We start from the raw sequence: 144,179 nt of genomic DNA on the forward strand, positions 1-144,179 counted from the left end.
GGGTTCACTACATACAGAGTGCAGGGCTCAGGGATGCACTATGTACAGTTCGGGAGAGTGCTACATACAGAGTGCAGTTGTCCAGAGCTCTGCTACACACAGAGTACAGGGTCCAGGGCTGCACAATATACAGAGAGTGCAGAGTCCATGGCTGTGCTTTTTAAAGAATTCAGAGTTCAGCAGGTGTCTTGCTTTTGCTGTTGTATCAGCCCAGCCTCCCAAACACTGTAGACTCTGCCTCTCTCACTTGAATGGGGAACATTCAGAGGGAGCATCGGAATCCGTCCATCAGGAAAAAGATGAGGATCATTTAGAGGGTGCAGCCTACCTTTTTTACCTCTGACAAAGCTCTATTTGAAAAGCATGTTAGGTTTGGGTGATGTGATTGTGAGAGCACCTTCTGACTTTATTTTCATTTAGGTTCACATGATTTAATTTTTGCCCTGACATGTCCCCCCCCCTTTTTAATTTTTGTGGGGTGAGATATGCCTCCTTGTGTCAATGCAGTCTTGATTAACCACTTGCTTACTGGGCACTTAACCCCCCCCCCCCCCCCTTCCAGACCAATTTTCAACTTTCAGCGCTGATGCACTTTGAATGACAATTGCGTGGTCATACAACACTGTACCCAAATTATAATTTTTTTCCACAGATAGAGCTTTCTTTTGGTGGTAGTATTTGATTACCTCTGCAGTTTTTTTTTTTTTGTTTAAAAAAAATGTAATAGACCGAATGAAAAAAAAAATTGTATTTCTTTATATTTTGTTATAACAGGTAATTTTTCTCCTTCTTTGATGTACGCTGATGAGGCTGCACTGATGGGCACTGATAGGCTTAGGCTGCGCTGACGGGCACCGATAGGCGGTACTGATAGGCGGCACTGGTGTGCACTGAGAGGTGACACAGAGAGGTGGCACTTATGGGTGGCACTGAAGGGCATTGATAGGTGGCACTGGTGGGCACTGATAGGTGGCACTGGTGTGCACTGAGAGGTGACACTGATAGGTGGCACTGGTGGGCACTGATAGGTGGCACTGATGTGTGGTAGTGATGGGCAGTGATGAGTGGCAATAATGAGCACTGATCGGCACTGGTAGGTTACGCTGAAAGGCAGCGCTGCTAGGTGGCATCAATGAGGCACTGATTGGCACCACTGGTGGGCATTGATAGGTGGCACTCACTCTGGCAGGCGGTAATTGTGGGCACAGATGAGGCAGATGTGCCTCCTTTTTCTTCGGGACTGATGTCCCTTGCACATAACCTGGTGATTGGCTTTTTTTCTCCTCACGCTGTCAGTTTGAGGAGAAAAAAATGACTACCGAGTTTTTGTTTACATCACTTGATCAGCTGTCATTGGCTGACAGCTGATCACATGGTCAGGGGCCAGGATCGGCCTCTTACTCGGATCTGTGATCACACAAGTCTCAGTGACTCTGTGATCACAGCGTGTGTGCCCTGCAGGGGGCATGCGGGGAACGTGCAAAGGGGAGGACATCATATGACCTCCCAGAAATTCAGGTCTACAATGTGGCCGTCATTTTGGCTATAGCGCGGACCCCAAGTGGTTAATAGAGAAGCTTTTTTGTGGCTACGTTGATATATGGGGTTCATCTATCAGTGGTTATTTGTGTCCACATGGATGTACACGTATTACATAGCTGAGAGATAGATCATTTCATAGGGCTGAAGACAGATACCCCACATCTTCAGTAAGTAACTAGTATACATCCTAAAAACATTTAATCAGCAACATCGGCATCAGGGGCTTCATAGCTGCTGGTAATCCATGACTGATTCATTTTGATAAATGTCAGACAGTCCACGGAGTCTGTGGACAGAAGCTTTCTATTATCAGTAACAAAACCTCCAGCAGCACTGAATGCCCATGACCCAGTAAGCCAGTGAATAATCGACTGGAAAGCTCTTCATCTACGTTTTCGCCCCTAGATAATCATCCACCATGTTAAACTTACAGTAACACACTGAAATATACTGCATTAAACTTGCAGTAACGCACTGAAATATATGGCATTAAACTTGTAGTAATGCACGGAAATATACTGCGTTAAGCGTGCACTAACGCACAGAATTGTACTGCGTTAAACAGCATGTAATGCACTGAAATATACAGCGTTAAACTTGCAGTAATGCACTGAACTATACTGCGTTAAACGGAAGTTACTGCACTGAAATATATGGTGTTAAACTTCCAGTTACGCACAGAAATATACTGTGTTAAATGTGCACTAACGCACTGAAATATACAGCATTAAACTTGCAGTAACACACTGAAACACACTGGGGGCTATTTACAAAAGGAAAATCCACTTTGCACTGCAAGTGCACTTGGAAGTGCAGTCACTGTAGATCCGAGGGGGACATGCAAGGAAAATAAAAAACAGCATTTTAGCTTGCACATGATTGGATGATAAAATTAGCAGAGCTTCCACTCATTTCAGATCTACCCCTTAGATTTAGAGCGACTGCACTTCCAAGTGCACTTGCAGAGTAAAGTGGATTTGCATTTCGTAAATAGCCCCCACTGTGTTAAGCATACACTAACACACAGATTTGTACTGTGTTAAACGGCACGTAACGCACTAAAATATACGGCATTTAACTTGCAATAACGTGCAGAAATCTACTGCGTTAAACGTGCACTAATGCACTGAAATATAAGGCCTGAAACTTGCAACAATGCACAGAAATATACTGCGTTAAGCGTGCACTAACACACAGAAATGCACTGCATTAAAAGGCATGTAGTGCACTGAAATATACGGCGTTAAACTTGCAGTAATGCACTGAACTATACTGTGTTAACCGCAAAGTAACGCACTGAAATATACAGCGTTAAAAACTTGAAGTAACGCACAGAAATATACTGTGTTAAACGGTCACTACACTCACACTGACTGAACTATCCCTAGATTCACACTAATGTAAAGATAAATCTACACTGACAATAGAATCACAATAGCACACTAATTGTCTAGTAGCACTGAACAGAGCCCTGTTCTATCTCTCTCCACATGGATATCACACTAAAAATGGCCGCTATTGAAAGAATACTTTTATAGTGTTGGCGGGACTAAGAGCAATGAGCCATGATTGGATGAAGTCATCATGACAGCGTCCAATTATGGCTCTGACAGTGCTCTGTTCCCTGCCTGGGCAAAGCTTTCATTGCTTCAACCAATCAGGGTTTTCAATGCACTGTGCGGCGGCGCAGTGCATTGTGGTCGTTCAGTGGGCCGAAAAAATGGTTGCATGCCCTGATAATTTGGGTGTTCTTCAAACGTGCGAACAGCCAATGTTCACCCCAAACTCATGCTCGGGCCGAACCGTTTGTCCATTGCTAGATAGAACATTGGTTCATATATAATGCCATTGATCTCTATAGCTATCCCTGTTACGGTCATTTACATACCTTTTATGATTTATAATAAAGGTTACGTTTTAGTTAAGTGGCCTTTTGGTGTTTAGAGAAGTGCACCCTCATTTCATAACCCCAGTATTAAACGTCAAAGTAATGAAGTATATATACTATGGCTGGTCGCCATGTGAAAAATAATAGACTTACTTGCAGGATCACCAGGAGAAAATAAAGGAAAAAAAGCTTAAAAGTGGAAGCATCCTAGAATTTGGCCACATAAACTGACTTTAGCATAATTTTCTGTAGCAATTTCCTGGTTAACACCACTTGGTGTCTGGAGTTACTCTTTAAATAGAACACACCATGATTCTTTGAAGGAGTCAAGCATGCTTGTTGAGGAGATTTCACAAGAACAGGAGTAATCTCTAGACAATTTATTTCCGTCTTTCATTCCATTCTGTAAATAGGCATAATGAGATTTCCTGATAATAGCACTTTGTTCTTTTGATTAATAACACAGCCAGTGGCTGCAGGAGGAAGGTGCATACAGTACAATGTCAGCGCAGTTAATGAGAATTAGGCCTGGCAATGGTTTCAGGAGACAGCGGGATAATTAGCTCTACCACTAAAGGCACAAACACTATTAAAAAACACATTTTCTACATTAAAAACGGAAGCTTGTCCAGCACACTGGGTTACAGCAGTGGCGGCTGGGCCTGAGGCGGATAGCAGTTTGGAGCATGTCCTTCCACCACCGAGGATTGCAGGGCACTTCAGTTTGCCTCCTGTTTCTAACTCCTCCTACTCTGCTTCCTCATCCTCTACCGCCTCCTCATCCGGTCAGCATAACACCTTCACCACCAACTTCAGCACAGCCAGGGGTAAACGACAGCAGGCAGTTTTAATACTTTCCTGTTTGGGGGACGCACATCCCTTGCCTGGCGCATGTGCTGAATTTGGTGGTGCAGAAGTTCCTTAAAAATTACCCTGGTATATCAGAGCTGCTGCAGAAAGTGCGGCCCGTCTGTGCGCACTTTCGGCTTCTCACCCTGCTGCTGCTCGCCTGTCAGCGCTGCAGCGTAACTTCAGCCTTCCCGCTCACCGCCTCATATGTGACGGGCCCACAAGGTGGAACTCCACCTTGCACATGCTGGCCAGACTGTGTGAGCAGCAGCAGGCGATAGTGGAGTTTCAGCTGCAGCACGCATGCGTGAGTCGCTCTGCGGAGCAGCACCACTTCACCACCAATAACTGGGCCTCCATGCGAGACCTGTGTGCCTTGTTGCGCTGTTTCGAGTACTCCACCAACATGGCCAGTGCAGATGACGCCATTACTATCCCAGTTCTATGCCTCCTTGAAAAAACACTTTGGGCAATGATGGAAGAGGATGTGGCACAGGAGGAGGAAGAGGCATCATTTCCAAGGCTTTCAGGGCAGTCATTCACAAGTGGCTCGGAGGATGGGTTCCTGCACCAACAAACGTCAGGTATACAATTGTCCAGCAAGTGCATAGATCTGGAGGATGATGAGGAGGAGGAGGAGATGGAGGAGGAGGAACCATGTTCACAGCAGGGTGGCACCCAAACCAGTTAATGGCCATCACTGGTGAGTGGCTGGGGGGATACAGACAAGGGAGGGCTGACAGCCTTAGGCCTGGGGGGCAAGTCCAGTCAAGTGGCCCACTTTAACCCCGAATAAGTTCACTATCTATGCCCACCTTGTATTACAAGGTTACCCATGGCTAGTGGCGAGCAGAGCCCTACAGGCCATGATAAGCTCCCAGCAGGACCTACAGGTGCATGGCCAGCTCCCAGCCTGTGGGTCCTGCTGGGCACTGGCCATAGCCAGCTCCCAGTAGGACCAACAGGCAGCGGTGGTGCGTCCATAAAGGCGCAGGAGCGCCGCCCCCCTGTCACTCGCTCTCTCATATAGATAGATTGCATGAATCTATATATGGTTGCCGCTGCCGCCCCCTATTCATGTGCCTGGTCCTTTGTTGGGCGCCATGCATATGAATTACAGCGGCGGAGTTTCTTTGGAAATGCCTGATTAGAGCCATAGGCTCAAATAGGCTTCCTGATTAGAGCCATGGGCTCTAATAGGCTTCCAAAAGGGAAAACAGCGGGCACACTGCTGTGCGTTCGCCGATTACTTATTGGTGTGTTAGAGAACCGAAGACATCGCTTTCCTAACACTGACCTGGCTCACAGCCAATCAGGTTGCTCAGGTCATGTTACCTGTCACCTGATTGGCTGAAACAACAGGCGCCGCTATTGGACGCCTGATGGGAGGAGAGGACGGGAGGAAAAGAAGTGCAGGAGACGCATGAAGGACCCACTCGTTGTTGTCACCTGCTGCCCCACAAGACAGGGCAAGTGCAGGGCAGAAGGCAAGCGGGCGGCACACTGTCACACTGGCAGCATTTGATTGGCACAGTGGCTGCGAATAAATTTTTTTTTTCACATTTTTTTCAGTTTGCCCCCCCCCCCCCAAAATATTTTAGCACCAGCCGCCACTGCCAACAGGCCATGATTAGTTTCAGCAGGACCCACAGGGAATGGCCAGCTCCCAGCAGGACATCATGTACTGTACCATTCCTGAGTCTTTTCTGCAGGTGATCCCTCTGTGTAGTGCGGGGACAAGGTCATCCAGTGCCCAGGCAAAGATAGCAAACTGCGCCCTCCCCCCCAGGTGGAAGAGGGAATGGGGGTAATAGTGCCATAATGTTTGTGACGTGCTGTGGGGTCACTGGAAGGAAAAAAAATGCTGCTGCATTTCTGTCAGTTTGAGAAGGACTGGTTGATAACTATGTCAGTGCCATCCGGTGCACTGTGATAAAATGTAGAATTACTGTATTTTATTGCAGCTTACTGCACCGCACCTCTGGACGGTGCTGCAGTGTAAATGGGGCACATAGAGAACAGCTGTATTCTATGTGCTCTAGCAGTGACTGGTATTTTTTTCAGTGTGGAAAAATGCCAGTCACTGCACTAGTGTGAAAAAGCCCAAATCCTATAGTATAAGTTAATGGAGAGTGAGGGGCTGCATGTGTTAGAGGCATGATTCTGACAGAACTATTGTATTAGATAAAAGTAAGCTGGGATGGAAAGGGTGTCAGCCCAAGTACATGTGTGGAATGCCCAGAGCTGAGAGGCTACAGTGATTTATATGAAAAGAGCAGAATTACAAAACAGGAGAGAAGATAAAATGAATGGGAAAAAGATAAGTGAATTGGTGCAAGGAGAGTGTGACTTACCTACAGCAAGATTGTACCAACCAGGAGAGATGAGTGCACAGAGGGAGGGGGAGGGGGATGAAGCATGAGTGAAATCAGCCTGGAATAAATGAAAGAATCTGAACAGAAACAAACGTGATGTGTCCTGGAAGGAGAGAGAGGTTATAGGAGAGCAGCCAGTAGGAGAGTTAACACAGCAGCAGAAGAATGATAGCTTGAAGTTGCTGGCTGACCGGCCCCCGGGTTGGGTCTCCCTGCCGGCAGTTGGAGTTACCTGCTTCGCTGCTCAGTTCCCTCTAATCTCTACCCACCAGACTACAACTCCCAGAATGCAGCGCAGCAGCAACACAGCCAATCAGCGGCCGACTTTCTCAAAAAAAAAAAGTCAGCAAACAGCGGCTGTTTTGATTAAAAGTTAGACGGCCTGGGGGGAGATTTCCACCCTGCCCCCCGGCCCAGCCCGCCCCTGGATACAGAGGACACAGACGATACACCTCCCACAGAGGACAGATTTTCGTTGCCTCTGGGCAGCCTGGCACACATGAGCGATTACATGCTGCAGTGCAACGACCGCCGAGTTGCCCACATTCTAACTGGTGCTGATCACTGGGTGGCCATGCTGCTAGATCCCCGTTAATAGGACAACGTACCGTCCTTAATTCCCTCACTGCAGCGTGATCGTAAGATGCGCGAGTACAAGCGCACGCTGGTAGACGAGCTGCTGGTGGCATTCCCACCTGACAGTGGGGGTACAGTGGAAGCACAAGGCGAAGGCAGATGAGGAGGAAGAGGTCACCAACACAGCCGGGGCACCGCCAGCACCTCAGAAGGCAGGGTTAGCATGGCTGAAATGTGGAAATGCTTTGTCAGCACGCCACAAGCCAGCACCACCAGCTGAGATGGAACATCTTAGCAGGAGGCAGCATTTCACCAACATGGTGGAGCAGTATGTGTGCACACGCTTACACGTACTGAAGGATGGGTCTGCCCCCTTCAACTTCTGAGTCTTCAAATTGGGCACATGGCCTGAGCTTGCCCTTTACGCCTTGGAGATGCTGGCCTGCCCTGCAGCCAGTGTATTATCTGAAGGTGTATTTAGCACAGCAGGGGGTGTTATCACAGACAAGTGCAGCCGCCTGTCTAGAGCCAATGTGGACAAGCTCACGTTCATTAAAATGAACCAGGCATGGATCCCACAGGACTTGTCCGTACCTTGTGCAGAATAGACATGTATACCGGCCTTACCCAGCCATTGTTGTATTTTTGATCTTTCTCACTCTTTTGGGGTGTACCCTCATTTAAAAAATAAAAATAAATTAAAAACAAAAACTAGTGTTGGCTACCTTGTCCTCCTCCACCTGCCGCTTCCACCTACACCGCCACATCCACCTCCACCTCAACCTCCTACACCATATAGACCTCGTCCTCCTAGGTCAAGATTATTATTTTTTTTATTTTTATGTATTTTATGTTATTTTAAGTTCCCTATCCACATTTATTTGCAGAGCACTTGCCATGATCTTAACAACATTTTGCTGCCATTTGCAGCCCTCTAGCCATTTCCATTACTTTTAGTAGAGCCATTTTAGTCCTCAAAAGGTCGGGTCCCCATTGAATTCAATGGGGTTCAAGTTCGGGGTCAAGTTCGGGTCCCCAAACTCAAACTTTATGACGTTCGGCAGAACCCGTCGAACCCAAACATCCAAGTGTCCGCTCAACTCTAGCTACGTTCACTAACAGCCAAATTTGAAAGGAAATTCCAGTACCTATAATTTAATAGTTAATATTAGTTATTATTTCTGATTTTCACATTTTCGCTCTTATTTTCGGATTTTGGAATTTTTGGATTTACCTTCTTTTAGAATCAGTTAAACGGGTTTTTGTTAATTCGAATATTTCTGATTTAAGGAATTGGTTGAATTTTGTCTAAAAATGAATTCGTAAGGAAAAAAATTGCACATGTCTAACATTTAATACAGCTCTCACAGCAATGACAACACATTCATAAGGGACATTGTTCCTCTAGGCCAGCTTGGCCCAAACAAACTAAATAAAGTGATAGTTGGAGTTCAGCTTTAATGAGACGTTAACCCTTTATTTCAGAATAAACATCTAAATTGTAAATAATTCCCTTTTAAGCATCCAATTATTATCATGAGAGTAAAACAAAAGAGATTAAAAGTGATACATGATAATAATATAGTGATAATATTTGAGATGAATAAAACATTTTAAGGCAGCAATTAAAGCACCATGAGACTCAATATAAATTAATTGTAAACGATCACCTTGTAAAACAACCCATTCAGTTTAAAACTGAAATGAAAGGCAAAACTTTTGTGTATAGATATAAAAAAAACGTTATAAATACTTTTTTTTCCCTTTTTTACAAGTGATCACATTCTCTCTGTTCTCAGCTACAAAAGAGCTGGGGGGAGGAGAAGCAGCAGTACACTGAGCTTCCCAGTGAAAGTATGTGCAGAGGGAAAGGGAGTTGTCAAGACAAGTCTGATCATTGGAGGAGAGTACACCGAGTTCCCAGCAGAGCTCTTCTGCTTAGTGTGGTCAGTTTGTAATAGGAAAGCAGAGAGACTGGCAGGAACACCAGGGATTTCCCAGAAAAGAAGCAATATAAAAATAACAGGATACCTTCTCATACAAGTACATGGTACAGCAGACACAGATCAGGAATATTAAATGCTGGGCTAACAAACTCTTAAGCAAAATGTACCAAAATTAGGTTTTACAAATAATTCCCAATGCTAGCTACAGACAAAATGAACATTTATTTATCCAGTACGCGAAAACTGGTTGCATTACCACGCCACACTTTAAAAACAGTGCGATATTAGAGTGGGCATGGTGGCTGGTTAGTATTTCTACCTTACAGCACTGGGGTCCTTGATTCTAGTCCAGATTAGGACTAGGGTTGTCCCGATACCACTTTTTAAAGACAGAGTACAAATACCCATACTTTTACTGTAAGTACTCGCGGATACGAATTACTTATTTTTACTGCCGTGTGACAGTTTGACTGATGGGCACTGATAGGTAGCACTAACTGATGAGCACTGATAGGTGGCACTGATAGATAGCACTTAGAGGTGGCACTTATGGGCACTGATAGGTGGCACTGACAGGTGGCTGGCACTTATGGTCACTGATAGATGGTACTTATGGGCACTGATAGGCGGCACTTATGGGCACTGATAGGTGGCTGGCACTGATGGATGGCACTGATAAGCGGCACTTATGGGCACTGATAGGTGGCACTGACAGGTGTCTGGCACTGATGGCTGGCACTGATAGGCAGCGCTGATAGATGGTACTGACAGGTGGCTGGCACTGATAGATGGCACTTGTGGGCACTAACATGTGGCTGGCACTGATAGATGGCACTTGTGGGCACTAACATGTGGCTGGCACTGATGGATGGCACTGATAAGCGGCACTTATGGGCACTGATAGGTGGCAATGACAGGTGTCTGGCACTGATGGCTGGCACTGATAGGCAGCGCTGATAGATGGTACTGACAGGTGGCTGGCACTGATAGATGGCACTTGTGGGCACTAACATGTGGCTGGCACTGATGGCTGGCAGTTACGGTCAGGCACTAAAATGCAGCAATAAATGACATAAGGAAAGGATATATTTTGATATGCTATGCTGCGACACCTATCTTGGCACACCCTGCACTTGGCCGCCGTAAGCAGCAGCAGGCATCTTGTTATACCCAGCCCAAACTATATGGACTGGGTGTAACAAGATGTCTGGTTCTGTCTTACTGCGGCCCAGTGTAGGGTGTACCAAGATGGGCATCAGGATATCCAAGCTGACGGCTACTGAATGTGATGGCTCTGGTCACCGATCCCGATGTGGCTGCGCCCTGTGCCATGCACCCTGCCAGCTTACCTAGCTAGATCCACTGCAGGTGAGGACTCGCTCTCCGCTCTGCTGACTCTGACCACCCTTTCCACCCATTGACTCCAACCTCTCCGCCCACTGACTCCACCCACCCTCTCCACCCACAGACTCCACCCGCCCTCTCCACCCACAGACTCCACCCACCCCTCTCCACCCACTGACTCCACCCGACGACCAGGTATCAGATTTGTGCGAGTACAAATACCCACGCAAATACTCGATATCGGTCCCGATACTGATACTAGTATCTGTATCGGGACAACCCTAATTAGGACACTACCTGCATGGAGTTTGCGTGTTCTTCCTGTGCTTGGGAGGAGTTTCTTCAACACTCCAAAGACATACTTGGCTCTTTTCTAAAACTGGCCCAACAGCAGTACAGGTGTTGCTCATAGATACCATTCTGATGTAGCAAGGAGCCAGAAGCTATCAATGGCACTTTGTCTGGGGTAAAGGGAATAGGTTGGTAGGGGAGAATGGGGTGCTGTGGACTGGCTGAAGACCCAGGAGGAACAGCAAAAGTTAAGAAAGAAGCAAGTTGGGAAGAGTCTCCTATGAGTGTGGAACTCATCCCTACAGGAATTCAAACTGAAGCACAGCACCACTGCTAATAGGTCCAGACACAACTTTATTCCATTAAAGGTCACCGGTGCAATCCAATGCGATTTGGGGATCCAGTGACCGCTGCTGGTACCAGAACCAAATTGTTCTCTTCGCTTCTCCTAGGACCTCTTGCTCTCCATCTCCCTTGTCTCCTCTTCCCATGGTCGCCTCCAGGACTTCTCCAGAGCCTCTCCCACTCCCTACCCCAACCTGTCTATCTCTCACTCTGTCCATGTCTACACCATCTCTGAGAACCCTCCTCATCTGTAACAACTCTACTTTTATTTTCTCCATCAGCTCATCCCCCCCAGTTATTAATATTTGTATCACTTGACCCTCCTTCCTAGATTGTTAGATCTAACGATCGGGACCCTCTTATTCCTTCTGTTTTAAATTGTATTGTAATTGTACTGTCTGCCCTCATGTTGTAAAGTGCTGCATAAACTGTAGGCACTATGTAAATCCTGTATAACAGGGGTCCCCAACCCCCCGGGTGCGGACCGGTCCTTGGCATTTTTGAGGCCTGGCTGCAGGACAGGTGGTGGGCGGCGTCAGAGCGAGGTAGAACAGCATGCACCGCCCCCCTCCCACCACCAGAGGCCACCCGCTCCCCTTTTTCACACACTGCTACTCCCTTTCCTCTCTCTCATTTAACCACTTCAGCCCCTTCCTGACCAGAGCACTTTTTACAATTCGGCACTGTGTCGCTTTAACTGACAATTGCGCGGTCGTGCGACTTTGTACCCAAACTAAATTTGCCTCCTTTTTTCCCATTAATAGAGCTTTCTTTTGATGGCATTTGATCACCTCTGCGGTTTTGTTTTTTTACGCTATAAACAAAAAGAGTGACAATTTTGAAAAAAAAGCTATATTTTTTACTTTTTGCTACAATAAATATCCCCAAAAATATATATTTTTTAAATTTCTTCATCAGTTTAGGCCAATATATATTCTTCTACATATTTTTGGTTTAAAAAAAAAGCGCAATAAGCGTATTGTTTGGTTTGCGCAAAAGTTATAGTGTCTACAAATTATGGGAAAGATTTATGGCATTTTTATTATTTTTTTTTTTTACTAGTAATGGTGGTGATCTGAGATTTTTAGCGGTACTGCAACATTGCGGGGGACAGATCGGACACTTCTGACACATTTTTGGGACCATTGACATTTATACAGCGATCAGTGCTATAAAAACGCACTGATTACTATGTCATTGGTAGGGAAGGGGTTAGCACTAGGGGCGATCAAGGGGTTAAATATGTTCCCTAGTGAGCGTTTTTTACCTGTATGAGTATAGGACTGACTGGGGGAGGAGACATATCATTGTTCCTACTTAGTAGGAACAAACAATGTGTCTCTTCTCCTCTGACAGAACAGGGATTTGTGTGTTTACACACAGAAATCCTCATGCTGGCTCTCGTGCCTGCGATCGCGCCTGCTGGCCACACCCATTGGGTCCCCCGCCATGCGGCTCTTAAAGGGAACAACGTACCCATATGTTGTTCTTCCCAGCCATGCCATTCTGCCGACGTATATCGGCGTGAGTCATTCGGTTAAACTATGGCCCCCATGACCACCAAACCCCCACCCGGTCCGTGGAGGGATTGTCGTCGGCAAAGCCGGTCCCTGGTGCCGGGAACTTTGGGGACCGCTGCTGTATATTAAAAATAATAATAATAATAAGGCCCGTGCTAGAAAAAAATACAATTGTAGGTCTAGTTTACTTCTGGTTTGTTCACATTGTTGCCATTAAAGCCCTGATGAAGGGGGCACCGGGACCCCCGAAACGCGTTGGATACTTTTTTAGGTTGTACCCCAGACTTTTAATAGAATTAAGTTGTATCTGGACCAGCAGTGGTGTGGCTCCCCCCAAAAAAATGGGGGGAGCTAACTTCCGCTTAGGGTGCCTTTTTTTTGTTTTTACAGGTACCTCCTCCCCCCTAAAAAAATATATATATATCAAAAAGGTTGTAAGAGGGAGGAGGCAGAAAAGTTAAACTTCTACTTTTGTATGAAGTTCTGCTTTAAATGTGGTGTCTGCATTAGTTTTCTTTTTGTAGGCTCTCTTGTCTTTATTATGATCCGGCCAGTAACACTGCCTGTCTTAGGGTGTCTCCACTCCAGATGGAGGAGCAATGAAGTCCCCTTTGGACCGCGGCATTGTCAGTCTGGGGGGGGGGTAAGAATAGATGGACTAACTGATTTAGACGAACTTCACTAACAGATTAAAGCGGAACTCCAAATAACACTCTTTAGGGAAATAAATGATGGTGCAGTCAATGCTGAAGCTGATTGAACTCCCGCGCCTGTGCAGGAGTGACATTATCTGGGCATGGCCAATGAAAGCGGCCTGCAATGGAGACCCAGAAGCCATTTTGGGGCAGCCGGCTTCTAGGTCTCAAACGCCACTTTCATTGTCCAGGGAGCCCAAAGACGCCACATCGCTGGACTGAAGGGGAGTGTAGTTTTGCTTTAGACAGGTGCAGTCATTTTTTTTTTTTCTTTTTTTTTCTTTGAGGATAAAGGTTTTACATGAATTAATAAAAGCTGATTATTGTAAGCACCCCTGTTAGTGGTAAATGGTTGTCCCAACCCTCTAACTTCCGCTTTTACCGGACAGTTTGGTCTGGTAAAGGAAGTTGAAAAATAACAGACTTACTGGCCGGATCACCATGTAAAAAAAAAAAAAAAAGAAAAAAAGAAAAATGTCTGAAAAAAGAAAGCTAATGCAGCCACCACATCTAATGATTGGTAAGCTGCAATATATTACATTTTTGGTTTTGGGTTTAATACGGCTTAAGCTTGGTGAACATTCACTTCACTAAGAGCTTGCTCACACTGTGCTGCAACGCATGCAAATACCGCCTTGGGGCAGATTGTATTAGGCAGCCCATTTACAATAAACGCACAATTTTTTCATTGTTTGCTTTTAGGAAACATACAAACCGCAACACCATCACAATTAGAAAGCTGTCAGCTTGGTGAATTCCTCATTCCAAAATCTATCTTGGCTACATTCCATCATCTACAGTCGGGGCCATAATTACCGCAGGGCAAAAGGGGCAGCTGCCCCGGGCCAAGTCATTGTTGTGGGGCCCAAAGCAGCTGCCCCTTGAGCCTGCGCTGCCTATAAATAGGTGATAAGTGGATTCGGGGGGGGGGGGGGGTTGTTTGCCTAGGGTCCAATCAATATTAAAGATGGCCCTGTATACAGTGTACATGTGCTAACACGTTTCGTCCAATGCTGCCTTCCTCCTAGCATACACCACACATGCTCTGTGTGTTTCATATGTATGTGCATTTGTTGGGGTGCGCTTTAACTCAAGTGCATGGCAGCACCTCGTATATATGCATTGGGCTGCAGTTAAAATTAGACATGTGCACTGACAAAAAATTAGTTTGTTGTCATTTCATTCGTTTTTTTTTGCTCTTTTCGGAAATTGAAAATTCTGAATTCAGAAAACCGAAAATTAGGATTTTCACATTTCCGAATTTAGAATTTTCAGATTTCCGAATTTTCAAATTACCGAATTTCCGAATCTCGAATTTTCGTGTTTCCAAACTTCCGAAATTTCAGATTTCCAAATTTCCAAATTACAGAATTTCGGAAATTCTAAATTCGGAAATTCGGAATTTTCAGATTTCAGAATTTTCAGATTTCAGAATTTTCAGATTTCAGAATTTTCAGATTTCAGAATTCCAAATTTCTAAATTTTCAGAATTCGGAAATTCAAATATTCGAAATACGAAAAAAAGAGGGAAAATCAGTAAAATTTGAAATAATAACTATTAAATTATAGGTATTGGAATTTCCTTTCAAATTTGGCTGTTTGTGAACGTAACTAATACAAATTTATCTGAAGTTACAAATTATCTGAAATAACGAATGCCGCATCTAAACAAATGAAACGGAACAAATTAATAATAAATAATAATAATAAAAGGTGGTATTATTATTGTTATTTATTATTATTAGATCGTTACGTTCCATTTGTTATTTCAAATAATTCGTAACTTTGGATAAATTCGTACTCATTACGTTCACTAACAGCCAAATTTGAAAGGAAATTCCAATACCTATAATTTAATATTTATTATTAGTTATTATTTCAGATTTTCGGGTTTTTGAATTTTCAGATTTTCATTCTTTTGAATTTTCGGATTTTCATTCTTTTGAATTTTCGGATTTTCATTCTTTTGAATTTTCGGATTTTCATTCTTATTCTTGGATTTTAAAATTTACAAATTTTAGAATTTTTTAATTTATAAGATTTCGAATATATTCAAAATTTCGGAAATTTGTCAAAATTCGTTAAAAAAAACAAATTCGGAGCTAAACAAATTGCACATGTCTAGTTAAAATTGCACTGAAACGCATCACAATGCACATCTACAGTGTATTGCTGGGTGTAGAAGCTCCCGGCTACTTTAGTAAATCAACTCCGTTGCATCTGTGAATGAGAGAATTAAATTCAAGGGTGAAATTTAGGAAAAGCGCAACATTTTAATGATATCATTTTAACCGGCCACAGAGATTCAACGTCTGGTAGTACCTGTAAACAATCTATATAAATGTAATTATTATTTTTTGAATAATCAACATAAAACAAGTGGAACTTGTCAAAGTCACAGTGTTTGGTGGCCTTTATACTTCTGCATGCAATGGGAGTTGGTTTGCTAAAGGCAAATAGAGTGTTCTCTTTCCAAGGGAATTTGCACTTTGCAAGGGAATTTTTTCCCCAGAGCTTTAGTGAATGAAATGAAAAGTGAAAAAAAAAAAAAAAAAGAAAGAAATGAAGAGTGTTCTCTTTCCAAGGGAATTTGCACTTTGGTTGTAAGGTGATTTTTTCCCCGGAGCTCAGTGAAATGAAGAGTGTTGGCTTTCCAAGGGAATTTGCACTTTGTAAGGGCATGCTTTTCCCAAGAGCTCAGGGAATGAAATGAAGTGTTCTCATACCAAGGGAATTTGCACTCTGTAAGGATTTTTTCCCCAGAGCTCAGTGAATGAAAAGAAGAGTATTCTCTTTCTAAGAGAATTTGCACTTTATAAGGGATTTTTTTCCCCCTGAGCTCAGTGAATGAAATGAAGAGTATTCTCTTTCTAATGGAATTTGAACTTTGTAAGGGAATTTTTTCCCCCAGAGCTTAGTGAATGAAAAGAAGAGTGTTCTCTATCCAATGAAATCTGCACTTTGTAAGGGAATTTCCCCCAGTGCTTAGTGAATGACGTTAAGCTCTGAATGAAGTGAAGTGTTGGCTTTGTAAGGGGATTTGCACTTTGTAAGGGAATGTTTTTCCCAAGATCTCAGTGAATGAAATGAAGTGTTCTCTTGCCAAGGGAATTTGCACTTTGTAAGGGATTTTTTTCCCCCAAGAGCTCAGTGAATGAAATGACGAGTGTTCTTTTACAAAGGGAATTTGCACTTTGTAAGGGGATTGTTTTCCCCCGAGCTTAGTGAATGAAAGGAAGAATGTTCTCTTACCAAGAGAATTTGCACTTTGTAAGGTAATTTTCCCCAGAGCTCAGTGAATGAAATGAAGAGTATTCTCTTTCTAATGGAATTTGAACTTTGTAAGGGAATTTTTCCCCCAGAGCTTAGTGAATGAAAAGAAGAGTGTTCTCTATCTAATGAAATTTGCACTTTGTAAGGGAATTTTTCCCAGTGCTTAGTGAATGACGTTAAGCTCTGCTAACCTCCGTCATCCAATCATGTGCAAGCACAAATGCTGTTTTTTTGTTTCATTAATATTCTTTTTTATTTTCCATGCATGTGTTTGGATATTCTTTACAATTTGAAATGTCACCACATTCACGAAGCTCTTGGGAAAAAAATCCCCCTGCAAAGTGAACAGCCTATTTGCCTTTAGTAAATCACCCTCCCCATTTAGTCAATGCTAAATAAGACAATATAGAGGGAAGGGAACTGTTCACAGATAAAAAAAAAAGGCCCTAAAATCCCTTTAGAAAACAAATCGATTTCCATTAACCACTTGCCGACCGCCTCACGCCGATGTACGTCGGCAGAATGGCACGGGCAGGCATAAGCACGTACATGTACGTGCTTTGCCTCCCGCGGGTCGGGGGCCCGATCGGGCCCCCGCCCGGTGCCTGCGGCGGTCGGTTTTCGTTCGGGAGCGATCCCGGACGAGGGGACGGCCATTCATTCATGGCCACCCCCTCGCGATCGCTCCCGACGAATGGAAATCCCCGGTGACATCACTTCCTCTCCTGTAATGTAAACACAGGAGAGGAAGTGATGTATTCTCTCCTCCGTGTCGGTATTTTTCGTTCCGACACGGAGGAGAGCGGATCAGTGAGTTGCACCAACACATCCCACACACAGTAGAACATGCCAGGCACACTCACACCCCCCCTTTACCCCCCGATCACCCCCCCAATTACCCCTGCCCCCCAGTCACAGTGACACCAATGTCATTTTTTTTTTTTTTTGCATTGGTGTCATTTGTGACTGTAATAACTGTTAGGGCAGTTAGGGTTAGCCCCCTTTAGTTCTAATGTACCCCCCTAACCCCCCCAATAAAGGTTTAACCCCGTGATCACCCCCCGTCGCCAGTGTCACTAAGGCTGGGTTCACATTGCAGCGGTTTATGAGAACGAATGTGATTCGCACCGCACTGCAGTGCAAATCACATCCGATCTCTGTGCGATTCGAGTTCAGCCATTCGCCGCACCCGCCGCACCCGCCACACCCGCCGCACCCGCCGCAAATTCGCACGGGACCCTTTTTTTGGCCCGCAGCAGAATCGGATCGCATGGGTGTTCACACCATGCGATCCGAGTTTGCAGATCGCACTGCGATATGCGAACTGATCTGGGGGTGTCAGTAACATTTCACTGACACTCCCAGCAGTTCGCATAGGGCAGTGTGAACTGCCGCCGGGAGGCATGCGATGCGGGAACCCGCCGCGGATTCGCGGCGTTTCCGCATCGCTCCAGTGTGAACCCAGCCTAATAAGCGATCATTTTTCTGATCGCCGTATTAGTGTCACAGGTGACGCTAGTTAGGCAGGTAGGTATTTAGGTTCGCCGCAGCTTTTTATAGCGCTAGGGACCCCCATATACTACCGCATAAAGCCCCCTGATTGCCCCCTAGTTAACCCTTTCACCAGTGATCACCATATAACTGTTACAGGTGACGCTGGTTGGTTAGTTATTTTTTTATAGTTTCAGGGCACCCGCCATTTATTACCTAATAAAGGTTTAACCCCCTGATCACCCGGCAGGTGTCATTTGTGACTAATAACTGTTAGGGCAGTTAGGGTTAGCCCCCTTTAGTTCTAAGGTACCCCCCTAACCCCCCCAATAAAGGTTTAACCCCGTGATCACCCCCCGTCGCCAGTGTCACTAAGGCTGGGTTCACATTGCAGCGGTTTATGAGAACGGATGTGATTCGCACCGCACTGCAGTGCAAATCACATCCGATCTCTGTGCGATTCGAGTTCAGCTATACAGATAGTATGGCTGAATTCGTGTCGCACCCGCCGCACCCGCCGCAAACTCGCACGGGACCCTTTTTTTGGTCCGCAGCAGAATCGGATCGCATGGGTGTTCACACCATGCGATCCAAGTTTGCAGATCGCACTGCGATATGCGAACTGATCTGGGGGTGTCATTAACATTTCACTGACACTCCCAGCAGTTCGCATAGGGCAGTGTGAACTGCCGCCGGGAGGCATGCGATGCGGGAACCCGCCGCGCATTCGTGGCGTTCCCGCATCGCTCCAGTGTGAACCCAGCCTAATAAGCGATCGTTTTTCTGATCGCTGTATTAGTGTCACAGGTGACGCTAGTTAGGCAGGTAGGTATTTAGGTTCGCCGCAGCTTTTTATAGCGCCAGGGACCCCCATATACTACCGCATAAAGCCCCCTGATTGCCCCCTAGTTAACCCTTTCACCAGTGATCACCATATAACTGTTACAGGTGACGCTGGTTGGTTAGTTATTTTTTTATAGTTTCAGGGCACCCGCCATTTATTACCTAGTCTCACTAGTGTACCCCTAAATTTAGGGGTGTCTACTTTCTAAAATGGGGTCATTTGGGGGGGGGGGTTTGTGCCATCTTGGCATTTTATGGCCTTCAAAACTGTAACGCCCTTAGAAAGCCTGAAGGCGGTGCTTGGTTTTTGGGGCCCCGTACGCGGCTAGGCTCCCAAAAAGTCCCACATATGTGGTATCCCCGTACTCAGGAGAAGCAGCAGAATTTATTTTGGGGTGTCATTTCACATATGCCCATGGCATGCGTGAGCAATATATCATTTAGTGACAACTTTGTGAAAAAAAAAAAAAGTTTGTAATTTTCCCGCAACTTGTGGCAAAATATAAAATATTCCATGGACTCAACATGCCTCTCAGCAAATAGCTTGGGGTGTCTACTTTCTAAAATGGGGTCATTTGTGGGGGTTTTGTGCCATCTTGGCATTTTATGGCCTTCAAAACTGTAATAGGTAGTGAGAAGTGAACTCAAAAAATTACGCCCTTAGAAAGCCTGAAGGCGGTGCTTGGTTTTCGGGGCCCCGTACGCGGATAGGCTCCCAAAAAGTCCCACATATGTGGTATCCCCGTACTCAGGAGAAGCAGCAGAATTTATTTTGGGGTGTCATTTCACATATGCCCATGGCATGCATGAGCAATATATCATTTAGTGACAACTTTGTGAAAAAAAAAAAAAAAAAAAAAAAGTTTGTAATTTTCCCGCAACTTGTGGCAAAATATAAAATATTCCATGGACTCAACATGCCTCTCAGCAAATAGCTTGGGGTGTCTACTTTCTAAAATGGGGTCATTTGTGGGGGTTTTGTGCCATCTTGGCATTTTATGGCCTTCAAAACTGTAATAGGTAGTGAGGCGTGAAATCAAAAATTTACGCCCTTAGAAAGCCTGAAGGCGGTGCTTGGTTTTCGGGGCCCTGTACGCGGCTAGGCTCCCAAAAAGTCCCACATATGTGGTATCCCCGTACTCAGGAGAAGCAGCAGAATTTATTTTGGGGTGTCATTTCACATACGCCCATAGCATGTGTGAGCAATATATCATTTAGTGACAACTTTGTGTAAAAAAAAAAAAAAATTTTTTTTTTGTCATTATTCAATCGCTTGAGGCAAAAAAATAAAATATTCAATGGGCTCAACATGCCTCTTATCAATTTCCTTAGGGGGTCTACTTTCCAAAATGGGGTCATTTGGGGGGGTTTTGTACTGCCCTGTCATTTTAGCACCTCAAGAAATGAGATAGACAGTCGTAAACTAAAAGCTGCGTAAATTCCAGAAAACGTACCTTAGTTTGTAGATGTGACAACTTTTGCGCAAACCAATAAATATACAATTATTGACTTTTTTTTTACCAAAGACATGTGGCTGAATACATTTTGGCCTAAATGTATGACTAAAATTGAGTTTATTGGATTTTTCTAATAACAAAAAGTAGAAAATATCATTTTTTTTCAAAATTTGCGGTCTTTTTACGTTTATATCGCAAAAAATAAAAATCGCAGAGGCAATCAAATACCATCAAAAGAAAGCTCTATTTGTGGGAAGAAAAGGACGCAAATTTTGTTTGGGTACAACATTGCATGACCGCGCAATTACCAGTTAAAGCAGCGCAGTGCCAAAGTGTAAAAAGACCTCTGGTCATTTACCAGCAAAATGGTCCGGTCTGAAAGTGGTTAAAATTACAAGAAGGTTTCTCTTTACATCTTTGGACATTCTAGCAGTTTGTCAGAATTAGGAAAACTCACAGCATTGGCACAAAATAAAATTATTTAGCTGTAGATTCCCCAACCTTACAGTAGAACTAAAGGCAAAACTTTTGTTTCCCATTTTGGATAGAGTAAGAGACGGTTAGAACCTGTCAGTTTTTGTTTTTTGTTTTTGCAATCTGTGTCCTACTGTGGAGATTTCCCTTCACTTCCTGTCCCATAGCCAAACAGGAAGTGAGGGAAAATCCTTCCAAAGTGAGGAAATCCCTGGTTGTCACCAGAACTAGTGTTCCCATTGGAAGATTTCCCCTCTATAACTGTTATGGGGGACAAACTCAATTTGGGATTCTCCTTCACTTTTATCTTCAGTGTGTAAGAGCAAGCCATCTGTCATCCGTGTCCCCAATTGGGTAGATTTATTCTTACTTCCTGTCCCATTGCCGTAATTGGAAATGCGAGTAAACCCCTGACTGTTTCCAGATTCACCAGAAGTAGTGTGCCCGTTGGATTCTCTTTCTTTTTCACCTCCAGTGAGTAAGCCATCTGTCATCTGTGTCCCCATAAGGTAGATTTCCTTTTACTTCCTTGCCCTATAGCCGAAACAGGAAGTGAGAGGAAACCCCTGACTGTCACTAGCTTCCCCTGTTGCGAAATGGACCCTCTATTCATGTTCTGTGATCACTCAAACTTCTGGACTTTTTTTATTTCCCTTTCACTATTGGTAATAATGGTAAAGATGACAAATAAAGAGGCTGAATGGCCTTACGGAGACACAGACAACAATAAAACCCGACAGGGGTTCTAATCTCTCTCTACTTTATCCAAAACTAAAAAAAATAAAAATGTTTGCCTTTAATTGAACTTTAAAATGGGAAAACCTATAAGCAGGCACTAGACACCAAAACATACAAAACACAAACTGTTTATCTATTTTTACTACTTTGCTATTAATACTTTTTCTAAAAAATACATACATACATATATATATATATATAAACACACACACACACATTATATATATATATATATATATATATATATATATATATATATATATATATATATATAAATATATATATATATATATATATATATATATATATATATATATATATATATATATATAATATTTTTTTTTTATATATAAAAACAAAACAAAAACACACATATATAATATATATATATATATATATATATATATATATATATATATATAGGATATAAAAAGTCTGCACACTCCTGTTAAAACTTCAGGCTTCTGCGATGTAAAAAAAAATGACAAAGAAATCATTTCAGAACTTTTTCCACTTTTAGGCCTCATGCACACTGGATGTTTTTGGATGTTTTTACAGCTGCTGTTTTTGGCTTCAGACATTTTTTTTCTACAGTCATTAAACTTTCCATCATGTTATCCTATGTGTCCATGCACACATAGGCTGTTATCAGCAGTTTTGGGCAGTGGCATTTTTGAGCAGTATAAAAAAAACTAGTGGGTTCTGAGAGACTTTTTTTAGCTATAAAAACGCTCTAACGCTGATAAACGTCGATAAACGCTCAAAAACATCACTAGTGATTTTAATGTTTAACGTTTTTTTTATGTTTTTGATCCATTGAAAAAAAAAAAAGCTAAAAACTGCTAAAAAACACTAAAAAACGCTATTGCAAAAAATGTTGAAAAAACCTGAAAAACTCACTGCAAAGCTACTGATGTTTTTATAACGTTATTTTAACATCCAGTGTGCATGAGGCCTTAATGTGACCTATAAACTGTACAACTCAGTTGAACAACAAACTGAAATCTTTTAGGCCCCTTTCACACATGCGGACATTATGTCCGTATTTCATCCATCCGTTTGCGGATGAAATATACGGACATACATGCATCCCTATGGGATAGCGGGTGTCTGCGGATGAACATCCGCAGACACCCGCTATTGTCCTCCTACGCTATGATCCGATTCTGCAGACGGAGGAAAATCCTATTTTTCTATCCGTCTGCAGAGCGGATCGGATGAACATGGACAGACGGTCCGTGCTCATCCGATCCCCATAGAGGAGAGCGGAGAGCTGACAGGGCGGTCCCTGCACAGTGTGCGGAGACCGCCCTGTCCACCGCCGGCTCAGCGGGGACAACGGAGAGATCCCCGCTGAGCGAGCGGATCATCACTGGGCGGATCATTACTGATCCGTCCCGTGTAAAAGGGGGTGGAATAAAAATAAAAACAAATAAAAAGTGGCTGCATAAGTGTGCACACCCTCTTATATCTGGGGATGTAATTGTGTTCAGAATGAAGCAATCACTTTTAAACTCATGTTAAATAGGAGTCAGTACACACCCGCCATCATTTAAAGTGCCTCTGATTAACCCCAAATAAAGTTTCCGCTGTTCTAGTAGGTCTTTCCAGACATTTTCTTAGTCGCATCCTACAGCAAATGCCACAGTCCGCAGAGAGCTTTCAAAGCATCAGAGGGATCTCATTGGTAAAAGGTATCAGTCGGGAGAAGGGTACAAAAGAATTTCCAAGGCATTAGATCAGACTGCAATCTGACAGATTTGGGGTGTTCTTGCAAAGAAGAGTGAGAAAATATTGCCAAGTCAAGATGTGCCATGCTGATAGACTCATCCCCCAAAAAGAAGGAGTGCTGTAATAAAAGTAAAAGGCGTTTCAACTAAGTATTACTGTAAGGGTGTGCCCAGTTAGTCAACCATATTATTTTTTTATTTTTATTTTTACTTTCCTCCCACCTAAAAGATTTCAGTTGATTTTTCAACTGAGTTGTACAGGTCAGCTGAGTTTCAAATGAGTTATATAGGTCACATTAAAGGTGGAAAAAGTTCTGAAATGATTTATCTTTTTTTCTTTTTTTTACATCACAGAAACCTGACATTTTAACAGGGGTGTGTAGACTTTTTATATCCACTGTGTGTGTGTGTATATATATATATATATATATATATATATATATATATATATATATATATATATATATATATAGTCTTTAAATATTTTCTGCACTTTTTTATATTTATAACTTAGTTCAAAAAAGTGCGGAAACTTTTTGCAGAACCCATATGCACACCTCCCAACTTTTTGAGATGGGAATGAGGGACACCTACTAGCAAACGCATGTAGGCACAGGACACGCCCCCTGCCACACCCCCTTAAAGGATAAATAACAAAAAAAAAAGATTAGTTAAACCCGCAAGTGCTTTTTTTTTTTTTTACCACTACTATTACTTCATATTGGATTTTGAAATTTACAAATGACGCAATTTAGAATTTGGATGAAAGGTTTAGAACTTGGAAACACTTTTTGAAAGATAAAAAGTGCGTTTTATATACAACTATATAGATCAGACCAAAATGAGGGATACATGAGGGGGAAAGAGGGACATTGCTCCAAATCAGGGACAGTCCCTCGAAATCCGAGACAGTTGGGAGCTATGCATATGTCTATATCTATATATATATATATATATATATTATATATAGATTGATTGTTTGGTTGACCTATCTACACATACATTTCTAAAGACTAGAAGGGTTTATTCCAAACTATCTTTTCCCTTAACTTACTTTAATAACAGTTTTTTCACAGTTAATAGAATTCTTAATAACTCTGGTAATTGTCCATCCATGTGATTGTTTTCCCTGTTGTTTCCTGTTTATGAAACAATATAGGATGTAATGGAGTGTACATGACACCGGGGGGGGGGGGGGGGGGTGGGGGGTAAGTAGGGGGTCACAGCTATAAGAAGCCCCTAATTCCAGTTCAATAATGTTTGTCTCCTTTCATCTTCATATACCACTGGAAGCATCATCATGGAGTGCTCGTCCCTGGAAGAGGTCTTCATACTCCTTACAAGAACTGGTAGACCCCGTTCAGTGATCTGTGGGCGCTGTAGTAGTCATTTTGCAGATTTCACATTTTGCACAGGTTCCCAGAAGATTTCAGCTTCAACGTTGGCTCACCTTCTTTAATATGAGATGTTATACCACGGTACTAGGTTAGATGATTAGGCCGTCCTTCCTCTAAGGTAGGTGGTGAGGCGCCTTCTGCTGTATGATTTAAATGTGGGTCAACCTGTGTATAAAAAGAACATGTAAAAAGACATTTAAAGTGGGATCAGAAAACAAAAAGTGAATATATTGCAGTTTACTAATTTACTAATACTAATTTACACATCGGTGCCTGTCTTTCGGCAACCGTGTAGGTTTAGGAGATATTTCTTGGACCTACAGGTAAGCCTTAATCTAGGCTTACCTGTAGGTCAAAGTGTGTTGTAAGGGTTTACAACCACTTTAAAGACAGCTAAAAATATATTTTGTGTCATTCTGGCTTTGCTAAGTGATGCTGAACCTTGAACCCTGTAGGCCACCATCAAAAAGGTGGTTCATCAGCCACAGCTCAAGGAACCCCTAGCAACCTCTGGAGGAACCCTGGTTGAGAATGGCTGCTCTAGAGGCTAAGGACAGGAGGTGGGGAAGCAATGAGACGCCTCCTCACAGCTTGTTATAACTATTTTTACCGACAACCGTGCCACAACCGCACGCAGTTGTGGGGTATTTGGTAGCTGCCAACTGTCCCTGATTTCGAGGGACTGTCCCAGATTTGGAATAAAGTCCCTCTTTCCTCCTCATTTGTCCCTCATTTGGTCTGATCTATATAGTTGTATATAAAATGCACTTTTTATCTATCAAAAAGTGGTTCCCAGTGCTAAACCTTTCATCCAATTTCTAAATTGCTGCATTTGTAAAATCCAAAAGTCAATATATAGGAATTGTAGTGGTAAAAAAAAGCACTTGTGGGTTTAACCAATAATTTTTCTTTTGTTTATTTCTCCTTTAAGGGGGCGTGGCGGGGGAGTGTCTGATGCCTACATACTTTTTGCTAATAGGTGTCCCTCATTCCCATCTTAAAAAGTTGGGAGGTTATGCGTTTACGGTGTTTTCCCCCCATTCATTTGAATGTGTAGTGTTTAGCAAACTTAGCTCCTGCCCATCACTACATGTCAGGTGAACTTTGGGGCGGGCAAAGTTTGGCAGTATCTCAAACGATTATTGCAGAGGATGCCTAAAATCTGACTTGCACTTTGTATCCTAGTGCAGACTTTGCTGTTCACATCTGTAATATGGAGAGGAACCAAGAGTGGACACTGTGGGGTTGATAAAACTAAAGACTGTATGGAAACCAATCAGCTTCCAGTTTTTGTTTTTTTTGTCAAAGCTTAATTGAACAAGCTGAAGCTAGAAGCTGATTGATTACTATGCGCAGCTGCACCAAATTCTGCACTCTCCATTTTTAGTAAATCAATCCCTGTGTGGTTATTGACATGTGGAATTAATGTATGACAATTAGGCTTGTGCAATTCGTTTCGTAACGAATCTAAATTCGGCCGAATTTTGCATCTTTTGGACATTCGGATGCATCCGAATGTCCGAATAAAAAAATAACGAACAACAACGAATACGAAAGAAATATAACGAATGAATTCGAATGAATTCAAATGAATTCAAATGAATTTGGTAATTCTTTAAAGATCTAATGAAACAAAAGGTCAGCTCAAAGTAAATCTTATAGTCCAATCAGCTAATTAATTTTGTGCCGGAGGTTGGATTACTGGCAAAGTGCATTCCTGAGAACTGAGTTAGAAGGGTGTTGTATTGTATTTGAGCCGAGGAGAAGAGACGTTGTCATTGTGTGTGTTAAAAGATTCAATAAACAAAAACGACTTTCCAAACTACGAATCGATGCATCCGAATGTCCGAATAAAAAAATAAAGAATAACAACGAATACGAAAGAAATATAACGAATGAATTCGAATGAATTTAGTAATTCTTTAAAGATCTAATGAAACAAAAGGTCAGTTCAAAGTAAATCTTATAGTCCAATCAGCTAATTAATTTTGTGCCGGGGGTTGGATTACTGGCAAAGTGCATTCCTGAGAACTGAATTAGAAGGGTGTTGTATTGTATTTGAGCCGAGGAGAAGAGACGTTGTCATTGTGTGTGTTAAAAGATTCAATAAACAAACGACTTTCCAAACTACGAATCATTATCACGAATGTCTATACATACATAAATAGCGAATTTCAACGAATACGAACGAATGAATTTGACACTCTACGAATAATAACGAATTATCCGAAAACGTATTAACGTAACATAACGAATATAACAGAACGAAATTATGTATTTTACGAATGACAACGAACCAAAACTAAACGAAATTTTCCATTGTGCACAAGTCTAAAGACAATATCACGTGTTGATATCAATGGACACTGTATGGACACTTTTTGTCTTATGGACACGTTGTCACCTGTATACAATGTAGCAGGTGTACAAATATATGCACATATCTTTATCTAGGGCTAATTCATTTTTGATATACAACCAGTGGTGGCCTGTCTGTCTATTAGTCACAATACTAATCCATGCGCCTGCCACCTAATCTACATGCAGGGCGCCGGACGCATGGATTTACATTTTTTTGTTTTTTTTAAGCACATGATTACAGCCTGAGGCTCTAATTGGCTTCAAAAAAGGGTGGGCTCGGAGCGCAATGCACTGCACCCTGAGCCCACCCAGTTGTGTGACAACATCAAATAAAAAATTCACTATTGTCGTCCTGATTCTCCTCCCCGCCAATCAATAAGTAGGTCCTGAGACCCGATTGGCCAGGGAGTCTTACAACTGATTCAGCAGAAAATGGCTGAATTTAACCGCTAGCCGACCGCCACATGCCGATATAGGTTGGCACAATGGCAGCGGTGGGCAAATGGAAGTACCTATACGTCCCCTTTAAGTGCCGTGGCTAGCGGGCACACGCGCAACCGCCGCGTACAGGGTGACCATGCCCGAGGGGCCAGCGGACTCGATGTATGCCGGTCTCCCGATGATTGTGTCATAGAGCCGCAGAACAGGGAAGTACCTATGTAAAAAAGGCATTTCCCTGTTCTGCCTTGTGACATGACAGAGATCACCACTCCCTGTCATCGAGAGCAGTGACCGCTGTCATGTGAGCTGAAGCCCATCCCCCCACAGTTAGAATCCCTCCCTAGGACACACTTAACCCTTTAATCGCCCCTAGTGGTTAACCCCATTCACTGTCAGTGCCATTTACACAGTAATCAGTGCATTTTTATAGCACTGGTCGCTGTATAAATGCTAATGGTCCCAAAATAGTGTAAAAAATGTCCGATGTGCCCGCCATAATGTCCCAGTCGTGATAAAAATTGCAGATAAAAAAATTAATAATAAAAATGCCATAAATCTATCCCCTATTTTGTAGACCCTATAACTTTTGCGCAAATCAATCAATATACGCTTATTGATCCAACAATTTTAGATATTTTTGGGGCATATTTTTTGTAGCAAAAAGTTAAAAATATAGCTTTTTTCAAAATTGTCGCTCTTTTTTTCTTGTTTATAATGCAAAAAATAAAAACTGCAGAGGTGATCAAATACCACCAAAAGAAAGTTCTATCTTGTGGGTAAAAAAGGACGTCAATTTTGTTTGGGTGCAACGTCGCACGACCGCGCAATAGTCAGTTAAAGCGACGCAGTGCCGAATCATAAAAAGTGCTCTGGTCAGGAAGGGGATAAAATCTTCCGGGGCTGAAGTGGTTAAAGTTGAACTTTAGTCATAAAATTAAGTCTTGCTGGATCACTTCAGGTTGCACCTTCTGCAGGTATAGCTATGTAAAACATAAAAAAAAGTCCCTATACTTTTTAAATTCCAGTAATACTGTAAACCCACTGTACTGTCTCAGCCTGCTCTGCACATGCTCAGTTGTTCTCCATTTTACGCACTTTTAGGCACTTCTGAGTTTGTAGGGGCCGATCTGCTGACCGCCTTAACCACTTGCTTACTGGGCACTTAAACCCCCCTCCTGCGCAGACCAATTTTCAGCTTTCAGTGCTCTCACACTTTGAATGACAATTGCGCGGTCATGCAACACTGTACCCCTATGAATTTTTTTTAATTATGTTCACACAAATGGAGCTTTCTTTTGGTGGTATTTAATCACTGCTGGGACAAAAAAAGATGAAAAAAAAAAAAAATCATGTTTCATAGTTTGTTATAACATTTTGCACTGATGCGGCGGCACTGGTGGGCACTGATAGGCTGCACTGGTGGGCACAGATAAGGCACTATGGATGGGTGGCACGGATGGGCATTGATAGGTACCACTGATAGGTGGCACTGGGCACTGGTAGGTGACACTGATCAGTGCTACACATCATTGCCACCTTTGTTGAGGCACTGATAGGTGGCACTATGGGCACTGATGGGTGGCACTGTGGGCACTGATGGGTGGCACTGGGGGGCACTGGTAGGCAGCACTGTTGCCTATTGCTAGGTGGTACTGGCAGGGGGCACAGGTGGGCACTAAGGATCTGCAGCAGCTAGCAGCCGCCGGTGATCGCCTTTTTTTTTCTCCTCACGCTGTCAGCGTGTGGAGAAAAAATAGTCGATTATTGGCTCTGTTTACATCACATGATCAGCTGTCATTGGCTGACAACTGATCACGTGGTAAGGGGTCGGGATTGACCCCTTACTCCGATCTGTGATCTGCCGAATCTCATAGACTCGCTGATCACAGAGCACGCCGCGCACGCCCTGCAGGGGGCGTGCAGGCCGATCGGGCACCGGACGACGTCAATAGATGTCGTCCTGGCAAAGCAGGTCCGCGCTGTAGCCGTCATTCGGCTATAGCGCGGATCTGTAGAGGTTAAAGAAGGATTAAACCCTCCTATCCTAAAGCCAAGGAAGCTGCTTCTGTTCGAACTGCAACTGGCATGGTGCTGCAACAGTTATGACTCCAGCCAATTGATGGTTTGACACTTTGGTTGAGGACACAAGCAAATCAAACTTTTATTTTGAAACTGACAAATCAATGAGTTTAGTTCCACTTAATGATTTACCGCTGGGGCTCTGGGCTTCAGCAAAATGGCGTCATCCAGCAAGAAGAACCAGGAGCAATGATGGAGGCAATTTGCAGCACACATTCGTTTTTGTAGCATGATCATTAATGTGGAATGTTATGTTCCTTGCTAAAGAATATTATTTTTTATGAAGTTGGTACGGGTAAAGTTCCACTTTAAGCTGTCTATATGGGCCTTTACTTTCAAAGCAAGATTGCGTTAACTTTTTTTGGTAACTGCCACAAATAGATACAAGGGGAATTTGCTGTTTGCACCAGAACTGGAGTCCACTTATCTCGCATATTCACCATCTTACCTCTGAATATAGTGGTGGAGGTTGAAACCGGAACTCCTGGATGACAGCAAATGAAGGAAAGCAAAGTTCTTCTAATAAGACGTCTTGTTCTGTGATTGATGGTGGGGCACACCAGGAAAGATCTTCTTCTGAAACAACATCTGCGTAATTTGGTGGTGCTGGTGGTAAAAAAAACGAAAAAATGTCATAGCATTTTAAAAATTAATAGGACACAATTTTTCTTTGTATAAACGTATATATATTTTTTACGGCACTGAAATTAAATGAATTCATTAATTATTCCTACAGATATTTTTATACAATGCTTTATTATTTAATCTAAGTAGACGTGCACTGCTGAAAAATTTGTTTGTTTTCGTTTCGTTCGTTTTTTTGGGGGGGGGGGGGGTTTATCGTTTTTTTGGGTCATTCTCTATGATCACAATTTGTAAATTTGAAAATTCGTAAATTCCTAAATCTGAAAATAAGAAAGAAAATCCAAAAATTCAAAAGGATAACTAACTAAAAATAACAGGTATTGGAATTTCCTTTCAAATTTGGCTGTTAGTAAACGTGACGAATACGAATTTATCCGAAGTTACGAATTATCCGAAATAATGAATGCCGCATCTAAAGAAATGGAACGGAACAATAAATAATAATAATAAAATAAAATAATAAAAAATGTATTGTTGTTATTGTTATTTTGTATTATTAATTTGTTACATTCCATTCGTTTAGATATGGCATTCCTTATTTTGGATAATTCGTAATTGTTACGATCACTAACAGCCAAATTTGAAAGGAAATTCCAATACGTATAGATTAATAGTTAGCAATAGTTAAATTATTATTAGGTAGTTATTATTTCAGATTTTCGGGTTTTCTGATTTTCGAGTTTCCGAATATTCAAATTTATGAATATTCGGCAAAATTTGTTAAATGGGTTTTGTCGAAAATTCGTTAACAAATATAATACATATTTTGAAAAGGAATATAATATAGTGCAGCGCAATAAACTTCAAATGTTCAAACTTTAAACATTCTAAGTCTAGAACGTTAAAGAGTTAATCCATCAAATTCAAAATTAAATTAGACAACATTTTACCCAATATGATATGATAGTGACACTCTGGGGTCTATTTACTAAAGCTGGAGAGTGCAAAATCTGGTACAGCTCTGCATGGAAGCCAATCAGCATCCAGGTTTTTTTTTGTCAAAGCTTAAAGGGGTTGTAAACCCTTGTGTTTTTTCACCTTAATGCATTCTATGCATTAAGGTGAAAAAACACCTGGCAGTCACCGGACCCCCAGCCCCCCCGTTTTACTTACCTGAGTCCCTTCACCCCCTCGGCGGGGACGGGCTGTCCTCTCTCCACTGGGTCCTGGCTCTTGATTGGATAGATTGATAGCAGCACAGCCATTGGCTCCCGTTGCTGTCAATCAAATCCAATGATGCAGGCGCCGGGGGGCAGAGCCGAGTCTGGGATTCGTGTCTGTGGATGCAAATGCTAGACTCGGGAGCACACCTGCAAGGTAACCCCCTCAGGAGGGTTACCTAGGGGGTTATCTGATGTGGGAAGGAGCCGCGAGTGCCACCGCGGGACCCAAGAAGAGGATGGGAACAGGGCCACTCTGTGCAGTGGAGGTAAGTATGACATGTTTGTTATTTAAAAAACAAACAAACAAAAAAAACGATCCTTTACAATCACTTTGATTGAACAAGCTGAAGTTAGAAGCTGATTGGCTGCCATGCACAGCTGCACCAGATTTTGCACTCTCCAGTTTTAGTAAATCAACCCCTCTGTAATTCCACTGGGTGCTATATTGTGATGTATACAGATAAAGATCTACTTAATCCAAATGTTCCAAGTGTATTTATTCATTTGTGCAGCCCTTTAATTAAAGTTGATAATAAGAAAAAATGATATCCTCCTTTGCTCTTGAGGAAGTCATGAGATCTGTTGACGATACGCGTTGGGGCGGAGCTCATGATATCATCGCACAAACCCAGAAGTGACTGTTGGCAGCATTTCAATTTTATTGTCTGCGCAGAACTTTTTCAATATATTAATTTTGTTTGATGGGGGAACGGAAAACAGTGTCCAGCAGCAACTAGAGGTGAATATTTACGTATGTTTATGGGGTTTTAGTTTGTATATTGTGTCACCGAGGTGGTAGTGCAGAAAATAAATCGGCTCGCATATATTGTAAAAGAACAATGGTTATTCAGCTAATTATTATTATGCAACTCACCTGTAGGCATTTTGGTTTTACATAATGTTCTGATTAGGCAGCATTGCTTACATGCCAGAGTGATACATTATTATTATTAATATGTATACATTACGATTTAAGGATGACTAACATGAAAAAAATCTGTATATTGATTACATGTGATACATATAGCTAAGTTTAGTCAAAAATATATATTTTTTAAATCAGCACCAGGGACATACAGTCAGTGCAATGTGTCCCTTGCGCTGAATGGCTGCTGCTTTAGTGAAAACATTCTGGTGCTGGGGGGGTTAATATAGCCAAGGAACCTGTCATATGTACTATACATTAAGAATACCGACTATGTCCGCAATGTCTGCCCACCTCCTCTATTCATAGAAGCTTTACTGTAGCTTCCATGTATGAAAAGTAGTCTATGAATGGAGGACAGGTGGATAAATAAAAGGTTTACCGACTCCATTCATAGATTGCTTTTTTATTGATGAAAACTATCATACAGCTTATACAAATGAAGGAGGGAGGCCAAAAGGGCAATGCCCAGGTAGACAAGTGGTTAATGATGAATTTTCAAATGCAGTGCCTTGGGATGAGCGCTGGTGGGTCGTAATATTCCTTCTTAGTCCAGTACTTATTAGTATATTGTTTATCACATTCAATACCTTCTACACTTCGTACAAAACATACAAAATTAACTATTTTCTACCTTCTGGGTGTTCCGACAGTTCCAGGGCAAGCCAACTCATGTCCACTGTAAACTGACTGGCCACACTGAAGTTCCTGTACGTGAACCCATTGAATGGCACCGTGCCTATAACTAGAGGAAGCTCCACCATCAGTCGATGTGCCCCGGGAATGTGAATATAGACCTAATAAAGTAGAAGAAAAATCTGTCATTTTCCTCATTTCAAACTCTCATAAATGAACAGAGAAGTACATCGAAGAACTAGTTTCAGCAGATATTAAATAAGGTATTATTATGATCAATTAACATATTGCTTTGCACAAACCAACTTTAAAATTAACGTTTGCAAATCAAAAGTATCACTCAATCCTCCCAGCTATGACAGCTATTTTCATGACCTTTAAAGCGACATTAACATTAAAATAATTTTAAAACATATCCACTGTCACCTGTAGCTGTATGTACTGTGGATCAAATCCAATCTCCACTAACCTCTGTAACCGTATGTACTGTGGATCAAATCAAATCTCCACCAACCTTTGTAGCCCTATGTACTATGGATCAAATCCAATCTCCACTAACCTCTGTAACCGTATCTACTGTGGATCAAGTCAAATCTCCACCAACCTCTGTAGCCCTATGTACTGTGGATCAAATCCAATCTTCACTAACCTTTGTAACCGTATGTACTGTGGATCAAATCAAATCTCCAAACTCTGTAGCCCTATGTACTGTGGATCAAATCCAATCTCCACTAACCTCTGTAGCCGTATGTACTGTGGATCAAATCCAATCTCCACTGACCTGGGTTACAACTTCATAGAGACGGACACATTGCTCTTTATTTGCCTCTCTCCTTTTACTGTAATATTAATGTTATGTTGCATCATCCTCTTCCGGCCAGCAGGGGGAGGGCTAAAGCCAAGCAAGTCTATAGACTTTTATGCAGAGCACTGAGAATCCTGTGAGTTGTAGTTTAAGATGACAGCCATACAATGGCTACACTCTAATGGTTACACTACAGATGCCAATATGCATTGTGAAGTAGGAGGAGTGGAGAGATGATTTGTTTTAAACTGTCCTGGGAAAGTCTGTCTGGATATTTGCCTGCTGGCAGGAGACCATACCAGCAGAGTTCTCGGCCTTAAACTGGGAGTAAGGACACCTGGGGGCAGCTGCACCGCTGCTGCAGGCAGACTAGATTGTCCACTCACCCTCTGCTTCCCACTGCTGATCACAGGAGGCTTTCGGGGAGAGACTTCTACAGCGAGAGGTCACTGCAGCATGCTGGGGACTGGTGTGAGGGCTTTTCGTCCATTGCTAATATTGCTAGCAGGGACTGAGCCACTGATAGCAGGACACCAAGTGTAGCAAACCCATACTGCACTCTATACTGCACGTATTCCAAAGCCAGACTGCATTCCTATATTGAACCTTTACCGCATCTGAAGCAGCTCTACTTTGCACCTGTGTCAAGACTATGCCATATTTAGACTCCACCTATATACTGCATGCAGGGTAACTGGAACTGGTATTAAGATGCTCTTAAAGGGCCCCAACGATAGCTGGCAGAAGAACATCTCAAAAGATGGCCTCTCCTATAATAATTATTATTCCCCTGCTCCCCTCTCTACCATCCTCCTTTTCTTTTAGACAGTGCATACCCAGTCGGTCTAGCATCACCGCCATGATTGCGCTCTGGCAGTATAGTTCCAGCACACGGTAGATTCAACTTTACTACTGCTCACTGCTGCCTTGCTACTGTTAATGCTGATCTGGATGCCAAATGTCATCTTATGCCTAGTCCTTACTGTTAATCACTGTGTATGCTAATTAGTGTTATTACCATTTTTACCAGCCATATTGGGTGACAATATATTAAGTTTGCCTTTACTACCTGGTTTGATGTCGTTTCCTTTGGTATAGCACTACGGTTGGGTACTAAGTATTACGTTCAGCGATTTCCTGTGATATTGTATGTTTGTACACAGAGGACCATTTTATGCAGCGGCTCCTACGGGGGGTAACCCTGCAGTTAATTTATTAACCACTTTAGTACCGCGCTATAGGCAAATAAAGCTGAAAAGCAGAATATAGCGCTAAAGCATCTGTGGACGTCCTCCCAGAACCCTGCCCCCTAGGCGCCCCCCTGGTGCACACATTGGGTGCGCTCTTTCACCTCCTCCCTGTCCAGGTCAATTTTCAGCTTTGAGCGCTGTCGCAATTTGAATGACAATTGCACAGTCATGCAACACTGTACCCATGTGAAATGTTTATCATTTTTTTCTACTTTTCAAATATTTTATTGAATATAATGCAAAAAAAAGAGTCATACAATAGATTTATAGTTAAGTAGAATGTATAAAAGTGTGAAATGAGGCTTTTCAGTATATTAACAGGAGGTGAATACTATAATAGTTTATCATTTTTTTCACACACAAAAGCTTTGTTTTGGTGGTATTTAATCGCCACAGGGCTTCTTTATTTTTTGTTAAATAAACAACAACAACATAAAAAAACAGACTGAAAATTTTGAAAGAAAAATGTGTTTTTCTTCAATTCTGTTAAAAAAATAAAAATTTGCTAATAATCTTTCTTCATAATTTTAGACCAAAAATGTAGTCTGCTATATTTCTTTGGTGAAAATACCCCAAAACTTTGCATGTTATTTAGTCTGTAGGAAAGTTATACAGTCCACAAACTATGGTATATATCTGAAAACCGATCAATCCTGATCTACTGGCGGCCTCATCTCATTTCTTGGGGCCCAAAATTGTAAGGACAGTACAAATATCCCCCAAATGACCCATTTTTGGAAAGTAGACAGTCCAAGGTATTTAGTAAGAGGCAGATGGGTTTTTTGAAGTTATAATTTTTTGTCACAATTTTTTGGAAAATAAAGGAATACATTTTTTTCACATTTTCTATTTTACATACTGCCACCAGTGCATTACAGTTGCGCCATATACCTGGTATGATGGTGATCAGGAACACTGACTGGCGACAGTATGTAAAAAAAATATATATATATATATATATATATATATATATATATATATATATATATATATATATATATATTTTTTTTTTTTTTTTTTTATTATTATTACATTTTATTTACTTTTTTACTTTTTTTTTAGACACATTGTGACAAGAGTAATACCATGTTACTATAGTGACACTGTAAGACTCTGAGGAGGTGATCAGGATTTTTTTTTTTTTTTTACACATTATGATTACTTATAACAGGTAATTAAGTATAAACAATCATTTTTACTGAATGAAACTGATTCATTCAGTGTGTATTGTTGTGATTGATTAGCTATCATTGGCCACAGCTAATCACATGGTACAGATGGGTTTTGATTGGCCCTGTCTGCACCATGTGATCACTGCGACCAATCACAGCTAGCAACACAATTGACGGCATGAAACAAAGCCTTTCATTGTTTATAAATCTCTTGTGATCTGCTGTGATTGGTTACAGCGATCACATGGTACTGGCAGCACGGCCCGTTCTGAGAGGACGTTATCATCTGACGCCCACCCGGAATGACAAATGTCCCACCCAGCTGTCATTTGACAATAGGCTGGGCGGAAAGTGGTTAAAATATCTGATTCTCCACTTTCTCTGGCAGCTGACACTCCCCTGTGCTCCGGTAGTGGGTCGTTCCTTGGTGTCCTCAAACTCATTGTAGGGCTGAGGACCTCATCATTGGACCTGATGACATCAGAGGACATTAGGGTTGCCACATGGGCTCTGAGGCTAAATGCAGATAATGTACCAAGTGAGTTTAATTACCACCTTCATCAGCCACAGAACCTGTGTAATTAATGTGTTTGGGTTTAAAGGGATGAGGTGGCAACCCTAGAGGACATGCAGCTGAAAAACATAGGATAGAAAATCCTGCATAGAGTAGTCTTACAGCGCGGAGGGAGCCTGCAGGAGCAAAGGTTCGGATGAGTAAATCTGCTTTCTGTGGCCCCCCCAGACCTATGCCAGAATTTAACTCTTACAATGTGAGGGCAACCCCACTGCAAAAGGACTTTTATACTTTCCCTGGAGTTCAGCTTTAGGGGATTCTGAGCTCAGTGAACGTTCACTTTACTAAATGAACCGCCGCTATTTCTTTACTTTGCCAAGTTTGGCAGATCCACCATTCCCAGTTTCTCTCATATTTAATGATTGGGCTCACCGCTAGAATGTACTCCACGCGGATGATCCGACAGTCCAAGATGGAGGGAGTTACTGGAGGTATTTTAAGTGTCTTCCCGTTCCAAGTTTCTGTGCTTCCTGAGGCAATATGGTTTCCACGCACGCTCGCTAGCATCTGTTTATGTGTTCTAGTCTTCCCATGGACTATAAAGCTCTGAGTTTGGTATATAGCAGCTTTGGGAACTATTAGACGTGAAGAGCCATTCTCAATTTCTGCATAAATTGCAACAGCTTCTCCTAAAGAAGAGGCAGAACATATAAAGAAGCTATATTATTATTTGTATACAGTAGAGATATATATATATATATATATATATATACACATAAACACACAATATCTCACAAAAGTCAGTACACCCCTCACATTTTTGTAGATATTTTATTCTATCTTTTCATGTGACAACACTGAAGAAATGACACTTTGCTACAATGTAAAGTAGTGAGTGTACAGCTTGTATAACAGTGTAAATTTGCTGTCCCCTCCACTCGCTCATCCATGTCTTTATGGACCTTGCTTTGTGCACTGGTTCGCAGTCATTTTGGAACAGGAAGGGGTCATCCCCAAACTGTTCCCACAAAGTTGGGAGCATGAAATTGTCCAAAATGTCTTGGTATGCTGACGCCTTAAGAGTTCCCTTCACTGGAACTAAGGAGCCAAGCCCAACCCCTGAAAAACAACCCCACACCATAATCCTCCCTCCACCAAATGATTTGGATCAGTGCACAAATCAAGGTCCACAAAGACATGGATGAGCAAGTTTGGGGTGGAGAAACTTGACCAGCCTGAGACTGCGAGCCAGGCCTTCTTGTCCAATATCAGTGCCTGGCCTCACAAATGCGCTTCTGGTCAAACATCACCATAGACACACTCCTAAACCTTGTGGACAGCCTTCTTAGAAGAGTTAAAGATGTTATAGCTGCAACGGGTGGGCCAACTCAATATTGAACCCTATGGACTACGACTGGGATGTTCATGTGTGTGTAAAGACAGGCATCCCAATACTTTTGTAATATAGTGTAACTGCAAACCCTTTATTTCATCTAAATATAAACATTGTGTAGCCATGGTGTTGCAGCTAATAACAAACAATCCGCCAAATCACCCCACTGCCAGACTTCATACATCCTTTCCGACAATGAACAGTCTTTTGCAAGCTTTGTTTTTGTTGTTTTATTGGGGGGTACAACTTGGATAGATATAGGAATATGGGATGCCCATAGTTTGTCTTTGCCATCATATTTAAGGATTTAGTACTCTTTGATAAAGTTAGCCCTTGTACACACGGTCAGAGATTCCGACAACCAAATCCGTTGGATTTTGTCCGTTGGATTTTGTCCGACGGATCTTGTCCGAAACTGTTGCATACACACGGTCGGACAAAGTTGTCGGAAAATCCGATCTTTCAGAACGTGATGACGTAATTTAATTACGATGGGACTACGTTCAGGCTAGTAGCCAATAGCTTTGATGTAGGAATTTGATCTGAGCATGCGTGGCCCTTTGTCTGATCGGAATTCTCTACACATGATCGGAGTATGTCCGATCGGAGCAGTTTGTCGGAAAATATTTCTGGCAAATTGGAAAATTTGGTCCGACGGATATTCCGACGGAATATCCGACAAAGCGCTCCGATTGGACACATTCTGATGGAATCTCCGACAGTGTGTACAAGGGCTTAGAGCCTGAAGCTAGAATGTGCATAGTACATTGGAAATTAATCTCCTCCTGCATTTGCATGCAGACTGTTAATCTCCTCCTGCGCCTTGACCTCCCCAGACTACTACCTCTAATGCCGTGTAGACACGACCGGACTTTCCGGCTGAAAAGGTCAGATGGAATCATTCCATCAGATATTGCAAACGTGTGTGGGCTTCATCTGACTTTTTTCCTAAAAAATTCAGACAGACCTAGAAATAGAACATGTTTCAAATCTTTCCGACGGAATCAATTTCTATCGGGAAAACCGTTCGCCTGTATGCTATTCCGACGGACCAAATACGACACAAGGGCAGCTATTGGCTACTGGCTATTGAACTCCTTTTTCTAGTCCCGTCGTACGTCATCACGTTCAAAACTAACGGACTTTGGTCCATTCGTGTGTGGGCAAGTCCATTCGGTCGGAAATACGTTGGGAAGACTGTCAGACCTTTTCTGCCGGAAAGTCCGGTCGTGTGTACGTGGCATAAGAGTTCTCCATACATCACTGCGTAGATAGAGACACCGCTTTTGACCATGTAAAAGCAGAGTTCTTAAACTTCTTTCACCTCCTGCACATAACTTGTTTCCTCCTGCACAAACTTGAAGTTACAACTTGAAATATGACACATCCTCTTCTATTGAATAGCAGGGGCCCTCTCTGAATAAACCTTCCTTCTGTAGCTCTGGTTGCTGGCTGCCACTAGGCCAGAGGCCTGCAGAACCTCTCCCCAGAGGCCTAGTGGGTTAAAAGCATATCTTCTAAGAAATATGGACCAGCCAGCTCAACTTGCAAATCATGGTTCCTCGGGCCACATCGACTTGACACAGATCCCCACAGTCTCTTTTCTGATTCAAGATTCCCCATCATCACTGTGTGTTTGATGAAGACTCCGCTAGTGACCGTGTACTAGCAGAGTTCCCTCACAGACTCCCTGGCACCTCCAGCCCTCCACTTTGGTAACACTAGAGGTCGACCGATATATATCAGCCAATATTTGACATTTTTTAATTAATCGGCATCTGCCAATTGGGCTGATAAAAAAGGCCAATTATATCTTCAGCTTGACTTGCAAAAGACTTCTATAATAGAAGTCAATGCAAGTTGCCTGAACTTAATCTGTGGAGTGACTTGTCTCCTCTCTGGGCAGTCTGCCAAGAAAGGATCAAAGAGATACAATGTTTCTTCTTCAATGAACTGAACTTGTGTGTAGAAGTTCTCAATTTAACCATTTAAAGACTAAATCTTTTCTGACACTTGTTGCTTACAAGTAAAAATCCTGTATTTTCTGCTAGAAAATCACTTAGAACCCTCAGAAATTATATATATATATATATATATATATATATATATATTTTTTTTTTTTTTTTTATCAGAGACCCTAGGGAATAAAATAGCGGTTGTTGCAATATTTTATGTGATGCAGTATTTGCGCAGAGGTCTTTCAAACACAAATTTTTGGGAAAAAATACACTAATGATTTAAAAAAAAAAAAAAAAACTAAAACAGTAAAGTTAGCCCATTTTTTTTTTCATCCAAAAGTTTTGAGTACCTGTTTTTTGTGTATTTAATATTTGATATTAGTTTTTTTTTTTTTTTTTATCTAAATTATACATACAAGTGAACTGATTGGAGGTTTGTTTTGTTTAATAAATGTTTAAATGTAAAAAAAATTCTGTATCACTTATTACTGAAGGCTGCTTTCACACTGGAGCGGACAGGCATTGACGGTAAAACGCTGATAGTTTTAGCGGCGCTTTACCGTCATTTTAGCGGCGCTATTCGGCTGCTAACGGGGCACTTATAACCCAGCTAGCGGCCGAGGAAGGGGTTAAATGCGCCCATGAAGCACCGCTGCCAAATTGCATGTGCTTCGGCAGCAGTGCCCATTCATTTCAATGGGCAGGAGTGGTGAGGAGCGGTTTACACCGCTCCAAAGATGCTGCTTGCAGGGATTTTTTTTTATGTCCTGCCAGCACATCGCCTTAGTGTGAAAGCACTCGGGCTTTTACACTGAGACTGCAGGGGAGCCGTTTTGCAGGCACTATTTTTAGCCCAAAAGCGCCCGAAAAACGTCCCAGTGTGAAAGGTGTCTAACTTTGATTTTACGAGATGAAGGAGAAAAAAAAAAATCAATCTAACATATCGGCCCAAAAAAAACACCATCATATATCGGCGATTTGTAAATATCGGCATCGGCCAAAGAAAAACCCATATCAGTCAACCTCTAGGTAACACTGACCGACCTTCCAACAGCCCTGAGTCCTTGATGAGGAACTTTAACAGGAAAATGCGACCGACAGTTTCCAACAGTTTCTCCTGCCCCTCTGCTCCAGGAGTTACCTGTCATTCGACCGTATGGTGGCAGAGACATTGTAGATGACCGTGTACAGGCAATGCTCCCTCCCACCTCTCCCCAGGCCTTCTCCTGCAAACGGCGCACCCCCCCCCCCAGATGGGGAATGGGGATGGCCTACTGCGACTGTCTAACATGCCATTCCTCACTTCACCCAGCTGACTCTGCCTCCAGTAACATATCACCTCAGCTTATATATGAGGCCCGCCCCCTGCCAATACCGATTGGGGATTGGTCAGGGCTCACACACAAGCTGCCTGCCACTCCAGTTCCAGGCCCAGTCCCTCTTCTAGAACATTCTCCTCAGAAACAGGGGAGGCATCTCAGAACTGAAGTGCAGGTGGTCACACCCACTGCTACTCTCAAAGCTCCCAACTGTCCCTGATTTCGAGGGACTGTCCCTGATTTGGAGCAATGTCCCTCTGTCCCTCATTCCTTCTCATTTGTCCCTCATTTTGGTCTGATCTATATAGAATGCACGTTTTATCTATCAAAAAAGTGTTTTCCAGCGCTGATCTGATTTCTAAATTGCTGCATTTGTAATTTCCAAGAACCAATATAAAGGAATAGTAGTGGTAAAAAAAAAAAAAAAAAAAAAGCACTTGTGGGTTTAACCAACCTTGTTTTTTTTTGTACAATTCTCCTTTAAGGGGGGTGTGGCAAGGAGTGTGTCCTATGCCTTCATACTTTTGCTGATAGGTGTCCCTCATTCCCATCTCAAAAGGTTGGGAGGTATGGCTACTCTGACCACACCCAGCCCCCAGATCAAAACAGACAGGCCTAGCGCGCAGCATAAGCCTGCCTAAATTTGCCTGTGCTGAAATAACCTAGTAAAAATACCTTACTAGCACCTACCTACTGATAGAGGGTGCTACATTTGCAAAATTCAAGATTAATTATACAGAATATTTCATGCTTAGTAGTGCTTTATGTGTGGATTATGTTCCTACATATGACAATAAACACTGCAAAAAATACGAATCTTACCATTGCAGTAACCTTTCCTCCCAATTTTGGCATTTAGTGATATTGGTCCGGAGGTGAGGAACCAGCAGCCAACCATTCGCTCTTTGGTTCTTTCTACGGGAGTCTGAAGAAAGTAAACACGGTAGTATTGATGATGTTTTGGGGAAGTGACAACATCTAGACAACGCAGGTACAATGCTGCGACAGGAAGACATGCATTAAGTGGAATATGATGTGATTAAAAGGTGCAATTACCGGATAATCACCGGGGCAGCCAGATACGAGCGGACATAAAAAGCATGTAAGTGATTACCGTCCTCACATGATGACAATTTACACTATTTATTCAACACGGATCACCTGCACTGCTAAAGGCCATTAAGTGCTGTGATAAAAATACGCTCATAAACAGGATTATGTCTGACGCCAACTCCCTGCAACGCTGGCCATAGATGGATAGAATCTCAAATGAAAATTCTTAAGAAAAGTTTTAGGAAAATTTGTTTGAAAATTCTTAGAACATTCTCTGAACATTTGTTTGTCGTTCAAAAGATTTCATTCGCTTTTAGCATCATTTAACCACTTCAATAGTGGGCACTTTTTACCCCCCTCCCTGCCCAGGCCAATTTTCAGCTTTCAGCGCTCTCACATTTTGAATGATAATTGTGCAGTCATGCTACACGGTACCCAAACTACATTTTTGTAATTTTGTTCACACAAATAAAGCTTTTTTTGGTGGCATTTAATCACCACTGGCTTTTTTATATTTTTCTAAATAAACAAAATAAAAAACTGTACATTTTGAAAAAAAAAAAAAAACGCATTTTCTTTGTTTCTGTTATTAAATTTAGCAAATAAATAATTGTTCATAAATTGAGCCCAAATTGTATTCTGCTACATTTCTTTGGTGAAAATAACCCAAATCAGTGTACATTTAGTCTGCAGGAAAGTTATAGGGGGTTATTTACTTAAGGAAAATCCACTTGGAAGTGCAGTCGCTGTAGATCCGAGGGGGACATGCAAGGAAAATAAAAAACAGCATTTTAGCTTGCACATGATTGGATGATAAAATCAGCAGAGCTTCCCCTCATTTCAGATCTACCCCTTAGATTTAGAGCAACTGCACTTCCAAGTGCTCTTGCAGTGCAAAGTGGATTTGCCTTTCGTAAATAACCCCCATGGAGTCCACAAACTATGGTATACAGCAGGGATATGCAATTAGCGGACCTCCAGCTGTTGCAAAACTACAAGTCCCATCATGCCTCTGCCTCTGGGTGTCATGCTTGTGGCTGTCAGAGTCTTGCTATGCCTCATGGAACTTGTAGTTCTGCAACAGCTGGAGGTCCGCTAATTGCATATCCCTGGTATACAGTATATCTGAAAATTGATCAGTCCTGATGTACTGACTGACTCAAGTCTTGAGGCCCTAAAATGCCAAGACAAACCCCCCTCCCCCAATGACCCCTTTTTGGAAAGTAGACAGTCCAAGGTGTTTAGTAAGAGGCATGGTGGGTTTTTTGAAGTTGTATTTTTTTTGTCAAAAAAGAACAACAAAAAAAACAGAAATTAAGAAATAAAATTAAATAAATCAGTTTTCTTTTTTTACTACATACTATCATCAGTGCTGTACAGTGTCATCATATAACTGGTGTGGTGGTGATTAGGCACACTGATTGGTGACAGTACAAAAAAAAAAAATATTATTTCCTTTTTTTTTAATGATTTTTTTTCTTTTAAAACACTGTGGCCTGTGGAAGAAGGTGCTCTGGTCAGATGAGACCAACATTGAACTTTTTGGACTAAAAGCAAAACGCTATGTGTGGTGGAAAACTAACACTGCACAGCGCCCTGAACACACCATCCACACCGTGAAACACGGTGGTGGCAGCATCATGCTGTGGAGATACTTTTCTTCAGCAGGGATAGGCAAGCTGGTCAGAGTTAATGGGAAGATGGATGGAGCCAAATACAGGGCAATCTTAGAAGAAAACCTGTTAGAGTCTGCAAAAGACTTGAGACTGGGACGGAGGTTCACCTTCCAGCAGGACAACAACCCTAAACATACAGCCAGAGCTACAATGGAATGGTTTTGAGCAAAGCATATTCATGTGTTAGAATGGTCCAGTCAAAGTCCAGACCTAAATCCAATTGAGAATCTGTGGCAAGACTTGAAAATTGCTGTTCACAGACACTCTCCATCCAATCTGACAGAGCTTGGGATATTTTGCAAAGAAGAATGGGCAAAAATGTCCCTCTCTAGATGTGCAAAGCTGGTAGAGACATCTCCAAAAAGACTTAAAGCTGTAATTGCAGCGAAAGGCAGTTCTACAAAGTATTGACTCAGGGGGGCGCCATACAAATGTACCCCACACTTTTCACATATTTATTTGTAAAAAAGTTTGAATTTTTTTTTATAATTTTCCTTCCACTTCACAATTATGTGCTACTTTGTGTTAGACTATCACATAAAATCCCATTAAAATGCATTTATGTTTAAAATGTCAAGGGGTATGAATACTTTTTCAAGGCACTGTATACTGGAGCGTCAAGGTCCTTGTAGGCAAGTAACTTAGTACCTACACTTACATTGGAGACAGTTGCCAGTAACCTCAGGTGCTACCATAAAGGTACAAAATTGAGGGGAGCCATACCCAAGGTGGGTCTCTACCAATTCACTTTTAACCTACTGCCTACTTTCTAGGACCTCAAACATGCCAGCTGCCATGACTGAAGCCTCAACGCCAACAACTGCTCAACCAACAAAAAGAATGAAAACAAAAGCAAGTGAATAAAGGGGGGAGGAGGGCAGGAGGATTCCATGATGTCACCCATCCAGGGGCAGACTGACAACTCATGGGGCCCCCGGGCAATAGGAGATTTTGGGGCCCCCAGGCAATCAGAGATTAGGGGGCCACACAGTGTACAAACACACACTGTATACAATCACATGTACACACAGTATACACAGACATGTTTCTATTGGCTGAGAAGGTACTGGAGGGGTGGCACAGCTATAATCTCAGGATTTTTAGACTAAAAGGGTGTCGGTAAGGGACATTTCAGAGACAGATGTAAAAAAAACACAGATTTTTACATACTGTCCCTGGTTTTACTGAAGTTGGCAACCCTGATGGGGCCCCCTAGTGGCCTCGGGCCCTCGGGCAGTGCCCGAGTGGCCGAATGGTCAGTCCGCCCCTGCACCCATCCTCCAACTGAAAATCTGCTGGGACCCTCTTGCCTACAACCCCCTAAAGACCCCACCTGTTCCTCTCTAGCGTCACCAATCAGGTCAGTGATCTCTAAGCATCCTTTAAAATGACTAAAAACGAATTCACTCTCCTACCCAGTCATGCCGTCCGCCGGCCATGTCTTGTGGTCTTTTCCTCCAGGCCTGACTTGATCAAACGGAAACCCCATTCACTGTTAGAAATTTGTTCAATGGAGAAAACATTTCCTTCCTGCTCCTTCCAATTTTCCATTCACCTAACAAAAATCGATTTGACCCTAACTAATGATTAGGAAAGCAATTAAACTTTCTTTAAACATTCTTTTCATAAGAAGTTTTGTTGAAGATACTACCCATCTATGGCCAGCTTGGTTGTAAAGTCAGAAGGTTTTTTTTTTTTTTTTTTATCTTAATGCATTCTATGCATTAAAGCGGAGTTCTGTTAAAAAAATAAAAATAAAAGTCAGTACAAATACTGCAGCTGCTGACTTTTAATAGCCTGACACTTACCTGTCCCAGGGTCCGGCGATGCGAGGGAATGAAGCCCTGCTCGTCTCCCCCTCCTCTCTGCGGCGCCGGCATTGTAAGTGTGGGCGCCCGGCTGTGGCTTCACAGCCAGGCACCCACTGCGCATGTGCGAGCTGCTGTGCACTCTGTGACTGGCTGGGCAATCATCTGGGACCTGTGACGTGTCCCAGATGATTGCCAAGAGGGAGGGAGGGAGAAGTGATCTCCCTTACGGTACCGCGGTGCGCCAGGAGGAAGTGGGAGCTGGGACCCTCTGAAAAAAGGGTACCGGCTCCCCCCCAAAAAAATGACATGCCAAATGTATGCATGGCATGTCAGGGGGTCACCTCTCTTAAAGCGTAAGGTCCATTTTTGGGTGGAACTCCGCTTTAAGATAAAAACCTTTGGTGTGTAGCAGCCCCCCTATTACCTACCTGAGCTCCATCTCTATCCAAAGATGTACTCGAGTGTCCCGGCCAATCCGGGACTCTCCCTCCAGATTGGCTGAGACGCAGCAGTGTACACGAATGTCTCGGTCAATCTGGGACTCTCCCTCCAGATTGTCTGAGATGCAGCAGTGGCACCATTGGCTCCCGCTGCTGTCAATCAAAGTCAGTTAGCCAATGAGGAGAGAGGGGACGTGGTCTGATCGAATCATGGCTCCGAGTCTGAATGGACGGCTGTGGCTTGGCTCGGGTGCCCCCACAGAAATCTGCTTGCACATCCACCTGCCTGCATGCCTCCTGAACTAAGGGCAGATGGATACCAGGAAGTAAACGCTACATGAATCATCTGCCCTTCCTCACAATGGCTGCAGTTCCAAATACTAGAGGGGTGTTTTTAAAGCGATTTCTCAATAAAATAAAGCATGGAGACATGGATGGATGGATGGATGGGGGAATTTGCTGTGAATATTAAAAATGAATTAAATAGGGGTTTCGGTTTGTGCTACTCAGATGCAGTTAAGTTCCACAAGAAAATCGTCCTTTTAGGATTTAATAAAAATGAAAGGAAACATAATCATAAATGATGGTGATTACATATTTGTCTTTTTAATTTGACACTTGGCAGCATAATCGTCACATCTGCACAATTGTTCGTGTCCCCAGAAGCCAAAATGACAAAGAATGTGCCTGTAATTGTTATGACTGTATACTATAGTCACTGATAATGAGCCATAGGATGTTCATTACTTCTGATACAGAACAGGTGTGTGTGTATATAGAAAGAGTGCTTCAGAGAAATTCCAGTATTGTTTTTTTTTTTTTTTTTTTGGCACATAGGACACCTTAGTGAGGACTGCATTAGGAATCAATGTTTTTTTTTCCACGGAGAAGCCAGGCAATCATGATTTATGAGTTGTATGACAAATCTGCATTCGTACAGGTCTACGACACTCTTTAGGTCTGGTTCACACAGGCGTACTATACCCGGGTGAGGGCTGCGTTTACCCGCACAGGTACATCCTTGTGCAGGCAGTCCCATTCATGTCAATTTGTAGCAGCAGCTACACCGAGTTAGGGACGCAGCCGCTGCTCCCAATTTGACTGCCAGGCGGGCGCCTGTGCACGACCCACAAATACGCAGTGTGCCTGCTGCCCATTGGACCAGGGGCGGCCCGTCCATTAAGGGAGCACGGGTGCCGCCTCCTCTATCCATCGCCACCACCCCCCTATCCATGCGCCCGGCCCCTTTATGGACACCACTGTTTTTTGAAGCACTGATTAGAGCCAGAAGCTCTAATAGGCTTTAACCACTTGCTTACTGGGCACTTAAACCCCCCTCAGTCCCAGACCAATTTTCAGTTTTCAGCACTGATGCACTTTGAATGACAATTGCGCGGTCATACAACACTGTACCCAAATGAAATTTTTATCATTTTTTTCCCACAAATAGAGCTTTCTTTTGGTGGTATTTAGTTACAGCTCGGAGTTTTATTTTTTGCTAAACAAACAAAAAAAGATGCAAAAAAAAAAATCATGTTTTAATAGTTTGTTATAAAATTTTGCAAACGGGTCATTTTTCTCCTTCATTGAAGTGCGCTGATTAGGCGGCACTGATAGGCTGCATTGGTGGGCACTGATGGGCTGCATTGGTGGGCACTGATAGGCTGCATTGGTGGGCACTGATAGGCTGCACTGGTGGGCACTGATAGGCATAGTTAAGGCGGCACTAATAGGCACAGATAAGGCGGCACTGATGGGCACAGATAAGGCGGCACTGATGGGCAAAGATGGGCACAGATAAGATGGCACGGATGGGTGGCACAGATAAGTGGCACGGATGGGTGGCACGGATGGGCACTGATAGGTACCACTGATAGATGGGACTGATGGGCACTGATAGGTGGCTCTGATAGGTGGCACTGCTGGGCACTGATGGGCGGCACTGCTGGGCACTGATGGGCGGCACTGGGGTGCAGCACCTTTGAGGCAGATTGTGGGCACTGTGGGTGGCATTGTGGGCACTGCTGGGTGGCACTATGGGCACTGCTGGGTGGCACCGACGGGGGGCACTTACTTTTATTCAGGATGGCACTGCAGGGGGCAGGTGGGCACTGGCAGGGGGCAGGTGGTCGCTTGCATTGCTGGCCGTGATCGGCTTTTTTTTTTCTCCTCGCGCTGTCAGCGCGAGGAGGAATACTAGCCGATTACCGGCTCCGTTATATCACATGATCAGCTGTCATTGGCTGACAGCTGATCACGTGATAAGGGGTCGGGATCGACCCCTTGCACGGATCGGTGATCAGGCGAGTCTCATGGACTCGCCGATCACAGAGCGCGCCGCGTGCGCCCCTCAGGGGGCGCGCAGGCCGCTCGTACACGGGACTACGTCTATTGACGTCGTCCCGGAAAAGGAGATCTGCGCTGTAGCCGTCATTTGGCTATAGCGCGGATCTCAAGTGGTTAAAATAAGGTGGGCTCGAGGCGCTGAGAATGCACTTGGAGCCCACTCACGTATGTGAGAATAGCGAATGAATATTCCCTATTCTTACACTGAATCGTTTCTCCACCAATCAGGAAGCGCAGGTGTGAAATCCGTTTCCTGATTGGCCAAAAGGAGAAGCGTCATGATTTGGCCACCGAGGAGGAGGGAGGAGACGGAAGCCGCAGAACAGGGGAAGAAGAACCTGCATGTTTGCCAGCCATGGATAGGGCAAGTGCCCTGGCCGACTGACCGACCTGACCCAGGGGTTGTGGCGGGTGCAGTGCCGGGACAAGGTCACCCAGAGCCCAGGGCAAAGTCGCCAAACTGCGCCCCCCTTTCCCTTAGGGTTAGGGTCAGGGTGCCCCCTACCCCTGGAATAAACCATTGCGCCAGGGGCAGCCATCCCTCCTGCCCACCCCTTGTCCCAGCCCTGGGCGGGTGCACTATTTGCTGCCCCCCCCAAGAATTACCACCAGCCGCCACTGAAAAAGGGGACATTCATCAAGCCTGTTGCAAGGCAAAACAATGCTAAACAGGAGCAGTGTGACTCTCCATAAGACAGATTTATTACAAGGTTACAGCCTGAGGCATAAATCCCTCCTCTGGCTGCTTTAAAGTCTCCACCTGTGACTGAGGTAAACCTGACCCTGGCCACTTCTTAATTATGTGGAAATCTGCCCTATCTCCAGTAATAAATATGTCTTTGACCACTACCATTCCGGCAAAAAAGGGAGAAAGACTGGTGCCATGGAAGTCAGGGGCAATGAAGGGGATAGGGATGACATTGGGGGCAGTAGTGGGGATAAAGATTATATCAATGGCAGTGGTGGGGATAGGGGTGATATCAGTGGCAGTGGTGGGGATAAGGATGACATTAGTGGCAGTGGTTGGGATAGGGACAACAGTGGGTGAGTGGTGGGGATAGGGATGACATTGGGGGCAGGGATGGGATGTGAGGGAACCAACAGCAGGAAAAGGGCTCTAGGACCCAGCATCTCTACCAGCACTTATGGCAGGAGAAGGAATTTAGGACCCAGCATCTCTAGCAGCAGGTCACATGGGCCTATATAAAGAAGTCTGCTAGTGTCTGCATTTGCTGGTTGATCTTCGGCTCCTCCAGTGTGTTATCTCTGTGATATTCCTGTTCCCGTGTCTCCTGTTATGGATCCAGCTTGTCCTTGACCTGTCTCCTGTTTGCTTTCTGTGTTCGACCTTGGCTATCCACCTGACCACGCTTACTCTGATACCAACTCGGCTCAAGACCTACTTTTCCTTCTGACCATGCTCTAGTCGCAGCATTATCCGAATCCTGCAACACCTCATGGGCGCCACCTGTCTGCTGTTTCTATGCCAGCACACCAGCTGTACTCTGGAACCTCCTGCGTACAGTCCAGCAGGCAACCCGTGCTATTTTGGGCCTGACCTCTCCTGCCCCCCTTCCTTAGGGGGGTCTGGAACTTAGCCGCAAGGGAAGCCCTCTCTCTCTTGACCTCCAGCACCGGGTACATGATATGGGCATAGGGATGACAGCAGGGACAGTGGTGGGGATAAGGATGGCAGCGGGGACAGTGGTGGGTATATGGATGACAGCGGGTACAGTGGAGGGTATATGGATGACATCAGAGGTCAGTGGCGGGTATAGGGATGACAGCGGGGGGCAGTGGTGGGGATAGGGATAACAGCGGGGGCAGTGGTGGGGATAGGGATGACAGTGGGGAGCAGTGGTGGGTATAGGGATGACAGCGGGGGCAGTGGTGAGTATAGGGATGACAGCGGGGGGCAGTGGTGAGTATAGGGATGACAGCGGGGGTAGTGGTGGGTATAGGGATGGCATTGGGGGCAGTGATGGGGTTAGGGATGGCATTGGGGCAGTGGTGGGTATAGGGATGACATTGGGGGCAATGGTGGGGATAAGGATGACAGCGGGGGCACTGGTGGGGATAGGGATTTCATCAGTCTACTGCCACTGCCTGATGGGGGGATGGGATCAGTCAGAGGCAAGTGTTGGGGGGGTGGGATCAACGATGCTGAACCTCACCTGCTCTCAGTGTCAGTCTATTTCCCCTCTTTCTCCTTGTTCAGTGTGTCTCTGCCTGCGTGCCTCCAGGGATGCGTCTCCTGACATGGGGTCTCCTCCAGAGTGGAGAGCTCCTCCCCCTTCACTCTACTTGCCACCAGCTGACTTCTGCTCCTTCAGTTTTCCCCTCCCGAAATGGTATCTGACTGCACTCTGTAGCAATGGGAGGAGGGCATAGGCGGGCAGTGACAGTATATCTCTCGTCCCAATGCCTATAACTAGAAATGGCGGGCAGACTAGCCCCCCCCCCCCCACAGGGTGGAACTCCAGAGCCCAGTCGCAAGTGCGACTGCTGCGACCCTGGTAGTTTCGCCACTGATGCCTTGAGCTGCAGTCATCATTCAGATATCTCCACTTCAACCAAAGGATGTCATATGATGTCCTACGGGCTGCCAGTAGTTAAACTTTTTAAACTGTTGCACTTGGCTGCCCAGGAATACATAAGCACAGGACTATAAACCTGTTACCGAGACATTGAAGGAAACACAACCTGATTTCCTGCTAACTGTTTCCCTAATTGGCTTGTTAAATGACCCTCCCCCTCCCCCCATGTCATTTTAGAGGAAAACAAGCTAGAAATCTCTCCTTCTAAATTAAACAACTGCATGATTATTAGAAATGATAGTTACACTCAGTGGCGGCCCATTCATTAGGGGCACAGCGGCTCTGCCCCCCATCCATGCGTTTGATTCCCCCTAATCTACATAAAGGGTGCCAGATGCATGGATTCCAATAGGGTTTTTTTTTAAGCACGTGATTAGAGCCAGAGGCTCTTATAAGCTTAAAAAAGGGTGGGCACGGGGAGCACAGCATTGTGCCTCGAGCCCACCCAGTTGTGTGACAATAGCGAATGAATATTCGCTATTGTCTTCCTGATGCTCCTCCCGGCCAATCGGGATGCGGGTTCTGAGACCCATCACCCAATTGGCCGAAAGAAGAAGCGATTATATTGGCTGCCTATGATGAGGAGGAGGGAAGAGACACGTGGCGGAAGCTGCTGTGATGCCAAGGAGGAGATGCAGGGGAAGCCGCCGCCCGGCAGAAGTGCTGCCCTTCAGGTCAGGCAAGTTCGGGGCTGGTGACTAACCGACAGGGGGGAGGGGGTGGGGTCTGTGGGTGCATTGTTTGCCACCCCCCCCCCCTCTAGCCACCACTGGTTACACTCCATTTTACCATGGAAATTAACTAGTCAAATTGTTTTAAAGGATACGTTCACCTTTGGAACATGTTCCTAGACATCTGCAATTCGTTTAGTTCCGAAATTCGTTTTTTAATGAATTTTGACAAATTCAATAATTCGGAAACATCCAAATTAACGCAAACCCGTTTCAACAAATTTTTCCAAATATTCGGAAATTGGAAAATTAAAAAATTTGAGAATTTGAAAATATGAAAACCTGAAAATTTGAAATAACTTAACTATTACTAACTATTAAATTGTAAGTATTGTAATTTCCTTTCAAATTTGACTGTTAGTGAACGTAACGAATACGAAATTTATCCAAAGTTACAAATTATCCGAAATAACGAATGCCGCATCTAAACGAATGCAACAGAAGGAATTACTAATAAATAATAACAAAAAATGTTATTATCTAAACAAATGGAACAGATTAACAAATTAATAATAATAAAAAAATGTTGTTATTATTTATTAGTAATTCGTTCTGTTGAATTCGTTTAGATGCGACATTCGTTATTTCGGTTAATTCGTAACTTTGGAAAAATGTCATATTTGTTACATTCACTAACAGTCAAATTTGAAAGGAAATTCCAACATCTATAATTTAATAGTTAGTTATTATTAGTTAGTTATCCTTTCGAATTTTCAAATGTTCTTTCTTATTTTCGAATTTATGAATTTTCGAATTGCAATCATAATGAATGACCCGAAAAACGGAAAAAAAAAAAAAAAACCTGAATGAAACTAAAACGAACGAATTGTCTACATGTTCCACCCGTATTTAGAGTGTACCAAGTTCCAGCTGCTGCCTCCTCTCCACCCCAATTCCCCCTTCCCTGCAACCCCCATGAGGGATCCTCTCCCTACACCCGCTGTCACTGCATCATTCATTCACAGCCGCAGTGGCACAGCCCTTACTATTTTGAATAGGTTGTGTTTGGTGGGTGGTAGCGGCCACTAAGCAATGGCAGGGAAATAAATATTGCTGCGCCGTGATATAAAGCCCTCCCTATGGCTGCAGCTGCGGCCCGGGGGTGGTGGTAAAAATGCAGCCCCAACCACTTGGTTTTTACTGCCCCTCCCCCAACCACAAGTGTAAAATCAGCCCAAAAGCCACCAGAAACAAAGTACTAACCAGGAGAAGAATGTAAAGTAAAGCAATAAAATGACATAATACGTATATAAGAATTTAATCTTAGACTTTTGAGACTTTGGGAAGTTCCGCAGGAATCCTCCATACACTTCCGAATCCAAAAAAATAAATAAAAAACCCCCACAACACATCTTATGTCAGATCGGCCTTGTTTAAAATCAGCTACAATTGCCGGGGAATTTTCTTGTGATGATATCATTCATATTTAAATGGCGCACCATTAGGCTCCTGTATGGCTGTCATGAAAGTGCAAGGTATAATTGTATATTATTTCGATAAAATGGGCGCAGATAAAAGAATAAAGCTCATTAGCTCCCCATCTCGGCACCGTGTTGTTACTCACGCTCTGATCCTCCCCGCCATACTATGTATTTGCAGTCATTACGGAGTTCAATGCTTTAATGTGATCCAATGTGCCATTAGGGCATGATGGCTGAAAGGATTCCGCCGACAGCTGCATACACTTACTTAGTGGTAGAAAATGGCATGAGAAATGGAAGGATACGTGACATATAATGGTCTGCATTAGACAGCAGACCTTCAATGATTAATAATAAGTCTCCCCTAATTGTCTTGTGCAGCTGTCATTATTCACGTTCAGAACAGCGAGCCTCACAAATGCAGCCCGGGACCTAAATGGGGACTGCGTGATGTAGAGCTAATAAAACGAATTGGCGCACCTGCATACATTAGGGGGAGCGGATACCAAACGCAGAGCGCGAGAACAACTTGTTATTGGACGGTAAACAGAAAGTAAATGAGAGGTGTCACTTTTTTCTTCTTCTTTTTTTTTTTTTGTAAGAAAAACCTTCTGGTTGTTAATAAAGTCCTTACCAGTAAAGATGGGGAATTGACATCAATCCGGCTGGTGACGCGGAGCTCCCGGTGGACGGTTAGAACGGGCGCTGAGGGTCTTTCTAAAACTGCTGAGAGTTGGTATTGAACTTTTCCGTATCTTCCAGTGAAGGTTGTAACCAGATTGCTAAATATAACAAAAATAAATGAAAATATTAAACACTTCCCAACCAGGCCAATTCTGACACTTCTCTCCTATATGTAAAAATCAACATTTATTTTATTTTTTATTCATGTAATGTTTATTTATGATTCATTTATTTAATATGCATTATGCATGTATTTAATATTTATTGAATATTTACTTATTTTATTAATTATTTATATTTATTTTTTGCTAGAAAATTACTTAGAACCCCCAAGCATTATATATATATATATATATATATATATAGATATAGATATAGATATAGATATAGATAGATAGATATAATATATCCCCATCAAATCATTCTCTGCAGCTATTACCTTTTGTACCACCACCCCCTCCCTTTAGAATGTAAGCTCTACGAGCCGGGCCCTCCTGTACCTTTTGTATTGTACTGTAATTCCGCTGTCCCCCCTATACATTGTAAAGCACTGCGTAATCTGTTGGCGCTATATAAATCGTGTATAATAATAATAATAATAATAATAATATTTATATATTTTTTTTTTATATATTTTTTTTTAGCAGAGGCCCTATAGAATAAAATAATGGGTGTTGAAAATTTAAATTTCACACAGTATTTGCTTGGAGGGCCATCTCTGACACTTCTCTCCTACATGTAAAAATCGACTTTCATTTATTTTATTATTTATTTATGTAATATTTATTTTATTTCTTTTTATTTATTTATATTCATTTTTTGCTAGAAAACTACTTAAAACTCCCAAATATTATATATATATATATATATATATATATATATATATATATATATATATATATATATATATATATATATATATATATTTATTTATATTTATATTTTAGCAGAGACCCTATAGAATAAAATGATGGGTGTTGCAAAATTTTAATTTCACAGTGTTTGCTTTGAGGGCCATCTCTGACACTTCTCTCCTACATGTGAAAATCGACTTTCATTTATTTTATTATTTATGTAATATTTATTTAATATATATTTAATATTTATTTTATTTCTTATTATTTATTTATTTATATAACTTTTTTTTTTTTTTTTTTTTTTTTTTTTTTTTAGCAGAGGCCCTATAGAATAAAATGATGGGTGTTGCAAATTTAAATTTCACACAGTATTTACTCGGAGGGCCATCTCAGACACTTATTTTCTACATGTAAAAATCGTCTTTCATTTATTTTATTATTTATGTAATATTTATTTAATATGTATTTTATTTCTTATTATTTATTAATTATTATTTATTTCTTTTATTATTATTTATGTATATTTATTTTTTGAGAAACGAAAAAGGTCCTGGACTGCCACACTCTGTATAAAAGGCTTCTTTATTGTAGAAAAAATAAGTTAAAAACGTTCCAACGTGACAGTCAGTTCAAAAAGGACAACAGGGATGAATGGCTAACATGTTTCACATCATGAGATGCTTACTCATAGCTCATTATTATTTATGTATATTTTTTGCTAGAAAACTACTTAAAACCCCCAAATATTATATATCTTTTTTTTTCTTTAGCAGAGGCCCTATAGAATAAAATGATGGTTGTTGCAAATTTTAATTTCACACAGTATTTGCTTGGACGGCTATCTCTGACACTTCTCTCCTACATGTAAAAATCGACTTTCATTTATTTTATATATATTTATTTAATATTTTATTTCTTATTATTTATTTTATTATTGTTTATTTATTTATATTAATTTTTTGCTAGAAAACTACTTAAAACTCCCAAATATTATATATCTTTTTTATTTTTTTATTTTTTATTTTTTTAGCAGAGGCCCTATATAATAAAATGATGGGTGTTTTAATTTCACACAGTATTTGCTCGGAGGGCCATCTCTGACACTTATTTTCGACATGTAAAAATCAACTTTCATTTATTTTATTATTTATGCAATATTTATTTAATATGCATTTTATTTCTTATTATTTATTTCTTATTATTTATTTTATTATTATTATTATTATTATTTATGTATATTTATATTTGAGAAACAAAAAAGTTCCAACGTGACAGTCAGTTCAAAAAGGACAACAGGGATGAATGGCTAACATGTTTCACTTAATGAGATGCTTACTCATAGCTCATTATTATTTATGTATATTTTTTGCTAGAAAACTACTTAAAACCCCCAAATATTTAATATCCTTTTTTTCTTTTTTTTTTTGTTTAGAATAAAATAGAATAAAATGTTGGTTGTTGCCAATTATTACTGTGTGAAATGTTATCTGACACTTCTCTCCTACATGTAAAAATCGACTTTCATTTATTTTATTATTTATTTATGTAATATTTATTTCATATTTATTTTATTTCTTATATTTACATTTATTTATATATTTATATTTTTTTGCTAGAAAACTACTTAAAACCCCCAATTATTATATACCTTTTAGCAGAGGCCCTATAGAATAAAATGATGGGTGTTGCAAATTATTACTGTGTGAAATGTTATTTCACACAGTATTTGCTCTTAGGGCCATTTCTGACCCTTCTCTCCTACATGTAAAAATCAACTTTTATTTATTATTTATTTAATATATATTATTAGTTATTTATTTAATATGTATTTATCATTAGTTATTTATTTTATTATTATTTATATTTATTTTTTGTTTGAAAATTACTTCGAACACCCAAACATTATTATATATATTTTTTTAATAAATTTTTTTTTGTTTTGTTTTTTAGCAGAGGCCCTAAAGAATAAAATGATGGGTATTGCAAATATTTATTTCACACAGTATTTGCTTAGAGGGCGATTTCTGACACTTCTCTCCTAATGCCGCGTACACACGAGCGGATTGTATGGCGTACTTAGTTCGTCATACAATCCGACGGACAGTCCGTCGTACTTTCCACTGAACGGACTTGACCACACACGGATACACAAACAGTCCGTCGAAAGCTTGCGCGATGACGTGTACAGCACGTACGACGGGACTAGAAATAGGAAGTCCAATACACTGCAATGCAACCTTCCGCCGTGTAAATCCTTTCTGAGCATGCGCCATTCTTAGTCCGTCGAACTAGCCTACTCACGAGCGGACTGTCCGCTGGAACCAAAGTCTGACGGACAGAATTTCGAAAAATCCGAAAAACTTAGTACGCCGGACTGCACGCTGAAAAAGTCCGCTGAAGCCCACACACGAGCGGACTGTCCGCTGAAATGTGTTTCGACGGACTAAGTACGCCATACAGTCCGCCCGTGTGTACGCGGCTTAAGAATCAACATTTATTTATGATTATTTAGTTATTTATTTTATCATTACTTATTTATATTTTATTTATTATTTTATTTTTATTTTTTTTATTTACCCAAACATTATATATCTTTTTTTTATTAATTTTTTTAAGCAGAGACCCTGTAGAATAAAATGATGGGTGTTGCGAATTTTAATTTGTGTGTTATTATTAGTATTTATTATTTTATACAAAACTTTTTTTACACTATCTTTAATTATTTTTATTTTTTTTGGATGAACTTTATTGCTATCACAAGGGATGAACAAAATCCCTTGTGACGGCACGGGCTATGACAGGTCCTCTTTATTGAGAGATCTGGGGTCTATTAGACTCCCGATCTCTCCTCTGGCCTCCAATGCAGCCGCAGGCATCATCCCGAGATAACCACTGCAAACCGGAGATGTCCATGAACGCCCTACGGTCGGCAAGTAGTTAACAGGTTTCCCCAATAAAGTAATAAATAAGTGTATCTATGATTAAGATGTAAAATCCTATTTTTATTTCCACATTATGTCATTTATTTCTATCCTACTCCTATTAATTACTTGACCTCCGGAAGGTCTTACCCCCTCCATGACCAGGGCATTTTTTGCTATTCAGCACTGCGCTACTTTAACCGGTAATTGCGCGGTTATGCAACACTGTACCCAAATGAAATTGATATAATTTTTTGTTCATGCAGCTTTCTTTTGGTGGTGTTTAAAGTGGAACTCTGCCCAGAAGGGGAAGCTCTGCTTGTTTGCACCCCTCTCCCCCCTCCACTGACACATTTTGGTTTTGATGGGTACCGCCCCCCCCCCCCACTTCCTTATTTTTTTGGAGGGTACCAGGTGCTCCACTTTAACAGCTTAAGGACCGCCCCACGTACATAGACTGAGGCAGCGTAAAAATCACGTACCTGTACGCGATTTCTTCCTCGGGGTCTGGGGAGCGCGTGTGCGATCGTTAGGCTGAACGGCGGTCTGTCTCTCTCTGATGTAAACAAGGCAGATCGCCGTTCTGCTAGTAAGGAAGATAAGCAGGAACATTGATGGCTGTATTCCTGCAGTGCAACCATCCCCCACACAGTAAGAAAGCACTCCCCAGGGAACACATTTAAGCCTTTGATCGCCCCTGATGTTAACCCCTTCCAGTGTATTAGTACAGTGACAGTGCATTTTTTTTTTTTTTTTTTTAGCACTGATCACTGTATTGGTGTCACTGGTCCCCAAAAAGTGTCACTTAGTGTCAGATTTGTCCGCCGCAATGTCGCAGTCTCGCTAAAAAAAAAAAAAAAAAAATCACTGATTGCCGCCATTGCTAGTAAAAAAATATAAAAAATAAATAAATAAAAAGGTCCATAAATCTGTCCCATAGTTTGTAGACGCTATAACTTTTTAAAGTAGGCAGCGATGTACAGGTATGTCGCTTCGCCTGCTGCCGCCTCTCGCCCGCAGTACATTGTGGCCAGGCGGTCAGCAAGCGGTTAAATGAAAAGTTGTGGTTTGATCCGCGCAGCGGAACTGGTACAATACAGGAAAGAATTTGGTCTATATTTATTGTTAATTTTAATTTTTATAGGTTCAACCGGAACTGCTGCCCCTACTTTTCACTAACAAGGTGAAGTAAAGATAGCGAGAAGGAGGATTACGGTAGGTGTGGCGCTGTTCCTATGGCCAATGGTACTGTGTTATACCCTCTGCAGGTTATAACCTTTATATGTGAAAAAAGCCCCGAGGTTGATTAAACTAGTCCACTTGAACAACCCTAGTGGGGCTCGGGATATATATCCCTACTGCCTGCCCCACCCTGTGCTGGGATACATTCTGACCTAAATACTTCTATGTGTTTGATACTCGGCCTGTGCTTAACTACTATCTGTGAACTTTTTATTACCCTCTGGAGTGTTTTCCTTAGTTAATTGGGCCAGACAAGATTTACACTCTGGTATCATAAAATAAATTAAGAAATTATTTTATAAAATTAACCTGTGTTAGACCCTCTGGGGTTTTTTTTGAGGCAAAATAGTGAAATGAAAAATAAAAATAATAAAAAAAAATAAAAAACAAAGTTAGAAATGATTTCACGTGCTCTAGTGAAAGTGAAACACTGTGCCAAAAGAGTGATTTGTGCTCCTGAAATTTCAAATACCTCCAGGAAAATACACATAAACCAAAATTACTATAGTAATAGTTCCGTTTATAAACTGAAAATGTATTATAATGAATAATCGACTCACATTTCAGTGAACATAAACAAGCGAAATCGAGCATGCACGCTGTATCGTCCGACCGGGAGTGACGCAGTGCCGTTCTACGCGTTTCGTCATCAGACGTCGATTGGAACGCGGTGGTTAAATGAGCTGGCCATAGACGGCACAAGTGCGCTGCAGCCACCGATTGACGAGAGTTTTTCCAGCTTGCCCGTTTGGTAGAAGTCGGCCAAAACGATTGACGTCAATCTATGTGCATTGCAGGGAATTTGTTGCAGATCCCTACCGGTTTCTGCTCTAGTGGCAATGATATCACCAGCATTTCCACCCAGGGTTGCATTAGAGGGCTTTGGAAAATATGGAGCCCCAAAATTTCTGCCTGAGAGGGACCCGTAATATGGGTACTAACAACTAACATACACATACACTATAAAGTATTGGGACGCCTGCCTTTAACTTTAATGCCACCCCAGTCTTATGCCCTGTACACACGGTCGGACTTTCCGACGGAAAATGTGCGATCAGATCGTGCTGTCGGAAAATCCGATTGTGTGTGGGGCTCCATCTGACTTTTCCGTCGGAATTTCTGACACACAAAGTTTGAGAGCAGGATCTAAATTTTTCCGACAACAAAATCCGATCGTTTCCATTCCGATCGTGTGTAGACAATTCCGACGGCACAAAGTGCCACGCATGCTCAGAATAAATTACGAGACAAAAGCTATTGGCTACTGCCCTCTTTATAGTCCCGTTGTACGTGTTTTACGTCACTGCGTTCAGAGTGATCGGACTTTCCGACAATTTGGTGCGACTGTGTGTATGCTAGACAGGTTTGGGCCAAAATCTGTCAGAAAAAAAATCTGATGGATTTCCAACAGAGTCCGGAGACAGAGTACAACTGTGTGTATGGGGCATTAGTCCGTAGGGTTCAATATTGAGTTGGCCTGCCCTTTGTAGCTATAACAGCTTCAACTCTTCTGGGAAGGCTGTCCACAAGGTTTAGGAGTGTGTCTATGGGAATGTTTGACCATTCTTCCAAAAGCGCATTTGTGAGGTCAGGCACTGATGTTGGATGAGAAGACCTGGCTCACAGTCTCTGCTGCAATTTATCCCAAAGGTGTTCAATCAGGTTGAGGTCAGGAGTCTGTGCAGGCCAGTCAAGTTCCTCCACCCCAAACTCACCCATCCATGTCTTTATGGACGTTGCTTTGTGCACTGGTGCACAGTCATGTTGGAACAGGAAGGGGCCATCCACAAACTGTTCCCACAAAGTTGGGAGCATGAAACTGTCCAAAACTGCCATAAGACTTCCCTTCACTGGAACTAAGGGGGCAAGCCCAACCCCTGGAAAACATCCCCACACCATAATCCCCCCCTCCACCAAATGATTTGGACCAGTGCACAAAGCAAGGTCCATAAAGACATGGATGAGCGAGTTTGGGGTGGAGGAACTTGACTGGCCTGCACAGAGTCCTAACCTCAACCCGAGCACCTTTAGGATGAATTAGAGAGGAGACTGTGAGCCAGGCCTTCTCGTCCAACATCAGTGCCTGACCTCACAAATGTGCTTCTGGAAGAATGGTCAAACATTCCCATAGCCTTCCCAGAAGAGCTGAAGCTGTTATAGCTGCAAAGGGCGGGCCAACTCAATATTGAACCCTACGGACTTAGCCCTTGTACACACGGTCGGAAATTCTGACAACCAAATCCGTCGGATCTTGTCCGTAACTGTTGCATACACACGGTCGGACAAAGTTGTCGGAAAATCCGATCTTTCAGAACGTAATGACGTAATTTCGTTACGACGGGACTACATTCATGCTAGTAGCCAATAGCTTTGATGTAGGAATTTGATCTGAGCATGCGTGCCACTTTGTCCGATCGGAATTCTCTACACATGATCGGAGTATGTCCGATCGGACCAGTTTGTCGGAAAATATTTCAAGCAAGTTGGAAAAATTTGGTCCGACGGATATTCCGATGGAAACAGTCCGATGCATACCACACACAGTCGGATTATCCGACAAACCGCTCCGATAGGACACATTCCGACAGATTCTCCGACCGTGTGTACAAGGGCTAAGACTGGGATGCCATTAAAGTCCATGTGCGTGTTAAGGCAGGCGTCCCAATACTTTTGGTAATATAGTGTAGGTGGTATCGCTGCAATTGTTGGGAGCAGGAGGATTTATTTTGGGTTGTTCTTTGCTGGTAGGTTATGGTAGTAACAAGAAATATACAGCTACATTAAAAAAAAATGTTTTTTTTTTTACTATTTTGGGCCAGTTTTCCTTTGATAATATAAACCTTTTTTTTTTAGGAGATATTCTTTACCATTTATCGACAAATAAAAGCCCAATTTGATCTGAAGAATACTCGGTATAATCCACCTGGATGCACAAAGTAGTTGTAGTGTTTTACTGACGCATGCCAAAGTTGCAAAATTGTGCTCAGGCATTAACATTTGTTTTAACCTTCGGCAGGAAGGGGTTGAATATTAAAAACTTCTTTGCAGAAATAAAAGACTTACCCAGCAGGAAGCTGGAAACTAAATGGAAGCTTGTGTTTCCCCGATGAAAATATGCGTCTTCCACCTTCAGAAGAAAAAAAAAAAAAGGAAGGAAACATATTTAGTCATTTTTTTTCTGACCTATTGATCATTTATAAACTTCAAATCTACAAAAAAAAATGTAGTCTAAGGGGGTCTATTAATAAAACATTCATTGCACGAATGTCACCTGAACAGAACGTTACCGTGGTTTTGGTAAAAGATTGATGCCCGTATCATGTAGCAATGGAAGAAGGTGGCCCGATCGAAGGAATTTAAAGCGGAGTTCCACCCAACTTTAGAACTTGTTCTTAACCACTTTCAGCCCCGGACCATTTTGCTGGTCAAAGACCAGACCACTTTTTGCGATTCGGCACTGCGTCGATTTAACTGACAATTACGCGGTCGTGCGACGTGGCTCCCAAACAAAATTCACGTCCTTTTTTTCCCACAAATAGAGCTTTCTTTTGGTGGTATTTGATCACCTCTGCGGTTTTTATTTTTTGAGCTATAAACAAAGATAGAGCGACAATTTTGAAAACAAAACGCATTATTTTTTACTTTTTGTTATAATAAATATCCCTCAAAAATATATAAAAAAACATTTTTTTCCCTCAGTTTAGGCCGATACATATTCTTCTACATATTTTTGGTTAAAAAAAAAATCGCAATAAGTGATTATTGATTGGTTTGCGCAAAAGTTATAACGTTTACAAAATAGGGGATAGTTTTATGGCATTTTTATTAATAATTTTTTTTTTTTACTAGTAATGGCGGCGATCAGCGATTTTTATTGTGACTGCGACATTATGGCGGACACATCGGACATTTGTGACACATTTTTGGGACCATTGTCATTTATACAGCAATCAGTGCTATACAAATGCAGTGATTCCTGTGTAAATGACACTGGCAGTGAAGGGGTTAACCAGTGGGTGGCAGTGTAGGGGTTAAGTGTTCCTAGGGGCGTGTTACTAACTGTGGGGGGCTGGGCTTTGTGTTAGTGAACACTGATCTCTGCTCCAATCACACAGAGCAGAGATCAGCATCACTTGTTGCTAAGCAGAACGGGGAGATGCTGCTTATAACGGCATCGCCTCGTTCAGCCGCCCCATGAGACGATTGCGGGTATGCCCGCGGCGATCGAGGACCCGCGACTGGATTCACGGGGGTCCCTACCGGCACGTGAGTGCGCCGGCGGCGGCGTGCACGCGATGGCAGGGTGGCATTTAAAACTGGACGTACCTGTATGCCAATATGCCTGCCCGTGCCATTCTGCCGACGTACATCAGCGTGCGCCGGTCGGGAAGTGGTTAAAGGAAAGACCACCCCTCCACCCCTCATTTTTGGATAGTATTTTTTTTCACTTACCTTAGTAGTTTAATGGGGAACTTCCGTCCAAGCCTCAGCGTGGCGAGGTACGTCACTTCCTCTTCTGGCTCTGCCCCTCCTCCTTCCACCCACTGCATTCTGGGACCTGTGTGTATCCCAAAAGACGATGGGGCCATTCGGAAAAACTCACGCACGCACAGTAGGGAACCGGCTGTGAAGCCTGAAGGCTCCATTGTCAGTTTCCCTTAGATACTATGGCGGCGCCCGCACCCAATCCGATGGACGGGTCGGCCTCGTGGGCTCCCTGGTCAGGTAAGTGTCCTTGTTAAAAGTCAGCAGCTACAGTGTCTTGTAGCTGCTGACTTTAAGAAAAAAAAAACTTTTTTCAGGGTGGAACTCCGCTATAAGCATGGATTGAGGAACACAACAATGAGTTTGAGGTGTTGACTTGGCCTCCAAATTCTCTAGATCTCAATCAAGCATCTGTGGGATATGATGGAAAAACAATTGAGGCCCCACACCCCAACTTACGGGACTTAAAGGATCTGCTACTGACAGCTTGGTGCCATATACCACAGCATGCCTTCAGAGGTCTAGTGGAGTTCATGCCCCAACAGGTTATGGTGGGTGGTCATAATGTTATAGCCGATTGGTGTGTATATATATATATATATATATATATATATACACACGCACACATACTGTACATACATACCAGGGTTCTTCAAAAAGTTTCTGCATTTTTTTTAACTCTATGAAATATAAAAAAAACTGCAGAAACTTTTTGAAGACCCCTCATACATATACACAAAGTATCTCACAAAAGTGAGTACACAACATGTGACAACACTGAAGAAATGACACTTTGCTACAATGTAAAGTAGTGAGTGTACAGCTTGTATAACAGTGTACATTTGCTGTCCCCTCAAAATAACTCAACACACAGCCATTAATGTATAAACTGCTGGCAACAAAAGTGAGTACACCCCTAAGTGAAAATGTCCAAATTGGGCCCAAAGTGTCAATATTTTGTGTGGCCACCATTATTTTCCAGCACTGCCTTAACCCTCTTGGTCATGGAGGTCACCAGAGCTTCACAGGTTGCCACTGCAGTCCTCTTCCACTCCTCCATGATGACATCACAGAGCTGGCGGATGTTAGAGACCTTGCGCTCCTCCACCTTCCATTTGAGGATGCCCCATATATGATCAATAGGGTTTAGGTCTGGAGACATGCTTGGCCAGTCCATCACCTTTACCCTCAGCTTCTTTAGCAAAGCAGTGGCCATCTTGGAGGTGTGTTTGGGGTTATTATCATGTTGGAATACTGCTCTGCGGCCCAGTCCAAATCATTTGGTGGAGAGGAGATTACGGTGTGGGGTTGTTTTTCAGGGGTTGGGCTCGGCCCCTTAGTTCCAGTGAAGGAAACTCTTAAGGCGTCAGCATACCAAGACATTTTGTACGCAAATGATCATCTACATATGTGTGCAGGTGATCACGTATATATGTGTGCAGATAATCATTGGGACATGTGATTTTAGTGGGACATATGTGGGGGACATGTTTTTATTATTAGGAACATGTATGTTTTGGGGACATGTGTGGGGACATTGTGTTTATACTGTGTGGTGTGTTGTGTATTACACTAGACTGGTGATCAGTGAGTAAAAAGCTGTAAAAACAGCTCATACTCACTGATCACCAGCCGGCTGCAGCGATCTGCTCTCCTCTCCTCAGCGATGACTTCCGTGTGAGGAGAGGGGGAACCGATTGCCTAGCAACCGGCTGTTTGTTTACATCACATGACGGCCGTGATTGGACACAGCCGTCATGTGATCAGGAGGGCCAATCAGAGAGCCCCCCTGCCGATCTGAGATGCACCGTGTCCGGGTGACACGGGCGCATCGGGATCGCGCCGCTGCGCGGGCACGCGCGCGCGCGATCCCGCTCCTTCTGATGGACGTTCCTGAACGTCCTATCAGAAGTAGACGGCTCCCACCCGGCCGTATATGTGCATTGGCCGGTTGGGAAGTGGTTAAAGAGAAAGCGTTATATATAAAACAAGGGACTTTAAAGAAATATGACAAGATGTGGAAATCTTGGTGGGAAGCCAGAGGGATTGATGTGAATAATAATAGTGTGAAAAATAAATATTTTAACGATGAAAAGTGACCCAATAAGAATTAAAGTAAGAGGTCAAATGAAGAGGGTGGAAGTGTGCGAGAATGGGGCAGGGAGGGAAGTGTGATAAAGTGGGAATCTAGATTACATGGAACATCAGCTAGGATGGCCCTCATGATACCAATCCCCTCTTAGGCCACCCAAGCTATGAACCATCCTTTTTTATATTTTTATCTGATAAGGTGATGGGAGGGAGGGGACTGAGGGGATGTTCAATTTTGATGTATTTTGTAAACAAAATAAATATCTTAATAAAGAAATAAAGTTTAAAAAAAATAAAAAAGTTTGTTCACTGAAGGAAGCCATAATTACATAACAGCTGACTTATATCTCCTGTGAAATGCACAATTTCCTCTTCAGTGTATTGATTTTACCAGCCAATCTAGATGGGAACCTGTGAGGTGTATTTAAAAAATGTGCAAAGTTGTCCAGTCATTGAAACTGTATCATGTCCGCAGTCTCTGACCATCTCTTGTATCATGTCCGCAGTCTTTGACCATCTCTAGTATCATGTCCGCAGTCTCTGACCATCTCTTGTATCATGTCCGTAGTCTCTGACCATCTCTTGTATCATGTCCGCAGTCTCTGACCATCTCTTGTATCATGTCCGCAGTCTCTGACCATCTCTTGTATCATGTCCGCAGTCTCTGACCATCTCTAGTATCATGTCCGCAGTCTCTGACCATCTCTTGTATCATGTCCGCAGTCTCTGACCATCTCTTGTATCATGTCCGCAGTCTCTGACCATCTCTAGTATCATGTCCGCAGTCTCTGACCATCTCTAGTATCATGTCCGCAGTCTCTGACCATCTCTAGTATCATGTCCGCAGTCTCTGACCATCTCTAGTATCATGTCCGCAGTCTCTGACGATCTCTAGTATCATATCCGCAGTCTCTGACCGTGTCTAGTATCATGTCGGCAGTCTCTGACCATCTCTAGTATCATGTCCGCAGTTTCTGACCATCTCTTGTATCATGTCCGCAGTCTCTGACCATCTCTAGTATCATGTCCGCAGTCTCTGACCAGCTCTAGTATCATGTCCGCAGTCTCTGACCATCTCTAGTATCATGTCCGCAGTCTCTGACCATCTCTAGTATCATGTCCGCAGTCTCTGACCATCTCTTGTATCATGTCCGCATTCTCTGACCATCTCTTGTATCATGTCCGCATTCTCTGACCATCTCTAGTATCATGTCTGCAGTCTCTGCCCATCTCTAGTATCATGTCCGCAGTCTCTGACCATCTCTTGTATCATGTCCGTAGTCTCTGACCATCTCTTGTATCATGTCCGCAGTCTCTGACCATCTCTAGTATCATGTCCGCAGTCTCTGACCATCTCTAGTATCATGTCCGCATTCTCTGACCATCTCTTGTATCATGTCCGCATTCTCTGACCATCTCTTGTATCATGTCCGCATTCTCTGACCATCTCTAGTATCATGTCTGCAGTCTCTGCCCATCTCTAGTATCATGTCCGCAGTCTCTGACCATCTCTTGTATCATGTCCGTAGTCTCTGACCATCTCTTGTATCATGTCCGCAGTCTCTGACCATCTCTTGTATCATGTCCGCAGTCTCTGACCATCTCTTGTATCATGTCCGCAGTCTCTGACCATCTCTAGTATCATGTCCGCAGTCTCTGACCATCTCTAGTATCATGTCCGCAGTCTCTGACCATCTCTAGTATCATGTCCGCAGTCTCTGACCATCTCTAGTATCATATCCGCAGTCTCTGACCGTGTCTAGTATCATGTCCGCAGTCTCTGACCATCTCTAGTATCATGTCCGCAGTTTCTGACCATCTCTATTATCATGTCCGCAGTCTCTGACCATCTCTTGTATCATGTCCGCAGTCTCTGACCATCTCTAGTATCATGTCCGCAGTCTCTGACCAGCTCTAATATCATGTCCGCAGTCTCTGACCATCTCTAGTATCATGTCCGCAGTCTCTGACCATCTCTAGTATCATGTCCGCAGTCTCTGACCATCTCTTGTATCATGTCCGCATTCTCTGACCATCTCTTGTATCATGTCCGCATTCTCTGACCATCTCTAGTATCATGTCTGCAGTCTCTGCCCATCTCTAGTATCATGTCCGTAGTCTCTGACCATCTCTTGTATCATGTCCGTAGTCTCTGACCATCTCTTGTATCATGTCCGCAGTCTCTGACCATCTCTTGTATCATGTCCGCAGTCTCTGACCATCTCTTGTATCATGTCCGCAGTCTCTGACCATCTCTTGTATCATGTCTGCAGTCTCTGACCATCTCTTGTATCATGTCCGCAGTCTCTGACCATCTCTAGTATCATGTCCGCAGTCTCTGACCAGCTCTAGTATCATGTCCGCAGTCTCTGACCATCTCTAGTATGTCCGCAGTCTCTGACCATCTCTAGTATCATGTCCGCAGTCTCTGACCATCTCTTGTATCATGTCCGCATTCTCTGACCATCTCTTGTATCATGTCCGCATTCTCTGACCATCTCTAGTATCATGTCTGCAGTCTCTGCCCATCTCTTGTATCATGTCTGCAGTCTCTGACCATCTCTAGTATCATGTCTGCAGTCTCTGACCATCTCTTGTATCATGTCTGCAGTCTCTGACCATCTCTTGTATCATGTCCGCAGTCTCTGACCATCACTTGTATCATACCCATAGCCTTTGCCTATATCCTGTTGTGTGTCTGCTGTCTCTGAAGCGGAATATTTACTCAATTTTATGTGCGCCCTTTGGTGATGTTATGGTTGGCACTTAAGGCCCCCTATATCAAGAAAGTTGACTGCCATATTCAGATGTGCGAAGCCTGAAAATACCGCACTACTGCTACTAGATGGAGTTGAGGAGCATACCTATTGTCTTATAGCAGTCATCGCCATCTATTGGGCATAAAGCAACATTTTCTGCATTGACACATTCAAATTGCAGAGAATACAGCCTCAGAACAATCGATATTTGAGCCACTCTCACAGAAATTAAACACCATTTCTCACCATCTTTGGTGCACCATTACATACAGCACCTAAAAATAACTGAGTAAAGGTAAAAATCTGGAAAGCCAGTATCTGATGATATATTATAATCTGTATATTAGAAGTTTCTAGTACTGGCCTAGGAACACATGGGTGTGATATTAGTACTCACACATTGGGAAGGTAATAGAATGTTGGAACCCTGCTAGTATATATAGGCTATATTTAGCGGTAGCACATGCTGTTCCAGCAGGCAGCTCGCTGTCCTATGGCCTTGGCCTCGGTAACAGAAAGGGGGATCCTGTTGCTCGCTTGTCGCTGGGTCACAGGCAGTTGCGGCGTATAGATGAGCTTCCTACAGATCTACATTACTTGTGTTTACTGAGAGTGAAATTCACGAGCAAACTCCATGCTGCTTTTCCATCCAGGAACACCTGCCGCGATAAGCTTGTTTAATTCACATCATTTGAAGAGGAAGCCTGGCATTTATTGTCACGCCAGATTTCATTCCCGAGTTAAATGACACATGCTTAGATTTGTCCTACAGCATCCCCATCCTTTATAATGTTGTCACGTTCCACGCTTGGATTATAATAAAGACAATCTGGATGGTAGCCCAGGGCCCAGAGATCTAAGCGGGCTAATGCTTTCCAATACGAGGAAAAAACAAATTAAATAACCCCGACACGATGCTTCAACACTTCACTACAAACAGCCGGCTAAATATATCATTCAACTAAACGCATGTGAATTGTTTTACCTGCAATTGAGACATCTCTATAGGACAGGACACCCGGCTCCTACACTCTCGAAGACCTTTCTGCAGACCTGGTCATAGCTAATTAACCACTTAAGGACCGAGCCTCTTTCTGAGATTTGTTGTTTACAAGTTAAAATCATTTTTTTTTTTGCTAGAAAATTACTTAGAACCCCCAAACATTATACATTTTTTTCCTAACATCCTAGAGAATAAAATGGCAGTCGTTGCCATACTTTCTGTCAACACCGTATTTGCACAACTGTCTTACAAGCGCACTTTTAAAAAAAAAAAAATACAGTTTTTTTAATTAAAAAATAAGGCAGCAGCAAAGTGAGCCCAATTTTTTTTCATTTTGTGAAAGATAATGTTACGCCGAGTAAATTGATACCCAACATGTCACGCTTCAAAATTGCGCCCGCTCGTGGAATGGTGACAAACTTTTTAGCCCCATACACACTATCAGATTTTCTGCTGATTTTTGTCTTCAGATTTACCAAAACCATGTAGTGCAAGGGCCTGGCTGATTGCACACAAATTGAAACTCCTAATGCCCCATACACACGGTCAGACATTCCGACCACAAAATCCGTCAGATTTTTTCAGACGGATTTTGGCCAAAACTTGTCTTGCGTACACACGGTCGCACAAAGTTGTCGGAAAATCCGATCGTTCGGAACGAGGTGATGTACAAAATGTACGACGGGACTACGTAGAGGCCAGTAGCCAATAGCTTTCATCTCCAATTTTTTTCTGAGCATGCGTGCCACTTTGTGCATCAGAAATTCTCTACACACAATCGGAAAAAGTCCGATCGAATTTTGTTGTCGGAAAATTTTAGATTCAGCTCGCAAACTTTTTCTGTCGGAAATTCTGACAGAAAAAGTCCGCTAGAGCCAACACACGATCGGATTTTCCGACAACATAATCCGATCTGACTTTTTCCATTGGAATTTCCGACCCGTGTGTATGGGGCATTAGGCTTGACCTCATATTATATGGTTTTGGTAAATCTGAAGGAAAAAAATCAGCATAAAATCTGAAGGCCCGTACACACGGTCTGACTTTTTGACAACAAACATGCAAATTAGCTGTTTTGGAGCAACATCCGACTGTGTGTACGCTCCATCGGACAAACTTTTTCTGTTTTCATCGGACTTTTGTTGGCTGTGCGAACGGACAAACTTTCTATCAACAAAAGTCCGATGGAGCAAAGTCCGACGGTGTGTACGCAAAAGCATCGGACTTTTGTACAAGGTACAAACACGCATGCTCAGAACCAATGCAAAAGATCAGACTACAATACAGAAGTTGACCAAAGGTGGCGCTGGAGTCATTGAACGTCCTCTTTTGAAGTGGCGTCAGTACGTTGTGACGTCACTACATTCGTGTTTGTTGTCAAAAAGTCAGACCGTGTGTATGCAATACAAACTTGTGGACCACGCCCTTTGTACAAAAGTCCACGGAAAAGTTTGTACAAAGTCCGACCGTGTGTATGAGGCTTGATAGTGTGTATGGGACTTTACCCTTAAAAATCTCCATAGGCGAAGTTTAAGTTTTTCCCATTTATATTTCTTTATTATAGAATTTCATCATTTACAGACCAATATACATTCTTGTTGGAAAATATAATACTTATCTCCTTATTAAACTAATACATCATTTCTTTATTTCTAAAACCATATATAAGTTCAGTCCAAAAAAGTCTACTGGTTACATGTTTTGAGTTACAGAGGAGGTCTAGGGCTAGAATTATTGCTCTCGCTCTACCAATCATGGCGACACCTCACATGTGTGGTTTGAACACTGTTTTCATATATATTTGTTTCTTATTTAACGTTTTATTTTTACACTGTTCTTTTAAAGTGGTTGTAAACCCTTACAACACACTTTGACCTACAGGTAAGCCTAGATTAAGGCTTACCTGTAGGTCCAAGAAATATCTCCTAAACCTATACGGTTTAGGAGATATTTGCCCGAAGACAGGCACCGCTGTCTATAGCGCCTGCGCCGTAGACAGCGATGCGCAGGCGCACTGAGCGCGGCATCTTCAACGACAGAGATGCCGCGCGTGTCGGCTCCCGTGCGCATGCGCGGGAGTGACGTCATTGCGGTTTCGCCGAATGACAGCAGCGGAGCTGCGAGACCCCACCGAGAAGATGGATGCACCGGACTACAGGGGACAGCGGTGACTTCGCTGGCTCCTGTGTCAGGTAAGTGACACATAATGGACTACTATGTAATGCATAGTAGACCATTATGTTTTACCTTTGCAGGGAATGAAAGAGGAAGTAAACCCATCAGGGTTTCTTCCTCTTTAAAAAAAAAAAAATTGTGTCACTTTTATTCCTATTACAAGGAATGTAAACATCCCTTATATCCCTTATCCGTAATAGAAAAAAATCAGGACCGCTTAACCACTTGACCACTGGGCACTTAAACACCCTTAAAGAGGAAGTAAACCCTGATGAGTTTACTTCCTCTTTCATTCCCTGCAAAGGCAAAGCATAATGGACTACTATACATCGCATAGTAGCCCATTATGTGTCACTTACCTGACACAGGAGCCAGCGATGTCACCGCTGTCCCCTGTAGTCCGGCGCATCCATCTTCTCGGTGGGATCTCGCAGCTCCGCCGCTGTCATTCGGCGAAGCCGCGATGACGCCACCCCCGCGCATGCGCACGGGAGTCGACATGCGCGGCAGCTCCATTCTTGGAAATGCCGCGCTCAGTGCGCCTGCGCGCCGCTGTCTATTGCTTGGACCTACAGGTAAGCCTTAATCTAGGCTTACCTGTAGGTCAAAATGGTTTGTAAGGGTTTACAACCACTTTAATAACCAGACCAATTTTCAGCTTTTGGTGCTCTCACATTTTGAATTACTCAGTCATGCAACACTGTACCAGTATGAAATTTTTGTCCTTTTTTTCACACAAATGGAGCTTTCTTTTGGTGGTATTTAATCACCTCTCGTTTTTAAATTTTTTGTGCTATAAAAGAAAAAAGACTGAAAATTCAGTAAAAAAAAGAATTTTTCTTTGTTTCTGTTATAAAATTTAGCAGATTAGTAATTTTTCTTCATAAATTTTGCCCAACATTTATACCACTACATATCTTTGGTAAAAATAAGTACAAACTGGTGGATATTATTTGGTTTTTGTGAAAGTTATAGAGTCCACAAGCTATGGTGCCAATATCTGAAAATTGATCACACCTGAAGTACTGACGGCCTAATTCAATTCTTGAGACCCTAACATGCCATAAAATTACAAATACCCCCCAAATGACCCCTTTTTGGAAAGAAGACATTCCAAGGTATTTAGTAAGAGGCATGATGAGTTTTTTGAAGTTGTAATTTTTTCCCACAATTCTTTGCAAAATCAAGATTTTTTTTCCTTTTTTTTTTTTCCACAAAATTGTCATATTATCAGTTTATTTCTCACACACAGCATATGCATACCACAAATTACACCCCAAAACACATTCTGCTATTACTCCCGAGTACGGCAATACCACATGTGTGAGATTTTTACACAGCGTGGCCACATACAGAGGCCAACATGCAGGGAGCACCATCAGGCGTTCTGGAGCATCCAGGCCAATTCTGACATTTCTCTCCTACATGTAAAAATCATCATTTATTTGCTAGAAAATTACATAGAACCCCAAAACATTATATATTTTTTTTTTTAGCAAAGACCCTAGAGAATACAATGGTGGTCGTTGCAAATTTTTATCTGACACGGTATTTGCGCAGCAATTTTTCGAACGCGTTTTTTTTTGGGGGGAAAAACAGTTTTGTGCTTAAAAAAAAACAAAAAAAAACAGTAAAGTTAGCCCAATTTTTGCATAAAGTGAAAGATGAAGTTATGCTGAGTAAATAGATATCGAACATGTCACTCTTCAAAATTGCACATGCCCGTGGAATGGCGCCAAACGTCGCTACTTAAAAATCCCCATAGGCGACGCTTTAAATTTTTTTTACTGGTTACATGTTTTAAGTTACAGAGGAGATCCAGGGCTAAATTTATTGCTCTCGCTCTAACGTTCACGGCGATACCTCACATGTGTGGTTTGAACACCGTTTTCATATGTGGACGGGTTTTACGTATGCGTTCGCTTCTGCATGCGAGCAGACATTTTTTTCCCCAAAAATACATTTTTGATCACTTTTATTCCTATTACAAGGAATGCACCAGAGGGCGGTGGGGGGGTCTATGGCTGGGTATGGCTGAGTATTGCAGGGTCTCTCCAAGTATGGCTGGGTATGGCAATTTATGGCAGGGTATTGCAGAGTATTGGCGGGGTATTACAGAGTATTGGCGGGGTATTGCAGAGTATTGGCAGGTAATGGAGAGTATTGGCAGGTAATGGAGAGTATTGGCGGGAATTGGAGAGTATTGGGGGTATTGCAGAGTATTGGGGGGTATTGCAGAGTATTGGCGGGTATTGCAGAGTATTGGCGGGTATTGCAGAGTATTGGCGGGTATTGCAGAGTATTGGTGGGTATTGCAGAGTATTGGCAGGTATTGGAGAGTATTGGCTAGTATTGGCGAGTATTGGGGGGGTATTGCAGAGTATTGGGGGGGTATTGCAGAGTATTGGGGGGGTATTGCAGAGTATTGAGGGGGTATTGCAGAGTATTGGTAGGTATGGAGGGGTTAAATTCGGTGAGCAGCGAAGTGGGCACTGCAGATGCAGCCCACAGCGCTGCTGACACCGATCTCTTTCCCCTCCGCTGTACCGATCGGTACAGAGAGGGGGAGGGAGGAACTGGCGTCATAACATGACGCCGGTTTGTTTACAAGTGATCACTCTGTCATTTGACGGAGCGATCACGTGGTAAACGGCCGCTATGAGCGGCTGTTTACCGTGATGCGCCGGGTCCACTGGACCCGGTGGTCACGGATGCTCTCGTGTGCGCGCCACAGGGGGCGCGCGAGAGCGGAATTCTGGGAGGCCATTAATTAACGGCCTCTCAGAGTTAAACAACCACCCTGAAGCCGTTATTCGGCTATGGGCGGTTGTTAAGTGGTTAAATATGAGATCTGGGGTAAAAAAGGCCTCAGATCTCATATTTACACTAAAATGCAATAAACCAATAAAAAACTAAATTTGTCATTTGAAACCTTTTTTTTTTTCTAAATGGCCCTTTTAAGAGCTGTGGGCGGAAGTGATGTTTTGACGTCACTTCCGCCATGCAATGGTATGGAGACGGGTGGGGTCCATTTTCCCCTTACTCGTCTCCATACCCAGGAAGGACAAGGATCCAAACGCCTCCTCTGCTACCGATGGCTCTGGTAAGTGGCGGAGGGCAGTGGAGAGCGGCGGTAGGGGGGCCCCCTCTCCCGTCGTCGATAAGTGATCTCGCAGTGAATCTGCCGCAGAGACCACTATTATCGGAAACCGGACCACCCGCCGAAGAAAAGGATACCAGGATTATGGCAGCTAGCTGCTGCCATAACAAAGATATCCCTCTTCATAATTAGGACGTATATCAGCGTGCGGCGGTCCGGAAGTGGTTCACCACTTGACAACCGGGCCAATTCTAACACTTGTCTCCTACATGTAAAAATCTAAATTTTTTTGCTAGAAAAATTTCTCAGAACTCCCAGACATTATATAAATACACTATATTGTCCAAAGTATTGGGACACCTGCCTTTGCACACACATGAAATTTAATGACATCCCAGTCTTAATCCGTAGGGTTCAATATTGAGTTGGCCCGCCCTTTGCATCTATAACAGCTTTAACTCTTCTGGGAAGGCCGTCCACAAGGTTTAGGAGTGTGTCTGTGGGAATGTTTGACTATTCTTCCAGAAGGCATTTGTGAGGTCAGGCACTGATGTTGGACAAGAAGGTCTGGCTTGCAGTCTCCATTCTAATTCATCCGAAAGGTGTTCTATCTGGTTGAGGTGCAGGCCAGTCAGGTTCCTCCACCCCAAACTCTCTCATCCATGTCTTTATGGACCTTGCTTTGCGCACTGGTCCTAATCATTTGGTGGAGGAGGTATTATGATGGGATATTTTTTTCTCAGGGGTTGGGCTTGGCCCCTTAGTTCCAGTGAAGGGAACTCTTAAGGTGTCGGGATACCAAGACATTTTGGACAATTTGATGCTCCCAACTTTGTGGGAACAGTTTGGGGATGGCCCCTTCCTGTTCCAACATGACTGCTCACCAGTGCACAAAGCAAGGTGAACAGAAAGGCGGGTAGCGGAAATGATGAGATTCCTGACTCTCCCAGTTTCCAAGGTCAGAGAGGGATGAACAACTTCACTTCCTCTCTCTGTGCAGTGCAGCTATCGCCACTGGTTGGAGTGCTCCGCGATGGATTGCAGAGGCCAGGAAAAGTGGTGGCGGGGAATCACATTTCACCACCGCAGAAGATGTAATTCAAATGGTTGTTCAGCTGTATGAACTTTATTGCTCTCACAAGAGATGAGCAGCATCTTTTGTGATAGCATGGACTGTGACGGGTCCTCTTTATGGAGAAATCTGGGGTCTATTACTGGGTTCACTTGAATCACTTCTGCATTAGAAGGAGCCGCTGGCTCCAAATTTTAATACCGGAATGATGCCTGTAGCTATCATCCTGGTATAACCACTGTAAACCAAGCACGTCATATGATGGCCTACGGACGGCAACACTTCAATAAGTCAATAATGTCAATAATGTACAGTGAAAAATAAATAATTGAAAAAAGAAATAAAAAAAATAAATAAAAAAATAAATATAAATAATAAATAAATAATGTACAGTGCAGCGGACAGTGCTGGTCACATGGTCACATTTTTGTCGATTCACATTGTGCTGGCCCAAAGTTTATCCGACATGTAACACTCAGGTGCCTTACCATTCCCCAGACACCTCTATTTGTGTCAATGTTAAAACCTTTTACTGCCCTTCAACCACATGGGTGAATGTGCCGTAATGTGCAGTGGCGGCTGGTGGCAATTTTTTTTGGGGGGGGGGGTGGCAAACAGTTACACCCCCACCCCAGGGGCAAGCGGTTGCTCGGTCTGCGGGTCAGATGAACTTACCCCATCTATGGAGCGCTTTACGGCCGTTTCCCTTGCTCCTCAGGGGCGGCGATGGCTCTCCATTCCTTTGCTCTCCTCGGGTATCGGCGGCTTCTGTTTCCACCCTCCTCCTCGGCAGCCAATTGAGACTCTTCTCTTTTCAGCCAATCAGAAAACAGGTCTCAGATGTGCTTCTGATTGGCCGGATTGAGGATCAGTGTTACAAATCGAATGTTCAATTGCTGTTGTAACACCTGGGTGAGCTCACGGCACAATGCTCTGCACTCCGAGCCTACCCTATTTTGAAGCCTATTAGGGCATATGGCTCTAATCGGGTGCTTCAAAAAAAAACTCTGTAATTCAGGTGCCCGACGTCTGGGAAGGGCCAGATGACTGAATTGGGGGCGACCGCGACGGTCATGGCGGCCATTATTCATATAGGGAGTGGCGTGGAGAGAGGGGGTGGCGCCCGGGTGCCCCTAATGGACGGGCCGCCACTGGTAACACGTTTTGGGCTCATTTAGACGTGCTTTGAAATGTTAGATACCATGGGCGCATACCGCTACCCCCTTTAGCTGCAGAGGCAGCAAGTAGGCAGGTGCAGTTAGCTCCCCTGCCACTAGATGGCTCTGTTCCCACTATAGTCTGGTACTGTAGAGGGAAAGTTGTAATTAGGGGTTAGCTTCCCCTTTACAGATGTAAATGCATCGTCGCCTGTATAGACTAAAAATCCTTGGACTGACGCTGGACGTCACAGCAAGCGACGTGTGAAAAATGCATTTTATGTGTGGACATTTCTTTATTCACAAATATTAAGGTCTACGGCTGAGGATTAAAGTGGTTGTAAACCCTTTTTGGTGACTTTGACCTATAGGTAAGCCTAGAATAATGGCTTACCTATAGGTAGTGGAAATTTCTCCTAAACATGCGCCTTTTAAGAGATGTTTCATTTGTAGTGCGCCAATGTCATCACCGCTATGAAGAAACGGACCACCGTGGCATTTCTTCCCCAGCATGTGCTGTGACTGACGGCCCCCATGCGCAAGCTCGGGAGTGACGCCATGTGACTTCGGCCAGTCACAGAGCCAGAGTCCGTGGCCCCGTAAGGAAGAGGGGCGAAGATGGATGTGGCCTGCCCAGGGGATAGTGCAGGCTTCATTTGCTGTTAGGTGTCATATAATGGGCTAGTATTGGATGCATACTAGCCCATTATGCTTTTCATTTGAAGGCCTTATGGGGAGCAAAAGAGGAAGTAAAACCCTCAAAGAACTGTATTGCCATAGTACTCATACTCCTCACCTGGTTGCCGCCACACAGGCTTGACACCATCTGAACAAAATAAGTTCCAGACCACAGGACATGGTTCCAGTAATCCATGTCCTTAGTCTGCTTGTCTTCAGCAAACTGTTTGCAGGCTTTCTTGTGCATCATCTTTAGAAGAGGCTTCCTTCTGGGATGACAGCCATGCAGACCAATTTGATGCAGTGTGCGGCGTATGGTCTGAGCACTGACAGGCTGACCCCCCCACCCCTTCAGCCTTTCCCCAAAGACAACCTCTGGATATGATGCTGAGCACGTGCACTCAACTTCTTTGGTCGACCATGGTCCGTCCATCCTCAGAGAGTTCTTTACCAGAGAGTTGCCATGTTGAACTTCCAGTGACCAGTATGAGAGAGTGAGAGCGATAACGCCAAATTTAACACACCTGCTCCCCATTCACACCTGAGACCATGTAACACTAATGAGTCACATGACACATGGAAGGAAAATGGCTAATTGGGCCAAATTTGGACATTTTCACTTAGGGGTGTACTCACTTTTGCTGCCAGCGGTTTAGACATTAATGGCTGTGTGTTGAGTTATTTTGAGGGGACAGAAAATTTACACTGTTATACAAGCTGTACACTCACTACTTTACATTGTAGCAAAGTGTCATTTCTTCAGTGTTGTCACATGAAAAGATAGAAGAAAATATTTACAAAAATGTGAGGGGTGTACTCACTATTGTGAGATACTGTGTATGTGTGCTTATATATATATATATATATATATATATATATATATATATATATATGTGTGTGTGTATGTATGTATGTATGTATGTATGTATGTATGTATGTATATATATATATATATATCACACACACACACACACACACATACATATACACACACACACACACACACACACACATTTCAATTTTTTTTTACTGCATATATGTAGCAGAATACATATTTGGCCTAAAATGGTAAAGAAATTAGATTAAAATGTTATTTTATTGGATATGTTTTATAGCGGAAAGTATAAAATGTTTTTTTCAAAATTGTCGCTCTATTTTTGTTCATAACGCAAAGAATAAAAACTGCAGAGGTGATCAAATACCACCAAAAGAAAGCTCTATTTGTGGGAAAAAAAGACATCAATTTTACATGAGTACAGCTCCGCACAACCGCGCAATTTTCAGTTAAAATAACAGTGCGGAATTGCAAAAAATTACCTGGTCATGAAGGGGGGAAAATCTTCCGTAGGTAAAGTGGTCAAAGCCAGGGCCGTCTTTAAGGCAGGGCAAAAGGGGCAGCTGCCCTGGGCCCTGTCATTGTTGTGGGGCCCAAAGCAGCTGCCTCATACTTGCCAACTATCCCAGTTTACCTTCCCTTGTCCCTTGAAGTTTTAGTCCTGTGCTGCTACTAATGCTGCCCAGCTCTGCCCTATTGTTGTGTACAGATGACTCACCTGCAGACCTGTGTTTACATGTAAATACCGGCATTCATATGTAAATAGCAGTGACATGCATATGTAAATAGCTGAGGCCAACGGCATTGATATGTAAATAAAGGCAGCATTCATAGGTATATCATGCCCCCCTGCAGTGAGGAGAAGATGTGCTGTAACCTATAGCAACCAGTGAGCAGTATTACTGTACAGTAATCTCTAGCAACCAATCAATAAGCAGAAATGTGCTGTAACTTCTAGCAACTAATCAGTGAGCCGTAATGAGTGCTGTAACCTCTAGTAACCAGCCAGTAAGCAGTAATGATATGCTGTAACCTCTGGCAACCAATTGCAATCGCTGCCTGATCTGATACAGCATCTTGATACAACTGATTTTAAGTCTAGCTGCTATTTATTGTTTGTCTCAGAGAAGGTAGAGAGCAAAACTGCATGGGGGGAGGGGGGCCCTAAGAAAAATTTTGCCCAGGGTCCAATCAATATTAAAGACGGCCCTGGTCAAAGCAGGCAGTGAGGAGGTCATATACAACACATCCTCACCCCCTGTCAAATATTCTTAGAAGAACGATCACAATGCTGATTAGTCTTCAGAGTGTACAGCACAAATGGGTGAGCCCTTAAAAGGCAGGATTACCAGGGTAAAATAAAATGAAAAGGTGTAAAAAATAAATAAATAAAACAAATGCAGCCGTCCCATCTAAGAACAGTAAGCTGCAATACTCTCAGTTTTTATTCTTGAGTTTAGATATGCTAAGGGAACCGAGATTCCCAGCATGCCAATAGTGTGCTATGTTTTCATGTTTTTTTGGTTTGGAGCAGTCATGTTTTGTAGGGTGTTGTACCGACACACCCGGTGAAGCATTTTTTTTACTGTAATGCTGATTGTGAAACTGATCATGTTATGCCCCATACACACGGTCAGAAATTCAGACGGAAAAAGTCCAATCGGATTATGTCGTCGGAAAATCCGATCGTTTGTGGGCTCTATCTGACTTTTTCCATTGGAAAAAGTTTGAGAGCTGGATCTAAAATTTTCCAACAACAAAATCCAATCAGACTTTTTCTGATCGTGTGTAGAGAATTCCGACGCACAAAGTGCCACACATGCTCAGAAGAAATTTGGAGACGAAAGCTATTGGCTACTGGCCTCTATGTAGTCTCATCGTACGTTTTGTACGTCACCTCATTCCGAATGATCGGATTTTCCGACAACTTTGTGTGACCGCGTGTAGGCAACACAAGTTTCGACCAAAATCCGTCTGAAAAATTCTGACAGATTTTGTGGTTGGGATGTCCTACAGTGTGTATGGGGCATTACTGTTGTGAAGTATGATTGTGACATATTTTATGTGAGGGAAAACGAAACCTTCAAGGACAAAAATATAAGTTTCTGGGTGGGATAACTCAAATATTATATTTTGATGAATGCAGTAGACTGGAATTTGTAGTATTATAATAATTTCTTCTAATAAGAACAAAGAATTTATCGAACCACACTTTCCTGTTTTGAAGCATGTTGCACAACTGCATTACTGCTGAGGCGCAATGGGCCTAGGTATAAATTAATGTAACACAATGGGATCCAATCCCCCACCACCCTCGCCCTTTTACCCCATTAAACACTTACAACCATTAGGTTGGAAAGGGCAAGCCAACAGCTTTATTAAATTCCAGCACGTAACATCTGAACACATTCAACCAGTGCCAGTTACATTCGTACTGTGAGCGCTCAATTCCAAAAGGGGGAAGTGGGGCCAGTCCTTACCATAAGTGCTGGACAGACAGCCTACTTCCAATTTTTCATCAAGGGCATAGCCCATTACAGCAACTTTAAATGTTGGCAAGGTAAAAAAAAACGCCATGCTCACGTCAGTGGATAGCTGAAGAGTGCCCCACCGCAGCCAAAGCCTGTTCCATACCACGCTGCAGGCCAAGGTTGAAGATGTCCAACCCAATGTCATTAAGGTGAACACCATCTGGTCTCAACAGATCATCATTAGCACCCCCCCAGCTCCTTGTGTCCGATTATGAACCCCCTGCGATTTGCCAAACAAACATGGTGACCTGGGTGTTAATTTTGCGACAAAAGCATTCCAGCCGGGGGCCAGGTATTTGCCTGGCCCATAGCAAGCAAGGCACAATTTCAGACCAGGCCAGCTTATCACTGGGCAGCCGAAAAAACATTGGCACGGTGTCGATTTCAATACCCAACAAGGCCAAAACTGTCACAGGGCCCTCGGTCTTGTCAGCTGACAGCAGAATGGAAAACTGCTCGCAGGTGTGCTGAAAAACAGACAGGAGCTGCTGGCACCCATCGCTGTCAGCTGGGCCGACGAAGAGGAAGTCATCCAAGTAGTGCAACACAGAATGCAAACTACCCTTTCAAGGAAACTACATTGAAAGTAGCATCCCAGCAGATGGAACCATTCCGGGTGGACCGGGAGAAGGTGGAAAGCGGACTCAAAGTCTGCCTTGGCCAGCAAAGCGGAAAGACCAGCCGCCCTGATCAAGTGGAGCACCTTGTCGAAAGAGGCGTCTTGGACCTGGGATTCCTCCTTGTCCATACCATCATTGACCAAGGAGCCAGAAGGATAGGACAGCCCTTTTGGGGGCAACACCGAGGAGGAAACCCTCAGGTTGTGGAAAGGGGGAAGATCAAACGGGCCCACCATACACCCCCAAATCCATTTCCCTCTGGAGTTTCTCAGCCACCATGGACTCAAATTGAACAGCCATTTTTAAATTGGGTGCCATGGTCGGCAAATCTGAAGGAGTAAAGGGGATCCAAAAATCACAGTCCAAACCGTCCCTCAAGATCAAGGCCTCCCTATGAAGGGGGTACCGGTCTAGCCAGGGAAGCATCTCAGAGAAGATCACTGGGGTCCTCTAGTTTAGAAATGTCAGGCTTGGCCCCCAGCCAGGAAAGAGGATGTTTTCCCTTTTGGAAGCACCAACTGGCTGGGTGAGCACCCCCGCAGTGAGCAATCATGCTTAGAAAGGCACGTGTACCACTTGCAGTGGCTCTTATTGAACAGCCATCATAGACCTGACAATCAAAGCCAAACTCCTTTCTTGACGCCATTTTTTGGCGAAACTGGGTGTCATAGTGAGACCAACACTGACCCCCGTACACCTTGTAGGCACCTCAAATGAGATCAAGATAGCAAAAGAGTGATGCAGCCAACTCCGGAAAGCACTCGCAAAGCACTCCGTCGTAAGCACAGAACCCCTGCAACCAGTTCCCGAACGTCCGAGGAAGCGGTTTCGATTTTTGATGCTGGCGGATGGAGAGGTCCAGGGGCGGAGGTCCAGCCACCAATCCTGAAGAGCCCGGGAGGACGGCAGCCGAGCAGCATCTGGAGCAACCAGAGACCCCGGATGGAGGACTTGTAGCAGGTGCAGCCCACATCCCGGGTGTGGCATGCACATCTCCCCCCCTGCCGGACACAGGGAGATGGTGCAGAGCAGCAGGCAGGGGCAAGGCCACTGCGGCAGGCATCACATGGGAATCTCACACCCATATGGTAAGTCACCTACAGGCTCCCTGCAGCCTACAGGCATTACTAAGTCACCTACAGGCAATACTGAGACACCTACAGGCTCCCTGCGGCCTACAGGAAATACTGAGTCACCTACAGGCTCCCTGCAGCCTACAGGCAATACTGAGTTACCTACAGGCTCCCTGCAGCCTACAGAGAATACTGAGTTACCTACAGGCAATACTACAGATTTCCTGTAGCCTATAGCAATATCAAGTCACCTATAGGCTCCCTGCAGCCTACAGGCAATACTGAGTCACTTATAGGGTTCCTTCAGCCTGCAGGCAATACTGATTCACCTATAAGCTCCCTGCAGCCTACAGCAATACTGAGTCACCTACAGGCTCCCAGCAGCCTACAGGCAATAGTCACCTAAAAGCTCCCTGCAGCCTACAGACAATACTGAGTTACCTACAGGCAATACTACAGATTCCCTGTAGCCTATAGGCAGTACTGAGTCGCTTACAGGCTCCCTGCAGCCTACAGGCAATACTGAGTCACCTACAGGCTCCCTGCAGCCTACAGACAATACTGAGTTACTTACAGGCAATACTAATGATTCCCTGCAGCCTACAGGCAATACCGAGTCGCCTACGGGCCCCCTGCAGCTTACTTCTGGCTTCCTGCAGCCTACAGGAAATTCTGAGTCACTTACAGGCAATACTACAGGATCACTGCAGCTTACAGGCAATAATGAGTCGCCTACAGGATATATTACAAGCTCCCTGCAGGCTACGGGAAAAATTGGAAAAAAAGTAGAAAAACATTGTACAGAGCATTCTTTCTTGCCATCATTAATTGGTTTGAAAGCCCTTAAAATTTTGTCTAGACCTACTACTCGAACCCCAGCATATTAAACAGTTTTCGTTACAATATGTAGGATCTTTATTGAACAAAAACTGCATTCACAGGTAAAATTTCATTCACAAAAAAAATTCTAAGCAGATGCTTCAAATTTTCTTGCCACTACAGTCAAGGATGAACTTCGATTTGACCCCACTAACCAATACCAATCTACTGGTGTATGGCCAGCATTAGGACTATTGTTTACTTCTGCCTGTTGTGGGGGAATATCCCTAGCAGATAGCAGGGCAGATAGCAGGGCAGATTGCAGGGCTGTAGATAATGTTTTTTTGTGGGGGAGGGGCTTAAAGTGGTTGAAAAGGCTCCAGGTTTTTTACCTTCATGAATTCTATCCATGAAGATAAAACATCTTCTGTTCTGTGGAACCCCCCAGACCCCCCCTTCTTATACTTACCTGAGCCCCATCTGGAACCAGCAATAGCAAGAGGGTTAAAAAAAATCTTGTAATGGGCATATGATCTTTCATCACTGACTAGTCCATCTTAAAAAATGAAAATGAAATAAACCTCTATATAATGAAAGATGTCTACATGCAAAACTACTGTAGATATTATGCAAGTTTAAAGCAAACCTTCGCTAAAAAGTGAAGATACCCCTCATCCTCCCCCTCTCCTGCGCCCCAACACATTTTAAGTGATTTTTTTTTGAAGAGTGTGGGTATCTTTTTTGACAAGTCCCACTTTCCTCAATGCTCGCCTAGGCAAAATTAATGGTCTGCCTGAGCTTACCCACAGCTCTCGCCCAGTCCTACAGAGCTGTTGTGACTTGGCGCATGCAAAGTGAGGAGTCGGTAGTAAGACATCAGGAAATCACACCCGGCTCCCAAATCCAAGATGGTGGCGCCGAAGAGTGGATACCCCGGCAAAGAATCAGCTGCAGGAAAGACTTCATGGGCTGGTAAGTGTTTGATCTTGAAAATCAGCAGCTACAGTATTTGTAGACACTGAATTTTGATTTATATTTTCAACCAGAGTGAAGTTCCTCTTTAAAATGGAAGTAAACCCTTCCAAACAACTTTGACCTACAGGTAAGCCTAGATTAAGGCTTACCTGTAGGTCCAAGTAATATCTCCTAAACCTATATGGTTTAGGAGATATTTGCCCGAAAATGGGCACCGCTGTCTACGGCGCATGCGCCGTAGACAGCGGCGCGCAGGCGCACTAAATGCGGCAAGTCCAAGAATGGATTTGCCAAATTTGTCGACTCCCGTGCGCATGCGCGGGAGTGACGTCATCGCGGCTCCGCCGAATGGCAGCGTCGGAGCTCCGAGACGCGACTCCCGTGCGCATGCGCGGGAGTGACGTCATCGCGGCTTCTCCGCTGTCATTCGTCGGAGCTGCGAGAGACGCCACAACCAAGATGGATGCGGCGGACTACAGGTGACAGCGGCGACTTCGCTGGCTCCTGTGTCAGGTAAGTGACACATAATGAGCTACTATGCGATGCATAGTAGTCCATTATGCTTTACCTTTGCAGGGAAAAAAAGAGGAAGTAAACCCATCAGGGTTTACTTCCTCTTTAAGTTCTATATCACTTATCTCTACTAAGTCACTGAATTAAACTGAACTGGGGAGAGAGTTTTTCCAGGGAAGCACTGTCAGCATGGTGCCACCAAGACACACATTTCATGATAAGTCAACAATATTTGTCCCAGTACTTGATAAGTTCAGGATGCCCTTTATAAAAGGTCACTATAGAATCTTTATGCTCACATCATATATCTACACACGTCCCGGTTCAGCTCCGACCTCTTCCCTAGCACCATAATCCTCAAGCAGCGTACACACGACCGAACTTTCCGTCAGAAAAGGTCAGACCAAATCATTGCATCAGATATTACGATTGTGTGTGGGCTTTATCTGACTTTTTTTCTTCAAAAATTCAGACGGACCTAGAAATAGAACATGTTTCAAATCTGTCCGACGGAATCAATTTCTATTGGGAAAACCGTTCGTCTGTATGCTGGTCCGACAGACCAAATACGGCGCAAGGGCAGCTATTGGCTACTGGCTATTGAACTTCGTTTTCTAGTCCCGTCATAAGTCATCACGTTCAAAGTGAATGGACTTTGGTCCGTTTGTGTGTGGCCAAGTCTGTTCAGTCGAAAGTCCGTCGGAACTCCGTCGGGAAGACCGTCTTACCTTTTCTGCCGGAAAGTCCAGTCGTGTGTACGCGGCATCAGTCATAGTTTCATAGTTAGTAAGGTTGAATAAAGACACCAGTCCATCCAGTTCAACCTGAGTGTCTACAATTGTCCCTGTACATTGCACACTCACATCGGTCCCTGCCCTCAAAGAGCCCACAATCCAAGGTCCCCATTCATATACTAGGGCCAATTTTGGACAGAAGCCAATTAGCCTACCTGCATGTCTTTGGATTGTGGGAGGAAACCGGAGTACCCAGAGGAAACCCACACAGGCACAGGGAGAACATGCAAACTCCAGGCAGGTAGTGTCATGGTTGGGATATGAACCAGCGACCCTTCTTACTGCTAGGTGAGAGTGCTAACCACTACACCACTGTGCTGCACAGTCCTTATCCATTTTCAAAAATCTACCTTCTCAGTCTTTTCACCTTCTCAATCTTCACACCCTCCCAGTCTTCTCATCCTCCCAATCTTCTCACCTCTTCAGGTTTCTCACCTTTTCAAGTTTCTAACCTCAGGTTTCTCATCTTCTCATCTCCTCAGTCTTCTTATTATCTAACCTTTTTAGTTTTCTAATCTTCTCAGTGTTCTCGCCTTTTTAGTCTTCTCATACTCCCAGTATTCTTATGTTCTCATCTTCCCAGTCTTCTCATCTTCTTACCTTTTTAGTTTTCTTAGTCTTTTCTCCTTCTCAGTTTTCTCATCCTCCCAATCTTCTCAGGCTTTTCACCTTCTCAGGTTTCTTTTCTCACCTTGTTAGTTTTCTCATCTTCTCTGTCTTTTCACCCTCTAAAGTCGCGTACACACGGGCGGACTGTCTGGCCAACTTACTCCGTCAGACAATCCGACGGACAGTCCGTCATACTTTCGAATGAACGGACTTGACCACACACACCACTTTTTGAGCGGACTAATACGGCGTACTAAGTCCGCCATACTATCCGCCCTACTTTTGAAATGAACGGACTTGCCCACACACGCGGAGGAAAGTCCACTCATTTCGAGCGCGTCTCCAGGTAGGCGGGGCCCGCGAAGGAGACGTCGCTGACCCCGCCGCCTGGTATGGACTTAAAGGGGAACCCCAACGCCGAAAAAAATCGGCGTGGGGGTCCCCCCCAAGTCCACAACAGACCCTTGTCCGAGCACGCTACCCGGCCGGCCAGGAAAGGGGGGCGAGCGAGCGCCCCCCCTCCTGAGCCGTACCAGGCCGCGTGCCCTCAACATGGGGGGGTGCCTTGGGGAAGGGGGGGCCCCGCGGCCCCCCCACCCCAAAGCACCTTGTCCCCATGTTGATGAGGACAAGGGCCTCTTCCTGACAACCCTGGCCGTTGGTTGTCGGGGTCTGCGGGCGGGGGGCTTATCGGAATCCGGGAGCCCCCTTTAATAAGGGGGCCCCTGGATACCGGCCCCCCACCCTATGAGAATGAGTATGAGGTACAATGTACCCCTACCCATTCACTTGTAAAATAAAAGTACCAAAAAAAACACAACACATAAGATAAAATACTTTATTGCACAGCTCCGGGGGTCTTCCGTCTTCGGGGGTCTTTTCGCCGGACTCCTCCGCTATCTTCTTGTAGATCTTTTGCTAGCGGAGGAGTCCGGCTTTCTTCCTCACCGCCGGCCTCTTCTCCCGACTTCGAGGGTCTTGTCCCCCTCTTCGGTTCTTCTGCCGGGCCACCGCGCCTTCTTATAGCTCTTTTACAGGCGGTGGCCCGGTCTTCTGTCGCCGCCGCCGCCTTCCGTTCTTCTTCTTCTTCTTCTCCAGGAGATGTTGCCTCGACGATCTCTCCGGCCGGAATGCCAGGGACGCACTGCGCGCCCACTTATATAGGGACAATGGGGCGGTGTCACATGGCTTTATGTCACATGGGTTGGTCACATGGGTTGATGTCACATGGGGACTATGACATCGTAAGGGGGCGGGGTCACCATGTGACACCAACCCATGTGACATAAAGCCATGTGACACCGCCCCATTGTCCCTATATAAGTGGCCGCGCAGTGCGTCCCTGGCATTCCGGCCGGAGAGATCGTCGAGGCAGCATCTCCTGGAGAAGAAGAAGAAGAATGGAAGGCGGCGGCGGCGGCGGCGACAGAAGACCGGGCCACCGCCTGTAAAAGAGCTATAAGAAGGCGCGGTGGCCCGGCAGAAGAACCGAAGAGGGGGACAAGACCCCCGAAGTCGGGAGAAGAGGCCGGCGGCGAGGAAGAAAGCTGGACTCCTCCGCTAGCAAAAGAGCTACAAGAAGATAGCGGAGGAGTCCGGCGAGAAGACCCCCGAAGACGGAAGACCCCCGGAGCTGTGCAATAAAGTATTTTATCTCGTGTGTTGTGTTTTTTTGGTACTTTTATTTTACAGGTGAATGGGTAGGGGTACATTGTACCCCATACTCATTCACATAGGGTGGGGGGCCGGTATCCGGGGGCCCCCTTATTAAAGGGGGCTCCCGGATTCCGATAAGCCCCCGCCCGCAGACCCCGACAACCAACGGCCAGGGTTGTCGGGAAGAGGCCCTTGTCCTCATCAACATGGGGACAAGGTGCTTTGGCATGGGGGGGCCGCGGGGCCCCCCCTTCCCCAAGGCACCCCCCCATGTTGAGGGCACGCGGCCTGGTATGGCTCAGGAGGGGGGCGCTCGCTCGCCCCCCTTTCCTGGCCGGCCGGGTAGCGTGCTCGGACAAGGGTCTGTTGTGGACTTGGGGGGGACCCCCACGCCGATTTTTTTCGGCGTTGGGGTTCCCCTTTAAGTCCATACCAGGCGGCGGGGCCAGCGACGTCTCCTTCGCGGGCCCCGCCTACCTGGATACCCGCTCGAAATGAGCGGACTTTTCTCCGGGCGGGAAAAGTCCGCTCATTTAAAAAGTACGGCGGACTGGCATACACACGGGCGGATTGTCCGCCGAAATGCGAGTACGACGGACAGTATTTCGAACATTCCGAAATACTTAGTCCGCCTTACTGCACGCTGAAAAAGTCCGCTGAAGCCCACACACGAGCGGACTGTCCACTGAAATGTGTTTCGGCGGACTAAGTAGGCCATACAGTCCGCCCATGTGTACGCCGCATAAGTCTTCTCACCCTTTCAGTCTTCTCACCCTCCTAGTCTTTTCACCCTCTCAGTCTTCCATCCTTTATATTTCTTACACGTTACCAGCATTTTCATGCTTATTCTTACCTGTTTCCCAGGATTTCCAAATGAATTTTTCACCTTTCTTTGCACCCCCAGGCTTAGACCTTATGCCTACTTCAGCATCTCCATGCTTAGTTCACCTCATGCCACAGCAGAGCGCCAAGTGATACTCACAATGCCCACCTACCAGACATAGGAAGTAGGCTGCCTCAAACGAGTACTTATCCGAGGCTTGGCTTGTCTACAATGAACACGTTCCGGATACATAGGTGGCCTACATCAGTTTATTCAGAAAATCCAAAGGAAGCCGATCTGCTAGTTGCAGCTTCATAACCAGCTGCTGAGCCTGCACCATTGATGGACACTCTGGAAGGGAGGTTTGGGCTCTTATATTTCCCCCCTTATCTACACTCCTGGCAGGTAAAGCAAGAAGATACGGTAGTACAGAGTGCTAAATATTTATGTGAAGCCACTAGGTTTATTGCCAGTTGTGCATGTTGAGAGAAGTATTAAATATCTAGGGTGACATTCCAGAAGGGCCCTTGCTTCCTAGGCTGCTGCCAGGAGAGGAGGCTGCGCTGGAGATATTTGCCTCCCATGCCTACTGCCTGTGGAAGGTTTTTGCTGAAAGAGGGTCTGAGCCTGGATAGTTTGCCTAGTTGGAGCACCAGGGAAGGAAACGGACCTTGTTGTGTTGAACGGCCTAAGGGTACAGATTGAGGGCTTTGCCTTAAAGACCCCTAACCATGCACTGAATGGGATTGCATGGGTGACCTGTGCCCTGACAAGTCCCCCCATTTATTGTACTTTAATAAACTCTTAAAGAGGTTGTAAACCTCCATTTTCAAGTTGTACCTATAGGTAAGCCTATAATAAGGCTTACCTACAGGTACAGTAGATACCTCCTAAATGTGCACCATTCAGGGGATAATTACTTTGACTTGCGTCAATGATGTCATCAACACATGCACTGTGAAGAAATGCGACTCCGGCCAGTCACGGAGCCGTAGTCCGTGGCCCCGGAAGAGGGGCGAACATGGATGCGGCCTCCAGCAGGGACAGCGCGAGCTTCCTTTGCAGGTAAGTTTCAAATAATGTGCTAGTATGCAATGCATATTAGCACATTATGCTTTTACTTTTCAGGGAACAAAAAATTAAGTAAAACCCATCAGGGTTTACTTCCTCTTTAAGGCTAGGTTCACACTACTGCTCCTGAGATTTGATCTGATTTTCAGTGCGATTATGTAGTGCTACTTGGGTGCATTTTGGATGTGGTTAGCATATTCTATGGGACTAAAATCTCACTGGAATCGCACCAAAGTAGTACAGGACCCCTTTCCAAAATAGTGCTGCAGCGCCACATTGCTGTAAACAATCACCAACAGTCACATTGAAAACAATTTGAATTCCATTGTAATGCGATTCCGTGCAACTCAATTTCCATCTGAAATTGCACTAGTGTGAACCAGGCCTAAATGTTCTAAAGTGACTGGCACCTAATTTCTTATACCCCACAAAAAGTAAAGAATTCCTCCATGAGGTTTAAAATGTTAGCTCACCAAGCTACCCCGTGGTCTCATGAAGCTGCTCAGGGGTAAGCGGAGCTACACTAACTTACAATGCCTGGTTTTGCAAAGACAACGGAGCAGGGCTTTGCTTCCTCTTTACAAATTAGCCAGTAGCGGAACTACCAGGGTTGCAAAGGCCACACTTGAGAACAGGCCCTGGTGCTCCACCAACATGGGTGGTTCCAAGACAGCCACTGGTAGTCTGCAATTGCCAGGAGGATGAAGAGCTGTAACCAGGGTGTGAGCCCCAAGCAGGATGTCGAAACTGTGCCAGGCACCCGCCAACCAACTATCCGGACTGTAGAGAGCTGCGTGTTCCTGGACAGAGCTCAGGATGGAGGCCAAAGCCCATAGGTGAGGCTCCACTCCCAGGCATATATGTGTGTGTGTGTGTTAAGGATGGGTCTGGGGACTGGCTGCTGGCCACCCATGTCATGGCTTAGGAATTCAGAACTACAGCACCCAGCATTACCAAATCATAATTGATCATAACAGACAACTATCACCCCCCCCCCCCCCAAACCCATCATCTCCACCAGTCATTACCAGGCCAGTGCTCATTCATAGTGATATTATTGATGGCATGGAATACTGATTTATCATTGTAATTATCTAAATTATGAGTGGAGGGGATTGTAGTTACAAGATCAGATCACAAATTACAGTACAGATGGAGGGGATTGTAGACACAAGACCAGATCATGAATTATAGGTGGTGGCAGTGGTGGAACTACTAAGTTCTCAAAGGTTACACTTGCCCCACGGTGGGGGGGAGGCCCACTGCAGAACATATAAAAGGGTGCTGCTTCAGAGACAAGAGTAGAGGGTCCCTTGAGCTCACAGGGAAGGGCCTTGGGACCGATGGGTCAGGGGAGCCCCTTCATGGTTTCTTGCACCAGGGCCCTAAAGGATCTAGTTACGTCCGTGAGATCAGCCCCCCTCCCCATGACTGGTGGTTGCATATTTAAAAAGCAGAAAGAAAGGTGGAGGAGGCATAGAATGAAAGAAGCAGAAGCAGGGAGATCTTGACACTGTAGCTTTCACTCCAGCAAGGAGAACAATGAGCGAAATAGTAACCAAATGCCACTCCAAATCTCATAGGACTAGCAGTGCCTTAGATCAGGGGGTCTCCAAACTACGACCTACTACAAGATTTTATCTGGTCAACATCTAGGGACAGCAGAGTATCCACAGACTCAGTGGTCAGACGGAAGATTTAGATCAGTTGATCTCTGATTCTAATGGAGTTCCTGATTTAAGGGGGAACTCCAATGGGAACTCTCGCGTAAGGTGGGTTCTGAAGTGGCTGAGCTGTCATAGATGAGTCCCAGTCTCTAAAAATGATAGGGAACAGTTGGGACCAGCTCCTGATCATGTGACCAGGGTGACAGCCAATCACAGAGGTCTCATGATCGTGCAGACTTTCCTGCCCCCCCCCCACCGTCGTACCAGCCTGGTTAGGTAGGAGTACCGGGGGTGGGAAGGGGTTAAACCTGATTTTTGCAAACTTGGGCTTCTGATTGGTACATTCGCAGGCTAAATTCACAAAGCTTTAACACAAGGATAAGACTCTTTATTTTAGCCATGTGACTGTCATTTTCAAATCTCATTGGACGCTACACATCACATAACTGTAATTTTTTTCTTCTTATTCTTGTGGGTCTCTGCTTTGTAAACTAAAATATAATACATAAATATAAATAGTCAGTGCTAAACACCACAGTAATATATAGCTTTGTAAACTGAGCCCGCGTACACACGATCAAACAATCCGGTGGAAAAGTACCGGGCCATGCCTATAAAAGAGCTAGAAGAAGGCGCGGTGGCCCGGCAAGAAGAACCAAAGAGGGGGACAAGACCCCCGAAGTCGGAAGAAGAGGGCGGCGGCGAAGAAGAAAGCCGGGCTCCTCCGCTAGCAAAAGAGCTAGCAGAAGATAGCGGAGGAGTCCGGCGAGAAGACCCCCGAAGACGGAAGACCCCCGGAGCTGTGCAATAAACTATTTTAACCCTTGTGTGTTGTGTTTTTTTTTTTTTACTTTTTTTCCACAGGTGAATGGGTAGGGGTACATTGTACCCTATACTCATTCACATAGGGTGGGGGGCCGGTATCCGGGGGCCGCCCGCAGACCCCGACAACCAACGGCCAGGGTTGTCGGGAAGAGGCCCTTGTCCTCATCAACATGGGGACAAGGTGCTTTGGGGTGGGGGGCCTGGTAAGGCTCAGGAGGGGGCGAGCGCCCCCCTTTCCTGGCCGGCCGGGTAGCGTGCTCGGACAAGGGTCTGATGTGGACCTGGGGGGGGCCCCCACGCTGATTTTTTTTGGCGTTGGGGTTCCCCTTTAAGTCCATACCAGGTGGCGGGGCCAGCGACGCCTCCTTCGCTCAAAATGAGCGGACTTTCCTCCACGTGTGTGGGCAAGTCCGTTCATTTCAAAAGTACGGCGGATAGTCCGGCGGACTTAGTACGCCGTATTAGTCCGCTGCAAAAGTGCCGTGTGTGGGCAAGTAGCTCGTTCGGAAAGTCCGGCGGACAGTCCGGCGGGAAGTCCGCCAGACTAAGTCCGCCGGATAGTCGGCTATGTGTGTACGCGGCATTTGTATCTAAAACCTTCCCTTAAACATTTCAAGGGTTCTAAATATTCTTGAGATACTTAAATTATAACTAAAGGCAATTTTTTTTTTTTTTTGGTTTTATAGAATGAGAGGGATTAGAACCTGTCAGGATTTTATTGCTGTCTGTGTCCCCATTAGGGAGATGCGCCCTTTTTGTTTTGTCCCGTTTATCATTATCACTGAGAGTGAAAGTGAAAGCAAATCACAAATTTTGGGTTGTCACCAGAACAGGAATAAAAGGGGAAATGTTGCAAGAGCTAAAACAGTGTAGTAAAAGCAGAGCAGCTGACATTTTTGAAAAGTTTTTCTGCAAAAAAAAAAACAACACAGGCAACGGTTTCAATATTGCTCCAGTTTGCATAAACAAGTCCCAGCATATCTCTTTAAATTAACCACTGCAATAAAATGTATTTAAAAAAAAAAAAAAAAAAAAAAATATTATATATATATATATATATATATATATATATATATATATATATATATATATATATATATATATTTATTTATATTTATTTATATTTATTTATATATTTAATGTGTATATATATATATATATATATATATATATACACACACACACACACACACACACACACACAGACACACACACACACACACACACACACACACACACACACACACACACACATACATACATACATACATGTACTAATATAATATACCGTAATGTATATATTCTTAAAGCCCAACTCCGGGAAATATGAAAGTTCTACCATGCCATGGGGCCACATACATTTAGGTCTAGTGGGCTACGTAAGGCATTTTTTTCTTACCTGATCCTTCCATGCTTCGGCGGTTGACTGTACCTTGATGTGCTCACATCCAATGCAGGGCTACGGACCCTGTATTGGTCTTGATGATGTCAGGAACTTAGACCGCACAAGCATGAGGGAGAAGAAGATCCATTATAGCAGCATGGAGCAGCTGAGGATCAGTTAGGTAAATCTTCTTTACCAAGACCCCCCCCCACACCTAAATTAGCTCTTAACACTCGCAATGTGGGCGCAGCCCTAAGGTAGACCCGTCCAGCTTCCTGAAGTTGGACTTTAATGTAATATTCTGCATTACTCCTTTTTAAAGGGTTAGCCCTCACCTGCCGATGGGACCAGTAATGATATCTTCTCATTAAGGTACTCCACATGTTCTCCAGACGGTGATGTATTTTGGTTCCTGTCTCCTCCTCTCCATTGGGTAAAGGACACCATGGCTCCTCCGTGGGCCCACAGGTGAAGACCTAGGACCTCCGTCTGTTCCAGAAGCTCCAGTACCACCATGCCAGATACCGATTCTCCACCAGAATATCCGTTCTTTCTCTCATTTTCAATAACAATGCTCATCAAAAGTCCAACGGCCATTTTTCAACGGGTGCGATTAAGCCAAGAAATGGCTCATGGCTATACCAGGTCATACAAGCCCTCTACGGGAGAAAAAATAAAAAATAATTACGGGCAAATTGTAAATTTTGGTAAAATTATTAAGATACGATGTGCTTGTCCTACGGGGGCAAAAACACTTCAGACAGGCCCGACCCAACTTGGTCACTGCTGCGCCTTGACTGTAAAAACCTGTTGATTATATCGGAGATAATAAGGTGGTCTTCAAGACTTCGAAGTGAGCAAGAGTTGGATTTTGGGTACAAGCCGCTGCTGTCTGTCATCGAAGCACGGTGTAATAAGTGATCGCGACTAGGCTTTAAACGGTGACCAGGAATGCTCGGGGCAGTGGAAGGTATGCAGGGTGAATGTTCACAACATGTGATTCTGAGATATGTTCAAAACAAAAAGCCAATCTGGAGGACTTCCTGGTGTGTGAGAGGTGAAACGCTCTTCGTAAGAAGACTGCAGGCGTTCCAAGCTCCTTGCTGTGTGATAATTGACTGATCTAAGTATTCAGCAAAGATCCTCCGGCCAGTTCACTCTACTGACTTGTGGTCCCATGCAAGCTTGCTGAGTACAGGGTGTTCCTCTAGTTCCCCAGCCAAAAACACTCCACTGTCATCCACAGCCCTTCCCCACTCCCTACTCCAGACCAATAGGGAGCCTGGATGACCTGAACCAGTCATAGATCTCTGCACAACCTTCCTACAGCTCAGGCGAGAGCAAAGCGGATTGGTTGGCAGCTAAAGTTTGTTATTGTGAAAAATTCGATGCATGCTGCAGGCGAGTGCTGAGAACGTGGCTGAGTCATGATCCCGGCCATGAACACCGAGAAAAGGAAGTGATAGGGAAAGATTGGGAGCTGATTCATCAATGGTCTGTGTATAGTCTGGGTGGATTGATTTATTTAATCTGAAATAAATTAAATAAAAATAAATAAATTAAATAAACAACTATCTGTATTCCCTAATTTATTGTATGTTAGAAACATTTGTTTGCTACAATTATTTTTTGTAACAAAATATACATAAATTAATAATAATAATAATATAATTTTTTTTCTTAATAGCAATAATTCTGAATAATGATAATATGACATCATTGCTATATATATATATATATATACACACACATATATACACATACGGTATATATATATATATATATATATGTATATATGTGTGTGTGTATATATATATATGACATCATTGCAACTTCAAATTATTAGTTATTGATCACATCTCTCTTTCTAAGGTGCAATCTCATCTGATGAGATTAGTCTGATCAACCAAAATACAATTGTTATAATACGATCATATACCCCAGCTTTTGATCTATTAGACCCCTTTCACACTGGGGCGTTTTTCAGGCGTTTTTCATGCGCTTTAGCGTTAAAAAATACGCCTGAAAGAAGCCGCAACTGCAATCCCAATGTAAAAGCCCGAGTGCTTTCACACCGAGATCCCTTTCATACTGGGGCGTTTTTCAGGCACTTCAGCGTTAAAAAAAGCGCCTGAAAGAAGCTGCAACTGCAATCCCAATGTAAAAGCCCGAGTGCTTTCACACCAAGGCGCTGCGCTGGCAGGGTGTCAAAAAAAGTCCTGCAAGCAGCTTCTTTGCAGCGCTTTTGGAGCGGTGAATACAACGCTCCTAAAGTGCCCCTTCCCATTGAAATCAATGGGAAGCGCCTGTAAAACGCCAGAAAAACGCCTGAAAAACGCTATTGGCAGCAGCGTTTTGTGGGCGCTTTTAACCCTTTATTTGGCCACTAGCAGGGGTTAAAAGCGCCCCAACGCTCGAAAAATGCTGGTAAAGCGCTGCTAGTTTAAGCAGCGCTTTACGAGCGTTTTTCGGGCGCTGATATTGTGAAAGGATTCTTAAAGCACTTGGGCTTTCACATTGGGACTGCAGATGAGGCTTCTTTCAAGCGCTTTACAGGCGCTTTTTTTAACGCTAAAGCGCCTGAAAAACGCCTGAAAAACGCCCCAGTGTGAAAGGGGTCTTACAGTGATGGCAAACCTTGGCACCCCAGATGTTTTGGAACTACATGTCCCATGATGCTCCACTACACTGAAGAGTGCATGAGCATCCTGGGAAATGTAGTTCCAAAACATCTGGAGTGCCAAGGTTCGTCATCACTGATCTATTATATTATTATTATTATTATTATTATTACTCTATTCTGGGTGTATTGATTTATTTAATCTGAAATAAATAAAAATAAAAAGAAATACATTAAATAAACAAATAGTGGTATTCCCTAATTTATTGTATGTTGGAAACATTTTGTTTGCTACAATTATTTTTTGTAACAAAATATACATAAAGCAATAATAATTAATATTATTATTTTTTCTTAATCGCAATAATTCTGAATAATCTATAGGACATCATTGCTACTTCAAATTATTAGTTATTGATCACATCTCTGTTTCTAAGGTGTAATCTCATAGTCTGATCAATCAAAATACAATTGTAGTAATACGATCATATATCCCAGATTTTGATCTATTATATTATTATTATTCTATTCTGGGTGGATTGATTTATTTAATCTGAAATAAATAAAAATAAAAAGAAATACATTAAATAAACAAATAACGGTATTCCCTAATTTATTGTATGTTGGAAACATTTTGTTTGCTACAATTATTTTTTGTAACAAAACATACATAAAGCAATAATAATTTTTAATATTTTTTTTTAAATAACAATTCTGAATAATTAATAATATTAATAATAATAATAATAATAATAATAATAATAATCTATATGGCATCATTGCAACTTCAAATTTTTAGTTATTGATCACATCTTTGTTTCTAAGGTGTAATCTTATAATCTGATCAATCAAAGTACAATTGTAGTAATACGATCATATATCCCAGCTTTTGATCTATTATATTATTATTATTTATTCTATTCTGTGTGAATTTATTTATTTAATCTGAAATAAATAAAAATAAATAAATTAAATAAACAACTAACTGTATTCCCTAATTTATTGTATGTTAGAAACATTTTGTTTGTTACAATTATTTTTTGTAACAAAATATACATAAAGTAATAATAATTGTTAATTTATTTTTTTACAATAATTCTGAATAATAACAATAATCTATATGACATCATTGCAACTTCAAATTATTAGTTATTGATCACATCTCTGTTTCTTAGGTGTAATCTCATAACCTGATTATATACAATTGTAGTAATACCATCATATATCCCAGCTTTGGATCTATTAAATTATTATTATTCTAAATAATAATTATTCTGAATAATAATAATAATAATAATAATAATAATAATAATAATCTATATGACCCGATTGCAACTTAAAATTTTAAACAAGACGAAAACCACACTTAAATGCGCGTTGTGGTCCCATTATTTTTTGTCTTGTTTTCCTGCAACAAAACACGCTAAAGTGCTCACATCTGGTACGTGACCTTCTTTGGCGCGTTTTTGGTGCGACGGGCAGCCCATTCAAGTTGATGAGCTGTCGTGCCAAAAATATGTTAAAAAACGCATCGAAAAATGGATTGTGTCACTATATTCAGATGCAGTGGGGCTGGTGCTTCATTTTGTGAGGAGGGGGAGGTGATATACAAACCACCCGACCCCCTCCCCCATTCGGTCAGTTGGATGACCAGTCAAACCTCCCCCGTCGCTCGGTCTTTCGGTGAACAAACCCTCCCGTCGCTCGCCTGCCTGCCTACCGGATCAGCACTTACCCCATCCACGTTGCGGGCAGCTTTGGCGGCTTTCCCCCTGTGTGTCCTCCTCGACAGCCCCCCCCCCCCCCCGCATCTGCCAATATGGTCACTTTTACTCTCAGACAATTGGGTCTTAAGACCCGCTTCCTGATTGGCTGTGAAGAGAAGCAAGACGATAATAGCGAGTATTAATTTGCTATTTTCACACAACTGGGCGGGCTCAGAGCGCAGTGCTCTGCATGCCGTCCCACCCTTTTTTAAGGCAATTAGAGCCTCAGGCTCTCATCATGTGTTCTTATGTTTACTTATCATTAACCCTTAATTAGCTCAAACCCCAATGAGTTTAGTTGAATTGAGAGGAATCTTAATATAGCGCGGTCTTCCCCTGAAGGGTCCCGACAGCTTATAGCAAAGATCCTGGAAAGAAAGGGCCCAGGGACCAGAAGCAGCACAGAGTGGCAGAAGGGTAGAAAAAAGAGAACTATGCAAGAAACGCCTGCATGAAAAGCCAAGTCTTCAGTAACCTGTGGAAGACTAGAATAGTGGGAGCCTCCTGGAGCTCAACAGGGAGGCTATTCCATAGTATGGCCAATAAGTCCTAATTAACGTCTTTCTTCCCTCATCTTAGATTTTATATATATATATATATATATATATATATATATATATATATACAGTGGTGTGAAAAAGTGTTTGCCCCCTTCCTCATTTCCTGTTCCTTTGCATGTTTGTCACACTTAAGTGTTTCGGAACATCAAACCAATTTAAACAATAGTCAAGGACAACACAAGTAAACACAAAATTCAATTTGTAAATGAAGGTGTTTATTATTAAAGGAGAAAAAAAATCCAAACCATCATGGCCCTGTGTGAAAAAGTGATTGCCCCCTAAACCTAATAACTGGTTGGGCCACCCTTAGCAGCAACAACTGCAACCAAGCGTTTGCGATAACGTGCAATGAGGCTTTTACAGCGTCCTGGAGGAATTTTGGCCCACTCATCTTTGCAGAATTGTCCTAATTCCGTTACATTAGAGGGTTTTTGAGCATGAACGGCCTTTTTAAGGTCATACCACAACATCTCAATAGGATTCAGGTCAGGACTTTGGCTAGGCCACTCCAAAGTCTTCATTTTGTTTTTCTTCAGCCATTCGGTGGTGGACTTGCTGGTGTGTTTAGGATCATTGTCCTGCTGCAGAACCCAAGTCCGTTTCAGCTTGAGTACACGAACAGATGGTCGGACATTCTCCTTCAGGATCTCTTGGTAGACAGCAGAATTCATAGTTCCTTTTATCACGGCAAGTCTTCCAGGTCCTGAAGCAGCAAAACAGCCCCAGACCATCACACTACCACCACCATATTTTACTGTTGGTATAATGTTCTTTTTATGAAATGCAGTGTTCCTTCTACGCCAGATATACTTGGACACACACCTTCCAAAGAGTTCCACTTTTGTCTCATCGGTCCACAGAATGTTGTCCCAAAAGTCTTGGGGATCATCAAGATGTGTTGTGGAGAAATTGAGACGAGCTTTGATGTTCTTTTTGCTCAGCAGTGGTTTTCTCCTTGGAACTCTGCCATGCAGGCCATTTTTGCCCAGTCTTTTCCTGATGGTGGAGGCATGAACGCTGACCTTAACTGAGGCAAGTGAGGCCTGCAGTTCCTTGGACGTTGTTGTGGGGTCTTTTGTGACCTCTTGGATGAGTCGTCGCTGCGCTCTTGGGGTCATTTTGGGCGGCCGGCCACTCCTGGGAATGTTCACCACTGTTCCATGTCTTCGCCATTTGTGGATAATGGCTCTCACTGTGGTTCGCTGGATTCCCAAAGCTTTGGAAATGGCTTTATAACCCTTTCCAGACTGATAGATCTCAATTACTTTCTTTCTCAATTGTTCCTGAATTTCTTTGGGTCTCGGCATGATGTGTAGCTTTTAAGGATCTTCTGGTGGACCTTACTGTGTCAAGCAGCTCCTATTTAAGTCATGCCTTGATTGTGAACAGGTGTGGCAATAATCAGGCCTGGGTGTGGCTAGAGAAATTGAACTCAGGTGTGGACAACCACAGTTATAGTATGTTTTAACAAGGGGGGCAATCACTTTTTCACACAGGGTCGTGATGGTTTGGATTTTTTTTCACCTTTAATAATAAACACCTTCATTTACAAATTGCATTTTGTGTTTACTTGTGTTGTCCTTGACTATTGTTTAACCACTTGGGATCCGCGCTATTGCAAAATGACGGCAATAGCGCGGACCCACATTTTCGGGACTACGTCTATTGACGTAGTCCCGGTTACGAGCGGCCTGCGCGCCCCCTGAGGGGCGCGCGCGGCGCGCTCTGTGATCGGCGAGTCCGTGAGACTCGCCTGATCACCGATCCGTGTAAGGGGTCGATCCCGACCCCTTATCACGTGATCAGCTGTCAGCCAATGACAGCTGATCATGTGATAAAACGGAGCCGGTAATCGGCTAGTATTCCTCCTCGCGCTGACAGCGCGAGGAGAAAAAAAAAAAGCCGATCGCCGGCGGCCGTGTTCGGGACATCAGTCCCGATCACGGCCAGCAATTTAAAAGGACACCTGCCCCCTGCCAGTGCCCACCTGCCACCCGCAGTGCCATCCTGAAATAAAGTAAGTGCCCCCCTGTCAGTGCCACCCAGCAGTGCCCATAGTGCCCACAGTGCCACCCAGCAGTGCCCACAGTGCCACCCAGCAGTGCCCACAGTGCCACCCACAGTGCCACCCAGCAGTGCCACCCACAGTGCCACCCAAAATCTGCCTCAGGTGCTGCACCCCAGTGCCGCCCATCAGTGCCCAGCAGTGCCGCCCATCAGTGCCCAGCAGTGCCGCCCATCAGTGCCCAGCAGTGCCACCTATCAGAGCCACCTATCAGTGCCACCTATCAGTGCCCATCAGTCCCATCTATCTGTGGTACCTATCAGTGCCCATCCGTGCCACCCATCCGTGCCACTTATCCGTGCCACCCATCCGTGCCATCTTATCTGTGCCCATCTTTGCCCATCAGTGCCGCCTTATCTGTGCCCATCGGTGCCGCCTTATCTGTGCCTATTAGTGCCGCCTTAACTATGCCTATCAGTGCCCACCAGTGCAGCCTATCAGTGCCCACCAATGCAGCCCATCAGTGCCCACCAATGCAGCCCATCAGTGCCCACCAATGCAGCCTATCAGTGCCGCCTAATCAGCGCACTTCAATGAAGGAGAAAAATGACCCGTTTGCTAAATTTTATAACAAACTATTAAAACATGATTTTTTTTTTTTTTTTTTTTTGCATCTTTTTTTGTTTGTTTAGCAAAAAATAAAACTCCGAGCTGTAACTAAATACCACCAAAAGAAAGCTCTATTTGTGGGAAAAAAATGATAAAAAATTCATTTGGGTACAGTGTTGTATGACCGCGTAATTGTCACTCAAAGTGCATCAGCGCTGAAAGCTGAAAATTGGTCTGGGACTGAGGGGGGTTTAAGTGCCCAGTAAGCAAGTGGTTAAATTGGTTTGATGTTCCGAAACACTTAAGTGTGACAAACATGCAAAGGAACAGGAAATGAGGAAGGGGGCAAACACTTTTTCACACCACTGTATATATATATATATATATATATATATATATATATATATATATATATATATGTGTGTAGCGCCGGGCTCCTGAAGAGCATGCGCTATGTTTTTGTCAATTTAATTTTTCCTAAGACCATAGTTGGGTTTTAGGGTTAATTGCAGTAATTTATGGTCTCAGTATCAGTTTGTCTGGACTGTATTATGTTCTTCCTGGCCATGGGTGTGGGTGTCACCTTAGGCAGGCATTGGAATGCAGTCTGGTTGGACGCATTGGGTACCAATCTCTCTCTCTGAGCCAATCAGTGGGTGCGTTGTCTCGCTGTGCATTCCGGGAGAGGGTACTTAAGGTGCTGGGGTCACGTGATTCTGGGGTTCAGGTCCAGAAGTATGTTCTGACTCCCTGGTCCTGGTCCTCCTGACCAGCCCCCAGAGGCCCTCTTGGCCTGGGGTGCGGATCCATCCGTTTCCGAGTCTCAGGGCTGGCCAGCCCGAGGCACAGTAACTGGAAGGAGGGTTCCAAGGTGGTCCGGTCCCGTCTTGGTTTTGGAGAGGACCAGCAACTGAAAACGCAACCAGGTCTCTTCAGAAGAGGGCCACGCACAGGCCTGGAAGCTAAGCTGGAAAGGACACCAAGTGAATCCACACTCTTACGGTATCGCTGGACCGGCTGCAAGATACTGGTACTGTATGAGAGTTCCTAGTTTCATCCTTCAGTTATAACCACGTCTACAACCAAGTCTGTGGCAGAGACTTTGCTCATTCTAAAGTTCTACAATCAAGTCTGTGGCAGAGACTTTGCTTTACTTGAATCAACTGTCGGTTGCTAAATTTACTAAGAGGGGGTTTATCTGATAGCTGAAATATCCAGTTGCGAATGGCAATTCCCTGGATTACCTAGAGAGAGACATTTCAAGTGTCAGCAGTTCCAAGATTACCTGAGCTACCTGAGTAAATATATATATATAATGTGCAAGCAATCAAACAGGTGTACCTAATAAAGTGGCCAGTGAGTGTATGTCTTTTGCCTTTAAAGTGGTATTACCAATACTTAGATGTGATGCATATAACACTCGGCTCCCCCAGACTGAGAATGCTGCTGTGCCTCCTGTTCTCATTCCTCCTGAGTTGCGTTCCACTAATACAGGATTTATGTTACTGGCCAGATCACCAGGTGAAAACAGAAGGAAACTAATGCAGCCACAACGTCTAATGTTTGGAAATGTGGTCACCCTACCTCACAGTCACTTCTCCTCTGTATTGCAGAATCCAGTACTCACTCAAAATGGTTGGGCTTCCTCCCACCAACTCTCCTCTGGCTCCGCTCAATCTCTGGACAAAGCTCTCTTCATTAACCCCCCCAGTTAAGCCTAGCAACTTTGGTGTTCTCAAACGCTCCTCTAGCTTCCTCTCCGTCTCTCTTCTCCAGATGGACTGGACCCAGGAACATTCCCCCTTGGTTGCCAGGCCTCTGGATATTTATGGGCTGTCCCTCCACCTTCTGGGCACACCTCCCTAACCTTCCTGGCACCAGGGACCAACTGCTCGGAAGTCAAACCCCTCTATGGGGGGGGGGGGGGGGGGGTTAGTGGTTAGTGGTTAGTGGTTGTGTGTTGGTTGCAGGGTGGAGCAGCTTGTCACCTAGAGAGAATGAGGGGGTTTTCAGCTGCCCAACTGGGTGGGGGGGGGGGTGATTGTCAGCCTGTCACCTGGGAGGGGGGAGGTCTTGCAGCCAGTCACCTCTGGGGAATGCAGCTTATTTCCAGGGGATGGGGGGATGGGGGGTTGTGGTGGTGGCAGCCTGTCACCTTGGGGGGGGGGGGACTGTGCAGCCTGGGTCTCATTAGTGCTATTAGTTCCTGTCCCCAACCCAGCTCTCCTTCCTCCCTTTCTCCTTAGTGGCCACAGAGAGGAAATGGAGTAGTGGTGCTCGGGGGAAGGGGAGCAGGCGGTCCTGGTTTTCTGTGCCCGCCGCCAACCTCCGCTGCGCGGCCCAGCTCCCAGCAGGCCACGGACCAGCACCAGTGGTTGGGGACATCTGCTCTATAAGACTGGGGGAAGTAGCAGAACCGCAGCTTGTGAGCCTTCGAACAACCTCTACTCCACTGTACACAGGAGCCTAACTAAACGTACCTGACATTCAAACTACTCTGAACTAGCAGGGGGCTGCAAACGTCTAACACTCTCCTTTACAAAAAATACATTACACTCCCAAAGGGCAAACAACTACTAGTCCTGCGTGGGTTAATAACATGGTGTCCATATGCTTTTCTTGTGTTTCTATCAAAGAAATAGATTGAACAAAAACGTATTGAAGAACCACTTGGACTAGGACGGCCTTTTTGTTAGGAAACTGTTTTTGGCTCCAAGGCTGTTTTTATTTTTACTGCCTTTAACCACTTAACAACCGGCTCATAGCCGAATGACGGCTACAGGGTGGTTTCTTAGCTCTGGGAGGACGTACATTGACGTCCTCCCAGAATTTCACTCTCGCGCGCCCCCTGGGGCGCGCACTCGAGCACATCCATAACCTCCGGGTCCTGCTCATTCGGGCCGTTTACCACGTGATCAGAGTGATCACTTGTAAACAAACCGGCGTCATGTTATGATGCCAGTTCCTCCCTCCCCTCTCTGCACCGATCGGTACAGAGCGAGGGGAGAGATCGGTGTCAGCAGCGCTGTGGGCTGGATCTGTAGTGCCCACAGCGCTGCCCACCGAAAATTAACCCTGCAATTCCCTGCCAATACTCTGCAATGCCCTGCCAATACTCTGCAATTCCCTGCCAATACCCTGCCAATACTCTGCAATACCCAGCAATGCCTTGCCAATACTCTGCAATGCCCTGCCAATACTCTACAATACCCTGCCAATACTCTGCAATACTCGGTGATACCCTGCAATACCCAGCCATACTCTGCAATAGTGATGGCCGAGCGGTTCGCCCGGCGGTCGTTTCGCGGCGAATTTCGGACGTTCGGGGTCCGCTCGTTCGGCGGACTATTGGCGTCATTCGCCCGGCGGACCTTCGTGTTTAATGTGTAAAAGAACTTTGACCTATGATGACACATCCATCATGGGGTACAGGACAGCCAATTGAGACATGACAGCACATGGACACTTGGACATTCCCCCTAACCTATAAATACACCCGATCCGGTGGCCATTTTACATTCTTTCTTCTGTCACTATAGGGAAAGGTTGCTGTGTGGAGTAGGGAGAGATAAATCGCTAGCTATTTGGTACACAAAAGTTCTTTTCAGGCCTGGTATAGGTGTTAGGTGTATATAGGTTTGCTGTGCTACTGATTGTTGCAGCAGCCTGAGCGTCTTCTGTCACTTTAGAGAAAGGGACAGAGCGCTGTGTCTGCTGCTATTTTAGGGACAGCCAGATTAGTCATCATCATCATCATCATCATTAGCTGTTACTATCAGGTCCACAAAAGAGCTATTCCACAAAGGTTCTTTTCAGGACTGGTATCAGTGGTATGGTAATAGGCTTGTACACGTATAATATTCTTTCTTCCAAATATAGAAAGAATATTATACTTGACTGCTGCCCTTCTGCTGCAGTCTGCTAATCATTCACAACTCACTTGTTCCACAAAGCTCTTTATCAGGACTGGTAACTTGGTCTGTGTAGGGTGCTACAGTACATAGGGTTGAGTGAGGTACAGTCTGCTGTTCTGTAAGGACCGCTATCGGTCCACAATAGATAGGGTTGAGGTGCACCACTGCTGACCGCTGCCCTATACTGCAGCAGTCCTTCAGCAGTATAGGGACTGACGTACAGTCTGCTAATTAGTCACACACAACCTACTTGGTCCACAAAGGTCCTTATAAGGACTGGTAACTTGGTGAAGGGTGCTACAGTACATAGGGTTGAGTGCGGTACAGTCTGCTGTTCTGTAAGGACCGCTATCGGTCCACAATAGATAGGGTTGAGGTGCACCACTGCTGACCGCTGCCCTATACTGCAGCAGTCCTTCATTGGTATAGGGACTGACGTACAGTCTGCTAATCACTAACACACAACCTGCTTGGTCCACAAAAGTTCTTATAAGGACTGGTAACTTGGTCTAGGGTGCTACAGTACATAGGGTTGAGTGGGGTACAGTCTGCTATTCTATAAGGACTGTTATCGGTCCACAATACATAGGGTTGAGGTGCACTACTGCTGACTGCTGCCCTATACTGCAGCAGTCCTTCATTGGTATAGGGACTGACGTAAAGTCTTCTAATCAGTCACACACAACCTGCTTGGTCCACAAAAGTTCTTATAAGGACTGGTAACTTGGTCTAGGGTGCTACAGTACATAGGGTTGAGTGAGGTACAGTCTGCTATTCTATAAGGACTGTTATCGGTCCACAATACATAGGGTTGAGGTGCACTACTGCTGACTGCTGCCCTATACTGCAGCAGTCCTTCATTGGTATAGGGACTGACGTAAAGTCTTCTAATCAGTCACACACAACCTGCTTGGTCCACAAAAGTTCTTATAAGGACTGGTAACTTGGTCTAGGGTGCTACAGTACATAGGGTTGAGTGAGGTACAGTCTGCTATTCTATAAGGACTGTTATCGGTCCACAATACATAGGGTTGAGGTGCACTACTGCTGACTGCTGCCCTATACTGCAGCAGTCCTTCATTGGTATAGGGACTGACGTAAAGTCTTCTAATCAGTCACACACAACCTGCTTGGTCCACAAAAGTTCTTATAAGGACTGGTAACTTGGTCTAGGGTGCTACAGTACATAGGGTTGAGTGAGGTACAGTCTGCTATTCTATAAGGACTGTTATCGGTCCACAATACATAGGGTTGAGGTGCACTACTGCTGACTGCTGCCCTATACTGCAGCAGTCCTTCATTGGTATAGGGACTGACGTAAAGTCTTCTAATCAGTCACACACAACCTGCTTGGTCCACAAAAGTTCTTATAAGGACTGGTAACTTGGTCTAGGGTGCTACAGTACATAGGGTTGAGTGAGGTACAGTCTGCTATTCTATAAGGACTGTTATCGGTCCACAATACATAGGGTTGAGGTGCACTACTGCTGACTGCTGCCCTATACTGCAGCAGTCCTTCATTGGTATAGGGACTGACGTAAAGTCTTCTAATCAGTCACACACAACCTGCTTGGTCCACAAAAGTTCTTATAAGGACTGGTAACTTGGTCTAGGGTGCTATAGTACATAGGGTTGAGTGCGGTACAGTCTGCTGTTCTGTAAGGACCACTATCGGTCCACAATAGATAGGGTTGAGGTGCACTACTGCTGACCGCTGCCCTATACTGCAGCAGTCCTTCAGCAGTATAGGGACTGACGTACAGTCTGCTAATCAGTCACACCATCCCTGTGCTGTGCTGATTTACTCCTGGGGGTTCTTATTATGAGGGGATCACACCATCCCTGTGCTGTGCTGATTTTCTCCTGGGCCTGCTTATTATGAGGGGATCACACCATCCCTGTGCTGTGCTGACTTACTCCTGGGGGTTCTTATTATGAGGGGATCACACCATCCCTGTCCTGTGCTGATTTACTCCTGGGGGTTCTTATTATGAGGGGATCACACCATCCCTGTGCTGTGCTGACTTACTCCTGGGGGTTCTTATTATGAGGGGATCACACCATCCCTGTGCTGTGCTGAGTTTCTCCTGGGCCTGCTTATTATGAGGGTATCACACCATCCCTGTACTGTGCTGACTTACTCCTGGGGGTTCTTATTATGAGGGGATCACACCATCCCTGTGCTGTGCTGAGTTTCTCCTGGGCCTGCTTATTATGAGGGGATCACACCATCCCTGTGCTGTGCTGTCTTACTCCTGGGGGTTCTTATTATGAGGGGATCACACCATCCCTGTCCTGTGCTGATTTACTCCTGGGGGTTCTTATTATGAGGGGATCACACCATCCCTGTCCTGTGCTGATTTACTCCTGGGGGTTCTTATTATGAGGGGATCACACCATCCCTGTGCTGTGCTGACTTACTCTTGGGGGTTCTTATTATGAGGGGATCACACCATCCCTGTGCTGTGCTGAGTTTCTCCTGGGCCTGCTTATTATGAGAGGATCACACCATCCCTGTGCTGTGCTGACTTACTCCTGGGGGTTCTTATTATGAGGGGATCACACCATCCCTGTGCTGTGCTGACTTACTCCTGGGGCTGCTTACGGTGCTGCTGTCAGTGCTGTATATCACGGTGCTGGTGTGAGTGCTTAATGTCACGCTGCTGCTGTCAGTGCTGTATATCACGGTGCTGATGTCAGTGCTTAATGTCACGCTTCTGATGTCAGTGCTCTCTATCACGCTGCTGCTGTCAGTGCTGTATATCACGGTGCTGATGTCAGTGCTTAATGTCACGCTTCTGATGTCAGTGCTCTCTATCACGGTGCTGCTGTCAGTGCTGTATATCACGGTGCTGATGTCAGTGCTTAATGTCACGCTTCTGATGTCAGTGCTCTCTATCACGGTGCTGCTATCAGATGACTCTATCATGGTGCAGGTGTCATTGCTGTATGTCACGCTGCTGGTGATCATCTCCTGCACCCTCTTCTTTGCCTACTCTGGTTCTGACCTTCCGTCTCCTCCATTGCCTTCATGCGCTCCACAGTCCTGAATTGTCAGAACAATTTCCCATATAAAAAAAGAATGCTTGTAGTTATCGATCCCAAATTCACCTCATACATGTATTATGTCATTGGCCATGTGGTGGGACTATGTTTGCCCAGCTAATAATTATTTTGTGGCTGCAAATTTGACCTAAAGGTTTGCGAAGTTCGCCTCCCATTGAAGTCAATGGGGCCCGCCGCGAACGTTCGGTTTCGCGAACGGTCGGCCGCGTTCGCGGTCCGCGTTCGCGAAACGTCCCGTCGGAAGTTCGTCCATCACTACTCTGCAATACCCAGCCATACTCTGTAATACCCTGCAATCCCCAGCCATACTCAGTGATACCCTGCAATACCCAGCCATACCCTGCAATACCCAGCCATACTCAGTGATACCCTGCAATACCCAGCCTTACTCGGCCATGCTCAGCCATACTTGGCAATACCCTGCAATACCCAGCCATACTCGGCCATGCTCAGCCATACTCGGTGATACCCTGCAATACCCGGCCATGCTCAGCCATACTCGGTGATACTCTGCATACCCGGCCATGCGAGGCCATACTCGGCCATGTTCGGCCATGCTCAGCCATCACCACCGACATGCACCCCTTCACAGGCACGCAGCAGCTGTTATCCTGCTGGACGTCATATGAAGCCCAGTCAGGATAACTGAGCCACCGCCCGGCTGTCATTCTGCTATAGGCCTTGGTGCGAAGTGGTTAAAGGATATGTGTAGCACTGACCCCCGAAGGAGCGGCTGGTTTTATTGGGCTTACTGTTACCTTCTGCTCCTCGTATGCGTCTAGGGGTTTCCCGTGGTAGATGCCCAAGAACTATCGAGACTAACGACAAATCCGCTTAAAGGGATTATTTGCAAAAAATGTAGTTAAACAACAATCTCTCGGTATAGGATCAGAGGGTTTAGGTGGAAAGTCCAGGTACTCTAAGCCCTTGTACACACGGTCGGACATTCCGATGGACAATGTCCGATAGGACCATGTTGTCGGCTAATCCGACAGTGTGTGGGCTCCATTGGACTGTTTCCGTCGGAGTATCCGACGGACCAAGTTTTCCAGCTGGGCTATAAAATTTTCCCACAACATGATCCGATCGGACTTTGTCCGATCATGTGTAAAGAATTCCGATCAGACAAAGTGCCACGCATGCTCAGATCAAATTCCTAGACCAAAGCTATTGGCTACTAGCCTGAACGTAGTCCCGTCCTAACGAAATAACGTCATCACGTTAAGTACGATCGGATTTTCTGACAACTTTGTCCGACTGTGTGTATGCAACAGTTTCAGACAAAATCCGACGGATTTGGTTGTCGGAATGTCCAACCGTGTGTACAAGGGCTTAGTGTCAAAAACGGTATGAAAGAACTCTCTTACTTGGAGTAAATCCAGAGAATAGCCATTCACAGCTGGATCTTCACCCTAATTGGATAGTCCTTCTTTCACCAGGTCTAGCAGCCAACAGGGTGCTTGAGTCAGGAACAAGTCTCTGCCACAGACTTTAAAGATAAAACGCATGTAGGAATAAGTCTATGCCACAGACTTTGTTATAGTACAGAAAGCACAGCAAGAGTGACACTCCCACTGGGCGGGCTCTGAGAGAAAGTAATCTTAAAGCACCCAACCAGACTGTGTTACCATGCCTGCCAGAAGTGGCAGCGCCCCCCCATGGCCAGGCAGAACACCCTGTAGTCTAGTCAGCCTGATGCTGAGGTCAAAATTTGCAGTAATTAAACCCAAACCAAACTGCGGTTTAGATTAAACATTCAATTTCAAAAGGACATAGCGCATGCTCTTCAGGAGCCGGCGCTACATATGTAAAGGTTAATTTTTTTTTTTTAACAAACATGTCATACTTACCTCCTCTGTGCAGTTGGTTTTGCAAAGAGTGGCCCCGATCCTCCTCTTCTGGGGTCTCTCAGCGGCGCTCCTGGCTCCTCCTCTTTTCGAGTGCCCCATTGGAGAGCCTCTCTCTGTCTGGGCACTCGTGCAGGTGCTCTCAGGAGTCTTGCTGCTGCGTCCATTGACACAGACAGCAGGACTCGGCCCCATCCCCCAGCTCCCATGTTACTGGATTTGATTGAAAGCAGCAGGAGCCAATGGCTGCGCTGCTATCAATCTATTCAATCAGGACCTGAGACACCGGCTGGAGCTGGTGTGCTCATCCCCGTCGCTGGAAAGACCGGATTCGGGTAAGTAAAAGGGAGGCTCTGGGGGGCTGCTGCATCACAGGAATTTTATGTATTTTTTAAAAAAAAACACAAGGATTTATCAATGTCAAAATTGTTCAAGATAAAGCACCAAACATAGAATAAGTGGTGATACCCAAAACCATGAATGGCTGTACGGTCAAAAAGGTTCAATAACAGCAGTACATGGAATGGGCTATCCAACGCTGTTTTAAATGTCTTCCTCAGGTATTAATCACTAGGGATAATCCGAACACCCCCTGGGTTCAGTTCGCAGCAGAACATGCGAACAGCCAAAACATTAGTTCGAACTAACTAAAGTCTATGGGACGCGAATGTAAAAAATCGAAAGTGCTCCTTTTAAAGGCTTATATGCAAGTTATTGCCATAAAAAGTGTCCTGCCCCAGGGGACGTGTATCAATGCAAAAAAAAGTTTTAAAAACTGCAATTTTTTTGGAAGCAGTGATTTTAATAATGCTTAAAGGGAAACAATGAAAATTAAATATTCCTTTAAATATGGTGCCTGGGGGTGTCCTTAGTATGCCTGTAAAGTAACGCATCTTTGCCATGTTTATAGCAGTGCCATAGCAAAATGAAATTTCTAAAGGAAAAAAAAATGTAATTTAAACCTGCTCGCGGCTGTAATGTACTGTCGGATCCTGGCAATATAGATAAAAATACCAAATTTTTTTCAAAAAATGCCGTAGATGTCACCCCCCCAAAATCCATACCAGGCCCTTCAGGTCGGGTATGGATATTAAGAGGAACCCCACCCCAAAAAAAAAATTGAAATAAAAGTTGTGGAGGGCCCTCAGGCACTATATGCTCTGAACAGCAATATATATACTATACGGCCTGCCCTATATATTCTTGTATATATAAAATTGGGCCTTAGGTGTTGGTGGTACCAGAACACTGTAAGCCCTCACAGTTACTCTTGTTGGGCGCTGGAACGGACCCTGCTGTGAAATATTATATCAAGAATTGTAATTGCATGCCCCTGTTAAACAGAAAGAAAAACTGGGCCTTGGGTGGCGGTGGTGCCAAAACACTGTAAACCCTTGCAGATACTCTTGTTGGGTGCAGGAACGGGCCCTGCTGTGAAACATGACTGCCAGTTTCTTGTCCTTCTGTGGCACCCCCTCTCTCCAGGCTCACGTTACTCCCTTCCTCAACCTGGGAACCAACATCGGAGCCTTCAAATCGCTGCGCATCTTCCAGCAGCATATAACCGACACTGTGGTCGAATAATTCTGGGGACTCCTCCGTGCATGATGGTGCCGCTACAGAAGGAGTGACTGTGGACAAGGAGCCAGTGGAATAGGCCGCTTTGGCAGCTGCGTTGGAAGGCAAACTACTCTGAGTCTGGGTGACGGAGGATGAGGACAGCTTTGTTATCTACTCCACCAACTCTTATGCGTGTTGTGGCTCAATAACACGGCCAGCAGCAGCAAAAAAGGACAAGCGTGCCCCACAGCCACATGCAGAGGATGCGTCATGTCCACGACCACCACTGTTGACTGTAGACACAGAGCCTGTTTGCCCTCTTTTAGTAGCCTGTGGGCATCTGCCTCTCCTTGGTGGCCTTCTGGACATTATATATTTTTTGTTTTGCAACACAACACTACAATATTAGATACTGTGTAAACCACCTGAAGTGTATTAGAAAATGTACACTGGCTGCACTGTATTGTATACTGTGTACAGCACTAGAAGTGTGGTGGAAACCGTACACACTGTATTAGATACTGTGTACAACGCCTGAAGTGTATTAGCAATTGTACATCACGGAATGCACTATAGATATAGGCTACACTGGATGCAGAGTGAGTGTGTGTGTGTGTATGTGTATATATATATATATATATATATATATTGTAACATGGGGGACCATTAACTCTCATGGTAGATTCGTTTTCAGTGATCCAAGCAAGTCAGGAATTATATTTTAGGGCATGGTAGCCCATTTTTATTAAAACAGGAAAAATAAAAAGTTTTTCCACACAGGGGTTCTTCTCCAGCAAATTCACAGAACAAAAAATGCTAGCCCACCTGGCTCTCTGTAGCAGTACTTCTGCACTTTATCCTGGTCACACAGACCACAGGATTCCTCAATGTAGACAGCATGACCTCAGTGCCCACAGCTCTGCTCTGGCCTTAATCCTCATGTCGTTGCACTGCCCACGTCACACGTTCTGGCAGCCTCCTGCAACCTCTCTGACTCCTAGAGACCTCCTGTCTCTCTGGGTGTGGAGCAGTCTCCAACTGGGAGCCATGAGCTCTTCCCATACCCTCATTATAAGTGCTGTGCTCACCTGAGCACACACCCTCCTGGTAATTTACATTAACAGGGTTGGAGATCCCATCCCACCCAAAACACTGTGGAATCTCCAAACTACAGAGCCCCATGACCGAATACAAAAACCTGGAGAAAGCAGTTTTCTCCAGTCCACATTTATGCTCTGTAGCCTTGCACCAAGCAAATGTGCATACCCTGTGTCCCCGAAACTATTAATTTTACCTTGACAGCATCTCCTACTGTCACAATATATATATACATACATACACACACACACACACACACATACACATATATACATACTCACAGCGGGCTCATCCTTATTAATCACCACTAAACATTAGAAATATATCAATTTCCTTGTAGAGCTCCATGGATTCCCATTCAAATGGGCATACAGGAGAATATCCAACAAGACTACATTAAACATTGAAAAATGTATGCAGGAATTTAAATAGTCCCCAACAGACACATCAGGCTGTATGTTCAGGCAAATGAAGAAATCTATCTCCAAATAGACACTTAAATAAATGCCATCATAAAGTATTTTAAACATCACCAGCAACCGTTGGATATGTCACTCCCTGAACAAGGAAAGCTCTCAAAGACCACATCACATAAATCTGATGTTGGTCAATGAAAAAATGATCCGGTATGTAACCTAAATTCCACATAATATGGGAACCACTTTTGCCTTACCTTCTCTGAATCCCTCTAGCCTAACTTACTTATAGCCTGTATATCTGACCCATGATTCCAGTCCTTCCAACCCTCTCTCTTTCTGTACCCTCGCTCTTCCCTTCTGGGTTCATCATCTCCGGAGTCAATCTTGTGGGCAGGCTGCATTGTATTGTTCCAATGGAAAAATATATATTAAGAGTCCCAACAATGTACAGTCGACCGGAGCAACTTGAAATGATACCGACAGCTTCTGCAGCGAGGAGTGGGAATGGGGCCTGGCCGGTCCTAACCCAAATCCTAAGTAGAGATGGTGCAGTCCCTGCACTTTCCCTACTCCTCAGGAACCTTTGCCTGCCACTATACACTGTCCCTGCCAGACGCAGAACCTGCCCCTACACTAGCCACTCATATAAAGCGTTCCAAAGTTGGGAGCCATAGTCTTAAATAGACATTGCCCTGACTGAAGATAGCTGGAAAGGTCACATGGGGCACCAGCATCCAGATGGACACCTGTCCCCATGGTGACTGCAGGAAGTCATAGAGGAACCAACTTCCTCCCAACTTCCTACCCCTTCTGCAATGCCGCTTTCACTGAAGGCCACCTAAGGTGGGGAGTACAGACTGCACCTGCCTACAATCTAGTCCACCCAACCATTGTCAGCTGGAAGTGCTGGAGTGAGAGAAGTGTGGAGGCTGCATGAGGGAGCTCCCCAGTCTGGGGGGTGGGGGTGGTCTTGGGCCTAGGTTCGGGTGCAGTCAGGACCACTTCCAAGAACACGTGGTGAGGTCCTGGACCAGAGGCACAAAAGAGAGCAAGGAGAGGGCAGCAGGAGAGAGCACTACTAAGAGACTCCAGGAGGACAGCTGGTCACAGCCAAGAGAGGCTTGTGAGTGAGGCACCGTCAGAAGGACTGGGGAGGTACACTTGGGAGGACTGGAAGTTTGCAGTCTGAAGATGGATGCAGAAACAGAAGTGTGGGCTGTGGTGAAAGGGGCAGTGGAAAGGGGCAGCTGCAGCCTGGAGGGCTGGCAGGGCATGCTACTGGTCTCAGTAGCCGCATATGAGGGCAGCTAACATCAGAGACTTTCTTGTTTGTTACACTATAGGGGCCCGTTGTCTCTGAAGGCAAAAGGCATTTGCTAAGGCCTGGCTGAGCCAGTGCCAGGCCTAACTACTTATGCTAAGCTGTTCCTGAGGAAAAAGTGATATCAGAAAGGAAGCGATGTGCTGGTGGAGTGAGGAGAGACATCAGAATGAAAGTGATGTACAGGAGGAAGCTGAAGGAATATGTACAGGGAGTGTACATAGTTGTCCCACTAACTAATTGCATTGATTCATGGTGGCTATCCCATATCTCCTAATCCCATCTCAGTTATATCTCTCAATAAAACCAAAAATCAAAGTTCATAGACTGATTCAATTCTCTGTATGCCCGAGAGTGAATACAGGGCTGGGCAGAGTGACAGACAGACCACAATCCTTAGCAGCCCCTATGGGGGTACCGCTACATTTGGGGGCTCATCTGGGATGTCTGTTCACAGTTAACCTGCCAGCTATTGCCTCTAGCAACCAAAGTTGTTTGAGCCGGCAACTGTGCTTTGTTCTGCCACTGTTGAGGAACTACACTTTGGAATGACTTTTGTGCTCAGCCTATTTAATGTCACAGCACCACGTGCCATTGTCCATAGCAACCAGCGGAGGCTGCCTTCAAATTTAGTCCTTATCGCTGCCTGCTTACCCAGTCGCCCCAACCGTGGCTGGGGCAGATACATGTGCCTATCCTGCAACTCAGGAACTGTTCTATTATATGCTATCACCCATGGCAACCACGTCGGGTAGCTGCCCTAATGGATTACAAATGTCCAGCGTTCAGCTAATTATGGACATTCTGAACTTTTGCTTCTAATTCCTGCTTGTAACAGTAAAGTGTGCCTGGAACTGTCTATTGTTTCCCGGGGTAAGCTAGGGTGACCACATTTCCAAACTGCCATTCAGGGACACCCCCTCCCAATAAAAGATGGGGGGGGCGTAGTCTCTGGCTTGATGGGGGGAATATGGCGGCAGGGGGGGGATTTGTTGGTCGAATGGTTGGTGTTAGCACTTAAATCATCCCAACACCATGCTTGATATGGTGTCAGGATGATTGAAACACATTATTTCTATGAATACATTGTAATATATAATGAAATAGTTCAACTCACCATAATGCTAAATCAGTGGGAATCCTGAGCTTGTCACTTGCAAATTGCCCCCATTGTTTGCCATCAGATGCAGCTTGTCACTTGCCACTGTTACATCCTGTATCTGGCGGCAGGCGACTTGCCACCATTGCCTGCCCACAGATGCAGTGTTCCACTTTTCACCCATAGCTTGCCCACAGATGCAGTGTGCCACTTTTCACCCATAGCCTGCCACCAGATGCAGTGTGCCACTTGCCACCCATAGACTGCCACCAGATGTAGGCTGGTGGCAGGCTATGGGTGGCAGATATAGTGCCTCGTGCCACCCATAGCCTGCCACCAGAAGCAGTGTGCCACCTGCCACCCATAGCCTACCACCAGATGCAGTGTGCCACTTTCCACCAGATGCAGTGTCACTTGCCACCCATAGCCTGCCACCAGATGCAGAGTCACTTGCCACCTATAGCCTGACACCACATGCAGTGTCACTTGCCACCCATAGCCTGCTATCAGATGCAGTGTCACTTGCCACTGATAGCCTGCTACCAGATGCAGTGCCACTTGCCACCAGATGCAGTGTGCCACTTGCCACCCATAGCCTGCCACCAGATGCAGTGTGCCACTTGCCACCCATAGCCTGCCACCAGATGCAGTGTGCCACCTGCCACCCTGGATGTATGCCTGAGAGTGAATGAAGGGCTGGGCAGGGTGACAGACAGACCACAATTCTTAGCCGCTCCTACAGGGTACTGCTACAGATGCACAACAACGTAATGGACGCTGAGAGCGAGGTTTGGATTACTCTGAATAAGGACAATAAAGCTTCCCTTCTGGAGTGGATGGAAAGGTGTAATATCAATCCTGTACAGGTTTCAAAAAAACTATTAGATGGGTACATAAGGAAATGATTCCGGGCGGCTGCACTTCCAAAAATCCTTTTATTGAAGCTTCATGTGACATGTGGTTGACAGATGGAGCAGGGGAAAAAAAGGTAGACGTGTTTGTGCGCAAATGTTAGCGCTTAGTCATTATTAGGGTGAAGTCTCCTCACTGTCAGAATGCAAAAGCTTGGGGGGGAGGATATCCCCATCCACACAAAGTGTGTGGATGGGGGAATTGAGTCAGGTTTTTTTTCTTTTGTTCAACCTGCTGATGGAACAAAAAAACTGACACATTTATGGCCAACTTTCCTGTCTTGTGTAAACTTTTGAAGGGCATCGACCATGGAGACTGAATATGTTTGATTGAATTGCTGGTTAATTTCCTGGAAATGTCCATGCCCATTTTTCTGAGGTTTCAGACTGTACATACCTGTTATTATTCCTGTCCAAGCTTTTTTCAGACAACAGACCTAAATCTTCAGATAAAAAGCAGAGTTTTGTCTTGTTAATTACCAGGAACTCAGTGCTGGAAAGCTTCGAATGTGCCCAGACTGGCTATTTTGCAACCGCACGCTTGTAAAGAATAATGGATGTCTGCATTCAGTTTTAAGTTCCTTTATCTTTTATTGTACAGCTGATTCAAACAGAAGTTGACCTTGGTGGGTCTACATAACCATAGAGTAGCCTATGTTCTTCAAATAGTACAAATAATATGTAAAACTAAAAAGCAGAATTGGTAAATAGCTATTCATGTTTTATATGTTTTACTTTAATGTGTGGTATGCATTGTATGCTTTTATATTATATTATACTGTACTCCATTCCATCATCCTCTTGTCGCCATGCATTTGCTTCCATTGTTCTATTTCCCTTACATATTAATGGTATGAGGACAAATAGAAAGGTGAAGGTTGAAGCAACCTGAGTCATAGAACAGAAAGAAAATCCACAATTGTACCACACCAAGGGAATAATATTGCAGCCTATAGAAAATGATAAAACTGACCTTTTAGAGAGTCAATTAAAGTAATTGTCAAAGCTGAAGGTCTTTTATCTTAATGCATTCCCTGCATTAACCTCTCCAATACCCCCTCCCTGCCCAGCCCATTTTTCAGCTTTCAGCACTGTCGCTATCTGAATAACAATTGCGCGGTCATGCAACACTGTATCCATATGAAATGTTTAACATTTTTCGAGGCAGAACTTTCTTTTGGTGGTATTTAATCATCGCTGGGTTTATTGATTTTTTCTAAACAAATGATTTTGAATTTTGAAAGAAAAACAAAAACATTTTTTTGTTAATATTTTGCAAATAAGTATTTTTTCTTCTACACTGATGTAGCCATAGACTGAGTATAGCCTCAAATACAAAATATACGTAATACACATAACAGTACCATCATCCCAGTTGATAATTGTCAAGAAATGATAATTCTAGGAATATCGGGGCAGTTGCTGAGGCTGCTCCCTTGGTATCCACACCCAAAAATGTGTGTTATAAGGACTATTGCGGTACTAGATAGAAAATACACAGAAGACTTTATTATAAAAATATTACAAATAATTTAATAAAGGCAAAAAAATGAAATCCATCAAAACTTCCATATTGCTAAAATCATTTACACCGCAGTTTAACAAACTACCGACGGGTGACCCCGTAAGGTTTCCGTTGAAGAGGAACATTTCCTCTACCGGTTTCGCGGCGAACCGCTTCTTCAGGAGGATAGTCTATAGAATAAATAAAAATATTTACAAATAATAAAATAGCAGCGGATCATATAATGACATAACAAAAGATTTACAATAATTTAAATAGTGAGGGTATCAGCTCACCTACAAAAGAGGAAGCAGTAGATCACAGGACCCATCGGTTTCCTCCCATGGCAGATGCGGGGGATTGTAAAGGACTCTTCAAATTTAAATAGATATTTATGATATGAGAGTTATAGTAAGATGAGACACTAACCTATACACACATAAAAGAGCGATATATAGGTGAAAAGAGATGAAAAATAGACTGTGTGCATAAGGGCTACAGAAAGAGCCTATGAAAAAGGGGTGCTTAGTTGTGCATCCTAAGGTGTCCTAAACATACGAAGATTACCCAAGAACCTAACCAAGCTAGGAAGAAAAGGAATAAGAGATAAGGAATCTGTGGAAAAAGTGGAACCACCACAAAGAATAGAGTGAAAGGGATATAAGTGAAATAAGCGTGAAGCTGAAAGCCAAACATACCATTTGGGCTGTATTATCTAGTGCACACCACCCATGTTCATAGAAGGAGATCAAACAAGGCAACACTATAGTAGCCATAGTCCTTATAACAAACATTTTTGGGTGTGGATACCAAGGGAGCAGCCTCAGCAACTGCCCCGATATTCCTAGAATTCCCATTTCTTGACAATTCTACACTGATGTGCTCTGATGAGGCTGCACTGATGGACATTTGATAAGCTCCTTCACTGATGGTCACTGATAAGCTGCACTGATTGGCTGGGAATCAGTTTAATTAATCTTTGCATTTAAGATATGTAGTACCCTCTTAGGTAGGTGCTAGAAAAGAGTATAGCTTTGGTCTTTGTGCTTACCATTTAGATGGTCAGGCAAATTTAGAGTGCTCTCTGCCTACCAGGGAGCAGGATCTATTGGTAAGATCTGCTCATGGGGCTCAGGTGCAGCTCAGCTTGTCTGAATGTCCCACACTGGTCCAATAGAGAGGCATATTGGACAGTGGGAGGGGACCTAGCAAGTGAGGGCATAGGCATTGCTACAGCTCTGGCTATTGGCAGAGGAAAGTGACTCAATGCATGCTGGAATACTGTATAAATGCCAGGGGCACATGTGCTCGGGGTCTTTAGCTGGAGAGCAGGGTCCCGGAGAGAGGGGGCAGCTGCCCCTCTGTAGAAGTTTTTATGCGGCCTTGGGTAGTTGACCTAAGGGAGGCCTAAGAAGTCAACACAGCAAGCCCTACAGGGACATTGCTACAGATATATATGGTTACATATTATCCTGACCAGGGCTTTTTTTCTCAGAAAATAAGTGCAGGAACTTAACCACGACCCCACAAAACCCCCTCCCCCAAACCACGTCAAATAGTGGGTGTGGTCAATTCTTTAGATTTCTTCAAATTCGCCACATCTTTACTACCCAATTTGGATCCACCCCGGTGCTTCTCCTATGGTCCAGTCTTGAATCCACGTTAGGGGATATCCCTTTGGCCAAACCCACCTCTACCATTTACAAGGCTTTATTACCCTCAGTCCATTTTGGTCTGGAGGATTTTTTCTCTAAGTGGCAGAGCGAGATTACTGATCTGGAATCTGAGGACTGGGAAGATGCCTGGGAGTATCCTTTTCTACAACTTATCTCCATAAGAGATCGGTTTATACAGTTTAAACTGATCCACAGGGTCTATTTGTCACCCCAAAGGCTATCCAAAATTTACCCAAATTCCTCCTCCAACTGTTGGAAGTGCGGTATACCTGAAGCTGACTTCAACCATATGCTATGGTCCTGCCCTAGAATCCAGTCTTTTTGGATGGAGGTCACAAAATTCAAAGAAACTCTACTCATGATCCATGTCCCCCTGAAGGTGTCGATCTGCTTGCTGGGCCTGGTAGGTCCCCTGGCCCGCCGCCAAGCAACCAAATCCCTAATAGGCCTTCTAATATTTTATGCTAGGAAGGCTTTACTCTTAAAATGGAAACAACCAGTGGTACCCACCTTCAATTCTTGGATATCACTCATCAACTCAGTGGTGCCCCTATACAAAGCAGCTTATTTCGCCAGAAGCAAGTTTGACAAAATTTGGCAAGTATGGTTAGACTCAGACATCACAATCGCAACACAATAGGCTCTAGATCCCTTTCTTTACTTTGACCAAATGTCTTGTAGCGCTAAGGACCTATTTCTGATGATATTTGTTGGTACACCTAGATGAGTTTTCCCAGCCTCAGCACCTCTCCCTGAAGTGGTCACATAAAGTATATGACTCATTATCTTTCCCAATATCCCTTCCAGTTGATAGCACATGCAGTTCAAGTTGTAGTTGTAGAATTAGGTATATTAGAACTTATGGGACTGTTATATTGTGTGTTGTTTAAGCCCAAAGGTTTTGTTATGTACCGTACTTATCGGCGTATAACATGCACCTTTTCCCCCTTAAAATCAGGAGAAAATTGTGGGTGCATGTTATACGCCGATACCCCGCCGTTTCTCAGCTTCTCTGCCATTCTCTACGGCTTTTGGCTATTTTTGGGCGTTCTCAGCTATTTTCGGCTGCACTTGGCTGTTCTCGGCCGCACTCGGGCGTTCTCGGCTATTTTCGCCCGTTCTTGGCTATTTTCGCCCACACTCGGCCGTTCTCATTACGAAAGCCGCCGAGAATGGCCGAGTGTGGCCGAAAATAGCCGAAAGTGGGCGAAAATAGCCGAAATCTCATTTTTAAACGGCAAGCCGGCAAAGACACTTACGAGGCTCCAAATGACTGACAAGGCTAAATGGAAGGCTGCAAATGACACTGACAAGGCTACATTAATGGGCATTTAAATGTAAGGTTTTTTTCTTAAACTTCCCTCCTAAAAGTTTTTTCTTTAAAATTCCCTCCTAAACTTGGGGTGCGTGTTATACGCCGATAAATACAGTCATTTTTTATGTTATTTTCTTCACTTTATTTTATTTTATTTATTTTTTCTTCACACAAAAACTCAATAAAAAGTATTTACAAAAAAAAATAGTGGGTGTGGTCAAATTTCATTAACAGTGACAGGTTCTTAAAGAGGAAGTAAACCCGGATGGGTTTACTTCTTCTTTGTCTCCCTGCAAAGGTAAAGCATAATGGGCTACTGTGCATTGCATAGTAGCCCATTATGTGTCACTTACCTGACACAGGAGCCAGCGATGTCACTGCTGTCCCCTGTAGTACAGAGCATCCATCTTCTTCCGGGTATCGCTGCTCCGGCCACTCACAGTGCTGGAGCAGCGACGGCGTCACTCCTGCGCATGCACATTGGAGCCGCCACTAACTGCATATTTCCGTTAGCAGCGGCATGCTGCTAATGGCGATAGTGCGACTGCGCGCTGCTGTCTACGGCGCATGTGCCGTAGACAGCGATGCCTGTCTTTTAGTAAATATCTCCTAAACAGTGTAGGTTTAGGAGATATTTCTTGGACCTACAGGTAAGCCTTAATCTAGGCTTACCTGTAGGTAAAAGTGCTTTGTAAGGGTTTACAACCACTTTAAAGGTTTAAAGGGGCACTAAGTACAAGGAGTACATTGAATACCAAGCGCAGAGTTTGTGGGGTGATTTACACAGAGTGCAGAGTTCAAGGGAGTGCTACATGCAGAGTTTGGCAGTGCGCTATCCACATCTCACCCCCATCCACATCTAACTTTCATCCCTCTTCAGCTCTGACCTCTGAATGTAACCCCAGACCCCCCCCCCCCCCCCCCTCACCTCCACTGCCCCCATCTTCTCTAATCCTTTAAGCCTCCACAATCTTCCACATGTCTCACTTTTGTTCCTTTTATTAAGCTGGATAATCTCTGCCTCCCTCAATTGCAGGGGATCATCCAGTAAGGGTGTAGGCATCCGCACTGTGCCCCGGGAACCTACATCTCCCTTGTCCACATCCTACACTGAGTGGGGATCAGAAGATCAGATCTGTGGGAGCCGTTAAGAGAAGCCAGAAGCACAGAAGCCAGACTTCTGTGTTTGCAAGTGATAGTGGTGAGGATGGAACAGAGAGCCTGAGCCAGAGGTGGTTGCAGCTGAAACAAATGACCTGATCCTGACCATCCCAATCGGTATGTTATTTCATGAACTTAAGCATAAATGGTGGCTTTGTATTCATTCTGCCTGTATTATTATCACAATGTTATGTTTCTTGTTAATAAATAAATAAAACCTCAACCTGATAAACCACCTTTGGGATGAATTAGGGCAGAGACTGAGCCAGGCCTTCTCGTCCAACATCAGTGCCTAACCTCACATCTTGAAGAATGGTCAAACGTTCCCATAGACACACTCCTAAACCTTATGGAGAGTTAAAGCTGTTATAGCTGCAAAGGTGGGTCAACTCGATATTGATGGACTAAGACAGGGATGCCATTAAAGTACATGTGCATGTGAAGCCAGGCATCCCAATACTTTTGGTAATATAATGCACATCTCGTAAATATACAGTGGTGTGAAAAAGTGTTTGCCCCCTTCCTCATTTCCTGTTCCTTTGCATGTTTGTCACACTTAAGTGTTTCGGAACATCAAACCAATTTAAACAATAGTCAAGGACAACACAAGTAAACACAAAATGCAATTTGTAAATGAAGGTGTTTATTATTAAAGGTGAAAAAAAATCCAAACCATCATGGCCCTGTGTGAAAAAGTTATTGCCCCCTAAACCTAATAACTGGTTGGGCCACCCTTAGCAGCAACAACTGCAACCAAGCGTTTGCGATAACGTGCAATGAGGCTTTTACAGCGTCCTGGAGGAATTTTGGCCCACTCATCTTTGCAGAATTGTCCTAATTCAGTTACATTAGAGGGTTTTCGAGCATGAACGGCCTTTTTAAGGTCATACCACAACATCTCAATAGGATTCAGGTCAGGACTTTGGCTAGGCCACTCCAAAGTCTTCATTTTGTTTTTCTTCAGCCATTCGGTGGTGGATTTGCTGGTTTGTTTAGGATCATTGTCCTGCTGCAGAACCCAAGTTCGTTTCAGCTTGAGTACACGAACAGATGGTCGGACATTCTCCTTCAGGATCTCTTGGTAGACAGCAGAATTCATAGTTCCTTTTATCACTGCAAGTCTACCAGGTACTGAAGCAGCAAAACAGCCCCAGACCATCACACTACCACCACCATATTTTACTGTTGGTATAATGTTCTTTTTATGAAATGCAGTGTTCCTTCTACGCCAGATATACTTGGACACACACCTTCCAAAGAGTTCCACTTTTGTCTCATCGGTCCACAGAATGTTGTCCTAAAAGTCGTATATATATGCGTTTACATTGTGAAAGAACTTTGACCCATGATGACACATCCATCATGGGGTACAGGACAGCCAATTGAAACATTTCAGCACATGGACAATTGGACATTCCCCCTACCTTATAAATAGACCTGATCTGGTGGCCATTTTACATTCTGTCTTTTGTCAGTGTAGGGAGAGGTTGCTGTGTGGAGCAGGGAGAGACTGTAGTGACACAAATCACTAGCTATTAGGTCCACAAAAGTCCTTTTAAGGACTGGTATAGGTGTAGAGTATATAGGGTTCTGGTGCACTGCTGTGCTGCTGATTGCTGAGTGCACTGCTGACCGATTCTGCAGCTGACTTTTGTCAGTGTAGGGACAGGACGCTGTGTGGAGTAGGGTCAGTCAGTTTAATCACTAGCTATTACTATTAGGTCCACAAAGGTCCTTTTAAGGACTGGTATAGGTGTACAGTATATAGGGTTGTACACGTATAATATACTTTCTTTCAAATATAGAAAGCCTATTATACTTGACTGCTGACCGATTCTGCAGCTGTCTTTTATCAGTGTAGGGACTGAGGGACAGTCTGCAAATAACTAGCTACTAGGTCCAAAAAGGTCCTTTTAAGGACTGGTATAGGTGTACTATTTGGTGTGCAGTATATAGGGGTGTAATACACGTATAAAATACTTGCACATATAGAAAGCATAGTGCTCTCTATCTCGGTGCTGGTGTCAGTGCTCTCTATCTCGGTGTTGGTGTCAGTGCTCTCTATCTCGGTGCTGGTGTGGTCTCAGTGCTCCCTATCATGGTGCTGGTGTGGTGTCAGTGCTCTCTATCACGGTGCTGGTGTGGTGTCAGTGCTCTCTATCTCGGTGCTGGTGTCAGTGCTTTCTATCTCAGTGCTGGTGTCAGTGCTTTCTATCTCAGTGCTGGTGTCAGTGCTTTCTATCTCAGTGCTGGTCTCAGTGCTCTCTATCATGGTGCTGGTGTCAGTGCTCTCTGTCTCGGTGCTGGTGTGGTCTCAGTGCTCTCTCTCTATCTCGGTGCTGGTGTGGTGTCAGTGCTCTCTATCTCGGTGCCGGTGTTGGTGCTCTCTATTACGGTGCTGGTGTGGTGTCAGTGCTCTCTATCTCGGTGCTGGTGTCAGTGCTCAGTCTCTATCGCGGTGCTGGTTTCACACAGTGAGGGAGATAGCAACGGAGAAGCCAATCAGCAGGCAGTGCCAGCGCCATGGCTGAGGATCAGCACTGGACTGGCACCTCCGGACCACCGCAGTGGAGTCCTGCATAGGTGGGGGTAAGGGCCGGGAAGAGGGAGGGGCTCAAGCACAGATTGGAACACTGGGACACTGGCACAGGACTGTGCTGCCCTGACTATGGCACTGATCATCTCCTGCACCCCCTTCATAGCCTGCCCTGACCTTGCCTCTCCTCCATGGCCTTCACGCGCTCCTGAATTGTCAAAATTTCACAGAAAAAAAAAAAGAATGCTTGTCGTTGTCGATCCCAGATTCACTTAATACTTCTGTTATGTCAGTGTCCATGTGGTGGGACTATGTGTGCACAGCTAGTAAGTATTTTGTGGCTGAAAATATGACCTGTAGGTTTTTAAGGTTCGTCTGCCATTAAAGTCAATGGGGTCCGCCGCAAACTTTGCGGTTAGCAAACTTTTGGCCGCATTGCAGTTTGCATTCGCGAAACGTCCCGTCGGAAGTTCGTCCATCACTAGAGATTAGCACCTGTGCCGAAATCACGGCTTTCATAAGTTGTTTAAACCAGATATCCAATCTGAGGAAGGTCAGCAACCTGGTGTCCGAAAAAAGGGATTTTTGAGTCATAGTATCTTACATTAAAACACAATTTGTTTATTCAAAAATAACAGTCATAAAATTGTTTTCCATTTTCTTGTACAACATGCCATAAAACCTCCATATACAATACAAATAGACAACATTGTTGTGTCACGCATAAACAGGGGAATAAGGCACTAGATAAATGGGAGGTACACACAACTACAGCACTTTACACAATTATTACCACAACCACTGCGGGGGGAAAGGACAAATGAGGCAAATGGAGAAACTACTTTGCTCCCCTCTAAGTTAAAATCAAAGTATATCCAAAATATATAAAATCCTGGTTAAGGAAGCAGAATCCGACCATCCACCCTATTTTGGGAAGTGGGAAGAGGAAATGGCTCTCTCAGAGATGAGGAACATAGAGAAAAAAATCCTATGATTAGCCTTATTTTCCCTCAAATGATGTAGGGACAGTTTAAATGTGTTATAAATTATTGACAAGATGGTACGTGGCCCCTCAGAGCACATAGGTTTGGGGCAGAAGGCCCCCCCGGCGTGTTGGAGAGGCTGTGACGCCCCGGGGACCTTCGTGCATCTCTGGAGGGAATGCGTAAAGATGCAATCTTATTGAGAGGGAATTATAGGAGCGACTTACAAAATAACGGGAGAACGGAGTCAGAAGGACCCCTGTAAATGTTTATTCCACGATACGAGAAGAACGATCCCCAATATAGGAATACCTTAGTCCCATTTCTCCTAAATGCAGCTAAAAGTTTGATCCCGAGTCTCTGGAGAACCCAAGAAGCCCCAAATATGAAGGAGTGGGTAGCAAGGGTGGAATGGGTGAGATCCATAGAAGAAACAATACATACAGTAGAGCAGTGGTCATCAACCCTGTCCTCAGGGCCCACTAACAGGCCAGGTTTGCAAGATAACTGAAATACATCACAAGTGATATCATTTGCTGCTCATTATTATAAATAAGGTACTAGTGTACACAACCTGAAATGAACAACCCTAATAAATCAAACTAAAATTTACGGGAAGCTGCCAACATAAATAATGATCTCTGTTAAATATAAGAAAGTTATGTAGCGCTACCTATTTAAAACAAGAACAAAATCTAATATAATTGTGAACCACCTAATCAATGAAAAAATCTATAAATTGTAGATAAATAAATAAATGTGCATCACAATAAATAGTGCAACAATAATAATATACTGACTAAAGTGCAAAATCACATATATCATGAGATATAAATCCACGATCATGGAATGTGCAAATTACGCAAAATGAGTGACACTATCACAGTGCAAACAACAAACAAAGTCCATCAAAACTCCAGCGTTCCAGAATATCCAGTGCTGTTCAATAAATTGATATCCATTAGTGACAGTTCAAAATTATTCATGCAGTGTTTGAAACGTGCAAGCAGGCTCTGCAATTATCACACTCCACCTTCAGTGCTCTAGTGCACCCCCCGTTTCCCCCAGCCTCTCACCTCAATTCAAGACCCCTCGGGGTCAGAAACGCTTGTAAGGAAAAAGATGCTGGCTTTTCTTCAAATAACCCGCTCATCCATAAACTCAAAGCGTAGTGTAACAGATCATGGGGAAAGAAAGGGGGACTCTCATGTGTAGTATTCCAAAATATTTCGTCTCCTATGGCAACTAATCTTGCAACAGTCACTAATGGTAGTTGTACATAACTCTTGGTAATACAGAACAGTCCTTTTTCTTATCTTACAGTATCCCACTGTAGATCTTCACTCACTGAGCTCCCAGTCTCACTTGACATCCTGATCCCATTCGTCACTGGATCCCCTGAGCCTTTCCATAGCTATCCCGCTGTATACTCCTCAAGCATCACCCCCGCTATCCTGCTGGGTCCCTGGCTTCAAACTTGCGGATGCTTTCCCACTTCTTCACCATCCCCGGTTGGTGAGAAAACTGCTCTGGTACTTGCTTCAGCTTACTCACAGTAAGTAGTCTCCGGTAACAAGGTGGATGGTCCCTTAGTGGCGACAGCTTCCCTTCTACCTGCGACCACAACTGGTTCCCTGTCCAGCTGAACCTTCCCAACTTGGCTGGACTACAATCCCGCAGTCCCAACCCTACACTGCTTATCTTGCTCCTGGATAGGCCTCAGGCAGCCTAGCAGCCAGGCCTCAGGCAGCCTAGCAGCCAGGCCTCAGGCTTCCGGCCTAGCAGCCACGGGGGACATAACCTACATCCACCCAGACAGCCATCCAGGTGGCACAGAACCCCGATCACCTGACTCCACCCAAATAAATAGGCTCTCCCAGCTGGTCAAGGAGCCTAAAGAAGCAATGGCCCATTGACTAAGACACGCCATCCATTCATAATCTGTCCTTGCTATGCCCTTGTCTATCTAATGTCACCAGCTACAATGCCACCTAGTGACAGAAGAGAAAAGTGCAGCAATTCCATAATTGGGGGAGAAATGAGTGGACCTCCTAACAATTATCCAGGAAAATTACTACCTGGCAAACTAAATTTGTTAGCAACCCTACCTAAACACCAGGGAGCTACATCTTGTGCACAATTTTATTAGCCATAATATATGCATGTCACAGCAGTTCTCTTACAGATGCAGTCAAAATCCTTCCTGCCTTTCACAACATTACAGGAACAATACAACCTGCCCCCACAAGCGTTATTCAGTTATCTCCAAATCAAACACCTTGCACAATCTATCTCTCCCCGGCTGACCTTCTCACGCCCACCCCTTTTGAAAATCTTTACTTTACCGGAGCAAACTGCAGAGGATTCATCTCAAGTATAAATCAACTCTTGGTGACACCACAGGCCGACACACCCTTGAAACATGACTATATGAGTAAATGGGCTCAGATACTGAGCAAACAATTCTCTCCAGAGGAATGGAGTATATTTTGGAAGAGAGCCTACAAAACCTCTACCTGCACTGATTACATGGGAAACCAGTTCAAGATCTTATATTACTGGTATCACAGCCCTGACTAACTACACACTCTGAATCTCAACATATCTGGTCACTGCTGGAGGTGCCACAACAAATCAGGAACACTTTACTACATTATTTGGACTTGCCCAAGGATACAGCCATTTTGGCAAACATTGGAAGCCCCAGCTACAGAGGGTTGTATGCGACCGGTCTAAACTACATGGCATGTTCACCATTGCCAGGAGCCTGGCGGATAAGATGTGAAAACTAAAGATACTGTTGTACGAGGAGGATTTGGATTTTGTGGTTTCAGAGACCTGGCTCAACAGCTCTCATGATTGGATGGCAACCATTCAAGGGTATACCCTTTATCGCAAGGATAGAGAGGTTAAAAAAGGAGGAGGGATATGCCTATATATCAAGAATAATGTACAAGTGAATGTGAGAGATAACATCACTAAGGGAGCTAGGGAGGAGGTGGAATCCTTATGGGTTGAGCTCCAGAGGGATGAAGCTAAGGAGAAAATAATACTGGGAGTATACTATAAGCCCCCTAACCTGAGGGAGGAGGGGGAGACAGATCTCCTATCACAAGTTGGATTAGCAGCAAGGATGGAAAGTGTTATCATAATGGGAGATTTTAATTACCCAGACATAGACTGGGCGGAGGGAACCACGCATTCAGCTCGCCAGTTCCTAAATGTCTTGTAGGACAATTTCATGGTTCAGATGGTAGACGCACAAACTAGAAATAAAGCGTTACTGGATCTTCTGATTACCAACAATACAGACCTGATCACGGATGTGGAAATATTGGGCAATTTAGGAAACAGCGATCGCAGGTCAATTGGCTTCAGTATAAGTCACACAAATAGAAAACATAAGGTGAATAAAAAGACACTGAATTTCAAAAGAGACAACTTCCCTAAACTACGTACCTTGCTAGAAGGCATGTACTGGGATAAAATCTTAGGAACAAAGAACACGGAGGAGAGATGGGTTTGCTTTAAGAGCATATTAAATAAGGGCATTAGCCAATGCATGTCATTGGGTAATACATTTAAAAGAGTGAACAAAAGTCCTAGAAGGCTTAACTCCATTGTAAAAATGCATATAAAAGCAAAAGAGAAGGCCTTCAAAAAATACGAGGTTGAGGGATCATTATCAGCATTCAGACTTTATAAAGAATGCAACAAGAAATGTAAGGGTGCAATTAGGGTGGCTAAGATAGAACACGAAAGACACATAGCACAGGAGAGCCCTTAAAAAAACATTAACATAACAGTCTATTTGAAATATATTAAACATTTGTGTGTCCCAGTAGGCAGCCGCCCATTCTCAAAGAGCCGCACGACTAGCGCATGCGCAATAAGAAACGGGCAGTGAAGCTGCAAGGCTCCACTGCCTGTTTCCCTTAGTTAGGATGGCGGTGCCGGCGCCTGATCCGATGGACGGGTCGGTCTCGGAGGGCCGACATTGCTGGCTCCCTGGACAGGTAAGTGTCCTTATTAAAAGTCAGCAGCTTCATTGTTTGGAACACCGCTTTAAGTATAAAAACAGTAAAAAAGGGAGGACAGACCATATTGGCCCCATAAAGGATGAGGAAGGACATCTGGTTACAAAGGATGGGGAGATGGCGAAGGTATTGAATTTATTCTTCTCAAGGGAATTGGGGGCTTCAGTGTTAATCCTCATGACACACCACAGGAAGCACCTCCATGGTTAACAGAGGAGAGAATTAAAATTAGACTTGAGAAACCTAACATTAATAAATCACCAGGACCAGATGGCTTGCATCCGAGGATACTTAGGGAACTCAGTCAAGCAATTGCCAGACCTTTGTTCCTAATTTTTACAGACAGTCTACTGACTGGAATGGTACCAGCTGATTGGAGAAAAGCCAATGTACCACCAATATTTAAAAAGGGCTCTGTGACAGACCTAGCCGGGACACAGGCTTTTTGAGAGGACTGAATGCGAGCCTCTTGCCGACTGATTATGGGCCCTGGATTTTAAGGGGTACATGGTGAATGAGAACCCCACTATAATCTGTGCTAGTCAGGTTCAATGCTGTATATATGTATATATAATGTATGTTGCCTCATGCTGTTGGGACACACACTGCCAGATGCTAATGTCATGAACTCCAGCCACCTGTCTGTTAGCTTGCATAATGTAAATGAGTCTAGTCTGGCTTGTAATAGTATTCCACACATTGTTGTTTGGGCTAATTAACCCTGTGTTGATGTTTATGGTAATGTTTATTGAATTGTTAGTGAGCTAGGAGCCAAAAAGTCTTATCCCTCAGTCAACTAGTCTGAGTGTTGATTTAGATAATTAGCTCATGCTAATTAGGTTAGGTTTTAGTCTTCTACTGTATTATAAATACTTGGCATTTTGGTTCTAATAAATCAGTCCATGTTGAGCAGCTAAGCAAGCGTCGTCTTGTTTTGTGCTTGTGAGCAGTTGGAATATCTGATATCTATATTCAGACTTAGGAAGCGGTATACTGAGGGGATAATAAGGAACTATATACAAGATTTTAGTAATGAGAACGGTGTCATTAGCAGTAATCAGCATGGATTCATGAAGAATCTTTCTTGCCAAACATCTACTAACCTCCTATGAGGAGGTGAGCTGCGATCTAGATAAAGGAAGGCCCGTAGATATAGTGTATCTGGATTTTGTAAAAGCATTTGACATAGTTCCCCCTAAACATTTACTGTACAAAATAAGGTCCGTTGGAGTGGACCATAGAGTGAGTACAGTGGTGTGAAAAAGTGTTTGCCCCCTTCCTCATTTCCTGTTCCTTTGCATGTTTGTCACACTTAAGTGTTTCGGAACATCAAACCAATTTAAACAATAGTCAAGGACAACACGAGTAAACACAAAATGCAATTTGTAAATGAAGGTGTTTATTATTAAAGGTGAAAAAAAATCCAAACCATCATGGCCCTGTGTGAAAAAGTGATTGCCCCCTAAACCTAATAACTGGTTGGGCCACCCTTAGCAGCAACAACTGCAACCAAGCGTTTGCGATAACGTGCAATGAGGCTTTTACAGCGTCCTGGAGGAATTTTGGCCCACTCATCTTTGCAGAATTGTCCTAATTCAGTTACATTAGAGGGTTTTCGAGCATGAACGGCCTTTTTAAGGTCATACCACAACATCTCAATAGGATTCAGGTCAGGACTTTGGCTAGGCCACTCCAAAGTCTTTATTTTGTTTTTCTTCAGCCATTCGGTGGTGGACTTGCTGGTGTGTTTAGGATCATTGTCCTGCTGCAGAACCCAAGTTCGTTTCAGCTTGAGTACACGAACAGATGGTCGGACATTCTCCTTCAGGATCTCTTGGTAGACAGCAGAATTCATAGTTCCTTTTATCACTGCAAGTCTTCCAGGTCCTGAAGCAGCAAAACAGCCCCAGACCATCACACTACCACCGCCATATTTTACTGTTGGTATAATGTTCTTTTTATGAAATGCAGTGTTCCTTCTACGCCAGATATACTTGGACACACACCTTCCAAAGAGTTCCACTTTTGTCTCATCGGTCCACAGAATGTTGTCCCAAAAGTCTTGGGGATCATCAAGATGTGTTGTGGAGAAATTGAGACGAGCTTTGATGTTCTTTTTGCTCAGCAGTGGTTTTCTCCTTGGAACTCTGCCATGCAGGCCATTTTTGCCCAGTCTTTTCCTGATGGTGGAGGCATGAACGCTGACCTTAACTGAGGCAAGTGAGGCCTGCAGTTCCTTGGACGTTGTTGTGGGGTCTTTTGTGACCTCTTGGATGAGTCGTCGCTGCGCTCTTGGGGTCATTTTGGGCGGCCGGCCACTCCTGGGAAGGTTCACCACTGTTCCATGTCTTCGCCATTTGTGGATAATGGCTCTCACTGTGGTTCGCTGGATTCCCAAAGCTTTGGAAATGGCTTTATAACCCTTTCAAGACTGATAGATCTCAATTACTTTCTTTCTCAATTGTTCCTGAATTTCTTTGGGTCTCGGCATGATGTGTAGCTTTTAAGGATCTTCTGGTGGACCTTACTGTGTCAAGCAGCTCCTATTTAAGTGATGCCTTGATTGTGAACAGGTGTGGCAATAATCAGGCCTGGGTGTGGCTAGAGAAATTGAACTCAGGTGTGGACAACCACAGTTATAGTATGTTTTAATAAGGGGGGCAATCGCTTTTTCACACAGGGCCATGATGGTTTGGATTTTTTTTCACCTTTAATAATAAACACCTTCATTTACAAATTGCATTTTGTGTTTACTTGTGTTGTCCTTGACTATTGTTTAAATTGGTTTGATGTTCCGAAACACTTAAGTGTGACAAACATGCAAAGGAACAGGAAATGAGGACAAACACTTTTTCACACCACTGTACGTGGATTTAAAACTGGCTACAAGGGCGAGTTCAGAGGGTGGTGATAAATGGTGAGTACTTGGAATGGTCAGGGGTGGGTAGTGGGGTCCCCCTGGGTTCTGTGCTGGGACCAATCCTGCTAAATTTGATAATAAATGACCTGGAGGATGGGGTAAACAGTTCAATCTCTGTATTTGCGGACGATACTAAGCTAAGCAGGGTAATAACTTCTCCACAGGATGTGGAAAACTTGCAAAAATATCTGAACAAATTAAAGGGGTGGGCAACTACATGGCAAATGAGGTTCAATGTAGAAAAATGTAAAGTAATGCATTTGGGTGCCAAAAATATGAATGCAATCTATTCACTGTGGGGAGAACCTCTGGGGGAATCTAGGATGGAAAGGACCTGGGGGTCCTAGTAGATGATAGGCTCAGCAATGGCATGCAATGCCAAGCTGCTGCTAACAAAGCAAACAGAATATTGGCATTAAAAAGGGGATCAAAAGTGCGCATGCGCGAGGGATCCAAGATGGCCGCCAGCGCCTGATCCTCCACACCACACCAGACCAACGGAGCTCTCAGAGCGGCTAACAGCGCACCGGGAAGGTGACACACCGAGGCCCCTGTCTCCCGAACACCCAGGGAATCCCCCTGAATGTTCGCTGCCGCGACTAGGCGCGATTTAGTGCCGCAATTTGAAGCGGCTTCTCGAGCGGGGTGTACCAAGATGGCCGCCGCGGCCAAAGCACACAGACAGCCTCCAGCCCACAGCACTGAACACACCGCTGACCTCAGGCAAGTGCTATCCCCGGCGATCCTGAAGTATAATCCTATCCTCCATGGGAACTTCCCCCAGCTAGGAACCCCATCACCGGCCTCTACGGAGTCCCTGATAGGACTGTCCATGGCAGACCAGGCCTTGTCTCCCACGGAGGCCTTCCCCTCACAACAGAACAGTTCCCCCAGGAGCAAGACCTGTCCACAGCGGACCTTTTTGTTAAACTCTCTATGTTACTGGAAAGGGGTCTGGCCTCTACAGCAGCAAAAATCACCGGCGAGATCAAATCAGACCTACAGAACATTGGCCATAGAATTGAAGCTATAGAATCTAAGCTAGACGTTACAGCTGCAGTCGCCAATCAGAACTCTGATTTGATCCATTCGATGCAGGACCAGTTGGACACTGCTCTTTCGTGTATTGACGACCTTGAGAACAGGTCGAGACGATATAACTTCAGAATCAGAGGGCTGCCTGAATCAATCACGGACGTGACTGCTGCAACTCAGGACCTGATCAAATCGCTATTGCCCAATATTGACCCTCAACGTCTGGAACTTGATAGAGCTCATAGGGCCCTGGGGCCCCCCAGGAAGGATGGCCTCCCCAGAGACATAATAGTCAAACCGCATCACTATGCAGTTAAGGAGGAAGTGATGAAGCAGGCCCGTTTGGCTCCTCGGGTGTCATGTCAAGGCCATGCGATTCAAGTATTTGCAGATCTGGCCCCTTCAACCATTCAACGCAGACGTGCCTTGAAACCACTTTTGAATGCTCTAATACAGAAGGACATCAAATATAAATGGGCATTTCCTTTCGCGGTTAAGTTCACACATAAGGGGCAAAACTACTCATTTGCAAATTTTTCCTCTGGAGAACAAATCCTTCTTCGCTTGAAGATTATCTCCCAAGACGCCGGAATGGATACATCAGCAGCTCCACCGAGCTCTGCAAAAAGACCTCCCCCAGTCAGCCCATCAATCCCGCTTTGGTCCAAATCCAAATCGAGGCGCTCTGGAGACAATGGTCACACCTGAAGTTCCCTGGACAAGACCTTTTTCTTCAACATTCTTGATCGGAGATGGTCGCATAACCCGACCCACCTCATGTTGACTTCCCATGGGTAGCCTCACCTTACAGGCTTCTCTTTTTTGAAGGGGGCCTGTGTCCCCGTCTCTACCCCTCTTGTATCTCCAGCCCAGGCCCCACAGAGTGGAACAGATGGTGTCAAGGGACAAGAGGAACAAAAGTGTCTGTAGGTGTTGATTGCATGAGGTGGCAGGAGACTCGGTGATTCAGGCAGAGCATCAGGTCAGGAACTGCGATGATGCCGGGTAGATAAGCGGAGGTTATAGTGGCACTGCACCAGGCTTGCAGGTTCAAGATATGTGGCTTGCCAGTTTCCCACAGTCTGGAGACAGGAGCACACTGTGTCCACTGGAGCTGGGATGAGGGGCAGCAGCAGGGTACCAGGGCATCAGACAGGAGCAAGGTCAGGAGTAAGCCGAAGTCAGGAACCGATGATCAAGAGCATAAACAGAATCCGAGGTCAGGTCAGAGGTAAGCCAGGTCAGCAAGGGATATCGAGCAGGATTCAAGCAGAGCCCAAGAAAACCAGTAAGTACCGAGCAGGATTCAGAGCACCCTTTTAAACAGGCCAATGGGGACTGTGGATGTGCTCCTGCGAGTGTGTGCATTCTTTCACACATGTGCATTGGTGCTTATGCAAATATTTTGTAGCGGGGTCCCAGAAGCTTAATGATTGACCTCCAGGTTTAGGGAGAGCTGACATCCTTCCTTGTAGAGTGGGTTACCAGGCATGGTGGGTGTGAAGCAAGAAGAATGATGGGCTCCAGTCACTTTCTGAATGCAAACAAGAGATTAATTTTCTCTTCCTAGAACTGGGGGAGAGAGGGTTAGGGTCAGAGTAGATGCAATGGTAGTTGGTAGACTCCGAGACTTCTATAGGTAGACAGCTAAACAGTGTAAGGCCTCCAGCCGGATAACACTTTTGTATCGGTAGGACCGCTGTCTCCTATGGCAACTAATCTTGCAACAGTCACTAATGGTAGTTGTACATAACTCTTGGTAATACAGAACAGTCCTTTTTCTTATCTTACAGTATCCCACTGTAGATCTTCACTCACTGAGCTCCCAGTCTCACTTGACATCCTGATCCCATTCGTCACTGGATCCCCTGAGCCTTTCCATAGCTATCCCGCTGTATACTCCTCAAGCATCACCCCCGCTATCCTGCTGGGTCCCTGGCTTCACACTTGCGGATGCTTTCCCACTTCTTCACCATCCCCGGTTGGTGAGAAAACTGCTCTGGTACTTGCTTCAGCTTACTCACAGTAAGTAGTCTCCGGTAACAAGGTGGATGGTCCCTTAGTGGCGACAGCTTCCCTTCTACCTGCGACCACAACTGGTTCCCTGTCCAGCTGAACCTTCCCAACTTGGCTGGACTACAATCCCGCAGTCCCAACCCTACACTGCTTATCTTGCTCCTGGATAGGCCTCAGGCAGCCTAGCAGCCAGGCCTCAGGCAGCCTAGCAGCCAGGCCTCAGGCTTCCGGCCTAGCAGCCACAGGGGACATAACCTACATCCACCCAGACAGCCATCCAGGTGGCACAGAACCCCGATCACCTGACTCCACCCAAATAAATAGGCTCTCCCAGCTGGTCAAGGAGCCTAAAGAAGCAATGGCCCATTGACTAAGACACGCCATCCATTCATAATCTGTCCTTGCTATGCCCTTGTCTATCTAATGTCACCAGCTACAATGCCACCTAGTGACAGAAGAGAAAAGTGCAGCAATTCCATAATTGGGGGAGAAATGAGTGGACCTCCTAACAATTATCCAGGAAAATTACTACCTGGCAAACTAAATTTGTTAGCAACCCTACCTAAACACCAGGGAGCTACATCTTGTGCACAATTTTATTAGCCATAATATATGCATGTCACAGCAGTTCTCTTACAGATGCAGTCAAAATCCTTCCTGCCTTTCACAACATTACAGGAACAATACAACCTGCCCCCACAAGCGTTATTCAGTTATCTCCAAATCAAACACCTTGCACAATCTATCTCTCCCCGGCTGACCTTCTCACGCCCACCCCTTTTGAAAATCTTTACTTTACCGGAGCAAACTGCAGAGGATTCATCTCAAGTATAAATCAACTCTTGGTGACACCACAGGCCGACACACCCTTGAAACATGACTATATGAGTAAATGGGCTCAGATACTGAGCAAACAATTCTCTCCAGAGGAATGGAGTATATTTTGGAAGAGAGCCTACAAAACCTCTACCTGCACTGATTACATGGGAAACCAGTTCAAGATCTTATATTACTGGTATCACAGCCCTGACTAACTACACACTCTGAATCTCAACATATCTGGTCACTGCTGGAGGTGCCACAACAAATCAGGAACACTTTACTACATTATTTGGACTTGCCCAAGGATACAGCCATTTTGGCAAACATTGGAAGCCCCAGCTACAGAGGGTTGTATGCGACCGGTCTAAACGACATGGCATGTTCACCATTGCCAGGAGCCTGGCGGATAAGATGGGAAAACTAGAGATACTGTTGTACGAGGAGGATTTGGATTTTGTGGTTTCAGAGACCTGGCTCAACAGCTCTCATGATTGGATGGCAACCATTCAAGGGTATACCCTTTATCGCAAGGATAGAGAGGTTAAAAAAGGGGGCGGGATATGCCTATATATCAAGAATAATGTACAAGTGAATGTGAGAGATAACATCACTAAGGGAGCTAGGGAGGAGGTGGAATCCTTATGGGTTGAGCTCCAGAGGGATGAAGCTAAGGAGAAAATAATACTGGGAGTATACTATAAACCCCCTAACCTGAGGGAGGAGGGGGAGACAGATCTCCTATCACAAGTTGGATTAGCAGTAAGGATGGAAAGTGTTATCATAATGGGAGATTTTAATTACCCAGACATAGACTGGGCGGAGGGAACCACGCATTCAGCTCGCCAGTTCCTAAATGTCTTGTAGGACAATTTCATGGTTCAGATGGTAGACGCACAAACTAGAAATAAAGCGTTACTGGATCTTCTGATTACCAACAATACAGACCTGATCACGGATGTGGAAATATTGGGCAATTTAGGAAACAGCGATCGCAGGTCAATTGGCTTCAGTATAAGTCACACAAATAGAAAACATAAGGTGAATAAAAAGACACTGAATTTCAAAAGAGACAACTTCCCTAAACTACGTACCTTGCTAGAAGGCATGTACTGGGATAAAATCTTAGGAACAAAGAACACGGAGGAGAGATGGGTTTGCTTTAAGAGCATATTAAATAAGGGCATTAGCCAATGCATGCCATTGGGTAATACATTTAAAAGAGTGAACAAAAGTCCTAGAAGGCTTAACTCCATTGTAAAAATGCAACAAGAAATGTAAGGGTGCAATTAGGGTGGCTAAGATAGAACACGAAAGACACATAGCACAGGAGAGCCCTTAAAAAAACATTAACATAACAGTCTATTTGAAATATATTAAACATTTGTGTGTCCCAGTAGGCAGCCGCCCATTCTCAAAGAGCCGCACGACTAGCGCATGCGCAATAAGAAACGGGCAGTGAAGCTGCAAGGCTCCACTGCCTGTTTCCCTTCGTTAGGATGGCGGTGCCGGCGCCTGATCCGATGGACGGGTCGGTCTCGGAGGGCCGACATTGCTGGCTCCCTGGACAGGTAAGTGTCCTTATTAAAAGTCAGCAGCTTCATTGTTTGGAACACCGCTTTAAGTATAAAAACAGTAAAAAAGGGAGGACAGACCATATTGGCCCCATAAAGGATGAGGAAGGACATCTGGTTACAAAGGATGGGGAGATGGCGAAGGTATTGAATTTATTCTTCTCAAGGGAATTGGGGGCTTCAGTGTTAATCCTCATGACACACCACAGGAAGCACCTCCATGGTTAACAGAGGAGAGAATTAAAATTAGACTTGAGAAACCTAACATTAATAAATCACCAGGACCAGATGGCTTGCATCCGAGGATACTTAGGGAACTCAGTCAAGCAATTGCCAGACCTTTGTTCCTAATTTTTACAGACAGTCTACTGACTGGAATGGTACCAGCTGATTGGAGAAAAGCCAATGTACCACCAATATTTAAAAAGGGCTCTGTGACAGACCTAGCCGGGACACAGGCTTTTTGAGAGGACTGAATGCGAGCCTCTTGCCGACTGATTATGGGCCCTGGATTTTAAGGGGTACATGGTGAATGAGAACCCCACTATAATCTCCATATAGATCTTTGGCTTCAGTATAACTCCCAGAGGTCTCCACGCATTCCTCTCCCTGTCATTCACAGGGAGAGGAATGCGTGGAGACCTCTGGGAGTTATACTGAAGCCAAAGATCTATATGGAAACTATCTGAGAGGAAAAATACCTACCTGAGGGGACCAATATCCACCTGCTAGGAATTGGGATAGAATCCCTGGACCCTTGTTTTTGCTGCTTGATTTGCTGTTTACCTTACAGCAGTAAGGTAAGGGGCCATTTTACCTAGTGTGCCGTGTATACTGGAGACACAGAAATTACAACACGATTGCTGGCACCTGTTTTTCTTTTTGAGAAGCACTGAACAAGTCACTGAGCACCTATTTCAGCTTATATATAGACTGTCTTATATACATATTTAATAATTTTTTTTTTTTTTTGTTTTTTTTTTAAGAAGATTACGGAACTAATTATCACTGGCACTTTATTTAACTTCACTAAAGACTGTATTTTACCAATTTTTTGTAATCATGCACTATGAATTGCACGTTTTAACATAAGACATTTGCACTTTATGGAATAGTTTTTCCTTTTACTTAGTTACTTATGTTGATATATAAACACATGATTTCTGGAATTTAAGTTTTATAATACACTGGTTCCTCCATAGCACAAGGCACTTTAATTTCTATTTAAGATAGGCTAGTTGATTTATAGCTAGATTTTATTTCTTCCAGTATTAGGCTCTTTATATTTATATCTAGTTCAGGTAGCGCAACACCATCTATTTGATTTTCATTTTTATTATCTGGGGGTTAGGGTTCATACCCCTGTCGGTAGTTTGCTGCAACCTATCCTTTTAAATAGTTTAGGCCCTTGACGACAGCGCGGGGATACCTTAACCCAAATTCCACTATAATCTGTGCTAGTCAGGTTCAATGCTGTATATATGTATATATAATGTATGTTGCCTCATGCTGTTGGGACACACACTGCCAGATGCTAATGTCATGAACTCCAGCCACCTGTCTGTTGGCTTGCATAATGTAAATGAGTCTAGTCTGGCTTGTAATAGTATTCCACACATTGTTGTTTGGGCTAATTAACCCTGTGTTGATGTTTATGGTAATGTTTATTGAATTGTTAGTGAGCTAGGAGCCAAAAAGTCTTATCCCTCAGTCAACTAGTCTGAGTGTTGATTTAGATAATTAGCTCATGCTAATTAGGTTAGGTTTTAGTCTTCTACTGTATTATAAATACTTGGCATTTTGGTTCTAATAAATCAGTCCATGTTGAGCAGCTAAGCAAGCGTCGTCTTGTTTTGTGCTTGTGAGCAGTTGGAATATCTGATATCTATATTCAGACTTAGGAAGCGGTATACTGAGGGGATAATAAGGAACTATATACAAGATTTTAGTAATGAAAACGGTGTCATTAGCAGTAATCAGCATGGATTCATGAAGAATCTTTCTTGCCAAACATCTACTAACCTCCTATGAGGAGGTGAGCTGCGATCTAGATAAAGGAAGGCCCGTAGATATAGTGTATCTGGATTTTGTAAAAGCATTTGACATAGTTCCCCCTAAACATTTACTGTACAAAATAAGGTCCGTTGGAGTGGACCATAGAGTGAGTACATGGATTTAAAACTGGCTACAAGGGCGAGTTCAGAGGGTGGTGATAAATGGTGAGTACTTGGAATGGTCAGGGGTGGGTAGTGGGGTCCCCCTGGGTTCTGTGCTGGGACCAATCCTGCTAAATTTGATAATAAATGACCTGGAGGATGGGGTAAACAGTTCAATCTCTGTATTTGCGGACGATACTAAGCTAAGCAGGGTAATAACTTCTCCACAGGATGTGGAAAACTTGCAAAAATATCTGAACAAATTAAAGGGGTGGGCAACTACATGGCAAATGAGGTTCAATGTAGAAAAATGTAAAGTAATGCATTTGGGTGCCAAAAATATGAATGCAATCTATTCACTGTGGGGAGAACCTCTGGGGGAATCTAGGATGGAAAGGACCTGGGGGTCCTAGTAGATGATAGGCTCAGCAATGGCATGCAATGCCAAGCTGCTGCTAACAAAGCAAACAGAATATTGGCATTAAAAAGGGGATCAAAAGTGCGCATGCGCGAGGGATCCAAGATGGCCGCCAGCGCCTGATCCTCCACACCACACCAGACCAACGGAGCTCTCAGAGCGGCTAACAGCGCACCGGGAAGGTGACACACCGAGGCCCCTGTCTCCCGAACACCCAGGGAATCCCCCTGAATGTCCGCTGCCGCGACTAGGCGCGATTTAGTGCCGCAATTTGAAGCGGCTTCTCGAGCGGGGTGTACCAAGATGGCCGCCGCGGCCGAAGCACACAGACAGCCTCCAGCCCACAGCACTGAACACACCGCTGACCTCAGGCAAGTGCTATCCCCGGCGATCCTGAAGTATAATCCTATCCTCCATGGGAACTTCCCCCAGCTAGGAACCCCATCACCGGCCTCTACGGAGTCCCTGATAGGACTGTCCATGGCAGACCAGGCCTTGTCTCCCACGGAGGCCTTCCCCTCACAACAGAACAGTTCCCCCAGGAGCAAGACCTGTCCACAGCGGACCTTTTTGTTAAACTCTCTATGTTACTGGAAAGGGGTCTGGCCTCTACAGCAGCAAAAATCACCGGCGAGATCAAATCAGACCTACAGAATATTGGCCATAGAATTGAAGCTATAGAATCTAAGCTAGACGTTACAGCTGCAGTCGCCAATCAGAACTCTGATTTGATCCATTCGATGCAGGACCAGTTGGACACTGCTCTTTCGCGTATTGACGACCTTGAGAACAGGTCGAGACGATATAACTTCAGAATCAGAGGGCTGCCTGAGTCAATCACGGACGTGACTGCTGCAACTCAGGACCTGATCAAATCGCTATTGCCCAATATTGACCCTCAACGTCTGGAACTTGATAGAGCTCATAGGGCCCTGGGGCCCCCCAGGAAGGATGGCCTCCCCAGAGACATAATAGTCAAACCGCATCACTATGCAGTTAAGGAGGAAGTGATGAAGCAGGCCCGTTTGGCTCCTCGGGTGTCATGTCAAGGCCATGCGATTCAAGTATTTGCAGATCTGGCCCCTTCAACCATTCAACGCAGACGTGCCTTGAAACCACTTTTGAATGCTCTAATACAGAAGGACATCAAATATAAATGGGCATTTCCTTTCGCGGTTAAGTTCACACATAAGGGGCAAAACTACTCATTTGCAAATTTTTCCTCTGGAGAACAAATCCTTCTTCGCTTGAAGATTATCTCCCAAGACGCCGGAATGGATACATCAGCAGCTCCACCGAGCTCTGCAAAAAGACCTCCCCCAGTCAGCCCATCAATCCCGCTTTGGTCCAAATCCAAATCGAGACGCTCTGGAGACAATGGTCACACCTGAAGTTCCCTGGACAAGACCTTTTTCTTCAACATTCTTGATCGGAGATGGTCGCATAACCCGACCCACCTCATGTTGACTTCCCATGGGTAGCCTCACCTTACAGGCTTCTCTTTTTTGAAGGGGGCCTGTGTCCCCGTCTCTACCACCGGGACTCCTTTTTTTTTTTTTTTTTTTCTTCTACAAGGTTCAAGGTATATGTCTACGCTGCTCATGTCTGTTAGCTAAAGAAGTCTGTGCACGCTGGATATTCAATATGGTCCTCGCACAAGCAGAGAGTGTATTTTCTCTTACTTTTTTTTTCTTTTTTTTTTTCTTTTTTTTATATATAGCAACTCTCTTAGTGGGGCTAATTGCTTAAGCCGCAATTCAATGTTTTTCCAATTGTTCTATGTTTGTTCCTGGTGGACTTTATAAGTTTAGTTTCTTCATGCCGTTTTAGTACCATGCTTATTTAGTTTTCAGGAGCCCCTTGGTCCGGGGCGGTACACATGTGCCTTTGCCTATCCCCTGTAATCCTTCGGGCTTTCAGGGGCTAGGACTTCCGAGAGTCCTCTCTCTGTGATTTCTCTATCCTTTTCGGAGATATCCGACCCCGGAGCTTCTCTCTCCCCTCCGGTGGTTGGTGCTTTTCTTGGGAGACTTTTCTCTACTCCCCCCCCCCCCCCTCAGGTAGAGTGCTATACGCTTGCTATACTGCCATCATTAATTGTTATGTTCTTTTCAGATGCTCCTCCACTAGAGATGCTTACAGCCCGATTCCCTCCGAGTCAGGGAGGTGTTTCACCCGTCCCAAAAATTTTCTACCAATAGTAAGTGAAGATGTATGTGCCTGCGATCTGATCCTCTGCTCCCATGGCTAACACCATTCCTAAGTTATTGAAGCTGGCTTCTCATAATGCGCAAGGGCTAAATTCTCCCCTTAAACGCAAGAAACTGTTCAGCCTGTATAAATCCCTTAGATTAGATATTGTATTCCTTCAGGAGACGCACTTCCCGATCCGGTACAGCCCTTCTTTCCTGCATGCTCACTATCCTAATTTTTTCCTCGCGAATGCCGAGGACAAGACAAGGGGGTAGCGGTTCTCCTTGCTAGGGACTGCGACTTCTCTCTGACTTCTGTTTTCAGGGACATTGATGGCAGGTTTATCTTGGTGAAAGGCCTAGTGGAAGGGCAATTGTACTCTTTGGTGTCATACTATGCCCCGAACAAGGGGCAAGATAAGTTTTTTGCGAAACTCTTCCACACCCTTAACCCCATGCTTGAAGGTAAAGTGATTTTTGGAGGGGATTCTAACGTTGCTTTTGAACAGGAACTAGACAGAACTAAACCTCCAGGACAACAGCTCATTCGCCCGCGCAAAGTCAGCCATAGAATAGCAAAACTGTTGCACTCTCAGGGCTTGACGGATGCATGGAGGGAACTGAACCCGACCGCCAGGGACTACACGCATTACTCGGCTCCTCATAACACATATGCCAGGATAGACCACCTTCTCATTCAAAGTCACTCACTTCCCTCCGCTGAGCGCTCACTGATTAAAGATACTGTCCTCTCAGATCACGCGATAGTGATACTGTACTTACACCTCACAAACCAGTCCCCGGGCTTCAAAACCTGGAGACTTAACGAATCCCTCCTTACGGATCCTAGCAGAATCCCCAGTATAGAATCAGCCCTACAGGAATACTTCAAACTCAAAACTACTAAAGACACGTCTATGGAGACAGTCTGGGCGGCGCATAAGACCGTTATTAGGGGTGAATTTATAAAGTTGGCCACACAATTGAAAAAGGAAAGAACCTCCGACATAGCTAGACTAGAAAAGGAATACGCAGATCTCAGAGCGAAACATAAAAAAAACCCTCTAAAGCCCCGTACACACGAGAGGACTTATGTCCGACAGACTTCCGAAG

General features: G+C 44.2%; 1 protein-coding gene across 1 annotated transcript; it reads right to left on the minus strand.

Annotated features, from left to right (window-relative positions):
- Positions 1-24,354: 24,354 nt before the first annotated feature.
- Positions 24,355-95,209, minus strand: LOC143959310 (arrestin domain-containing protein 4-like). Its single transcript, XM_077468002.1, has 8 exons — positions 94,265-95,209; positions 62,278-62,341; positions 54,145-54,292; positions 42,258-42,360; positions 37,198-37,454; positions 33,023-33,185; positions 30,104-30,261; positions 24,355-24,939 (listed from the first exon to the last, which is right to left on the minus strand). The coding sequence occupies exons 1-8, from the start codon at positions 94,524-94,526 to the stop codon at positions 24,859-24,861; spliced, it is 1,236 nt and encodes a 411-aa protein (XP_077324128.1). The 5' UTR covers positions 94,527-95,209; the 3' UTR covers positions 24,355-24,858.
- Between the last annotated feature and the right edge of the window lie 48,970 nt (positions 95,210-144,179).

This window comes from Lithobates pipiens, unplaced genomic scaffold (genome assembly GCF_037356315.1).
Source record: "Lithobates pipiens isolate NorthernLeopardFrog02 unplaced genomic scaffold, aLitPip1_a1.2 Scaffold_7, whole genome shotgun sequence".
In the NCBI taxonomy this organism is placed as follows: Eukaryota; Metazoa; Chordata; class Amphibia; order Anura; family Ranidae; genus Lithobates; species Lithobates pipiens.

Bases quoted from the DNA above. Each gene is read 5' to 3' on its own strand.
- LOC143959310 (XM_077468002.1), bottom strand. From the start codon at position 94,526: ATGGCCGTTGGACTTTTGATGAGCATTGTTATTGAAAATGAGAGAAAG. The intron at 62,342-94,264 runs GTGAGGGCTAAC...TTTCTTCTGAAG, and splicing joins ATTACTGGTCCCATCGGCAG to GTGGAAGACGCATATTTTCA. The intron at 37,455-42,257 runs GTAAGATTCGTA...CCTCTTCTTTAG, and splicing joins GAGGAAAGGTTACTGCAATG to GAGAAGCTGTTGCAATTTAT.